The sequence below is a fragment of the Hemicordylus capensis genome, chromosome 6 (assembly GCF_027244095.1).
Source record: "Hemicordylus capensis ecotype Gifberg chromosome 6, rHemCap1.1.pri, whole genome shotgun sequence".
Classification (NCBI taxonomy): domain Eukaryota; kingdom Metazoa; phylum Chordata; class Lepidosauria; order Squamata; family Cordylidae; genus Hemicordylus; species Hemicordylus capensis.
Window position 1 is genome coordinate 53,058,584 of NC_069662.1, and position 123,270 is coordinate 53,181,853.

The 123,270-nt window shown below is 47.2% G+C and overlaps 2 protein-coding genes across 19 annotated transcripts; both read right to left on the reverse strand.

Annotated features, from left to right (window-relative positions):
* Positions 1 to 26,873: 26,873 nt before the first annotated feature.
* Positions 26,874 to 63,905, reverse strand: GRN (granulin precursor). Of its 10 annotated transcripts, XM_053265851.1 has the most exons (18): positions 62,790 to 63,905; positions 59,989 to 60,133; positions 52,956 to 52,992; positions 48,348 to 48,504; positions 47,353 to 47,499; positions 46,571 to 46,655; positions 44,774 to 44,895; positions 41,647 to 41,785; positions 41,420 to 41,523; positions 40,550 to 40,679; positions 39,292 to 39,392; positions 38,779 to 38,925; positions 36,807 to 37,040; positions 35,188 to 35,415; positions 33,262 to 33,489; positions 32,031 to 32,261; positions 30,022 to 30,276; positions 26,874 to 27,832 (listed from the first exon to the last, which is right to left on the reverse strand). In XM_053265851.1, exons 4-18 carry the CDS (start codon positions 48,489 to 48,491, stop codon positions 27,686 to 27,688), a joined length of 2,442 nt encoding a protein of 813 aa, XP_053121826.1. In that variant the 5' UTR covers positions 48,492 to 48,504; positions 52,956 to 52,992; positions 59,989 to 60,133; positions 62,790 to 63,905; the 3' UTR covers positions 26,874 to 27,685. The 10 variants fall into 10 exon arrangements, with proteins under 10 accessions (XP_053121826.1, XP_053121824.1, XP_053121823.1 ...); XM_053265849.1 differs by lacking the exon at positions 59,989 to 60,133; XM_053265848.1 differs by lacking the exon at positions 52,956 to 52,992.
* A 2,970-nt stretch (positions 63,906 to 66,875) lies between these two features.
* Positions 66,876 to 122,913, reverse strand: FAM171A2 (family with sequence similarity 171 member A2). Of its 9 annotated transcripts, none has more exons than XM_053265859.1 (9): positions 108,328 to 108,345; positions 104,604 to 104,712; positions 100,045 to 100,272; positions 86,119 to 86,211; positions 84,566 to 84,724; positions 83,891 to 84,067; positions 82,010 to 82,126; positions 80,376 to 80,502; positions 66,876 to 75,417 (listed from the first exon to the last, which is right to left on the reverse strand). In XM_053265859.1, the coding sequence occupies exons 3-9, from the start codon at positions 100,145 to 100,147 to the stop codon at positions 73,860 to 73,862; spliced, it is 2,334 nt and encodes a 777-aa protein (XP_053121834.1). In that variant the 5' UTR covers positions 100,148 to 100,272; positions 104,604 to 104,712; positions 108,328 to 108,345; the 3' UTR covers positions 66,876 to 73,859. The 9 variants fall into 9 exon arrangements, with proteins under 9 accessions (XP_053121834.1, XP_053121836.1, XP_053121831.1 ...); XM_053265861.1 differs by lacking the exon at positions 108,328 to 108,345 and adding an exon at positions 105,968 to 105,982; XM_053265856.1 differs by lacking the exons at positions 104,604 to 104,712; positions 108,328 to 108,345 and adding an exon at positions 122,649 to 122,913.
* Positions 122,914 to 123,270: the final 357 nt, after the last annotated feature.

A 123,270-nucleotide genomic window follows, 5' to 3' on the forward strand; every position in this document is an offset into this window, starting at 1 on the left:
TTTACAACTGATGCTCAAAGTTGGGTTTTGAGAGGCATAAAAATGCATTTTTAACACTAACAGAGACTGTGCAGTAGCAAGTTTGAGATTACAGTGCCCACAACGCTGCCCACAATAAACATGGAGGCTGACTCACAACTCTTCCCCTCCAGCTGCCCTGACCCTGCTGCCTGTTGCTCCAGCCCTGTCCCAACCTTGCCCGCCACTCCCACCGACACTCCGTCCTGGTGCATGTCCCTCACCTAGTCTGGTGCACAGCACAGCTCACCCCAGTCCCCGGCAAGCCAGCATTCCCTGCTGGCAGCCCTGGCTCATCTTAACTGCTGCACCATATAAGCTGTAAAGATTTTTAGATAGATACATAGATAGATAAGATGGGCACCGTAACTTGCAATTTCCATTCTTTTTAGGGCACTAGTGAAAATGTAAAGCAGCTTAACTCTCATTTTAAATGGAAGGTTTTTGGATTATTGATTTCAAATACATAACTTTGATGTGTTTAGAAAACCAAAGAAACGCCATGTTTGCCCAGAATACCTCATTCTAACTTAAAGTAACCCCCGCCCAGCTCAGGGACATCACGGCCTCTCATGATCAACGTCATCATCTCTCTCCACTAAATTGTATCTATGAAACTTGGTTCTCACAAGGTTCTCCCTGTTTTTCGCTGACAGTTAAGAAAACAGGATTTAACCAAATAAGGAGTAATCACCAGATGAACAATGAATCATTCGCATGCGTACTAGATACTTAGACCACCATTTTATTGCCACGTATACTGTGTCTAGGGTGTCAGCATCATTCAGATTGTTTGTATAAATCTAAGATGCACCTGTAACCAAACTGTAATCAGTTTGAGAGCGTAAGCCCAGTGATTACCTATTGCTAAACTGCAGTAGCAATAAAAGCCTCTAAATGATTCCCACTGAGTCTGTTTGATTGACTAAGAGGCGGACCCAGGGACAAACCGAATTCACATCAATTTGAAGAAAGTTTTGCCTGGAACTTGTTTTCGGTGTCAGCTTAGGAAAACATGAAACAGTAGTAACGGAAGTCTAGTTCAGAATAATGTGAATTATAGTCTAGTCAGGGGTGTAGCTAGGGGAGAAGGGGCCCATATGTTCACCCCTCTCTCTCTGGCGGCCCCTCAGAGTGAGGGAGATAATAAAGAAAATAGGGAGGGATGGAGCTGGGGGGGGGGCAGGTTCTTTGAACCCATTCACTCAATTATAGCTACACCCCTGGTCTAGATTATTGTGACTGAACCTGCCTTTCTCTTTGGTTCACAAACTTCCCCTTTCCCCGTTCGACCTTTGTGCAGCAGAGCAGAGGAGAAAGCTACATAGAGCAGACAACAGAAAGCATCCACTGTTTTTACCAGCTACAGTTCCCCATTACATATGGGGGCGATTCTCATGATCACCAAGAGTGTGTGAGTGGAGGCGAAGGCTCCAAAAAGCTTACCTTCCTCACAGATAATGGGGGGGATTGGTGGTGGGAGTGCACGCCACACTCCCACACAAGCAGCTCCATGAAACATGGAGCAGGGCAGAGGGATCTGGGGCCAGAACCTGTTGTTCCGGCCTCCATGAATCCCACAATGCAATGTGTGACATGCGTATTGCCTTGGGGAATTCCCCCAAGAAACAGGCGCTCTAGGCGCCCATCTCTGTGTGCGGCTGGGCTGGAAGCAGCCCGTGTTCGCACACAAGCAAGTACCAGGGGTAAGGGAACGCTCGCTCCCTTAACCTCGGCTAACAGCCCGGGGAGTGGGGCTAGGGGGTGCTTCTCCGCCAGGATCGGACTCAATCCCAGCAGTTCTCATGCACAGCCTAACCCGGGCTGGGCATCCCTAGCCCAGGTTGGGCTGCGGGTGAGAACAGCCTCATTAACTCGTGGAATTGTGGTTTGTTTACATTGGGCTGGCTCAGACATCTCATGAAACTTCAGTTAAAGACTGGTTCCGTGTGGCATTCCTGAGCCTCAGGAGTGCATACTTGCCTTTCTCATGCCCTCATAATAATAACTTATTTCTGATTAAAGTTCAAATAAACCAAGCTCGGTTGTGGTGTTCAAACGGACTGATCTTGGTATATTTGAATCTACTTGTTTATATAAACCATCACCTGAAACCAAGGACTGAGGAGTCAGAGATTGCATTTTTTTCAAGTAAGTAGGTTAAAATTGTACTGTGCCAGCCTTTAACTGAGGTTCCAGATGGCATCTCAACACTGTCCACCGTGGTTTGTTAACAAACCAGGATATTCAACCATGGTTTGATTGCTGTTTGTTTGAACAAACCACAGCTCCCTGAGTTTGGACCTATTGAGAAGCTGTGGCTAGAGGCTTTCAGTCTTTTCCTCCAGTGCATGATGAAGGAGAGGGAACACATGAGCCCAAGAATAGGGCAGCTTAAGCCTCATTCAGGGTATGCAAAACCATGATTGTCTGACCCAGGCCAAAGTGTCTCTGAGCATATGCCAATACCTGAGTCACAACTGTTTATCTCAAATTTAGCATGATTGGATAGAATACCCTCTCATAGTCTATGGCCTTCAAGCAGGTCTGAGAATAAATTTGCATAACATTTAGTTTCCTTTGTTAATAGAATCTGAGCTTTTGGAGTACAGTCAGCTCCGGATAGGAAGGGCAGCAGTGTTCCCTCTAACAGGGGTTCCCAGATGTTGTTAACGACAACTCCCATAATGTCCAAACAAAAGCCACTGCCACTGGGGATTCTGGGAGTTGTAGTCAACAACATCTGGGAATCCCTGTTAAAGGGAACACTGAAGGGCAGGTTGAACTTCTGCACTTGTTCCAGGTAGTTTAGATTTAAGCACTTTAAAATAAATTCTGTGATGCAGATGCTAACCCTAACCCTTGAGATTGTTTTAATGAAAGGTGGTATGAAAATTTAACAATAAATAAAATATAAAATAAAAATAAGTGAAGCAGGACACACATACCCCCAATGGTAACAGTTGCCTATTCTAAAATAAACCCTAACCTGACAATGGATGGAGGCATATCAGAAGTTTTACAGTGGGCTGTGAGTGTCCTGGAAGCACAGTCCCAATAGCATAAGGGAAATCAAGCCACCCAAATGTGTTGAAGAGATGGCTCTCTTCACCCAACTCTCTAAGCCGCAAGCAACTCATCAGACATGCATCCCTTCTTTCCTTGTGTTGGTTCTACAGCTTCAGAAAGCTTCCCCTCAGCTTTTCCTATCATTCCTCATCTCCAAAGCCGTCTTGCAGAGTCAACTCAATCCTTGGGCCGAGGGTGAAGGGAAGGAGCTGAAGGGAACAGAGAGAACAGATGAGGTTTATTGCTTTAATAAGCAAGAGTTGTTGACCCCTTGGAAGAGTGGGAAGGAATAGTGCCTGGGTTTGGGAAAGTCCTTTCTCGGATTGAGTTATTTCAAAGTGAACACAATCAACACAATTGAAGTGTGGTGAAAGTGATTTAAAAGTGTTTTCTGCTGCCCTCAAAACACATGTGGATTCATATGTTGAGAAGTGAGCTCTAGAAAAATGGTTTCGTAAATTTCCAGTATTTCTAAGAAAAATCAGTTGTGGTAGGCACCTATTGGTTAGCACCTATGCGGTCACCAACATTTTTTTTTTACTCTCTCTCCCTCTCTCTCTCTCTTCCCTGGAGCAATTCTGTTACTTTTAAAAGTGTTAGTGATCCCCCCGCCCCTATAAGTGAAGGACAGACGTAACAAATCAATGTACTTCAGATGGATAACCAACCCAAAGTACAAGGGGAAGAACAAGACTGAGAAATAAGTCCGCATTCAACTTGCACAACGTATGTAAGATAAGCTGGAAAGCTTCACATAGTCAGTGGGTGAAGAATCAACTGTAAATGCAGTTACGAATCAATATGTTTGACTATATCCTTGGTTACCTTTTCAAGGGTGTCACTAAGGTTGTTCCCATGACCATTTATCCCAGGCTCGGGGAGGGCGTGGGAGCAGGGAGGCAGAAGCATTCTTTCATTCCCCCACACAACCGACCATTGATGCTCCTCTCCCGACCAACACTACAGTGAGCAGTGTGGCAAGAGAGGAGCCGGGAGAAGGATGCCCGGCCTCCAAAAAGCCCACAATGTCTAGAGGCTGGGACACTCTTTTCCCTGGCCTCTATAGTAGGAAAGGCTGCCGGCAGCCCGTGTTGTCACATGACCGAGGAGTAGAATAAGAGGGTGCATGTGCACCCTCTTACCTCACTTTTAGCCCCAGTAAAAAACCCAGGCTATCTAGTGGGACAGTGTCAGGACCGGGACCGATCCCAGTGCTCCACATGAGCAGCCCTACCTGGGTAGGGCTATGCAAGCCCGGGTATGGCTGCTCGTGTGAACAATGGCACTGTCTGTCAAATCCTGTTTTGACTTCAAGTTTCCAGTCCTTAATTTGAGATTCTATGAGGTGATTCTCACGATCCAGCGAAATCGGGCTAAGGGAGCCTAGCCCGATTTCGCCCGCGTGTGAGAACCACCAGGCTCACAGTCGAGCCCGGTCTCACCAAAGTGGGTAACCCGCTAAAGTTACCCTCCCCTAAGCCCAGGTTAGCGGAGCAAGCACTCCACTAACCTTTCGGATTGTATGTTGCTGCTGCACAGCTCCGTGGCAACTCACAAGTAGACCCCTGACCGGGAGGCTAAAAAGCAGTCTCCTAGCTCGGGAGTCTCTTCAGCATGCCCTGCGCACTTGTGAAGGGCATGCTGGAACTTCTGGGGGCCGTGTGGCCCCTGATCCCTGCAGCCCCCACCGGCTCCGTGATGGAGCCGACAGTCGTGTGGGCGGTCAATCCGGCCGCCCAGGGCTCTGTGGGCGCTCGTCTGCGGGGAGAGTGGGCTAAGCCCACTCTCCCCGCTTAACCTGATCGTGGGAACCGCCTCTTTGCTTTTTTATCTCAGATGCTTTTTTATCTCACACAAATTAACTTTAATTTTAAAAAACACAACAACATATCTGGGTGTGTTGGATCGGTTTTGGAAGGCATCAGTTTGTGTCCAGATGGCAATATTAACACCTTGCAAAACATGTTTTTTTAATTAATTATGCTGAAATAATTGATTCATGAGGACTGCTCTGATTCACTAAGATCACAGAACAAATCAGCTTATACTGGCATTGTCATAACCCCGTCATTTTTCTGTATTTTCTCATTTCACTTCTCATTAACTTAAATGCTTTAAGTCTCTGGCTATATTTATACAAACCATTTTTCACAGGGAAACCCACTATGAGGTGAGAAGTCCCTGTTCTCCCTTTTCTGTGATTACTGCCTGCTTAGAAACATGCTCCGTTGCAGTGAAGTTGTGTATCGTACAACCACAGAATTCTTTCTATTCACCAATGTAGCCATGTACATTTTCCATGGGTGTACCTTTATTTCGCCACATGGGGGCACATTTTAAGAGAACAAGTAGCCACTGAAGAATCTGAAGATTTTGAACTATGTGCTGATGCTTTAAAATAAATCAATAAAAACACATATTAGAATGTTCTTAAGACACTCAGGATTATGTGGCAGGAAGAAGGGTCTTTTGAGAGGGTGGATAGTAGTCATAGGGTGCTTGCACTGAATTGTGTTGCACCAATTGAAATTCTGACTTTAGATTGCCTTGTTTCTGAGTCTTCAAAGGTAATCTTAAAATTGTTATTTTAAGATTAATATGCAATTAAAGATCTTCTTAGCCAGCCATCCGGCTTTTAACTGATTGTATACTGACTGCACAGGTGGTCACTCAAAAAGCATCCATTACAAGCAAGCAACCTCCTGTCTACACTGCAGTACCTTAATACAGATTATTTAATTCAAATCTCGAAGAAAGGGGACAGGTCTCCTTAAATAAGTAAACGCACACAGACACACATACTTCTGTCTGCAGCTTTAAAAATCATCTCTCTCTGAGTTAAAATTTAAACCGCTGAATCAGCTATTTTGTTGTCTAACTGATGTGTGCAAAATTTCAAGAGGGTTAGATAGCCTGGATGGTTTTATGAGCCATAGAATGTTTAGGGCTTGTAATGGTGGGATACTTTTTCCTATTTCTCACCATAACTATATAGGAATTACTGAGCCTCAACACCTGATCATTTGGGGGCTAGGCAGAAGCCTAATCCAGGCTAGCGTACTGGCGGGTCACACAAGCAGAGCCTCCATCATTTTCTGCAAACCTCGCACACAGACAATTGCAGCAGTGTCCAGCATGGCACACAGACGTCCACCCAGGAACCAGGAGAAGCTTCCAACTATGCCCCACATTGCCAGGAGAAAGGGAAAACCTCAGCACATCACAACCGTGATGTGATTGGCCGTGTGGGGGCAGGAGGTGGGCAAATCCCATTCATGCCGGTACAAGCCGGTGACCACAGAGAGGGCTGTGCAGAGTGACATGTTCCCTGCTCCTGTTCCCGGAGGCTGCAGTCCTCTCTGGAAAACATGGTGGGTGGCTGCTGAAACCTCAAGATGGTGTGGGAAGCGGACCAAATTACCAAAACCAGGTTCCAGTAAATCTTCTGCGCAATAACCTGGGTTAAGACCCAGATTTATATTTAGGGTTAGAGGCCTTTGGCTAGCCTGGAACTTACCGTACATGACCAACTAACCCAGGTTAGTCTGCCACAAACCTGGTTAGTGTCACCATGTGTCAGGATTCACTGAGCCTTAGGCAAGCAGTATTTTCTGAGCCCTTGCTCCATCATAGCGAGTAACAGTATATTGGAAGAAGTGGATTATCTATTCTGCACCCTTTTCAAACTGGCTTTCAGGCAGGCTATGGGGTTGAGACGGCCTTGGTCAGCCAGTTGGATGATCTCCAATATTGACAGGGGGAGTGTGACTGTCGATCCTAACTTCCCTAAATGCCTGCCTGGAGGTGGTAATGGGCTGGATGAGGGAGAACAAACTGAGGCTGAATCTAACCAAGATGGAGGTACTCATTGTGGGAGGTTGAGACTTAGGAAGTGGTTTAGATCTGTCTGTTCTGGATGGAGTCACACTTCCCCAGAAAGAGCTACATAGTCTGGGAGTACTTCTGGACCCAAACCTCTCCCTGATTTCTCAGGTTGAGGCAGTGACCAGGAGTGCTTTCTATCAGTTTTGGCTGATCCTCCAGGTACGTCCATTTCTCGACAAAAATGACCTTAAAACAGTGGTGCACATGCTGGTAACATCCAGGCTTGACTACTGCAATGAACTCTATGTTGGGCTGCCTTTGTATGCAGTTCAGAAACTGCAGTTAGTACGGAATGCAATAGCACTGTGCTGGTCTGTGACTGTAATAAAGGTTGTTGTTGAATGCAACAGTCTGGTTGGTCTCCGGGGTTGCCCAAAGAGATCATATTACACCCACTGTAAAAGAACTACATTGGCTGCCAAGAAGTTTCCAGGAGAAATACAAAGTGCTGGTTATTACCTATAAAGCCCTAAATGGCTTGGTTCTGAAGTATTTAAGAGAATGCCTTCTTCTTCATCAACCCCACCGCCTGTTAGGGACACTGCTGCCCCGATGGAGACTTCCTAAATGGAGCACCGGTGGGGGAAACGTGGGGGGTGGGGGAGGAGGGTGGGGACTCACTTAAGAAGGACCTAAAAACGTACCTATTTAGTTGGGTTTTTAGTTTATAGTTTTAAAGTTTCATTTTTAGAGTTTTTATTGTATTTTAAACTGTTTTAATTATGTTCATGTTTTAATGGTTTTATATTGTGAACCGCCCAGGAGCTTTTTTGTATGGGACGGTATATAAATGTACTAAATAAATAAATATAAATAAATAGTGCTGTGCAGCTTACAAGGTGGCTGTAATGATTCCTGGCATAATGCATTGTGAAGCATGTTGAACACTTGAAACATGCTGTTTAAATGTTAAGAATTAATGAGTAATTGTTTACATAATTAGATTAGCAGACAACTAGATTAGCCTCGAGTAGGCTCAAGACAGATTTCAATTTGCATTAAGAAACAAAAGGGACAAAGAAACAAAAATGGCTGCCCTTTAAGGTTTTTGAAAATATAAAATCTAGCTGCTAACATAGTTCAATGGAAATTGGAGGAGCTCTCAACTTATTTTCCATTACAAACGTTCAATACAAATATTTGCAACTCATTACATAGACAGGCCTACATACGGTGCAGCACACCGTCAGTCTGAGAGAGAAGTGAACGTGCGGCTTCTGGGGCCCTCTGCAGCCAGCCTGTGCTGCTTCTGAAGGATGAGCTGCTCCAGGCCTTCCAATAATGCGTCATTACAGTTGTGATGATTCTACTCCCACTGAAGTATTCACAACTGCAATGATGCATTCCTTAGTGGGCACAGAACAGCCCCACCTTTGGAAGCAGTATGAGCAGGCAGCAGCGTGCCTCTGAAGTGCAGCATCTGTGCCCCTCTTGGACTGGTGGTGTGTGGCCTCAGGAGAAGTTTCCCACCATGCCCCACATGGCCTGTAAGTTTTTCACATGGGGCTTTTATAGCCCTTGAACTCACATCTCCTCTAGAATGGAGAGGGTGCATTCACATACTGGCCAAATTTACCCCCAAATCCCTGCAAGTTATCGGGGACCAATTCACACACAATTTGGGTTTTTGTTGTGGTACAAAAAAAGTTGTGGTAAAGTTGCCGTCTGAAAAAGCACCTGGTGATGATGCCGACTTCTTGGAATGCCCTCTCTGTGGAAGTCAAGATGGGCCACTATATATTATATGCCTTTCAGCTCTAGGCAAAAATGTGGCTGTTCAGAAATGCTTTCGATGCTGTTTGAGTCTCTTTGTAAGTTTTTCTGATGCTTCTAGGAGGAAACTGCTGGGTTTTGCCCTTGAATTCGCATCTCCTCCAGAATGGAGGAGGTGGATTTACATATTGGCCAAATTTACCCCCAGATCCCTGCGAGTTATCCGGGACTAATTCACACACAATTTGGGTTTTTCACTGCACGTTAGAGGGTAGCCCGATAGATATCTGGGGTAAACAAAATCCACTATTTGTGTCGTTTTCGGGGGACAACTTCGAGTTTGCGGTACAGCCTCCCTGTAAACTCACGGTAAAGCCTGCTGTGTGTAGAAGTCCCAGGAGAAGGGGGAAACCTCAGCACGTCACAGCCATGATTGGAGTAGCTGTGTAGGAGCAGAAGGGGGGGGGGGCAAATCCCATTCATGCCAGTACAAGCTGGTAACCATAGAGAAGGCTGTGCACAGTATGTGGGCCACAGTCACAAAGTGTTTTAAAACTTCATCAGTTTATTCCCCCTGGCTTATTTTTTCACCTAATCTGTAAAGCAGGCAATACTTTGACCTCTTGTTATTAATTTGCTCCAAATATTCCTTTAAAAAGTATTCTAAAAGAACTACTTCTACAAAAGAAGTAGGTAGCTGCTGTGATCCATTACAGACATTGTTTTTGCTTATCCATGCCCAGTCCAGAAGATATGCTTCCTTTCTCTTGAGAGTATGTGTTTTAATCATGGATTGGCAGACCATGGCCACTAGGTGGCACTGCAAAATTGCACCTTGGGGAAGTGCACCATCTGGACTGAGTGTGGATAAGTGATTCAACTTCCAATTTTCAAATGGAGTATTTCTCCATCTGGAAGTATCCTTTATTGGGACCAACTGAAATGTCACAAAGTATTATGCCAGCATGCAAGTTCTCTGTAACTTTTCTTCAAGATACCTAATTGGGCAAAGAGGCACCTTTTAAAGTACTTTTAAGTACTCAGCGGCTGTTGCTGGTGTCTCCTTTATGTCTATTTAGACTGTATGCCCCTTTGGGATTAGGAATTGTTTTCTCATTCTTTTTAGCATTCCTTTTGCTGGGTAAGCTGCTTGGTGAATTTATGTTGAAAGGCAGTATACACATATTCTTAATAAGCAAAATAGTGGGGTGTGGGAGCAGATGGTGAACATGATGTGACATCTTGGGGTCTGCAGTTTGTTAATTAGACTCTGCTAATTGTTAATTAGACTCTGCTAAGTGCAGAGCAGTACTTTGTTTTCATCATGTCCCTCCTCCCATCCCCACCACATTTCGCTTAATAGCTACCTTAATGAAGAATTCATTCATTCATTCATTCAATTTCTATACCACCCATCCAAAAAATGGCTCAGGGCGGTTTACACAGAGAAATAATAAATAAATAAGATTTTTATCTTATCCTGTCCCCAAAGGGCTCACAATCTAAAAAGAAACATAGTTTAGACACCAGCAACAGTCACTGGAGGTACTGTGCTGGGGTTGGATAGGGCCAGTTACTCTCCCCCTGCTAAATAAAGAGAATCACCACGTTAAAAGGTGCCTCTTTGCCCAGTTAGCAGGGGTGGAATTCTGGAGAATGTTTTGAAAACAGTTTCAATCCTGCACGAGGGTAGAGGAAGAACGTGTGCTGCTGATGGTCTGGGTGCTAGTCAATAAGCACTCTGCAAAGTAGGGTAGACAACTATGTTGTTGAACTACAACTCCCATAATCCCCAATCCTCTATAATAAAAGCCTTGGGTATGCACCCATGTCTCTGCACCTGTGTCTTCCTCGGCCGTTCTGGGCATGCGCAGAGCGCATGCCCAGAACGTCCGAGGAAGATACGGCCGCAGGCACCAGGCGGCCATGTTGAGGAGAGCGGCGGGCCGAAAACGGCCTACGGGGAGGGCAGAGGCGGCAGCGGCGGGTCCAGCCCGGCCACAGAGAGAAGAGAGGCGGCAGCAGTGGGTATGGCCGGCTGGCCGAAAAGAACAGGGGTGGCGGCGGCGGGTCTGGCCCGGCCGCAAGGAGAGCAGAGGCGGCGGGGCCAGCTTCTCTGCAGTTCCTTGAGGCTTCTCCGCAAGCTCGGCCCCAGGGCGACGGCGCGGCTGCTGCATCCCGCCCCAACCCATGGCCGGTGTGTGGGGCATGCCTGGGCAGGAGCAGTGAGGGAAAGTCCCCAGAGGAGAAGCCGCAGCAGCTGCTGCCGCCGACAGAATGGGTACGGTGCTGTTGCTGTCGCCTGGTGCGCCGGAGAAAAGCGGCATCGGCGGTGTCCTGCCACCTCCTCCTCTCTAACTGTCACTGCCCAGGCTGCGGCCTGTGGCATTGGCAAGGCCTGAGAAGGGAACGCGGGCGGCTTCCGACGGGGTCTGCTCTGTGCTGCGAGCTGGGGACTCCCCCTCGCCGTCGTCTGCGGGTGGGAAAGAAGCGGCTAGGCCACGGCTCTGAGGCAGGCTCCGCTGGAGGAACTGTCCCCTTTAGGGACTGCGACCCTTTTCCTGTTAGGGAACCGCTCTGGGGTGAGGAGTCCGCCTTTAAGACCCTCTGGTGGGTGTGGGTAGGAGCAGCATCCCTGGCTCCCGTTCCAGGTCCCTCCTTCCGGGCTGGCTTAATTTAGTGCCCCCACCCCATATGTACTAGATGGTGCGCTTCCGTTGAAAGAGGAGTGGGGCTGGGGGAGTGGGAGGGGCAAGAGGGAGTGGGGGAGGGGCAGGGGCAGGGGGAGGGTCAAGAGGGAGTGGGCCAGGGGGGAGGGGAAAGGGCAGGGCAAGAGGGAGTGGGGCAGGGGGGAGGGGGAAGGGCAAGAGAGTGGGGTGGGAGGGAGGGGAAGAGAGACAAGAGTGTGGGGCAGAAGGGAGGGAGGGAGAGAGAGCGGGGCAGTACTCTCAGAAAAGGAAATACAGATCTGACAAACGTATCTACACAACCCTACTAGTGCCCGTTATTTTAACGGGCTTAAAATTACTAGTCTTAACATATTATGGCTAGGGATGGTGGGAGTTCTAGTGCAACAACATATGGGGAACCAAGGTTGCCTACCCATGCTGTAAGGCAGGGCTGCTCAACTTCAGTCGTCCTGCAGCTGTTGGCCTACAATTCCCATAATCCCTGGCTATTGACTACTGTGGCTGGAGATTATGGGAGTTGTAGTTCAAAAACAGCTAGGCCTAAGTTTAGCAGGCCTGCTGTAAGGCTTGTTTTTCCCTAGTGCATACTGAACTACACCACAAATATGCAGAACTATTTCCCCCACCCACCCCTGGGCTGCTTCCAAGTTTCATCCACAGATTTTAACTGTTACGCCTGTGTTCAGCCTTACAAATTAGAATGTCACATGGAGGCCATTCTAAGTTATTCTAGAGGAGCTGGTTACCATGTTGTGAGCTGTGAGTGAGCAGCCCCTTCCCACAGGGACCTGTGCTGTAGTTTCTGCTTTCCCAGTTGGCTGGTTTCCTTAAACCAGAATATTGCAAATGAAAGCTTCTTGGTGTTGGGTACAATCCAGCCATATTTAAGCAGACGGAATCCCCTTTGGATATTTCAGTGAGGGAGAAATGTGCATGAGCTGAACACTCCTATTGAAATCAAAAGGGGTTTAAAAATGTTCACCATTGGCTGTGTCCATTAGCAGTTGGGTGGGCAGAACTGGCTCACATTTCTAGCAGTGCTGAGCACTCTTTCAAAAGGCACAAATAGCCCAGTTCACACAAACATTTGAATCTCGGTTGAATGTGGGTTACCAACATGAGTGTGATTGTGTGTACGCACACCAAGGTGGTTATGGTTGTAGATAAATCTGAGATTCCCAGCTTGACATGGGTTCACAAAATCACACTACTGTTGATAACCCAGAGTAACCTAGATTTAAATGACTGTATGAACCAGGCCATAGTTTTGTTTTGTTTTCAAGTTTGAAGACTACTCTGGGAAGAGGAGAAGCAGAACTGAGAAGGTAGCACATTTTTCTTCAAACAAACAAAACAGGAGGAGGGGGAGATTTTAAGGGGCTGATATCTCTTTAGGGGATAAGTCCCTGTGTATGTGAGTTTGTGTCTATGTTTGTTGGTTGGTTGGTTTGACCAGGGCTTGTTTTGGTGGTTGTGTGACTTTCAGTTTTAGTTTATCTTTTGCATGGAGAAAGAAAGTGTGAGGAGCTAACTAGATTTGACGTGAATTACACCTGGTGGGAGGGGCCACACTCATGTTGAGCCCGGCTGCCTCAGTTTGAAGCCTATACTCTACATAAGAGGTAGCGAGATTAGCAACCAGATATTAGTGAACAGGAATTAGCAAACAGGTATCAAAGGAGTTTTGCATGAAGTTTAGTGGCGAAGTGTGTGGGAGAGTATAAAAGGAGCCCCTCTTGTTCACACAGAGCTCAGAGTATGACTCCCTCTTATATTCTCAGGAAAGAAATTTTAAACTGTTGAATAGCTGACAACTTCAACTAAAATTTAACTTTCAAACAAAAGCTCGAAATACTCTAAACAGCCAACAAAATCAGTCATAAAGGTAGAAAGCCAGCAACGGGTATGTGTGTGTGTGTGTGTATGTGTTGGTGGACTTCCAGTGTATTGCACAGTGTTGCATATATGACTATCTGGTTGATGGGCAGAGATTGTGGGTGTCTGTTCAGTGCAAGAAACTCTTGGTTCTCAGGGAACAAGTTTTCCCTCATAGCCAAGGTGGCTGATCTGAAGGAACTCAGAGGGAGAGAGATGGATGAGGCCTTCAGGGAAGTGATAGAGGCATCCCACTCCCAGGCAGATGGCTCCTCTGCTGTCATGGAGAATGGAGGACTCAAGGAAGGACATCATTCCAAGGATGAAGGAAACACTCCCACAGAAGAGACCCCTTCTGTGGATTATAAGTCCATATTCTCTCACACAGGATACTCCTCCAGGTAGTGGGGGCCTTCCGGTAGTGGGTGATTTGATCATTAGGGGCACGGAGAGATGCATCTGTCACCCATGTGTAGATCGCATGGTGACTTGCCTGCCTGGTGCAAAGGTTGCAGATGTCACATGGCAGCTAGATGGACCGTTGAGTCAGCATGTCAGCACTAACAATGTTGGGAAATGTAATCGGTAGGTCCTGAAAGCAAAATGGAGGCTGCTAGGTAGCATATTGAAGTCCAGGACCCCTAATGCTACCTGTCCCATGTGCAGGGCAAACGAGACAGGTGGAGCTGAGGGGTCTAAATGTGTGGATGAGATGCATGCTGGGAAGAAAGGTTTAGATAGGCACTGTGATCCATTTTGGGGCAAGTGAAGCCTGTACAAAAGGGATGGGCTCCACTTGAACCAAGTTGGTACCAGACTGCTGGTGCTTAAAATCATAAAGCTTGCAGAGCAGCTTTGAAACTGATGCTGGGGAATAGCTGACAGGAACTGGGCAGTATCTGGTTTGGCAAATGCTATTCCTTAATGTGTGAGAGTGTCAATGCTTTAGATAAACCAGAAAGGGACAGAGTAGAACCAGGAAAAGAGCACACATAAGGATGTGTTAGCTGGTCAGAAATCAAATGGCCATATGAAAGACAGCATACAGAAGGTAAAGAGAATCAACGTATAGGTGCTTATATGCCAAGCCAAGATGGGCGAGCTGGAGTGCTTGGTTGCTAATTAAAACATAGATATAGTGGGCATAATGGAAACATGGTGGAACATGAGAACAAGTGGGACATGGTTATACCTGGATATAAACTATAGAAGAACAGGGAGGGGTGAACTGGAGGTGGAGTAGCACCGTATATTAAATAAAGGATAGAATCTCATAAGTTGAAAAACCTAGAAAGATCGGAGTCCTCTACAGACACTCTGGGTGAAAATACAAGGCCTGGAAGAAAATGTGTTACTAGGGATGTGCTATCGCCCTCCTAACCAAAATGCGGATAGTGACTGGGAGTTGCAGAAGGAAATCAGGGAGGCGTCAAGGAGAGACAGAGCTGTAATAACGGGTGACTTCAATTACTCACACACAGACTAAGTAAATTCAGTAATTCAAGTAATGACAACGAGGCCAGATTTCTAGATATGCTGAATGACTGTGCCCTGGAACAGTTGGTCATGGAACCAACCAGAGAAAAGACGACCTTGGACTTAATCCTGAGTGGTGCATAGGACCTGGTGCAAGATGTGAATGCCCTGGAATCATAGTGGCCATAGTGTGATCAAATTCAGCAGATATGCAAGGAGAGAATCACCAAGGAAGTTTAACACAGGCACTTTGAACTTCAGAAGATGAAACTACTCTAAAAAGAGGAGTTTGGTGAAAAGAAAACTGAAAGGGAAAACCAAGAGAGTCACTTTGCATGGAGTTTATTTAAAGCCACAATAATAGAAGCCCAGTTAGAATGTATACCAAAAAGGAGGAAAGGTACCACCAAATCCAGAAGGATGCCAGCATGGCTAAAAGGGGGAAATAATTTCTTTAGAAATGGGAAGGCTTGTCCAAATGAAGTGAACAGAAACGAACACAAACTCTGGCAAAATAAATGCATGGAGACAATAAGGGAGGAGAAAAGCAAGTTTGAGGAACATTTAGTTAAAAGCATCAAGGGGAATAAGAAAATTTTATTTAAATACATCCAAAGCAGAAAACCTGCCAGGGAGGCAGTTGGTCTGTTAAGAGTGAAAGGGCTTATTAAGGAGGATATGGAGACTGCAGAGAAGCTAAACGAGTAATGAAATCCCAAACAGATTGTGATGAGCTCCAAAAGGATCTCTCCAAACTGGGGGAGTGGGCATCAAAATGGCACATGTGGTTCAATGTTAGCAAGTGTAAAGTGAAGCATATTGGGGCAACCCCCCCAACTTCACATATTTGCTGATGGGGTCAGAGTTGTTGATGACTGACCAGAAAAGAGCTCTTGGGGTCGTGGTAGACAGCTTGTTGAAAATGTTGACACAGTGTGCAGTAGCTGTGGAAGAGGCCAATTCGATGTTAGGAATTATTAGGAAGGGGATTGAGAATAAAACTGCTAATATGATAATGCCCTCGAGTACTGTGTACTGTTCTGATCACCATACCTCCAAAAGGACATAGAATTGCAGAAGGTGCAGAAGAGGGCAACCAAGATGATCAGGGGCTTAAGAGCACCTTGCTTACAAGGTAAGGTTACAACTCCAGGGCTTTTTAGTTTAGAAAAGAGGCGACTATGAAGAGACACGATAGAAGTCTATAAAATTATGCATGGTGTGGAGAGACATTTTTCTTCCTCTCGCATAACACCAGAACCAGGGGTCATCCCATGAAATTGACTGCCAAGAAATTTAGGACCAGCAAAAGGAAGTACTTTTGCACATAATGTATACTTTACCAAAAAAATTGAGATTAAATTTTTAATTGGATTATTGCAATTAGTAGGAAAAAAAACCCCACACAAATAAAAACTCACTATGCAGAAGATTTAATGAAAAGAAAATATATCTCTATAATCCCAGTGTGTTTCAAGCCCAAAGCTCTTTATCAGGGAATAAAACTAGGAATGTCCTGAGTTCATAGACAAAGGAGTTTTAGAGCATTCATTAAGCCAATTTTCCATATCTAGAGCTATCTTACTTGTAAACTCAAAAGGTATACTTTGTTTTCATTAAATCTTCTCTGGCACCTCACGAGTCTCCATTTTTGTTCTGTCTGCTTTGTGGTACTGCCCTGTGCTTTTGTACCACTTTCTTTTAGAAACAAACAACTGAACCACAAGGACTAGAAACTTGGGTTTGTTCATTCCATTCTATGAACTAGCCCAGACTACTCTTAAATTTACTTTAAGCTTTATGCAAACATTAATGCTAATAATACTCAGGTCTTCCTGTCGATAACGTGCGGAGGAGGCAAGTAAGCCTTTCTGGGGCCAGTAACGAAGTGTGGCTAAAGATGCACAGCACCTTTCGTGCGAAACGTTACTTGGGTAGTGTAGAGCAGTAATTGGCAAATCCCTCCAAGCAACGCCAGCTGTTACCAGTCGCAGCCAGGTTGCCTTCTCGCGCGCTTTCCCTCCTTGCCGCAATTTATCTTCCGTTTGCTTTGCAGAGGGCCAGTCTCCAAGGCAAGCTAGTTTTGGGTGAGCGCGGTCGTGATTGATTAGCCTCTGGAGAACGCAGCTACGCACGCCCCCCTCCCCTCCCTGCCCCCGCAGTCTCCTATCTTGTAATTGGGTGCGTTTTTGTGAATGTAACGGGGCAGGAGAGGTCTTCCTGCCATTCAAGTGAGGGGAGGGATTGACCTTGTCTAGCCCAATGGAAGGGCAACCCAGCTCAACAGCTGGCGCCAGCTAAGGGGTCGTTTTTGCCAGCCGCCGAACGCTGCTTGGATGGAGCAGAGGGAGGGAGGCTGCCTGCTGTGGGAGAAAATAAACCAATAAACCAGCACCCATAGCGTGCTGCTGTGTACCTGGAGGGAGGAGGCATTGCGGGCCTTCTCGCGATTGGTCGAAGAAGTGTGTGCGCGCAGGCTAAAAAGCATCCGCCGACCACCAGACCTGACATCTGATTCCTTCCCCCGCCACTCTTGCAGGGAATGGAAAGCATGTTGTGGGGAGGCGCCATCGCAGCAAAATGGAAGCTCAAAACAGCAGTCAGAAGAACAAACACGTGAAATGTTGTGTGTAACCGAATGGCCCAATTGCGTTGGTTGGTATCTGCCCCTGGTTTGGCTTCTATGCATCTGCCTATCTTTGATATTAATCAATGCTGCTTTCATTGATAACCCTTCCTGGCTGCCACTAGAAATGTCATCCTCCCCCAAAAGCCTGAATAAAGAACACCCCTCTTTTCTGTCTCCTGGGTTCTGCCACATTATTGACTTATCATTGCTTACTGTACGTTTAGAATAAGAGGTTAAAATGTTCTGGGGTGATTCTACCCACCCCAGCTTTTCCCATAAACCCACATTATATCTAAATGGGTACTAAATGTCACGTTTCCATTTGCATTGAAAATACCTTCAGTTTTGGTTACTGCATCTTTTTAGACTTAATATCTGATAGTCCAAGTTTATTCAAAAAATACTTAACTCTCTTGAAATACAAGATGACAAGGCTGGTATCCTTTTGAGGCATTGCAAAGATATTTCCCCTTAGGAACATATAACAACTTACAGCTTCAACACTTTCTGCCAATGTAAGATACAAACTGGAAATGAAAGCCTTCTCTTCCATTAAATTTGCCACATAGGAATGGTTGATTATATGGCAACCACCTTGGCCCTATTTTAGTCCTATAATTCTATGAATAAAGTTAGCTGTTACAGGTGGGAATGGAGAAAAACGAAGCAAGTGGTTTCTCGATGGGAAGATTGCAAGAAAGGAAGGGTTAAGAAAACCAGCCAGATTATCTATGCCACCTGTTGGAACTGGTACCTGATGCCACAATGCTGCTATGGGCCTAGTATCCTCTTGGACTGGTGAATAAAGTCATCAGTATGCATCAATAAAAAAATGAATAAGAATGCTGAACAAGAAACAGCAACAAACACCACCCCAACCCAAAAGCCAGATTGTTCTGGGGATTATTCAACAGGTTTCTGTCCATGCCCATGGTCTGACAGGCTGGTGTTTTGTGGGATTAATTTTCCTACAAGTCAAATTAGCTAATTACCATAGTTTAGGATTTTTTTTTTTGGCTCACTCCAGGATTGCCAACTTTCCCCCCAACCCCTGCTCCTTAATCTTTAACAATCAACTTGATCAGCAGGTGAGAACTACCTTTCCACTCATGGCATGGCAGAGGAGTATCTTTAGACTAGAGCAACAGAAAGGAACTGGGTTCCCGCCCTGCCAGTTTTGTGGTTTGCTGTTAAAAGTTTCAAAAGGTTATGGCTCCAAAGGAAAAGGAAAGAAGCTGGGATTTTCCAGACCAGAATCAGGGCAGAACCAGTAGATTTTTCCTGAAAAAGAATGACGCACACACGATTCTGCAGATCAATGAGATGATGATGTCAAGACAGGAGTCCTTTTTGAGATGTGCACTACAAGAAGCAGGCTGGTCTCCTTTGATGCAGGCATTCTCAAACATGAGTTCCTAATTTTGGAGACCATTATGGCTAGGAACAGAGTGTTGGTTCCACTTACCGTGAAAGCTTCTTCTGGTTGCTGCAGCCAGGGGCATCTCATTGGGTTATCCCTTCTAAGGAGCTCCAAGGCAGGACAGAGTTTATTGGTTAGAAAAAGAAGTCCCGCCTACCCGAGCCCGAGGGGGATAACCCCGCCCCAGTTCTTTCTGTCCTAGCAGCTCCAAAGGCAGCTTTTTTCTTCGCTCCTCTTGCTCCTCAGCGTTTTTTCGCTATCCTTTAACCAATTTTCTCTCTTTTTCCCTCACTTCTTCACTTTTTTACCTCTTGCCTTCTGTTTCTCAAAACAAACCAAAAAGAAAAAAGAACCTTTAAAACTTCTTGCAGCTTCTTGCTTTCGCTTTCCACCTCCCCCCCCCCCCGCTTCCCTTCTTCACTCCTCCGTTTATGGAGCAGCTGATTGGAGGCAGAAAGGCAGTTTTGGTCCCCCAGGGGACCGGCTCAGTAAAGCTTCGGTCCGGGCCGTTCCTGACCCTTCCAGGGGTCGCAAGCCTTGCCGCCAACGCCGGACCCCACCAACGGGAAGCTGGAGCGCTCCCCTGCTGAGCAACGCCTAGCCGCTCCGGCCGCTTCAGAGCCTCCGGAACGTGCAGCGGCACAAACAGCAGCAGGAATCTCGGCCGCTCTCTACCCACCCGAACCCTCTGCTGCAGCTGCGTGGGCCACGAATCCGCCTCCCGCGCCCCACGCTGTAGAGCCCTCCGTCCGTCTCCCGCCCACTGGCCGTGAGATGCGCCCGGTTGCGGCAGCCCGCAGGACAGCAGGGATAGAGTCTCCGAAGAGACTGGAGGAGATCTGCTTCAGGAGGCGTCCGGTGGCATATCCCCCACCCACCTCAGCAGAAATCAGAGCGATCTCCCTGCGGGCACAGGAACTCCTCATGGCGGAGAGGGCACACGAAACCGCAAGTACCTGTGGGGCAATGGGGGATGGGGCTTCCTCCAAAGAGGGGACTGGAAAAAGTGTGAAATCTGCTGCTACCTCCCCGAGCCTAGCTTCCGGGGTAGCGGCTGCCAGTCAGAGCCCAGTATGTTCTCTGCCCAGAACTATTCCTCCCGAATGGCAAACCTGGTTTAAAAACGCTATAATTGATACCATACTCCAGGTTAGGCCACCCAAGAGACCTAAATCCAAGAAGTCTAAGCTCAAATCTAGGGACAGGTCAACCAGCCCTGAACCCGTTGACAGCGCATCCATTCCACCTCCGCCTAAAAAAGCTAAGACCAAGACTAAACACTTGGTACCAGTCATTGCCATTCCCCATGATACAGACCCCCACTCTTCTGAGGACTCTGACAAGGAAGGGGAACCCCCGTTGGAACCCCAGCGCCCTGACCCTGACTCAGATACAATCCCAGACAGGGAGGAGGGCGAATGGTCAGATGGGGAGGGGGAGGAACCCACATCCGTGTCTCAACGACTATTTGTGGCAGAGGATTACTCCCCTCTAATGACAAAAATCATTAAGACAATTGGACTACAGGCCAAGCCCACGCAAGAGCAGGAAACAACTAAGGGGGACTTAGTTTTTCCCAGAGCAAAGGCCAAGGATTTCCTACTACCTATGCCTGAACTATTCTCTGACGTGGTGAAAGAAGAATGGCTTCTGCCCGCTCAAAATCGCAGGCCCATGGCCATAGCCAATAAATTCTACTCCTTCCAACAAAAAGTATCTGACATGCTTAAGACGCCCAGTGCCGATGCGCCCATCGTTCAATTGGTGTCCGGTTCCTTGGTGCCAAAGGACGGTGAAACACCACTTAAAGATCTAGGGGATAAGAGCTCGCATTTAAAAGAGTACACGACAACTCAGCCTTGGTGACACGCGCCACCTCGACCGCCTCTATGGCAGCCCGCACCTCCCTGCTATGGGTGGATGAGTTACTTAGTAACCCACCTTCTGATCCAGTCCGCATGCGCAAACAACCCTTAAAAATTCAGAAAGCCCAGGCATTCATGGCGGATGCAACCTTAGATGCCATTCGTTTCTCTGCCAGGATATCCGCAGCCGCAGTGGTGGGCAGGCGACATTTATGGCTAAAAAATTGGCAAGTGGACTCAGGATCTTGAATCAACCTCACCTCAGTACCCTATGACTCTTCTAAACTTTTTGGGGACCCTGCCTTGCAGGACGTGTTAATTGAATACAAAAAAAAAGAAGGCGGTCATGCCGACCTCCACTCCCAAGAGGACTGATAGGCCCGTGCCTCACAAGCCATTTCAATACAGGCAGCCAACTCAGTCCTTTCGAGGCTCCTGGCTATTCAGAGGATCGGACTACAGGTCACAGAGAGGCTTTTGGAACAGACCTCGCCAATCCTTCAGAGGCACGGGGTCATTCAAGAATCCCCCCCCTCTAAGTCCAGACAACCACAGCAATGACGCGAGGCCTACATGGCATGGGGGGCGTTTATCAGCGTTTCTCCATGCATGGGAAGCTTCAACTTCAGAGGAATGGGTCCTAAACATCATCAGGCATGGATACAGGGTAGAGTGCATCTCTCCCCCCTCCTTCAAGTTCCTGCCAATTCCGCAGTCACGGGCATTCGAAAAGCACTTAAGGATGCTCCAGGCCATTCAGCACCTCCTGGAAATCAAGGCCATCGAGCCAGTTCCTCCTCAGGAGGAGGGCGGAGGAGTCTATTCTATTCTGTTTACTGTGCCAAAAAAGGACGGATTCACAAGGGCGGTCCTGGACTTAAAACGATTAAACAAATGGGTTCGCAAGGACCGCTTCCGCATGGAGACCTTAAGGTCCATAGCAGAAGCCCTGCACCGCCACGACTTCCTGACTTCAATAGACCTGAAGGAGGCGTACCTTCACATCCCAATACACCTGGACAGCAGAAGGTATCTACGTTTCAAATACGTGGGCCGGCACTTCCAATATACAGCGCTGCCGTTTGGACTCTCGTCTGCCCCCTGCATCTTCACAAAGGTCCTCGCCCCACTGATGGCACGCCTGCGCATGCAAGGGATCAGGGCCTATGCGTATCTCAACGACTTGCTCCTGCAATCTCGCTCCAGGCCAGAAACCCAGAGGGACCTAGACGCTGTGCTCTCAGCCCTGGATCTCCACGGGTTCACCATCAACTTCGAAAAGAGCCACCTGACTTCATCTCTGCAAATTCGTCATCTGGGGGTCATGATAGACACGGCAGCTGCCACCATCTCGCTGCCCACAGACCGGTGGTTAACCATCCTGTCGGAAGTGAAGCAGGTCTTGTCAGCCGAAAGGACTCCTCTCAACACTCTGGCAAGACTTCTAGGCCTGATGGTGGCCACGATAGAGGCGGTGCCATGGGCTCGCTTCCACCTTCGCCACCTTCAGTGGTTCCTCCTTCCACACTAGCAGGCGATCACCCAGAAATCCAAACACCTCCTCGACCTACCAGCTCCAGTCAGGTCATCCCTCAACTGGTGGCTGACTCCAGCACACCTCCTGTGCGGAAAACCGTTCCTGGACCCCCCCAGGATCATCATATCTACAGATGCCAGCGACCAGGGTTGGGGAGCCCAACTTCAGAACCTTTCCGCCCAGGGCCTCTGGTCTCCAGAGGAAAAGGCTCACAGCATCAACTGGAGGGAACTCAGAGCCGTACGGCTAGCCCTCCAGGCATTCCAACCATTGGTTCAAGCGAGGCACGTGCTGATAAAAACGGACAACACGGCAACCAAGGCTTACGTCAACAAACAGGGAGGGAGTCGATCCCGCTCCATGTTTCAGGAGGCGACTCTACTATTATCTTGGGCAGAACAACACCTGGGATCCCTGATCGCCCATCATGTGAAGGGGGAACTCAATGTGGTGGCCGACTGGCTCAGCCGTTCGGACGTCTCTCTGGGAGAATGGAGTCTCCACTCGGAAATCTTCCAGCAGATCACGGAAAGGTGGGGTACCCCAATCCTAGACCTATTTGCGTCTCCGACCAACACGAAACTACCAGCGTTCATGTCAAGGTTCCCATGCCAGGGCCCGACCGCAACCGACGCAATGTCAACTCCTTGGCCGGTAGGCCTATTATACGCCTTCCCGCTGACCCCGCTCCTGGCGAGGGGGATTCGCATCACCCGAGCGGAAGTCATTCTCGTGGCCCCATTCTGGCCCAGACGTCCTTGGTTTCCGGAACTACTGCACCTGACAACTGCTCCACCATGGGAACTTCCTCCAGTTCCCGATCTGCTGTCACAAGGACCCGTCCTTCACCCAGATCCAGCCTGGTTGCGCCTTGCCGCTTGGAGACTGAGTGGCGCCTCCTCAGGAAGAAAGGTTTCTCTGATGCGGTCCTGAGCACTATGCTGGCCTCCAGACGACCTTCAACGGAGAGGGTCTATCAATACACTTGGAGAATGTTCCTACGCTGGGCGTCTCGACATTCCATACCCAGGGGCTCAGCGTCCATCAGACATCTTCTCCAATTTCTGCAAGACGGCCTGGAGAAAGGCTTGCGCCCTAACACCCTGAAACGTCAAGCGGCATCCTTGCTCCCTCTTCTGGGGGTCACGGAATCCCAGATAGCCCAGGCACAAGCTGACCTTTGTCGTTTTCTGAGGGGTGCCTCCCTCCTCTCCCCTCCTACCGTCCACAGGTTCCCATCCTGGGACCTGCATATAGTGCTTTGGGCCCTCCAGTCTCAACCTTTTGAACCTATTTGCTCCATCCCTCTACAAATACTGACTTTTAAGCTGGCCTTCTTGGTGGCCATCACCTCGGCCAGGCGAGTCTCGGAACTGATAGCCTTATCTGTAAACAAAGCCTTCTGCATTTTCCTTGAGGATGCGGTATGACTCATCCCGGACCCCTTCAGGCACCCAAAGGTGACATCCTCGTTCCACCTCTCACAGGACATATTCCTACCATCATTCTGTCCTCGTCCAACTCATACCACTGAGAAGAAATGGCATAAGCTGGACGTACGCCGCTGTCTCAAGGTTTACATCAGGTGCTCCGCCTCATTTAGAACCTCAGACACCTTGTTTGTCTCCTTCCACCCACGCTCCATGGACTCAGCAGTTTCGTCTGCGACAATTGCAAGGTGGATAAAAGCCTGCATCTCAATAGCTTATGAATCTCAGCGCATCAAACCACCGGCATCCATAGTAGCGCACTCAACGAGAGCAGCGGCCTTTTCCACCAACGCTTCCGTTGAGGAAATCTGCAGAGCGGCCACGTGGGCCTCCGCCTCAACATTCACCAGGCACTATAAGATTGATGAATATGCTTCAGCCAGAGCCGCCTTTGGGAGACGGGTGCTACAACAGGTCCTTCCACGATCATAGGTCAGACCGCCCCCGCCCGTATTGGCTAGCTGTGGTATGTCCCAATGAGATGCCCCTGGCTGCCAGCAACCGAGAACGGAGCGTTGGTTCCACTTACCGTGAAAGCTTCTTCTGGTTGCTGCAGCCAGGGGCATCTCGGCCCACCCAGCTATGGCGCTCTGACCTAGTATCGGACAAGGACCAGGGTGCTCGGTTTGCAAACTGCGGGGAGATTGACCTCATGACTCACTCCCAGCTGCATGTTTATCTTCTTTTTGCTTTCTTAAAATTCTCCTCAGAATGCTATCCCAGTCCGCCTCTCGGCCCTGAGCCTGGCAGGCTGCTTGCAGCCTCCCGGTTGGGGGTCACCTCATGTGTTGTTGCAGTGCAGAGCCACGCCGCACCAATACATGATCAAATAAACAGGGTTAATTATTGTGGCTGGGGATGGTGGGAGTTGTAGTTCAAAAACAGCTGGGGGGCCAAGGTTCCCCACCCCTGAATTAAGGGGAGGGCTGCAGAAGCAGGTCACCCACTTTGGAGAAACCAGGTTCACCTGGAAACCTGGTGGTTCTTATGTTCAGCCGCAATCGGGCTAGGCTCCCTTTGCCCGATTGTGAGAATCGCCTCAGTCTCCCATTCAAAAGCAAACCAGGGTGGAGCCTGCACAGGCAAGGGGATAAATTCATGTTTGCTACCACATGACCAGCTCTCCTCCCCTAACCATTGCAAACCATGAAGATCTGCATATCTTCAGTTAAAACAATGCCTCACAGAATTAGGCTCTGGCTTGCACTTGTGCCTTTAGCAGCAGCTGGTAAATAAGGGACAGTGTATTTGGAAGTCGGTGGAAAACCTTGGTTGGGCATGCATCTCCCTTAGAACATTTGCTCTGTGCTGGATTTCATGTGAATTGAGGCAACTCCTGGGGCCTCTTTTCAGAGCAAGGTCAGCCTAGTCCTCTTGGAACATGTGAAGTAATACATGAATACCTCTAAGCACATGCAGAGCAGATTTCTCTCCCAACTGGATGATAGCCTGCACATAGAGGGTAGAACAGAGGGCATGACAAACAGGCAGGAGTGTATTCTCACCATTTTTTGGCCTTAGACCAGGATTATCAAGCTTGGTTCCTCAGATGATGTTGGACTACAACTCCCATCATCTCCAGCCACAATGGCCTTTAGATACTTTTGGCTGGGGAGGATGGGAGTTGTAGTCCATCATGATTTGGGGAGCCAAGTTTAAGAACCCCTGCCTTAGACAAGTGGACATATGCTTTTGCACACTATCAGGGGTTGTATCTTTTCTAAAAGAAAAAGCTATTATGTTCAGAGCTATCTCATTTAGGAAGAAGGTGTCACTCTATGGAAGTTTATACGAGTATGCATGGTGAAGATACAGACATTTTCTCATAATTCCAGAATGCAGGATCTTCCCACAGAATGGAATGACGGAAGATTTAGGGTAGAAAAGAACATACTACTTGATCTACAGAACCCCCAGGGGGTGATGGGGTGTCAGCTGCATTCAGCAGAGGCCCTAGTTCACCACCTATTAGTATCTGAATTTTCTCAATGGCTCATTTGTTAGGCCCCACCACTATCTGTTCACTCTTGAGCCCCTCATAAGAGCTCCTCTGCTAGATTAAACCAAAAGGTCCCTCTTCTGCAGCATCACGTCTCTCACCAGTGACTAATTAGATGCCCGGAACAGGAGATAAAGGCCTAGTCCCACTGTTGCTACTCTGCAACAGGCATTCAGAAAAACCCTGAGCCCTTTCTCGTGATCTGTGAGAAGGGCTCAAAGGGGCGAGGGATCCCCCTCCTCGAAGCCAGCCAGGAACAGTGTTCCCTCTAACAGGGATTCCCAGGTGTTGTTGACTGCAACTCCCAGAATCCCCAAGAAGCTGGGGATTCTGGGAGTTGTAGTCAACTACATCTAGGGATCTGTTAGAGGAAACACTGGCCGGGAGCCCCGCTGGGGTGGCAGATGATCAGTAAAACACGGTTAGGAGAGCCGTGTCTCCAAATGCTGTTTAAGAGGGTGGCTCCGGAGGCAGGTTTTCCACTGAGGCGCCATCAGGATCAATCTCAGCAGTACACATGGCAAAGGCTTAACCGGGCTGGGCTTTCTGAGCCCGGTTTTGCCTGCATGGGTGAATAGCTTCCCTGCCTTTGAGCCTGGAGATAGTACATCACTATCATTAGTGGTAGTGATGGATAGACTTGTTCTCCATGAATGTATCTACCCCCCATTCTAAAGCCATTCAAGCAAATGGCCATCAACACATTTTGTGGCAGGAAATCCTATAAATTCATTATGTCATCTGTGAAGCACTTTTCTTTTGACTAATTTTTCTTTCCCTTTCCTCATGTTCTGTACCATGGAATTTGACATTTTCCCAGCTGCAGCACACTGTGACCGCCATCTTCATGGCAATTTTCACCACAGCCCAAGATCACTTTCCTGATCTATTGCCACCATTTGTGCATTTGTGACACGGAGATTTTGTTGTGCATAGGACCGGATGTGCCATTTTGTCCATTTATCCAATCTGGAAAAAGTTCTTAGGAAGCTCATCACAATCCATTTTGGTTTTCACCACCATTAATACAGTCTGCAAATCTGGCCACCTTGCCGCCTACCCTTTACTCCAGATCATTTAGGAATAAGTTAAAAAGCACCAATCCCAATACAGAGCCCTTGGAGGACTCCGCTTATTTCCCTCCACTGTGAAAAATGCCCATTTAATTCCTACTCCCTGTTCTTGCACTCTGACTTCATAAGGCAACTTTTAAAGTCAACTCTTTTATTAGATTCTCCCACTCTTGCACGTGCAAGCAAAGTGTCAAAATTTGGAAACAATAAAAAGCATCTTCTGTTCCTCAGAAGTGGGGAGTCTCAGATCAACAGAGAGAGGAAGCAGTTGTACTGGAGCTACAAGAGAGATGTGGAGCAGCACACCAATTGGGCTGTTGAGAGGCAATTGCCCCTCCTAACTTCCTCAGGTGCCAAAACACACAGGCCCTGCTGCCCAAACCTGTTTCTCCTTGTGGCAGTGCTATGCAGATTCTTCAAGATTTGGTGGCTGTGGGGATAATACTCCTCTGCAGCCCTACTTATAACAATTCACACCTCCCAAGTATCACACTTTTGAGTCTATATGAACCTCCCTTCTTGCCTAACACTGTGACAGACAAATAGAGGAAAGCTGCCACACGCCCTTCAGAGGGGAAGCGATACCTACTGTAGGGCAGGCAGAGGGGCCAACAGAAGAGGCAAGAGAGCATTCAAGAGCCCCCATGGGACAGCACACCCTCAGGGCACAAAGGCAAGATATGCAGCTGCCAATCCAGTGTTGATTTTTTTGTTGTTTCACAAGCTGCATGAGAATTAAAAAAACACACACACAAAAGAGGGAATGCCTGGGAGGAGAAGAGGACTTCTCTTCCAGACAAAATCAGCAACTATGACAGCAGAACTCCATCAGGATCAGAACCGCAACCCGACAGAAGTTGCCCCCCACCCATTTCATGTCCCTCCCTGAAAAGCCACAGCCGACTCAAGACTGAAAGGTGGGACGAGTCCACTCCAGAAAGGTTTCTCAAAGCAACGGTCGTGCTCGGGGAGAGTGATGGGAGAAGACATTGGTGTCCCAACGCAGGGGCCCCTTCTTGACGCACTCATATCCAGAACGGGAACAGCGGAAGCCGGGTGGACAGCAGTGGCGCTTGTCAGAGCAGCAGGATCCCTGGGGAGGGGGAGAGAGCGGAGGCAAGGTTAGGAGGGTTCCTTCCTGTTGGAAACAAACTTCTAGACATTATGGTGGCAAGCCCGCAGGCAGCAGGGGCCTGCCTTACATACTTATACACGGTACAAGCTTATTTTTGAGGCTTTCCTGGAGTGGTACAAGTGGGCCTCATTATCTGCGTGGGTTCTGTTCCCACATATTACTGTGGGTAATGAAACCATGGACAATGAGGTATTGAGTCTATGGGATTGCGAGGGTTAGGTTCTTAGGCTCTTAAGAAATGTAGTTAAAATGTTTTTTAAAAAAGGGGAAACGGGCCAAATAAGGTGCCCCGCTGTGCTCCACGGATCTTCTGGCGTCTAGCCCTGTCCCCCACACATCCCCAAAATTCATAACCCCCCCCAATTTTTATTTTGATGAAGTGAGCCACAAAATGGCGGCCAGAAATGACCTCCGCTGTCATTTCCAGCCTTCTAGGAACTGCCTATGTGGTTGCTAAGACTTGACAGCACTTAATCAATCAAAGGAACAGTGGATATGTAGATTTTAACCCTTTCGTATCCGTGGATAAGGGGATTGGGTGTCTATTTGACACCTGCAGATACGCAAAACCACGAATAACGGTTCTGCGCATAACAAGGTTTTGCCTGTATTTACATTCTCTTTCAAAATTTCTCTCCTGCAATTCTGGCCAAACTGTATCCTTAAGGTAGCATACAATTAAATGGATGAAAAGAAACCCCCAACCAGAAGTGGCAATGAACATAAAGTAGTAGAGAAGAGCTGGAAGGATAACAGCCCCAAGACCGTCCTGCAGACAGCAACTGTGACAAGTAATACCTAGGGTGGCACATGCAAGTTACTGAGCCATACTGGAAACAGCCAAGACGAGATGCAAGGCTGAATCTTGTAAGCAGCAAAATAAAGCAAGCAGAAGTAGTACAGCAACATATATTCACATCTATGAAACATGACTATGATACAGGGAATCACGGTAAGATACTCAAAATGGGGCAGGGCAGACATAAGGCCAATTCATCTGTTGCTTTATCAGCTTGGCAGACTTGAACATCTAGGACAGGGCTGTTCAACTTCAACCCTCCTGCAGATGTTGGCCTACAATTCCCATAATCCCTGGCTATTGGCCACTGTGGCTGGGGATTATGGGAGATGTAGTCCAAAAACAGCTGGGGGGCCTAAGTTGAACAGGCCTGATCTAGGAGCTTGTATAAGTGGTCTGCTCCAGTGACTTGTGTAGGATCAGAAGGGAGATATCTCATGGATGACTGCATTTCAGCTTCCATGAGCAGTGTGCTCTTAAACTAGAATTCCTTGCTCACAGAAACTGAAATGTTAGCAATCCCTCCTTGAGCACCACACTCTTCACACCACACAGTCACTTGTGCAAGCTCCTAAATAATAATAAAAATTAAAATAATAATAATAAACTTTGTTAGCCGCCCCATAACAAATTGTTCTCTGGGTGGCTCATAACAGAGGATTAAAAACATACAATAAACATACATTAAACAACAACAGACCAAAAAAAAGGCGTGTGAGAGATGAAAAGAAAAATACAATACACAATACAAAGCAGCTTGTTTGGCAGGGGATCTTAAGGTATGGGTTGGGACATATGGGGCAAGGCACTCTCTCAGGTAACCCGGTCCCAAGCCATTTAGGGCTTTAACAGTTAAAACCAGCACATTAAATATATGGGTGTGCTGTCATCAGTAGTGCTTTGGTCCACAGAAGACAAAAAGTACTTAAGAGTAGTCGGCTAGCCTGTGATGACTTAAAGTCTGCGGCAGATGGAGTTTGAAGCTGTTCAGTCACACATAACAGGTGAGACAGCACAAGACACACCTTTCAGAGATATGCCAAATCCTCCCTAACCAAGTGAAGTTCTTTGATCCCAGGGCAAGGGACCGCTAAGATGGATTTCCAGCTTCACCAGTTAAAAGCCTGCCAGTTCCTAGCCCTCTTTTGTTCGGAACCAACTTGCAGAAATCCATTCTTGTAACCCACAGCCACCTCCTGCTGTTTCACTCCGTTGGGTTTACCTGTCCAGCATCCCCGCTCCCTCTTGGCCTTCCCTAAACTCAAGGAGGTCACCTCTCCTTCAATCCCTGCCTGAGGTTTTGTCCAGTTGTCTCCCTCTGACCCATTTCCCCAGCCTGGGCACTAACTTTGCTGTAGGGGCAACAGGCCCATCCGCCCGAGCTCGTTTGGCAGCAGCTTTGCCCGTCGTGACAGTAGTGCTGAACATCACACTGCACATCCTGGCCGGACATGGCTGAAGACGAAGAAAGCAACGGGACCGAAGACAACCAGCCACCTGCCGCAAGGGGCCTGGGCTGCTGCTGTTTCTCACACGTCTGGGCTGCCACGTTGCAGGTGTAGCTAGAGGGGCAGCAGTGTTGGTGATCCTCACAGCAGACAGCCTGTAGAAGCCAAGAGACACACAGAGGTTGGTCCAATACCTGGTGGACTGACACAGCAGTCACTGGCCTAGCCTAAGAGCTACCAGGAGGCGGGGGGGAGCACCTTTATTGGTTTCAGGTGGTCTCAATGGGCAGTTCCAGCCATCATGCAGAACCATGGTTTATTTTCCTATAACTGTGGTTAGTTTGCATTGTCTCGATCCAAACCATTCATCAAGCCATGGTTTATTCCGGGCAGTTAAACCGCAATCTGAACCCAAGATTTGAGGTTGGTTGGTTTGTCCTCGCTATGATTCTACAGCCCACAATGATGCTTTGATCTTGGTTTGTTTCAATAGTGCCATGCTTGCAGGGCCTTCACACTGAGGCAAGGAAAAAGGGTGGGACTTGAGAACAAACCACAATGCGGCAAAACAAACCAAGATTTGAAGACTAGTTCCAGCCATCAGTTCTAGTTCCAGACAATTCTAGTTCCAGACAATTCAATCCAAGTTCATTAAACTTTAGATAAAACAAATCAGGGTTCCATGTGATGTCTGAACCTGCCCAATTAAAAGTGTACCCCATGTTCTAAAAGCCTGCTCTTCTTCAAGAGACAGGGATCATAGAAAGGTTTTAACTCTGTTACTAGGCATGTTATCCGAATATAGATCCAGGTCCAATCCTGAAGATGTCCAGAATTATGAAAAGGCTATTGCCAATTAGGGCAGGCAGTATTGAGCTCAATGGGATCTGCTGAAGGCAGCTGCAGGTACCTGGAGCTATGCTTATTCTTCAAGAGCGACACATGAGCACAGAAAAGGGTACGGGGCATAAATTCAGCATCCCGAGAATCGCAACTGATGTGGGGGCAGCTGTTCATCTGAACAGCTCCTTGAGATGTGTTCCAAATACTTATAGGTGTGTAGAGGGGACAATTGGATGAACAGCTGCTTCTCAACATGCCAAGAGGGTGTCAGGATGTCACGATGGATGGGCACATTCCTGGTATGTCAACAAAGATTGCACTAAAAGCAAAATGAGTTTTCCCCAGGAAAGCATTTGGCTAGGTTTGCAGAGACTTGGGATTACTGTGTTTTGAAGCACAACATTACGCACAGCCTGGCTTACCTCCTAATCACTCTCTCACACCTTTGAGAAGTCCAACGCTCTGCTAGCAGCCCACATCGTTCTCCCCAACCAGCCCCCAAAAAGCTCTGCCTCTCCCTGTCTCCTTTCTACTGCAATAGCTCTACACCAGGAATTCCCAGCCTGTGTACTCCAGATGTTGCTGAACTACATCACCCCCAGCTATGATTTGTGGATGGGGATGCTGGGAGTTGTAGTTCAGCAATGTCTAGAGCAGGGATTCTCAACGTTGGGTCTCCAGATGTTACTGGACTTCAACTCCCATAATCCTCAGCCCCAGTGAACGTTGGTTGGGGATTATGGGAGTTGAAGTCCAATAACATCTGGGGACCCAACGTTGAGAATCCCTGCTCTAGAGTACCACATGTTGGGGACTCTTGCTCTACACCCTCCTTTGCACTTAGTCCTGGTGGCTGCTACTGATCCAGCCAGAGCGCCGCCCCCTGCCCGTCTTCTAATATTGTGGAGTCCAATCAAGGCCTACCTAAGTCAAATGCCACAGGTCAGGGGATGTGCTGGTGCCAAGAGGTGCCTGGAAGCCTCTGCAGCAGCAGGCCCTGTGCTGCCTCTGCATCTGGTGCTGGACTGGGCACAGGGGGTAAGCACTGGGTCATTGCTGCACTCACGTTGGGTAGCTGGCAGCAGGCCCAAGAGCCCGACGCGTCCTTGCAGCAGGTCTGCCCTTCCTCACAGCTGGCCGTGTCGTTGCAGCGGACGCCACGGTACTGCCGAGTGCGAGCAGGAAGCTTGGGTGCCCAAGGCAGGGAGTGCTGGGTTGTGTGGCAGATTCCTGGGTGGGCTGGGTCACAGGAGTAGCCTTTGGGGCAGCAGTGCAAATGGTCTGAACAACAGACAGCCTGCAGGGAAGACACAGTTCAGGTGAGTAGGAGCGCGAGCATCCTGGGCGCCCAGATCTGAGTTCAGAGGCCTGGCTGACAAGTGCCAAATAATCCAATTCAGTCCTCTTGGTACCTCCTCAGCCCTTTGGCCCAAGGGTCCCTTGCCTGTCCACTCTCTGCACCAATCCCACAGAGACCCTCCGAAATCATGTTGGAAACATGGCAACCCTGCTCACGACCCTGCCACTAACAGAGATCCGGTTGGCGGGGACTAAAGACAGGGCCTTTTCAGTTGTAGCCCCTCGGCTTTGGAGCGTCCTCCCTGAAGAGCTTCGCCATGCTCCCTCCCTCAGTGTTCTTTAAAAACATCTCAAAACACACCTTTTAAAGGAGACTTTTTAATGCTCTGTTATTGTTTTGTTATATCTGGTAGGTTCTTTAACTTTTTATAATTTTCAGTTTTAATTTGAACGTAATAATTGTGGGTTTTAATCTGACTTTTAGAAAAATTTAGTTAATTTTATTACTTTTATTGTACCTGTGTATCTTATGGTTGTGAGCCGCCCCGAGCAATAGTGCACTGGAGGGGCAGGGTATAATTTTTTAAAATAATAAATAGCAAATAAACCCTGACGAGGTACCAATCTAGGCCTTTTAGGGGACCCAGAGTTGGGAAGCTTTGCCTTAAGAGATGGGCCACTCCAGAGCATCCTTTGCTGAGCAACCAAAAAGAAGCTGGAGCTGACAAACCCAGCCCAGCTCCCTTTGAGCAAGGTCCAGTGGGTGCCAGCAACTAACTTGTTCCTACTGACAGGCTCTTTGTCAGATCTGGGTCCCAAATTCGTGTAAAAAGGTCTGCCCCACATTGCTAGTAGCTAGTTCCAGTTTCTAAAGCAGGGTGGAATTCTGAAGGATCTTGCGATTTGTTCTCTGCTGTCTCTTCAAGCACTGCCACCTCCTAAATGTCTCACCGGCACTTCTTACACTGCTATCCTGCCCGCAACGCAGGTCTGTTCACCTCTGAGAGAGGGCAACACCCCCAACTGCCCGATGGCATCTGGCAGCACGTCTCTCCATCCCGACAGCTCATGGTGTCGTCGCATTTCACATCCCTATCCAGCCTTGCCAGATTGGAAGCCATTGAGATCCATGGGGAGGAGAGGGCACTGGGGTCGCAGCGGCCCGTGGATATGTCGCAGGTGTAGCCGTGGGGGCAGCAATGCACGCCATCACTGCAGCAGACTGCCTGTAAAGAAGAAGCCACAGTCCTCACATCTGTGGATATAGTTCTAGCACCCCAGCTATCTGAGCAAAGGGCCCCCTTTTCTTATCGGTCCCTATCCAGCCCTAGCACAGTGCCCCCTAGGGATGTGCACGAACCGGTTCGAAGGCCATTCTAAAGGCCTCCAAACTGGTTTGAACGCAGCGCTGGCTCAGAGTTCGAAGCCAGCGGGGGTGCCTCTAAGGGCGGGGGAGGGTGCCCTTACCTCTCCCGCTGCTTCTCCCCTGCTGTCGCTCCGTTTCTTGCAAAGGCCATGGGGCGTCAGTGTACCTCCCTGCCGCCCCTTCCCCCGAGCTTAGCCGGAAGTGGCCAGAAGTACCGGGTGTGCGTGCGCATGGCAGATGGGCATGCATGCGACAGGCACCCAGTACTTCCGGCCAAGAACAGGGGAAGGGGAGGCAGGGAGGTACTCTGCCGCCTCACGGACTTTGCAAGAAACGGAGCGGCGGGAGGGGTAAGTGCACCCTCCCTCGCCCTTAAAGAGGCATCCCTTCCAGCTTCGAACGGCACCTCTGCAGTTCCGTGCACATCTCTACACCCTTCCAGTGGCTGCCATTGGTTGTCTCCCTTGAAAATGGCTTTGAAGACAGTTTGTTGAGAAGTGTTTATATGTATTGGTCTTATTGGTGACATTTGAAAAATGTGAAATTTTACAGGGTGTAACTCAGCAAAACCATTGCAGAACTATTAAAAAGTGGCCACAAACTAATTTAAAAGCTTTAGTCAATGGAAAGGTTTTCGTTCGACAAGGGCGCTTTCCAGATTACACACTGCAACAGGGGTAAAATGCTTCGACTTGGCAGGATCGTATTCAAAACTAGCCCCAGAATCTCAAACTGCTACAACGGGAAAAGAGAGCTGTTTTTCTGCAACAGACTTGCAATGTTGTAACACTATAACGCAAAGATAAAATCTGAAATAAGGCATCAGAAGTGTGAACGACACCTTGCTGTCAGTGCACGGACTGTGGTGTCACAACACAGGAAGTACGGAAGCACACTATGCAGAGCCGTAGTGACACGGTTGCAGCGTGTAATCTGGAAAGCACCCTGTCGAGTAAGTTAGCTAACTAAATCGCCTTAGTACAGTGGTACATATGCTGGTCACCTCCAGACTTGACTACTGCAATGTGTTCTGTGTGGGGCTGCCTTTGTACGTAGTTGGGAAACAGCAGTTTGTCCAGAATGTGGCGGCCAGGTTGGTCTCTGGGTCATCTCGGGGAGACCATATTACTCCTCTACTAAAAGAGCTACACTGGCTTCCAATATGTTTCCAGGCAAAATACAAGGTGCTTGTTATAGCCTATAAAGCCCTAAACAGCTTGGGCCCAGGGTATTTAAGAGAATGTCTTCTTCACCATGAGCCCCACCACCCATGGAGGTCATCCGCAGAGGTCTGTCTGCAGTTGCCACTGGCTTGTCTGGTGGTTATGTGGGGACGGGCCTTCTCCGCTGCTGCCCCAAGGCTTTGGAACAAGCTCCCTGCTGAAATAAGTGCCTCCCCATCTCTGACAACTTGTAAAAAGTCCCTAAAGACTTATTTCCCGCCCACCCAAGCTTTTTAACTGGACTGTGGTTTATCATATAACCATCTCACATGCTGAATTGTGTCATCTCACCCAAACTGCTTCCACTGCTGACCCCCACCCCCAAACCTGCTCACCTGTGGGTAAGGGCAACACCCCCAACTTCCCGAGGGCAGCCGGCAGCAGGTCTCTTCATCCTGACAGCTCATGGTGTCGTCGCATTTCACATCCCTAGCCACTCTTGCCAGATTGGAAGCCTTTGAGATCCACGGGGAGGAGAGGGCACTGGGGTCGCAGCTACCTGTTTTTATATCGCAGGTGTAGCCATGGGGGCAGCAATGCACGCCATCACTGCAGCAGACTGCCTGTAAAGAAGCAGCTAGCCATGAGATGTAGCAGGATGCCACACACAATCCTCATATCTGTGGGTGTAGTTCTGCTAACTGAGCAAAGTGACACCTTTGAAAGTGGTGATTCTCTTATGTTTAGCAGGGGGAGAGCAACTGGCCCTATCCAGCCACAGAACAGCATCCCTCCAGTGGCTGTTGCTGGTGTCAACCTTGTGTTTCTTTTTAGATTTTGATCCATTTGGGACAGGGGAGCAGTGTTCCCTCTAACAGAGATTCCCAAATAGTGTTGACTACAACTCCCAGAATCCCCAAGCAAGAGCCCATTGCAGCTGAGGATTCTGGGAGTTGTAGTCAACACTATCTTATTTATGTATTTATTTTTCTATGTAAACCGCTTTGAGAACTTTGGTTCAAGAGTGGCATATAAATAGTAGTCATAGTAGAAGTAGTAGTAGTATCACCACCACCACCTCCTCCTCCGCTGTCTGGGCACCTTTTATCATCCATCCCTATAGCACAGCGTCATCTGTCCCTATAGCACAGCCCTGTCTTTTATTCATTCATTCGATTTCTATACCACCCTTCCAAAAATGGCTCAGGGTGGTTTACAAAGAGAAATAATAAATAAAATGGATTATTTATTCCTAGCACAGCGTCCTCCCGATGGCTGCTGTTGGTGACTCCCTTGTTATGCTTTCTTTGCAAATCGCTTTGAAGACAGCTTGAAGACAATTTAAAACAAAATGTAAACAAGTTGTATAGCTCCCGCCTGCTTGGCAATTATATTTTTAAGAACTGCAGCAGCAGCCACCGCTGCCACAGATATAATCCATCACCCTACTGGGATCGTCAACACATACAATCCGCTGCTGGGTTTTGGCAGCTGCAGGCAGTCATGGTGGGGACCTGTTACTCGTACATTCATATGTGAAAATAATTTCTTGATAAAGCTCCGTGCCTCTGTTTTGACAAAGCTCGGCCACACAAGTTAGAATTACTACCTAAACTTCAGGCTGAAGCACAAATGGATTCATCTAGCACTTAAAGTTAGAGGCCGCATTTTGACCAATGGTGGCAGGCAGGCCCCCTGCCGTAGGAGAGACTGTTCCAGAACATGGGCACCCTCACAGAAAAGACTCTGTCCATGTAAATCAGGGCTGCTCAACTTCGGCTCTCCTGAAGATGTTGGCATACAAGTCCCATAATCCCAGGCTATTGGCCACTGTGGCTAGGGATTATGGGAGTTGTCATCCAAAAACAGCTGGGGCCCCAAAGTTGAGCATGCCTGATCCAGATCTAGCTTTCCAAGAGCAATGAAGACTTGAGGGAGAACTTCAGCTGCTACGGAGATCAGCCCTCCACCTGTGAGGGACACAGACTTTTTCAAAACTCCCAAGCCAACACACCTGTAAGTGGGGGCAACACGCCCAAGCCCCCGTGTTCATCCGGCAGCATGTCTGCCCATCCGCACAGGAAAAATGACTGTCACACCTCACATTCCTGTTCAAAGATGTGATGCTGGCAATGGCTGGCTTCTTCTCCAGCCAAGGGATACGGTCTCCATTCATCAGGCAACCTTGCGATGGGTCGCAGTGGTAACCGCTGGGGCAGCAGTGGATGTGGTCTGGACAGCAAACAGCCTGGGGAGCGAGTGGGAAAGTCAGAAGGCTGGAAGGAACTGTTAGGGTCACTGGACTGGGCAGAGGAGCTTCCTTCCCCCATCCTAAATGGGTGGACCAGACAGACTCCAAGCAAAGCCCCAGCAAACGAAGTATTGAAATCACACACTCTTTCTGGGGGTGTTAACGCAATATCCTTTAATTGTGGGAGTCCTGGATGCAAGAGGGGCCATGGTGGGTCACATGCAAGAGGCAGAAAAGATCCCTCCTGCCTTAAAAGCTGAGCCGTCAGAACAAAATCATGACAATGAAATCCAACCAGACATTGAGCACCCACAGTTACCACCAGCAAAACCACATCCTAAGCTAGTACCTGAGGGCTAAACTGGATGCAGCTGCAGAAGATCTGGAACCTCCCCCAAGCCATTTTTGGAAGGGCGGTATTCAAATCAAATCACATAAATAAATTCCCTGCAAATTTATGAGGATTAAATTGAGATCCTATATAGGAACATAGGAAGCCGCCATATACTGAGTCAGACCATTGGTCTATCTCGCTCCACCCCACTCACCCATGGCTGACCATCTCCTTGAGTACTTTTCTCTCAGCTGCAATTTCAATACTGTTGTGGGAGGAAAGCTGTGGGAAGGTGGTGGGCTCAGCTACCCTCGTCTCCTTAAATCCGACAGACCAACCTACTGTCTATGCTGTTGCAGCCAATACCCCCTTCTGCCCTTGCATCCAGTTTGGCCCTAGTTTATGTTAGAGTGGAGCTCATGAAAAGTTCATTGGGTGAGGGAGCAGACAAAGAATGTTAAGAGACAGCACAGTTCCTGGGAGGGGATAGGAAGGGCTGTTTTGCTGGGGCAAAACCTTAGAGGGCTTATAGGCAAACTGGGCTGAGAGTTTAGGGAAATCAAATGCCTTGGAGAGCACAAGGGCCAGGAAGCAGAGAAGGTAAAGTGCCCAAAGAAAAAGATGTGGGTGGAAGAGCGGGAGGCAGAACTAAAGAGATACCAGCCACTGCATATTATCTGTAGTCAGTTACCCCTGCTAACTGAGCAAAGAGGCACCTTTTAAAAATGGCGGTTCTCTTTATTTAGCAGGGGGAGATCAACCGGCCCTATCCAGCCCCAGCACAGCATCCCTCCAGTGGCTGTTAGTGGTGTCTGTCTTGTGTTTCATTTTTAGATTGTGAGCCCTTTGGGGACAGGGAGCCATTTTATGTATTTATTTATATCTATGTAAACCGCTTTGGGAGCTTTTGTTGAAAAGCGGTATACAAATACTTGTCATATTCATATAGTCAGGGGTGAGAGATGCGAGGCAGGCAGAGATTCACTTAGTGATGCAGCACTAGCCAGAACTTTGCCAGTCTCTAACACTTACCTGCTGGTGGATAAACAGATTCCCTTCTGTTATTTACTCGCTCACGCATGTAAACGGATCATTCCTGTTTCACAGAGGATAGCAAAACTGTGCCCAAGAGCAACTCACTGAAGGACACTCTCTGAACAGCCTTGCTTGGATCTCAACCCATTTCTCACCCTGCTCCAAGACCTGAAGCAGAGGCCAGGAGGCATCTGGCTGGGGACACAAGGATGGCGTAGCAGAGGGCAAAAACCCCATCAGCGGGAGTGGGGTTTTGCCTGGCCTCTCCTCTCACCTGTGGCCTAGGACAGCAGCCCCAGTTGCCCGTTGCCAGGAGACAGTAAGTGTGCATATCTGGGGGCAGGAGGTGAAAGGGTTGCATTGTACCTCTTTGCCTGCAGAAGTCACTGCGGAGTTCTGGTCCATTTTCGCCAGCCACAGGATGTTTTTGCTGCCCATCACGCATTTACCTTCTGCGATGTCACACTGGTAACCCTTCGGGCAGCAGTGGATACCATCTGAGCAACATACAGCCTAAAAAAAGGACAGAGGGTGCTCAGTCTTCTCATGGAACTGCAGGTGTGACACACAATACGAAGCTGCCTTTTACTGAGTCAAGCTGATGGTCCATCGAACAACACAGTTATGTCTACTCTGACTGGTAAAAGCTCTCCAAAGTGTCAGACAGAGATCTTTTCCATTATCTGCTACCCAAGAACTTAAAAACAAACACAGGAGATGCTGAACCCAGAACCTTCTGCATGCAACGCATTTGCTCTACCCTTGAACTACAGCCACTTCTGGACCACAATGGATCTTACTGCCAGATCCCCAAATCCCAACATGGAAGCATGCAATTCTGCTCATCACCACCAAGGAGCAGGCACAGCCCTTTCTTACCTCCTCCCAGGGACAGCATCCCCACGCGCCCGAGGGTTTCTGGCAACAAGTGTTACCATCCAGGCATCTGTCCTCTGTACTGCATTGGACATCGTGAACTGCTGGGAGGGAGAGAAAGCAGGCAAACGTTACGTCGGAACTGGGAGAGCAGATCCTCTTCCACTCCACCCCACCTTCTCAAGAGTGTGTCAAGATATACGAACTGCAGAAAGTACTTTCCCTCCCCCGAGTCACAGGTTCTGCAGGAAAGGTGGTGTGTGTGAGTGCCAGTGAGAGAATGGCTCACTGTCAGCTATAGGCTGGGCCAGAAAACTACTTTCCAGCATTGGGAAATCACAGCTTCAGTCCTCTGCACCTGCAAGTAGAGCTGGGAAAGACTCCTGCATAAGACCTTGGAGAGTCACTGCCAGTCAGCGTAGACAACTCTGAGCTAGATGGACCAAGGGTCGGACTTGGTCAAAGGCAGCTCCCTATGATCCATTACTGGGGAACCAACCAAGCCTTTAGCTTCTCTGCGATACCAGGTCATGTGCCAAAGCACTGGCCAGAGAAATCCCCCACACAGGCACACTGTTCATCAGAGCTAAGCATGTGAAGAACATTGCAAATTCAGCACCAAACAAAGCAGTATCCTGCAATCAGTATAAATTATTTATTAATACACTGACTTTTCTTACAAAGTTCAGTTTTTTAAAAAATGAGAGGTGAGACAAAGAATGCTTTCTGCAGAGTTTTGTTGGTCTGACTGACTGACTATTTGGCAACATATTCAGCAGACCAGGGCGGAGCAGAGGGAGTCCAAGGCCCTGCCCCAAGCAACTCCTCTGGCTTCTGAGAGTTTAGCAGGTGCTGCTCAAACACTTTTAAGTACAAACTTGTGTCTAGAAACCTCCTGTTGAGAGAGAAACAAAGCAAGCCAATTTTCTAAGGAAATCAAATTCTGCATTCAGTGCCACACTCTGCATTTCTCCTGCTTACACAGAATCAAGGCATCACACAGCCTTAATCTGATGCTTTTCATCTTTCCCCACCTAAAAAAAAAATCAACTTAATCCACTACTAGAAGGAAGGATGCCCTTCCTGAGCAATAAGCAGGGAGCCTAGAACATAAGAACTAGCCATATAATGGAGCCAATATGGCTTCGTCAGCCTGTGCGACACACACACACACACACACAAGACACTCATATGCCCTGCAATTTTTCTTCCCTCCCAGTAGGTCTCCCCACTCTTCTGCAGAGCCCTAAGCCATCGTCACCTGTTCGGACATCCACAGGGAGGCGGGTCATGGGCCATGACCAATGAGCGGTCGTGGCACATCTGGAGTGCACCATGTCACACGAGGTACCTTGGGGACAGCAATGAATGTGGTCGCTGCAGCACACAGCCTAGCGGAACGGGGAGGAAAGAAGAAGATCAGGGAGCGTGAAGGTCGGACCCAGGACTGGCAGAGCTTGGCAGGTAGAAGGGGCAGCTCAAGCAGGGCTGCTAAGCACCGATCCATGTGGTGATATCGATCGCTCAGGGTCCTCAAGAGTAGCTGGAGAAATCTGGTGGGCCAAAATCCAGGGGGAGGGAGGGAGATCATTCCTGGGTTCTCTCTCTGATCCACAACACACTCTCTCTCTCTCTCTCTCTCTCTCTCTCTCTCTCTCTCTCACACACACACACACACCACAGCGCCATATTTTGAATTTAGCGAGATCTTAATAGCCTGCAACACTGGCACTGCCTAGTGATTCACTTCCACATGTCAGGGGAGAGGCAAAGGGCTCCAACTCCCATGTGAACAGCAGAAGCCTTGGCAGAGATCTCCTCTTTATTAAGCAGCCCAGCCACTTGCTTCAAGTCAGAGGCAAAATACTATAACCCTACCCTGCCCTCTGTGACCAGCAAAAGGAGCTTTGTAAGGGCTCTTCCCTTATGCTAGAGGCATATATGAGGTGAACAGTCTCCAAAGCAGATCGTTCTGGCGGAAGTGGCTTAAAAGAGACCTTTGCTCATCTCTTGGTCCGCATGGGGGAAAGTGCATAATAGGAAGGGGCAGGGGATGACCTGGAGATCCAGGATGCTGACAGGCTAGACTGGACCCTGAGTCTCCAGACACCCATCCGTACCCTCTACTTACATTTTGTAATGGGCAGCAGCCATATTTGCCAGTCGTGAGTGTGCAGCAGGTAGCTGTATCCGGACAGGCCGACTGAAGATCTGGGCAGGTTTTCTGAGGCAGAGCTGCAAGCGGGGAGGTGGAGATTAAGAAAAAGCAAAAGCAAATGAAGAGATGCCAACCTCGAACTTGGAGAAGTTCTGCATGGAGACCCTGCCCCCCAGTTCCACCCCGCCACTGTTTCGTACCCAACTCCAGAGCTTGTTTCCTTGCTGGGAACTTTGTTCCAAGAGGCTGCTCCCCAGAGGCCACCAAGCACCGGGCACGCTTCAGATCACAGGTCGCATCATGAGGACAGCAATGGATCTTATCTGCACAGCAGGCTGCCTGAGAGAGAGAAGAGAAGAGAAGGAGAAAATGCTGTTTCTCCCCATCGAGGGATTTCTGAGAGATAGGGCTTTGTGTGTGTGCTAAAACTCCATGCAAGTGCAAAACACGGTATCGAGCACAGAATGCAACCAAAGGATTCCTACCTCCATTATTTCAAAACAAAAAACCTGAACTCAGTTTCTAGTCCTTATGGCTGGAGAGACAGTACTGTCAACATGCATGAAATGCCTAAAAATCTAGGGCGTGGCCATTAGTAGTGTGCACGGATCGGTTCGGAGGCCATTCTACTGGCCTCCGAACCGGTCCGGACAAGGGGTGGTTTTAGTTCGGGAGGGTTAGGGTGGGGGGGTCCATTAAGGGCGGGGGGGGCTTTACTCACCCCTCCCACGCTTTGCTGCTTCAGCGCCATAATTACTTTAAAAAATGCGCCGCAGAATCATTTGCCGCTCCGGGGCTCCTTGACTTCAAAATCGGGCGGCAGGATACTTCCCTGCCGCCCCCAAAGCCCCCTCAAGCCATTTGAGCTCTTTAAATCTCGCCCCGGACCGAGTGCTAAAGCGCTCGGGCGGGCGGCGGGGAGATGTCCGTCCGTCCGCCCGCCCCCTTCCCTGCCTTCTGGAGCGGCAAATGATTCTGCGGCGCATTTTTTAAAGTAATTATGGCGCCGAAGCAGCAAAGCGCGGGAGGGGTGAGTAAAGCCCCCCCGCCCTTAATGGACCCCCCCACCCCAGTGCCGAGCCGCAGGTCCGCGGTCCGGTGCACACCCCTAGTGGCCATGTGCAAAGGCCTCTCTGAAGCTAGGGTGTGTGTATGTTGTGGGGGGGGGGGAGGAGGAGACACATCCTACTACCAGAGACTTTGATGTCCTAGCTAGCTTCCTAGGCCTCCTGACAAGTAGCAAAAGCAGACTATATTGTGCAAAAATATGCACATATGCTTAGAATTGACACAGGTTGCAGAATTTAGCTATTCCTGGAACAGAAGCTTATATTTTAAAAACCATACAGCCCTGCCAACAGGCCAAGACTCTCTGTCTATATACTTCTTTTACCCTTAGTCACAGCAGTGGGAATCCCTCCTGACAGCCCTTTTCCTTGTGACATCAGGGACTGTCCCATCTAGAGATGGGGTGGTGCACCTGCTTCAGGATAGGTTTTGCTCACATGCAAGATCTGACTGGTGACCATACCTGGAGTTGGGAACAGCTTTCCCACCAGGCCCAGGGACACTTCCCACAGTAGGCCATGTGGCTTAGTTTCCTTGCTTATGTCACCTGGAGCCCAAGTGCTCAGTGGAAGAGCAGCTGCTTTGCATGCTGAGGACTCCAGATCAATTCCCGGCATTTCCAGGTAGGGCTGGGAAACACCTATCTGAAACCTTGGAGAGCTGCTGCAAGTCAGTGCAGACAATATTGAGCTAGAATCAGGGCTGCTCAACGTCGGCCCTCCTGCAGATGTCAGCCTACAACTCCCATAACCCCTGGCTACGGGCCACTGTGCCTGGGGATTATGGGAGTTGTAGTCCAAAAGCAGCTGGGGGGTCTAAGTTGAGCAGGCCTGAGCAAGATGGATGAATGATCTCACTTGGTATAAGCCAGCATAAGAACTGCAGCCATTCTGGCAGTAATTCTTATATAGGAAGCTGCCATATACTGAGTCAGACCATTGGTCTATCTAGCACAGTATCGTCTTCACAGACTGGCAGAGGCTTCTCCAAGGTTGCAGGCAGGAATCTCTCTCAGCCCTATCTTGGAGGTGCTGCCAGGGAGGGAACTTGAAACCTTCTGCTCTTCCCAGAGCGGCTCCATCCCCTGAGGGGAATATCTCCCAGTGCTCACACTTCTAGTCTCCCATTCATATGCAACCAGGGCAGATCCTGCTTAGCAAAGGGGACAAGTCATGCTTGCTACCACAAGACCAGCTTTCCTCTGGTCTTCAACTCTTCAAGGTCTCTGGGGTCCTTCCTACCCCCTTTTTAAACTGGAGACACAGAGATTGAACCTGGGTCTTTCTTCATGGAAAGGGTGTGCTTTACCTGCTGAGCGGTGGCTCCTCAGTGTCACCAAGGATAAAGGGGGCTCTTAAGAATATTGCTACTAAGCACAAGTACCTTCCCAAACCAGGTTTAACGATCAATCATGCAAACTGGCACCCTTTTTAGTAACTTAGCTTTTCGTGGGCAGGAAATGGGGAAGAGGATAAGGTTAGGGTTTAATCATCATCAAAGGATAGCTAGGCCTGCCTGATTAGCACAGTTAGTCACTCTGATCCTTGGACGGGGCCAGCTCGCTCTCTCTCTCTCTCTCTCTCTCTCTCTCTCAAATCAATAAACAGATCCCATGGTGAAGATACTTCAGGCAACAAGATCTCTTGCACTGACTCTGTGTACAAGTTCTGCTCACAGTCGGCATCTGGACTTTCAGAAGCCAGAAAGTCACTGAACAGAGACTTCCAGGAGTGGAGGGACAGAATGTTCCAGTAGTGGGGGATGGGGGGGAGAAGGAGGCTCCCTGTGATTAGCAAAATCCAAGGTGAATGATGCTAAACAGCAACCAATGAAATATGCACACACAAAAATGGATAAAAAAATCTGTATACTTCGCAGATTCCAGAATTCATCTTTTCCTGGCACAGAATTTGGCTTGTCTGGGAACAGAATTTCAGCTCCTCCACCCCCAACACACAGAATACGCACAGCAGTGCTTCTCCTCCAGCACCAGTTTGCTTAGTTGCGGAAGCCCTCAGAAGGTACTTGCTCTGTAGCCACCTGCTCAATCCCATCCGGACTACTTGGTTAAGTGGGCAGGACACAGGGAGAGTTCATCTTGGTGGCCTTTTCACCCCTTCCACCCCAATCGTTCCAAGGCCCAATGCTGTCTGCACCCCAACCATACGAGGACAGCGGCCCCACTCACTGCAGTTAGGACAACATCCCTCCATCTTAACAAGTCACCCTTTGGGCTGCCCACTGGCTGGGCTCCCATACCTCAGGCATTGGGCAACAGCCCCAGTTTCCATCCGCCATCAGACAACAAGTGGATTCATTTGGACATTCCGATTCACCATCTGGGCACTGAACAGCACCGAGTCTGACAGGAGAGGCTAAAACTAGAAGTCAAAACACAAAAGAAACCTCCTGTAAATCAGAAATCCTGGCACATTTGAAAGGAAGGATACTTGGCTGCCCCCACTCAATTTCCTTCTTTAATGATGGGCATCGTTGCTGCCTGTTTCTCTGGACGGCGAAGTCAGCAGGAGCAAAGAGTGCTGAGAACTGTACTGCCAGTTTGGATCTGAGTCCAGTTGAAAGTGGACTATGGTTTGGTGTCAGTCTGCCTCTCAAAGGCAATGCCCCCTCCCCACAAGACCTTCAGGGAAAGTGTGGCTTCATCCTCCTTTGCTTAGGGAAGTGTCAATCAAAGGGGCTGTAGTCCAGCCTTACAAATAAAAGACCCCAACCTGCCCTTTTCTTTTTGTTTTGACAGAGAGGGACATTCCCAATGTTTGAAATTCATAACTGAGGTGCTAAAAGGAGACATTCAGCCAGGCAGCGCCACTTTTCTAATCCTGGTGTTGGGCTACCATCTTTTAAAATGCCAGCCATGATTAACAAGAAGAATAAATGTCAGTATCTTGGCACATACAAGGCCAAGTTTAAGTGTTTAAACAACTTTAAATAAGTATTAAAATAACCAAGATTTGGTGGGTAATATCCTACTGTTTCGGAACTATTATCCTTTAAAATGCAAAGTGACATTACTGACTACTGTTTAAGTCACAACATGCAAAGGTATCTGCTCTTAATGTTGGTTGTCCAATCCTTGATATTTATTTATTTGATTTATATGCCACCCTTCCAAAATGGCTCAGGGCGGTTTACAGCACGATAGAACAAATTAAAACAAGTTAACAGTTAAAATCAAACTATAAAAACAGAATAAAACCAATTAAACAATTCAAACAGCTAAAAAACCCTGGAAATCAGGGCAGCAATTGAAAGCAATTTAGAACAGTTCGTCAATCATTTAAAAACCCTGGAAGGCCAGGCCAAACAGTTAGGTTTTAAGGGCTCTCCTGAAGGACAGTAAAGATCTCAAATTACGAATTTCTGCTGAGAGTGCATTCCACAGCCCAGGAGCAGCTACAGAGAAGGCCCGCTTCTGTGTCGCCGCCAGACGAACTGGTGGCAACTGGAGACGGACCTCCTCAGATGACCTTAAAGTGTGGTGGGGATCATGTAGAAGAAGGTGCTCTCTAAGATAACTCAGACCTAAGCCATTCAGGGCTTTAAAGCTAATAACCAGCACTTTGTATTTTGCCTGGAAACATATATGTCTTCTTTATTAATTCCTTATTTTTTTAAGTAAATGAAAATAACATGAACAGTCGGGGATGACAGAATAGGGGCTGGAACTCTGTAAGAAATCAAGAGGCTAATACTTTTAGTTCCAGTCCTGCCAGAATCAGCCAAGACAAAACATAAGACATTTGTCAACTACAGCTCTAGTCACACATTAGATTCAATGCATGTACAATCTCTGTATGGTGTATTCAGTTATACGTACTATGTTCAATGCATGTGCATTAATATACTTCCTATCTATACTGTGCATTTGAGGAAGCTTCTATCCAAGTCCACTTTAATGAACACATGTACAGCCATTCATAAAAGAGCCACATACATGTGTTCAGACGCCTGCACACATATACAACGCAACATCTGAATAGGGTCAGTGTGTGCATCACGCAGGAGGAAATCTCCCACCACCCCATTGCACAGTACCTTGGCTCTGGAAGCAGGAGTGTCCATCGGCACTGCAGTGGGACCCACGGGGGCAGCAATGGCGGCCATCAGCACAGGAGATGGCCTAGGAGAGATGGGGCAAGAGCCAGAGAGGCAATGCTGAAAGCTTTTGGATGCCAGGAGCGCCAAGATGGAAAACCCATAGAAAAACTGTTCTTGCACAGGCCTCAGCAGTCTCCAGTCCAAAGAGGGACTGGTTCATGTACTGCGCAGCAAGTCGCCCATCTACGCAACAGGTGCGCTCACTCCTTCCAAGCCCCTTTAAGCCCCTTGTTGGTTTGCTGCACCTACTTAACAGGGCATTTAGGGAAAGGATCCAAATTAAAGCAAGTAAGCTACCAATATTCCAGGGCCTCTCAAACTTTGGTCCCTACGACTCCTATGATCCCCAACAAATATGGTTGAAGGCTGTAGTCCAGGCCTGCTCAACTTAGGCCTCCCCCCAGCTGTTTTTGGACTACAGCCCCCATAATCCCCAGCCACAGTGGCCAATAGCCAGGAATTATGGGAGTTGTAGGCCAACATCTGCGAGAGGGCCGATGTTGAGCAGCCCTGCTGTAGTCTGACAACATCTGAAGACCGAAGTTTGAGAACCCATGATCTATTTTACTACATTTACTTTCAGCGTGGAGCAAACCATGGGGGGCGATGGCGGCGAGTAGAGATTTCTAGGTGTGGGACAAAGAGGCTCTTCCAAAACTTGGCCCAGGAGCCCCATGCTCCTTGGAAAACGCTCTCCTCTGTTTGGTTCCGCAGCTCACCTCGCTCCAAGGACAGCAGGCAAATGCAGCATCCGGAGTACGCAGACAGGAGTATTCTGCTGGACACACGCTACCATCAGGACACTCGGTGCTAGAGGCTTCATTTACATTATCTGGGAACAACAACTGCAGGGATGCTCCTGTGAACTGACCACAGAAATAGAAAGCATGAAAATGGGGAAAGACCTCTGTGGGGGACACATACCCACACCAGCTGTTATCTCCAACACTTCCAGCAGCAAATGTTGAAGGTGCCACAAAAATGGCTGCCAACAGACCATTATGCAAGTAACTTGACCTTTCTAATCTTATGTACCAGGTACAGCACACTCTACACCAGTGATTCTCAAAGTTGGGTCCCCAGATGTTATTGGACTTCAACTCCCATAATCCCCAACCAAAGGCCACTGAGGCTGGGGATTATGGGAGTTGAAGTCCAATAACACCTGAGGACCCAAGATTGAGAATCACTGCTCTACACTATTGGTTTCAAACTTGGTTGGGAAGCCTTTTCACACTCTCTGCCAAGGAACTCCTGCACACTGCAAAGGAGACTGAGGCATGTTGTCAAGCCATCAAAGCAGTTGCTAGTGGCGACCATTCAATGTAATCTTGGGGACCAGCCCTGCACTAGACACCGAGCACAAGGTGAGAGAATCCTTCCTCTCTGAGCTCACTGCACAGGGCAATTGTGCCCGGCATGAGGGACTACTATCTCCTTGCTACCAAGTCCTCCGGCATGTTCAGAGAACAAAGAGGGAGCGGTTAAGTCAGCCTCTCACTTCACACCAGATGGGAACCAAAGAGCCACGCTGCTCTGACTTTCTCCAGGGGGTCCACAAATTTTGACTGGCCTTGGTAACCAGCTCAAACAGTGGGAGGAGGAAGCAACTTCTATTTCCCCCCGGCAGTAAAGGCTTGCAATATGTTGTTTTTGCTACTTGTAAGAAAGGCACTCCGCCCAATGGAGTGCGTCGCACAGTAATGCTTCCCACCTGAGGCTGGTCACAGCAGGAATATCCATCCTGTCCAGGGAGCTTGCAGCAGGTGGAGGGTCCTTCACATCTGCGTCCATCAGGGCACTGCAAAGAAGAGGCTGTGCCACCTAGCACCAGGCACATCAGCACCTGCACCCACATCTTGGCCAGGACTCTGGAAAAGAGAATACAAATGTTTATATACTGCTTTTCAACAAAAGTCCCCAAAGGGGTTTACACACTCACTCACTCCCTCCATCTATGGCTCCCTGTCCCCAAGGGGCTCAATCTAAGAAAGGAACATAAGATAGTCAACAGCTACTAGGGTCAGTTGCTCTCCCCCTGCTAAATAAAGAGAATCACCACTTTAAAGAGGTGCCTCTTTGCTCAGTTAGCCGGGGACAGTAGACACAGCAGTCGAGCGCAGGCAAGTCTCCGACTTCCTGCGGTCAACGACACTGCTGCGAAATGCCAGAGATGAAAAAGCAGGCTGTCCAAGTCACGGATCATAGCAGGTATGCATGAGGTGTGCAATGCAGGCTTCTGACCTACAGGAGAACCATATGACTGACTGGCCAGGTTCAGACAAAATATGGAATTGCGGGTCCAGGGGACTCGCAGTTTCATGCCTCTTCCCCTGCAGAGAGACTGCCAAGAGGTGGGGGAGCTGACTGTGTGGGCTTCCTTCTTTCCTGAAGGACAGTCCATGCAGCCAATAGCAGCTGGAGTGAGGGAGGAGCTTCCTCTATCAACTCTGGTTTGCTGTTAAGACAAACTGTGCCCACCTCCATCCCCCCCCCCCCGATCAGACACACCTCAGTAAATGCAGTTTACGGTGGTGTAACTTAATGCAAATTTAAGGTGAGAAATGGAGTTAGAGGAGGGAAACCGCGGGTCCTTTTTTTTTTTTGGTAACTCCAACTCCCAGTTCAAACATTCAGGTTTGGAAACCGGAGGTGAAGGGACCTCTGGTTACGTGTGAATGTGGCCACTCACTGAGTGGCTAGCTGACCTAGTGAAGCCTCATGAAGCCTAGTGAAGACTCATGCCACCCAGCTGAACTATAGGAGCATCGTGTGGATGAGCCTTGCGTGACTGGATGAGGAGTGTGAAAGAGGAAAACGCCTCCTCTTGTCTTGGGTCTGGAAGGAGTTCCCACTGACTGCTGATCCTAAGCATGATCCAGTCAGAGCAAGAGAGACTGGCCACTGTGATACTCAGGGCTGCAGAAACCCACTAGTCCGTGACGAGTGAAATAAGTCCTGATGAGCAATGTACCAACATAGCTTGAGTAAACTTTCGTCTGGCTGATAAGCTGAGTCAACATTTCTTCACCCCGGTGATACTTGCTGAGCACTTGTCACTGCTGAGCTGGCAAAGGCGGCCTGCAAACAAGATGATCTAGTCTGGCATCAATCACCTGATGCGCAGGGCAGAGACATTATGAGGGTCAGTAACTGCCGGGTGAAGCTTGGCTCACTTGCATGGGGCATCTGCAGCTCCACTCTGCTTGCAACAAGCTATAGTATGAATTGCACGGGCTGATCCATAGGGACTAATGGCAGGGGGAGAGGAATGAAACACTTCCCTTTCTTGCAGTGGGGATGGGTGGGAGAAGATGGCCTCTCCACCCTTTCCAACTTCTGAGAAGCTGTATACAGTCCTTCGCAAAACCGGTCTTGCAAAACAGCTCCATCTGGCTCCTACACAGGAACCCATATTAAGGAAAACTCAGCAGAATCCTTGCCCAAACAATCTCCCTTCAAGAGCAGAGTTCAACAAAAGGGGAAAGAGAAAGCAGAGGAGATGCCAGAACACAGAGTCTGCATTCTGTGCTTAATGTTTCATGGGCTTTCAGTGAAACGAAACTTTCAAGGAGGAAGGGAAAGAGACGGAACATATTGCATAGAATTAGTGAACGAGAAGGGGACCACACACACCCCTGCCCTATTCCCAGCACATTCCTAAGTCTAATTTGGGGGTGGGGGGAAGAAACTCACCAGAAGAAAATTCGATTACCCGACCAAGACAAGAGTGTATGTATTTCAGAATCCCACTCTATAAGTATGGAAATAGCTATTGTGCGCAGTTGTGGTTGTTTTTTTTTAATGTATGTCGATGTTGAAAATAACTAGCTTCATGTCGTTCCAGAGCACATGCTTTTAAAGGCATAGATATCAACTTTCACATTAGAAAGATCATCATCTGAGTGGACATGGCTTTTAGGCTAAACCCCAATTCCAATCCCTGCTGCCTCTTCTACCCTTTCCTGCCCAAACTGGTCTGAACTTTTGGGACACAAACCCAGATCTCCTTTCTCCAGTTTATACAACTCAACTGCAGCCTCGTGGTGATGCCACTTCTGAGGTCATTTGATAATTATGAGCTTGATTGAAAGAAGGAGAACCATTTCTTTCCCCACAACCACTAGTTTAGAATTTGTAAAATAAGAAGTAGTAGAAGTATGTATTATTTTACAGTAGAAAATCAAGGCATGTTTTGATTAGCTTGCTAGGTACTAATTAGCAAGAGGTCAACTGATGAATTTTGCTGGACTTGAGCACAGCTCAGATCTAAGGTCTGCCCAATGCAAGACCACAGATCTGAGTCGTTTAGCTGCTCAAGAAAGGTGGGGTGCAAGTTCACACCCCTCAGTTCTTGCCACACCCTTGATATGGTGTAGACAAGCCAGATGCACCAAGTTTCTCATTATCATGAGGCAGTCATAAGCCCCTTTCCAGCCTCATCATGAGACTCTACAAAGCTGAGTCACACTGCACACATTCACCCCTCTGCCCCTCCCCACTTCTGAAATCTGATGAGATTTGCAAGAAAAAACTGGTTTCTTCAGTAGTTGCTCCACAGGCCACAAAAGGTTACCCAATGGAGACAACCCAGGAAAGAAAAAGAAAAAGAAATCAGCGGCATATAGGAGATGAAGCAGCAAGAGAGAGGGCATATATGCTTTGGTTGATCACAACCACCCGGCCGTGGCTAGGTGAATCCAGTACCTTATTTGCAGTCCACACTTCTCTATTTCACTTTAAAGTGCAGCTGATTTCTGAGCGAGCCCCAGGGTTTTAAACACCTGCAGCACGCTGCAATACACTTTGGACCACTCTTAAGTTATCTGTCTGCATCACCAGGAGACATTTCCCTACCAGCTCCTGTAAAATGAGTAAAGTGTGCTGTCAATTTCGACTCGTGGCGACCACAGAGCCCTGATACATGGCTGGCCCAGAGTCACTCAGAGAGTTTCATGGCTGAATTGGGATTCGAACTCAGGTCTTCCCAGTCTTAGTCCACTCTAACCACTATGCTATGCTGTTGCCTTGTGCATTTTTCAACAGGGTGTTTGTCGAGGATGGGTGACCCCCTTTTCTTAATTTCATACATTTCTCCCCCCCACCCCAACACCATGCTGTCAAGCAACTTGCCCTACCCCACCCCACCCCACCGTGACTACCTTGGAATGCAGTATCCCATTTCATTTCTTTGTCACTACGATCCAGATGTTGGAAACTGAGGAGTGGACAAGAGGCCTGAGAATGTGCTGCATACAATCAGGCTTTTAGACTGGCAGTATTTTGCAGGAGAGTCTGTACATAATATCTATCACCTTAAGTGGCACAGCGGGGAAATGCTTGACTAACAAGCAGAAGGTTGTCAGTTCGAATCACCGCTTCTTCTATATTGGGCAGCAGCAATATAGGAAGATGCTGAAAGGCATCATCTCATACTGTGCGGGAGGAGGCAATGGTAAGTCCCTCCTGTATTCTACCAAAGAAAACCACAGGGCTCTGCAGTCGCCAGGAGTAGAAATCGACTTGATGGCACACTATACCTATTCAGTAATAGGTATATTGGTATTCACTAACCGCCCTGAGACCTTCGGTTAGGGCAGTATAAAAATGTGCTAAATAAATAAATAAATAAATAAAAATAATGATGACTTCCTGTGAAGAAAACCAACTAGCCCTCCAGGGGCCAAGCCTCCTCCTGAAGAAATACCCTGTCTAGTCCCTCATCCAATTGGCCTTCAAACTCCCTCCCCCCACACCTTCCTGAGAATCGCCTTGGGAGATTAGGAGGCATCCAGAGAGTCAGCACATGGAAGCAAAGGAAAGGGGAGCCAGTCAGGGCTCAACAAAGTTCCCGCATCAGCAGATACCACGCCATTGCAAAATGCACCCATCTAAAGCAGAGCCTCACCCAAGCGCACGCGCACACACAGAGATGCATTTCACACACTACATTTTCAAGTTGCCCCTGCAACATGTTTTACATGCACACTTAAAAACACAAGATGGGCTGCAGCCAAAGAAAGTTAACCAAATGTCACTGAAATCAATAAGACTGAAGTTAATGCCAAGTTAACTGGTCTTTCTCCAATGACACTTAGCCACGACAGACTTTCATTGGATACAACCCAATGCACGTGCACAAGACACATTGGCTTTCCGTCTGTGTGCACCATTCAGGCACAACATGCCAGGAGGCGAGGGTTGGCTGCCAGCTTACTGCACAACAGGCACACATAACCGTGGCAAGCACATGGTTGTTGAGGCACAATACATGAAGCAGCTCACTCACACCCCCGAGGGATCCAGGCAAACGTCTACTCACAAATAATCTGGATTCAGAGACCACACTTCCACTTTGACTGGAGAGCAAATGAGGCAGTTTTCGGTCAGGAGTCCCAATATAAGAGGAAGTAGAAGGGGAGGGAAAGAAAAACAGTGATTGTACAAGAGCCTAAAGTGGAAGGAAGAAGCCACACCAAGAGACGAAGGTGGAAGTTGCTTCCTCATTTCCAGTTCCTCATTGAACACAGAGCTGCATGGGCAGGCCGAAGAAAAAAACTGGAGTGTACATGCACCTGCATCCTAAAATAGCTTTGGGCTATCCCATACAATATACCTCAATGACTGGGAGGACTATTCCCCCCCTCAACCAAAAGCACTGTTATGGTGCAACACCCTTTATCACATGATGGCTCAAGGCCACATGTAGGAATAAGGAACTAGGAATATGCCTCTCCAGCTAAGCTTCTGGTCCTGACTAGCCTGCTAGATGCTGCCACCTTTGCTTTAGCGTGGCCTCTGGCCCAAAGATTTATCTATGCCCCCACCACTCTCAGACACCAATGCTAAGAACTGCCAATATATGAACTGATGAACAAGGAACTGAGTACTTGCACCCCAGATCATGATTAGGAAACTGCCCTTCACAATGCCCCAGCAGCATCTTCAGTTTAAGAGTTTGTGCAATGCAAGTTTATAGAATACGCCTCTGGGCCGAATGGCCGATGTTTAGGAATGATACACTGAGGGTTTCGCATTACAAAATAAGCTGTGGGCAGCCTCAATTTAGATCCACCCAAGACCAACCCCTTTGAAGTGCCCCAACCTTGTCCTAAAGCTGCATTTTTGCACAAGTTGATCCTTAATTGGCAGCTAGCTGACCCGCACAGAGCATCTGCGTGCTCTTTGGGGCCGGCTGGTCTCTCCCTCTCCTGCCCCACTCTCTCTTGCCCCCTCCCTCCTGCCCCTCCCCCACTCTCTCTTGCGCCCCTCCTGCTGCCACAGGCAGGTCCTCCTTACCGGGGCGGTGACGGGCTGAAAAGGGCCCCACCGCCGCCATTCCTCCTCTCGGGCGGCAAATTGTGAAGTCCCGTTTCCCTGCCACCCTGGCCTCCAACGGGAGCTGGGGCTGTGCCCCACAGCCTGTTACCTATTCACTGCCTCTGCCTCTTCTATTCCTGGGACGGCCTGGCCAGGCCAGGCCGTCCCGCCGCCTCCAGCCAGGTCGAGCCACCGCTGCCTCTTCTATATCTGGGATGGCCTGCCCAGGCCACGCCGTCCTGCCGCCTCCCAGCCGAGGTCACCTCCTCTGGCCATTTTGTGGCCCGTCTCTGCCATTTTTTCTTTCCCCTCAACTCTCGCCCAAGGCTGGAACTCTCGCAACGTGTCGTGAGAGTTCCGCCGCCAAATTCAGGACACGCATGCCGGCTAAGCGAATTAATTCTATAGATGTTTTTATCCCACCCTTCTTCCAAGGGACTCAGGACCATATACAAGGTTTCTTTCCCTGACATTTTATCCTCACAACAACCCTGTGAAGTAGGCTAGCTTGAGAGACAGCGACTAGCCCAAGGTTCATCCAGTGAGCTTCGTGCTTGAGCAGGGATTTGAACTGGGATCCCCCCATTGCTAGCACAGCACCCTAACTACTACACCACACTGATTCTGCAGCTCTGCATGAGTTCTATTCTTAGAGGAAGTCCCCCTGACACCACGAAGAGGCTACCATTTCCACCTTGCAGTGTTGTGCTTTGCCCAGCGCCAGGGTGGGGTGCTAAAGGAAATGGAGCCCTCTTGAGCCTCTGCACCATCTTGGAAGGCCTGCACAGAGTTCTGGGAAGTGTAGTCCTTCCCAGCACTTCCCCCACACAGAGCAGGCTCTGTCTCTTCTAAAACACCCTCCCAGCACTGATAAAGGTGTAGCACGGTGTGGAGGTCAGTGCAGTGGGAAATGGCTCTCTCACCGAAGGCTTTTCAAGCCCCTGCTTGGAAAACAGCAAAGGTCACTGATGTCGGTTGCCTGACCTGGCAGTGGGCAAAGCACAAACCACTAGGTGTCCCTGACAGAACTGCAGCCACTTTCTTGTGCTAGTAATGGGCCTTCAGCAGAATCATCTCAGATTTCCAGCATCACCCTGGTGGAGACCGTTGCGTCAGGCTGCATAATAAAGCAAATGATTGTATCTCCAATGGGCGAGGGCTTTATCAGATTCATAAGGACAACTGTGGTGTGAGATGTCCCAAGCCAGCTGGGGCCATTAGAATTAAATGCCCAGGTCTCAGAGATGACTGCGTAGGGCCCTTCTCAGGTGGAGCTGAGACTTTGGGAGGCTTGAAAATTGCAGCACTAAGACCAGGCCTCCTGCTTAGTACCATACATTCGGGGCCCCACAGCTGTACCTGTGGCTTGGTGGAGATGCAGTAGGCCATCAGTCTGGTGACGGTAGGGAGAGCTGTGGAGCACAGGTGTGTGCACACACCGCACACCTGATGCGCGATTCACAGCACACGTATCACAATTCGAAGCGTGATTCACAGCCCCGGCTGTGAATCACCGGCTTTAAAGGAAAGAGAGGAGAGGAGATGCAAACCTGCTCCCTTGCTGCTCGTCGCCACTTCCTGTATCAGCAACGCTCCCCCCAGCTACTATTGCATGCCAGAGGCGCGCTTCTCAAATGCCCTTGCGTGATGCCAGCATGCACATGGCCTCTGTTGCTGACTGCCATGTGCATGCCAGCATTGTGTGAGGGCAGCTGGGGAGAACGCTGGCGGCATGCGATGGTAGCTGGGGGAGCGCTGCAGAAACAGGAAGTGGTGGTGAGCGGCAGAGAAGCAGGTGTGCACCTGCTCTCCTCCGTTTTAAAGGTGCCGGGGATGTGCTGCAAATCACGCTTCGAATCGCCATTTGTGCACATCCCTACTGTGTGTGGAGCATTCGTAGCTTGATCGATGTATTAAAAAGGTACTTCTATCCTCACGTTTAAACTGAAGAAATTCATAGGGGAAGTTCTAAGACAAGTAAATCTATAAAATATCATTAGATCTGATAAAAATATATAGGACTGCATCCAAAGTTTTCCTCTGCCAGAGGAAGAGAATGATTCCTCTGGATGCAACTCGCTATCAAACAAACAGCAGAAAGAAGTGTTAAAATAACAAAATAGCAGTCAAGCAGCAAGAGAGTGTTCACATATCGACCAAATTTACTCCGAAGTCCCTGCAAGCTGTTGAGGAGCACTTCACACACAATTCGAGTTTTTCATTGCGTGTTAGAGCGGAGCCCGATTTATATCCAGGGTTAAAAATAAATCTACTTTTTGAGTCAGGTTTGTGTTTGTTGGTGGTTGTTCTTTGACCACTTCAAACTCGCAGTAAAGTTGCAGTAAACCTGCGGCAAAGCCTGCTATCTGGGAAAGCGCCTGGTCGCTAAGCTAAGTGGAGATAAGATAGCCATCTATGGATCAGTGTTCCCTCCAACAGGGATTCCCAGACGTTGTTGACTACAACTCCCATAATCCCCAAGCAAAGGCTATTGCAGCTGTGGGTGCTGGGAGTTGTAGTCAACAACATCTGAGAATCCCTGTTGGAGGGAAGACTGCTTTGGATATCTGAAGGGATATTGCAGAAAAGATGAGAGTGGAGTTGTTCTCTGTTGCTCCTGAGGGCAGGGCATGAACCAATGGATTGAAATGATAAGGAAGCAGGTTCAGGAAAGACACTTTATTCAACAGTGGAATAGCCTGCTACACAGTCTGGCCTGTCAGACCAGCCATCTGACAGGGAAGCTCTAGCAGTTTCCTCCACGGAGCAGTGGGTTAGACTAGAAGACCGCCAAGGTCCCTTCCAACTCTTAGCATTGTCTGACCTCCTGTTTGAGAGCTACTTGCACAAAAACCAATCTTTGGGCCAGACAATTCTGGGGCATCTTGTAAGGGTGAGTCTCCTGGGGGTAGGGATGAATGAGTTGGGATAGCCCAGAATTTAGTTTAGGGTGTCTGTACCTCTCCAAGTTATGTATTCCTAAGCACTAATCTGGAAGCATCACATCTACTGCACACAAAGGAAGCTTTAAGCTAGGGACAGTGCTAATAATGAAGGACCGGGTCTCCTGGTTATGGGAGTGTATGATTTGGGCTGGGCTAGGTTTATTTATTTATCTATCTATCTAATTGTTGAATTTATATACCGCCTTTCATTAAAAACAACCTCAAGGTGGTTTACAAAAGTTAAAACCAGGGTGGATTTGATTTAAATCAAACTGATTTGAATCACGGTTTGAATCACGGTTTGAATCGCTAGCAGGGTGGATAAAAATAAAAAAAATCCATTTTAAATAAAAAAAATCAGATTTTTTTTATTTAAATCGGATTTTTTTTTATTTTTATCCACCCTGCTAGTGATTTAAATCGTGATTTAAATCAGTTTGATTTAAATCAAATCCACCCTGGTTAAAACACATACAATAAAATGACAATAAAAATATTAAGCTAAAAATATAAAAACAAACCAAATTTAAAATCTATAAAATACAAGCATAAAAACTATACATGGGTAAAAACACATAGTAGCAGCAATAAAAAGGTTGGGAATGCACAACAATTGCTTGTTCACTGATGTTTTGGAAAGGAGCTAATATAATTCTTATATTTTGGGTTAGAGGGTTGTTTTTATTGTACTGAGTTGAGCCAGGCCCATTTGCAGATATGGGCTCTCCTGAGTGGGATACTGCGGGGGGGTGTCCGGTAGTTCTGGGGCGGCTATTGCTGTAGTGGTGGGGAATAGAAGAATTGGCGTTGGGAGAGCAGCTGGCCGTTACAGGGGAAGGGAAACTAGTAATTTAGTAACTGTTTCTACTTCCAGCTGCTCTGTCAACTCTCAGGCCTTGGGGAGCAGCTCCAATTTCCCACAGAGCCTGGCCTTGCTCCTCTGCAATGCCAGGTCAGTTCAGAATAAGATTGAAATTGTCCATGACTTGATCATGGATGAGGGAGCTGACCTGGCATGTATAACTGAGACCTGATTGGGGGAGGTGAGTGGTCCAGTGTGGGCTCAGCTTTTCCCTCCAGGTTATTCTGTTGTGGAGCAGGTTAGGGGAAGTGGGCAGGGGTGGAGTGGCTGTGGTCCATAAGAATACCATCTCCCTTACCAGGGCCCCTGTGAGACAGCTGACTTATACTGAGTGCCTATTTTTGAGGCTGGGAACTAGGGATAGATTGGGGATTCTGTTGGTGTACCGTCCACCCCGCTGCCCAACTTATTGTAAACCGCCCAGAGATGAAAGTTTTGGGTGGTATACAAATTTGAAAAAATTGGAACAGGGGATTATGGGAGTTGAAGTTCAATAACATCTGGAGACCCACATGTTGAGAATCCCTGATCTAATTTACCAAAAAATGTATAAGTAAAAAAAAGAATGGAGGGTTTTTATATAAGCAAGGCATGTACCCTGCCACCAAAAAAACCCAGGTTGCTCACTTGTAACTGATGATCTGATAGTGATCCATTTTATTCATAAGGAATGGGTTCTGCGCCTGCGCAGGGTCCTCGCGAGTAGTTCAACTAGCTCCTTGTGACGCACACTCTGCCCTGCATGTGCCCTGTGCTTCCGTTGAAATCAGCAGTTGGGGGCACCACTTTCCCAGTTTCTTGCAGACCGCCATATCTTGACGATCTGCCTGTAACCACATATGGGTTTTGTGGGTTTTTTAACATTACTGTAGCGGGGAGGTTCAGGAGGATCTTATGAATACGAATCTTATGAAGAAAGAAATTCAGAATCTTATGAAGAAAGAAAAGAATCTCTCATCTCCCTTGGCTGGGCAAGGTGATCGAGAGGGTGGTGGCCAACCAGCTCCAAGCAGTTTTGGAGGAAACTGATTACCTAGACCCATTTCAAACTGGCTTTAGAGTGGACTATGGGGTTGAGTCAGCCTTGGTCAGCCTGATGGATGACCTATACTGTGGAACCGACAGAGGGAGTGTGACTGTTGGTTCTCCTGGATCTCTCGGTGGCATTCGGTACTATCGACCATGGTGTCCTTCTGGGTCGCCTGAAGGAGTTGGGGATAGGAGGTACTGCTTTGCAGTGGTTCCGCTCCTATCTCTCGGGCAGATCCCAGATGGTGGAGCTTGGTGACAGTTGCTCTTCTAAATGAGAGCTGTTATATGGAGTCCCTCAGGACTCCCATTCTGTCACCAATGCTTTTCAATATCTACATGAAACCGCTGGGTGAGGTCATCAGAAGATTTGGTGCTGGATGTTATCAATATGCTGATGACACCAAAATCTACTTCTCTTTCACTGCTTCATCAGAAAATGGTGTTCATTACCTAAATGCCTGCCTACAGGCAGTAATGGGCTGGATGAGGGATAACAAATTGAAACTGAATCCAATCAAGACAGAGGTGCTCATTGTAGGGGCTCAGAATCTGAAGGATGAGTTAGAGCTCCCTGTGCTGGATGGGGGTCACACTCCCCTGGAAGGAGCAGGTACACAGCTTGGGGGTATTCCTGGATCCAGACCTCACCCTGGTATCTTAGGTGGAGGCCGTGACCAGGAATGCTTTTTATCAGCTTAGGCTGATTCAACAGCTGCGTCCATTCCTTGAGGAGGATGACCTCAGAACAGTGGTAACCTCCAGGCTTGACTACTGCAATGCGTTCTACGTGGGGCTGCCTTTGTACGCAGTTCAGGAACTTCAGTTAGTTCAAAATGCGACAGCCAGGCTGGTCTCCGGGGCAACTCAGAGAGAACATATTATGCCTGCTTTGAAACATCTGCACTGGCTGCCGATATGTTTCCGGGCAAAATACAAAGTGCTGGTTACTATCTTTAAAGCCCTGAACCATTTAGGTCCAGCCTCTGGTGGTGCAGTGGTAAAACTGCCACCCTGTAACCAGAAGGTTACAAGTTCGATCCTGACCAAGGGGCTCAAGGTTGACTCAGCCTTCCATCCTTCCGAGGTCGGTAAAATGAGTACCCAGAATGTTGGGGGCAATATGCTAAATCATTGTAAACCGCTTAGAGAGCTTCGGCTATAGAGCGGTATATAAATGTAAGTGCTATTGCTATTACCTTAGAGAGCGCCTTCTTCGGTGTGATTCCCACTGCACGCTAAGATCATCTGAGGAGGTCCAGCTCCAGTTGCCACCGGCTCATCTGGTGGCGACTCAGAAGCAGGCCTTCTCTGTAGCCGCTCCTAGACTGCGGAATGCGCTCCCTGCAGAAATCTGTAATTTCAGTTCTTTATTGGCATTTAGGAGATCCCTAAAGACCTATCTGTTCGGCCTGGCCTTCCAGGGTTTTAAAATTGTTTTAAAGGGTTCTTAGTGTATCAGGTTTTTATAAGGTTTTGAATTGTTTTATTTATCTATTTTTTAGCTGCTTTATTGTATTTTAAAATCTTTGTTCCTGATCATTGATTGTTTTTAACTGTTTTGTGATTTGTGAACTGCCCTGAGCTATTCTGTAAGGGCAGTCTAGAAAAAACAAACAAACAAACAAACAAAATAATTGGCAATGGGGAGGAGGCTGCATTTGTTTGTTTGTTTTTTCTAGACTGCCCTTACAGAATAGCTCTGAGAACAAGAACTGAAAAAGCAAAGCTTTGAGCCAGGCACAATATTAGGAAGTTTTGCAGGGGAAGAAATAAAAACCAAGAAATGAATGACTTTGGGAATTCCAAAACCTATTTGGGGGTGCAAATCCATTAGTTTTCTATTGGGAAAGAATATAATTGGCTCAATGGGAATATAAACAGAGAGCAAACAGTGCAAAAAGTAAGCTTTTGGCTGGACTCACAGGGCCTCTCCAGATGCTGTACAGAACCATAGCAAAAGTTTGGTTCTACATGATGCCCCAAGCCTTGGGAACACGTGCTCCCCACTCTCCAGCCCATGTGTCACCAGATAATTCTATTTCTAATTTTCATTAGGAGCAATTCAAGATTAGCTGTGACATCTGAACTGACCAATCTTGGTTTATACTAACCAATTTTGATACAATAAACCAAGATACAAAATTAACCTCAAACCTTGGGTTCTAATCTAGGTTTATTTTAAGGGATCTGATTTAGATAAGAAACAAACCAAGAAGAATTCCTTGGAGCCTCATACACACTCTCAAGGCTCATGGAACATGGAACCAGGCTTTAACTGTGGTTCCAAGGTCTATAGGCCCAATAAATAAATACTGATTAACTGTAGTTTCATGTGAGGTCTGAACAAGCCAGACTAGTCTCGTGATGTAAGGTGTAGAATCTGGGAAGGCCCACCACTTCACTAGAAGTTTTCTTTCATACATACATACATGGGTAAGGAAAGACTATAACTTGTATGCAATATTCCCTGTAACAGGGGTTCCTAGAGTTGTTCACTACAACTCCTAGCATCCCCAGCTGCAGTGGCCTTTGGCTGGGAATTATGGGAGTTGTAGTCAACAATACCTGTTACAGGGAACACTGCTTTTATGGGGGTATCACACTCACTTCTGTAGAAACAAACCACTGAGCTAGACAAGATGCTTAGTAATCTAATGAGGGACAATCTTCTGGTAGCATAGGTGTGTCATTAGGAGTGGTCCAGGGTTTGTTATAAGGAACACCTCTAGTTCCATATTCATTTCTACTAATATTGGCAACCATTGATGGGTAGGCCCCACATCCGAGAATGATTTGTGCAAAAATGAATAGTTGGGCCAGATGCAAGGCTAGGGTCCACCGCAGAGAACCATTTCCTGGTGGTATTGGTGGGTCATCTGGGGTGACTGGAAGCTTATTTGGGGGTGCAACCCCCCCGATCTTCATCTCTATGTGTGGCCTGGGAGTACTGCATCACATGTTTAAGCACATGGCAAAAACAATATTTTGTGCATCTTGAAGGGGACAGTCTCCTATTGATAGAGATATATGATTTGAGGTAAACTGGTTCTGAGCTGTGCGATACATAACCAACACCTAATTTAGGCTGCTCATGCACCTGGGTGTTGAATAAGGAACTGGGAACCAGAAATGAGGAACTAGAAACCAGAAACGGCCTCACAAAAGGAAGCCATAGCAATACATAAGCAAAAAAACAACAACAAAAAACCATTCATAGGATTTATCGTAGGTGCATAAGCAAGTCTTTTGTGCAATACAGAACAGTTTAACAGCAAGATTGGAAATGCAGTTAATCTAATGAGGGTACAAGAGTGAGTGCAAAAGTCACTTTGAATATAAAAACTTCTCCTAGCAGCCAGTTCTGCTCTCCAAGAGAGGCCAAAATGATTGTTTGGCAGGACTCACATCACCCAGGCCTGCTCCCTAGCCTTTTTAGCCATTGCTGCAGCTGAGCCTGGTTTGAACTATAAAACTTACACTTAACATATACTCAGAAGGCCCTCTGTGATTGAATCATAGGCTTTGGCAGAGATCCTCTGCATTGAAAACCAGTGTCTGGGCTGAACTCCTGGCTCTAATCACAGCCTGCAAGAAGCTGAAGAAGAGTCAAGAGAATTACCCCATATATTCCAGCCCACTCTGGAATTACCCCATATATTCCAGCCCACAAACTGAAGTAGGGACAAGAAGGGAAAGATCAGAATAGGAGTAGAACCTAGCTGAATCAGATCAGTGTTCTACTTAAATTCAGCATCCTGTTGCCAACAGTGGGCAGCCAGAACACGAGGCAACAGCAGCTTCTTACTTGCTGCTCGACCTCTTGTATTTATACATATCCGATATATACTGCCTCTGAAAAAGGATGATCCATATGGCAATCCGGGGTAAAGGGTTAGGGTTAGGGTTAGGGTTATCCCAAAGCTCCCTCAAAAGTACCCAACTCGTCAGAGAGTCAACCCGCCCCCCACAAAATACACTGGTGGTGTATCCCACTCACCCTTTGGACTTGTCTCCCAATAATGCTGCAGCAGCGAATCTTTCTATCCCGGTTTCTTCTACCCGGAGAAGCAAGCAAAATACTAGACAGACGCCACGCCCCCCTCTTTGGGATAAGTCAAGCCGCTCTTCCTGTCTCATCCTGATTGGCTGCTTTTGCCCAGCGAGGGTGAGAAGCATTGCGGAGAATTGCATCCTTTCTTTATTGGTTGGTTGCCTCCCGGCACCATTCCAAAGTCTTTCCCGGTCATGTGATAGCAGTCACATTATCTTATTAGTCCATTTTCAAAAAAGGCACATGATCCTACCGCACCCCATTTGAAACAAACTTTATTTGCATGTGATCATTTTAATTTTGTATGTATTATACATGTAACAAATTTACAAGGTGGGAAGAGAAGGGCCGCAGAGGTGTAACCCGAGGCAAAACGCAGTCTTGGTTGGGGCCCTACTCCTGCACTTCTCTGGAGTGGGGACTGTGGATAAGAATAGTATGTTGGGAGCCCTGAGCTAAGCGGAGTGTCCCGTATGCAGAGAGCTTAGATTGAAGTCGATTACAACCATGGGACTTTTAAATTTTTTTTTTTTTAAATGCCAAGCCTCAGCCCTGGAAGGCTTGCTGGGTTTGGGGGAAAGCTGGAACGGAAAGATCCCTTAAAAATCCAATATTGCAGCACTGAATTATTTCCAATATTCTTCAGTGTCTGCATCCATTCCACTGTTTGGGAATGCAGTTTTGCAGTCTGGGGGCCATTCCAGTCCATTTTCGAGACTGAAGGGGTTCATAAAAGTGCAATATTAGAAATATTTCAGTGCTATATTGCCCTAGGGTTCCAATATTATGAGAGAGGGAGAAAAACTCCCAGTTTATCCACACTGCATAATTTTCTAAACCTCTTATGATGTCCCCTCTCTTAACTGCCTTCTCTTTCTAAAGGAACAAATGTTGTTGTCTTTCCTCATAGGGGAGCCACTCCAACCCCATGTTCATTTTGGTTGCCCTTTTCTGTACCTTTTCTAGTTCTAAATGTAAAGTGTGTCATCAAGTCAATTTTGACTCCTGGCACCCACAGAGCCCTGTGGTTTTCTTTTGGTAGAATACAGGAGAGGTTTACCATTGCCTCCTCCCACGCAGTCTGAGACGTTGCCTTTCAGCATCTTCCTGTATCGCTGCTGCCCAATATAGTACCCGTGCGGATTCGAACTGGCAACTTTCTGCTTGTTAGTCAAGCATTTCCCCGCTGCGCCATTAGGTGGTTTTTTCTAGTTCTACAATATCGTTTTAAAAGTGTGGTGACCAGAAATGTACGCAGTATTTCAAGTGTGGTTACAGCATAGATTTGTATAAGGGCATTACTATAGTGGCAGTTTTATTTTCAGTCCTTTTCCTAATGATCCCTAGCATGGAATTAGCTTTCTTTACTAATGGCACATAGGGAAATGACTTGTCTAGCAAGCATGAGGTTGCCGGTTCGAATCCCTGCTGGTTCCTATATCGGGCAGCAGTGATATAGGAAGATGCTGAAAGGCATCATCTCAAATTGTACGGGAGGAGGCAATGGTAAACCCCTCCTGAATTCTACCAAAGACAACCACAGGGCTCTGTGGTCACCAGGAGTTCACCCCGACTTGAGTATAGTACACTTTACCTTTTCCAGCTACAGCACACTGGACCATGATTTTCAGTGAGCTGTCCACCACAACCCTAATAACATATTTACTGGTCAGTCACTGCCAGTTTAGACCCCATCAGCATATACTTGAACTTTGGATTTTTTGCCCCAATGTGCGTAACTTTACACTTACTTTCATTGAACTGCATTTGCCATTTTAAAACCCATTTACTCAGGTATGAGAGATATTTCTGGAGTTCTTCACACTCTTTTTGTTTTTACCACCCTGAATAATTTGTTATTATCAGCAAACCTGGCCACCTCACTACTCATCCCTAATTCCGGATCATTTATGAACATGTTAAAAATCTTGTAAAAAGCCAATACAGATTATTGAGACCCCACTTTGCACATCATTCCACTGAAAAAATTGTCCATTTACTCCTACTTTCTGGTCTTTGACCAGTTACCAGTCCGTAATAGCGTTGGCCATCTTATGCGGCCATCTTATGCCATGACTGCTAAGTTTGCTTAGGTGTCTTTGGTGCGGGACTTTGTGAAAAATGTTTTGAAAGTCCAAGTATACAATATCTATCGGATCACCACTATCTATATGCTCAAAGCAGTCTAAGGTTAATGAGACAAGATTTACCTTTGCAGAAGCTGTGTTGGTTTGTCCTCAACAAGGCTTGCTCTTCTTTAATTTATCTTTAATAATGCTTTCTGTCAGCTTATCTGGAACAGACATTACATTAACCAGCCTGTAGTTATCTGGGTCCCTTTCTGAAAATTGGAGTTACATTGGCCATTTTCCAGTCCATAGATACAGGGGATGATTTTAGGGACAAGTCACATATTTTTGTTGAGACCCACAATTTCACATTTTAGATTTCACATCTTTAAGAACTTTCTGGTGGATATCATCTGGACCTGGCTGTTTTATTTCTTATTTCTTGATAAGACCTAGAACCTCAACTCTCATTGCCTTTATTTGCTTCAGTTCTTCAGATCCCCTTCTTGAAAAGGCCATTTCAGGCACAGGTATCTGCCTTGTCTCTTTGGTAGTGAAAACAAATTAGAAGTATTTTCTGCAATCTCCTAATCTTCCTTTTGAGTGATTGATTGATTAACTGCCGTCAAGTCAGTGTTGACTCTTGGCACTTAATGTAATCAATAACATCCTCCTTAAGCATACTGTTAACTTCCTTGTAATCCAGCAATCCAACTGCATCTCTGTTTGATTTCTTGCTTCTACTATATTAAGATTTTTTTAAATTGTTGGTTGTAATGTTTTTAGTCATATACTCCTCAAAGTCTTGAGGGGGGCATCTCTCAAAGTCTTGGGGGGGCATCTCTTATTGTCTGCTTGCATTTTGTTTGGCAGAGTTTATATCTCTTTTTGTTCTCTTCATTAGGGAAGGCTTCAATTTTCTGAAGGAAGCCTTCTTGCTTTTGCTGGCAGAATAACATAGCAATAAGACAGAAAAGTGTTCAAAGTTCATCAAGAGGTTTAGGCAACCACCCCCTCCTTATTTTACAACTCTTTAAACATGTTAATGGTATGGCAAGCAAGGTGCAAATCAGCGTGCTGAGTTTCCTTTACACAGCAGGAGGCAAAATCCTCTTTGGGGTGGGGGGAGAGCTATTCCCAATTTGTTTCTTTGTCTTGACAAAGAATGTCTGAAATCGCCATTTAAAATCAGTTGGGGTCCATGCGGCTGCAGGCCACTGGAGGGCGCATAAAGATGCAGCTTCACTCACATTCCTGCCATCAAGCCAGGAACAGACTCATTTCCTAGAGGCTTTTCAGAACACCCTGCAGCCTTAACAAAAAATGTATGCACTAAATGCTGAGCTAAAATTGTCAATGGAAGGGATTCCCATTTGTGTCTGGGGGTGATGAGAGCTGAAATCCAACAACATTTGAGGACCCAACGTTGGGAATCCCTCCTGTATAGTATCCCAGGCTTAGTTCTCACTGAGGGGCTAACCTTTGTCTGGGCCATACCACTTCCAACTGGCACAGGGGGCCTCAAATGACAGAAGGCTCCTCCATGTCAATAAATATCCCTGCATATAGAAAAGTATGCCATGGATAAGTCGAGGACATAAGCTTGCACACTGGCTTGCTAGTCCTATGCCGGAGGGTTTTGGTATTGGTATGGAAGAACTTTCTGTCTGTCAGCCCTGATCTGTAGTCCCAAAGTAGCACAGCAGTGGGCAAAGGTTTTAACACCTCAGCAAGACCCACTGGAGAACCCTCTGCTAAAAAACAAACCTGCCTCAGCTGGACATTGCTGACTTCTAGAAAAGGACAGGAAGATGGTCAGCAAACTACACATTTGGGGCAGTATTGCACATCGGATATGTGAAGGAAGTCATTTTATCTCAACTCCCATACAGAACCAATGAAGGAATAATTTTGCTTCTACTGTATGTCCCTTAGTATAGACACGACTGGATGCTACCACAAATGACTCTGTACATTTTTAAAGTTTAATGTTTTATAGTACTTTCTTAATTTATTTACAAAATAAAACTAAGAGGAGGCGGCTGCTTAACTTGCAAACACGAGATTAAAAAAGGAAATGCGGTAAAGGTTTCCGATTCAGCGGGCCAGTGGTCATTCTTAAAATGGCTCAGGACAGCTTTTATGTCCATGTTTTGGATTCTTGGTTTTTAGGTGACACCCCACTGGTTATAGGGGCTAGGTCTGCATGCTGGCTTAGACCCTGAGATGTAGCAAGTGGAATCCAGCAGCAGTGTCCACTCACAGCCTTATGGGAGAGAGACAGAAGCCTAGTAGCATGTTGCTAGGTCAAGGGGTACACCTGAAGCCGGAATGGTGGTGGTCTTCTGCCCGAAACCTTGGAGAGTTGCTACCAGTCAGAGAAGACAATTCTGAGCTAGATGAACCAATGGTCTGACTCTGTATACAGCAACTTCTTAGGGAGTTGGGGATTGCACATATAGTAACAGCTCTGATGAAGCCAAACAAACAACAGGCTGCCCTCCTGATCATGGTCCCCAAGCCTAGCAATTGTACTCTTTCTCCTGGCATTATAATCTCTGTGTTTTGTATTTTAGTATGTTTTATTGGTTTTAAACTTGGTTCAGTACACCACTTTAAGAGACAGGAAAATTTAGTTGTAAATATGTAAAATAAATAAGTTTAAAACTCTTAAAACACTGAAATTTCAGATCATACTGAGAGCTGGCAACCATAGTGGTGACTGGCTCACCCAAGGCAAGTAGACATGGGAGGTAGAAGAATGGTGGCTTCAGACCCCACTCATACGTAGGACAAGGCAGTGGGGCCTTCAGCATACTAACTCCCACTTCATCTAGGCTTATCCACATGCTACAGGTGGGCAACCATGGTTCACAAATAGGGTACCAATTGTTTCACTGATAAAGCAGAGTAAAGCTATAAGTAACTTTTTTGGTTGCTGCAAAATTCTCTTGGAGGGAAATGTTCGCTTTTAGATTATACAACAAAGGGCATTTCTGAAGGGTTCACCATTTTTATTTAGATCAAGGTCTGGGCCAAGATTGCTTTCATTACTAGCTGGTATGCAGGACCAGAATGTGAGAAGCACAGTTCTTACTACCATTCAGCATGTACAGAGTGCCTTTCCCCCACTTACTGACAGAGAGCATAGTTTCCAGCTTCCTGGTATAGCTGCTAAGCAGGCTTGAGGCCCCGAAGCCTTTCTTTGTAGAAGTTACACACTGCGAGTAAGGCACAGGTAGCAGTGAAGGCATTGTGAGGGGTCTCCATGTTGAAATAATAAAAGGAAGGTTACTGGTAGGTGAGGAAGTTAAATAAAAGGCTGGTTCCCAAGGTATCTGGCTACAGAACGTGTGTGCGCATGTACGTGCACGTGCGCAAAAGAACTACCTGATACCTTCTCTCCATTACACCACTCATGGCTTTGCATGCAAATAAAACATTCCACCTTGCCTTTAACACAAAAGGGTTTAAACTTTTGGCTTTTACTTAAATTAGATTATGGGTCAGAGGTTCCCTTGGCTGTCACTGGCTCCAGTCATATTTGGCACACTGTGCCCTCCATCAGTTGCATTTTAAAGTATGCACTGGAGTTAAAGCCCAGCAGGCAGATATTACTGCTTTAAAAGACAGGCAAAATTTAACTGTCCTAAATTTTCACGACACCACTCGTGCTACCATAGACCAGTCCAAAGTAGGGCCCTCAACGACTTCTTATTCTGCCTTTTTGCAGTCCCTCCTGTTCTTTGGCCCTGTGTGAGGTGTCTCTCTCCATCAAATCAGCCTTCCATTTCCTGCACAGAAACTGCACCAGTTGGCAGCATATTATGACCCACCTTTTATCCTGTCCCGTCCCACCCCAGGTGACAGAATGTTTGAACATTCTGAAACATCACAACTGTTCAGCCAATGCTTTCAAGGAGTCCAGAGATAAGACAACCCAGTTCTACCTCCTGTGTACCACGTCACCAAGATTGCATTGTGTTCTTTGAAAAGTGCTACAACTCTCTCACTGGCCCAAGCATTAGTGCTTTCAGCATTAATATGCTCTTTCCAGATGGTAGTTTCATACTTAGCTGAGTGGGTTATCAGAACTTGGAGGGGGGGGGCCATCAACCAAGCTAGAGTTGCTACCTTCTCTCTCCTTAGCAGGGTGCTTCTGTGTTATACTGCTGCACACCCCACAGGAACTCAACAGATGATGCTCTCTCCAACACTGTTGTCATGCCAAGGAAAGTTACAGCTGTTGGTCATGCCACTGGTAAATTGTTCTACAATATAAAGAAAAATAGGCCTATAAGTCAATTCAGTGCCCTCCTCTTTCAAACTGAACAGCTCTGGGCCTGGTATAAACCTTCTCCCTCCCCGCTTCGAGGTTTCAACAGACATAACCTATCTTGGAAGATAGAGAGCTGGTCTTGTGGTATGAAGCATGAATGGTCCCCTTTGCTAAACAGGGTCTGCTCTGGTTTGCATTTGAATGGGAGACATGTGAGCACTGTAAGATAGTCCCCTTAGGGGATAGGCCGCTCTGTGGCGAGCATCTACGTGCAGAAGCTTCCAAGTTCCCTTCCTGGCATCTCCAAGATAGGGCTGAGAAAGATTCCTGCCTGCAGCCTTGGAGAAGGTCTTCTTTAATTTATAAAGAAGCTGCTGCCAGTGTGTGTAGACAATACTGAACTAGATGGACCAATGGTCTGACTCGGAATGAGGCAGCTTCCTATGTAGGCACTGCCTTAGGAGGAAATGAAGCAACCACCGCACAATGACCCCTTGATCAATCCATAGGGTTTATATATCAATACCATTCTAAAGAACAAGTATGAGGTTTCATCAGTACCCGCCAAGTCTCCAGTTTCCCCCAGGTCCCAACCTGTTTTTTAATTTTAAAAAACCTTCCCTAATTTGTTTCACAGAGTTTGGGGTCACTGGAGAAACAAAGGCATTCCAGTTAAAGATGCATCAGTGTTCAAGAATACCGCACCACCTTGTGTGTGTGTGTCTGTTGTGTTCCAGCTATAAAAAGTAGTAGAAATCAGCATTGTGCACAGAGGTAAGGGGAAGTATCTGGTTCTGGGGTTTCGAGTGCTTGTAGGGAGTGGCTCTGTCATTGCTTTCATTGCTGTTAAGCTCACAGTAGGTTTGGCCAGAAATTAACCCATACAGGGCTCACCTCCCATAGATGTGCATTAGCCTAAAATATGCCTCCTTTGGAGCAGTTAGTGGTACAGTCAGATCAGAGTCCAAAGTAGTCTGATTCAGCACAGCCTGAGCACAGGAGATGGAAGATAGCCCATCTTTCTGGCTACGTTCCCTTGGCAGATGACATTTAGGCATGCTGTACTCTTGCTGTGACATAGCAGATTTGCAATAGTACTTTCATCGAGGGGCTACTCTCCAAAAGAAAATCCACAAGGGGAGATAAAATCCGTTATGGCTGAGTAAACCTTCTTTGTGCATTAGCCACTCTGCAGCCCACGAACTACTGCTGCTTCCTACAGAGCTGTGCTAGTCTTAGCTACAGGATGACTCACAGATATTGTCAGACGTCAGCTGAGAAGTGGCAGCAGATAGACTGCCTTGGAGAATGGTCTTACACATACTGTACAGCCATTTCATTCCATCCCCAGCTGGAAAAGGCTTCAAGCCAGATCTCAGAAGACACAAGTTTCCGCATGGAAGTATGTATACACTGTGAAAGAAATACCCAAGAGTTCATCAGAAGTGACATACAAACCACACACAAGTTTTATGAGGTTTTTGACACAGACTTCCATACAGTAAACTTCATCTTGTGACAGGGCCCTTGGTGGCTGGTGGTGCCCTCTCTTAGATAGTTGTGATTTTGCATTCATCCCCACCAAGCAGTAGAGCCTTCTAAAGGTGATAGTTAGGTAGCTCTACCGCTGCAGATTGGCAAGCGAGGGGAGAGACAATCACAAAAATCACATTAACAGGATGCAAGAAGATGCTGTGGAAAGGTAAGGAAAGAAAAATGATGCACCAGGCAAAGAACCAAAATGAAAAAACCTGACTAGGATGGGAGTACGGCTTAATTTAAGCTAGAACCTTTTTCATTGCTAAGGCTCAACCCTGGAACAAGTGAGCAAAGAGTGTGTCTGAGCATATGCGGAGTGCTTCTCTCACATTATGGAATAATCACAGTTTGTCTCCCACTCCAACTTCCAAGTGTGTCTGAGGCTAGGGAGCTGGACTTCTAAGTCAGAGCACACAAGGAGAGAAGAGCTGGTCTTGTGGTAGCAAGCATGACTTGTCCCCTTAGCTAAGCAGGGTCTGCCCTGGTTGCATATGAAAGGGAGACTAGAAGTGTGAACACTGTAAGATATTCCCTTCAGGGGATGGAGCCGCTCTGGGAAGAGCATCTAGGTTCCAAGTTGCCTCCCTGGCATCCCCAAGATAGGGCTGAGAGAGATTCCTGCCTGCAACCTTGGAGAAGCTGCTGCCAGTCTGTGCAGACAGTACTGAGCTAGATGAACCAATGAGTCTGACTCAGTATATGGCAGCTTCCTACGTTCCACAAATCCTGGCAATGGACAGGAGGGCAGGGGACTGCCCTTCAAGAGTGGCTTTTTCATGAGGCAAGGTTTGGCGGTCATCTCAGGTTATTATGGTGTCAGCAGGACAGCAAGAGACCCATCTTGGGACCAAGCTATTTGAGTCTAATCTGACCCATGCAATTTTTGCACTCATTGCGAAGCCTGCAAAAAGCACAAGGAGAGAAAGGCTGTTAAGAACCGTTCCTCCGCATTCAGTGCTTGCAAGAGGGCTGGCGCCCACCATGGTGCCTAGCCTCTGGTGCCACAGTGCCCTTGAGGAGGACAGTGTCTACAACCAACTCAAGACCTTTTTATTCGTTCAAGCGTTTAGGGGCTGCCAGGTTTCTCTGTTCGGCCATTTCCTCTGTTGTTTTTAAATTTTTATGAAGTTTTGTTGTATTTTGAAGTTTTATGAGGTTTTATTGTAAACTGCCTTAGGATGAGTTTTATGAAAGGCAGTATAGAAATTAAACTAGGAATGAATGAACCAACCCTACATCTAAAGTGTTTTTCATTGTCTTCGGTGAGGGTGGAAGAAGACTGCCTCCAAAATTGATTCTGACATATTAAACCCCTCCCTGCTGCCCTTACACTGTTACAAAAACATTTTGAGCCCAATTCGGTGGTTTCAACCAAAGCCCTCAGCCTGTGTCCAAATTCCAGAAGGAATCCAGCCCTATTAACAACTAGTTTTAGAAGGTTACAGGAGCCCCATGATTTGGTACAGTTGTGAGGAGGCAGGTAACAGGGCTTGTGGGTTTTGTTAAGGACCATCCCCCACACACACACACCCCATTTCCCCTACAATTCAAGCACTGTCCTGCCATTTTAAGAAGAAATCTAAAAAGCACTTAAGTTCAGCTTTGATGTTTGCAGCCAACTCCCCATTTCCTCCCTCCCTGTTTGGTTGGTATGAGCCTCAGTGTGGGGCTGGCTAGTGGTTCTTTCCCCATCCCATGTACCCCACTGGCCTGCGAGACATCCATATGGGTCTTGTTGGGGCCTGCTAGAGGCCAGACAATAGTCTCTCTGTCTCCAGTGCACACAGTCCATCACCTACATTCTTCTCTGCTGGACAACCCCACCCCCACTTTGGTCCTGCTCTTCATCTGGGAGAGGCTGGTCACCGTTGCTGTGTTGTTGCTGGGTGGAAGGGCAGCTCCCCAGACTGTCTCTGCGGATGGCTTAGCCAGTTGGCAGCTGGGCTGGGCTGCTGCCTGACTTTGCCTCCAATAACACCCCGCCCCCCCAAGCACCCGCTGCAGGAGAGAAAAGGGATTAGAGAGAGAAAGAAGATTTTTCTTGGGCGCACCCTTCCCCCACCAGCTGCAGCAACTCTGAACAGATGGTATGTCTGTACCCCTCTATGGACACCCAAGGTTTCATTCACAGCTGCCTGGGTGGCGGGTGGGGGGGAGACATTGGGGCCAGAAGGCACTTGGAGAAGACAGAGGAGTTGCAGGCACAAGGGAAAAGTGGGGGGGGCACAGAGAGAGACTCCACTAGGGAGTCTGTTTGGCAGTGAGGTCACTGACACGCCTACCCACACATACACACCATGGCTCACACTCCCACCCCCCCAAGACACGCATGCACACACATATGTACAAGAGCCATACAAGTGCCCCCACTCCCCAAACCCACCTCATATTGCCTGGGCTCTGTGCTTGTAACCCAGGTTCTTGGGGCATCGAGGCACGACAGGCAAAGACGGGTACTGGCCTAGAGCCCTTGGGCACTTGCCCGTCCCCCCCCACCCCAAACCATGCTACGGCTTGGAAAATCCACAGGACTGAATTTAAACCAAAATAAGGGAACTGTACAACGCCCACCCACCCCAAGGGGCAAGGTGAGTGAAGGGGCCGAGGAATGCCTTTCATTTCACCTGCACTCCCACGGGCTAGTTTTCACTGTGCCAGGTTGGGTGAGGAGCAAGGGGTTTTCGGAACAGGACAAGCAGTGCCTCGCCCCTTCCCTTTGGGAACTGACAGAGTCACAGGGCACTGAAGCTTCCTTTGTGAACATCACCCCGCGGCAGTTCCCGTGCCCCACATTGCCTGGCTCACAGTAATTGGTGTTGGTGTTTATGGGAAAGGAGAGCAAAGTCAAACTTTCTTAGGCCATGGCGCTCCTTAGGTTGCCCTGGCCGCGACCAGCATCTTGAAAGATCACAGGGCATGCTGGGAAAAGAATGTCTTGGCCACACTCTGCATCTTGTTCCTGCCATTGGTTCCTGCTGTCAAAAAGTCTGGGGTTTCTGTTCGGTCAAGCACTTCACCAGATGAAGAGGAGAGAAGCCATACCAGACGCACATTTGAATACGGGTGTCCATGGTCCTGGCGACCTCAGCTCTCAGCCCCCTCACTGCACAATGAGGGCTAACCCCCATCCTACTTCACATTGAACACCATGAGGGGCCTCTCCTCCCGTTTCTGCCAGGGGCTCTTCTTGTCTCCCTGGTCGTCAGTTCCTTCAGAGGGCTCGTTGCTGTCGTCCTCTGGGCTGGTCATGGAGTCGCGGCGCAGTTCGCTGTTGCTGTTGCTGCTGCGAGAGCTGTTGCCACGGCTGCGGCCGCGGCGAGGAATGGTGGCAGCGCGGTGGTCGGCGTTCTCATCCAACAGGGGCGTCAACGAGTTGTCCTCAGGAGAGCAAATGGCGGTGCGGCTCTCGCTGCTGCTCTGCTCCGTGTCGGCGTCGGCAAAGACCAACTTGGAGTAGGTGGGGGGCATAGCAGGGGCCAGGCGCTCCTCCTTCAGGCGCTTCGGTGGCTTGGCTTCATTGACGTCCACGCCCGAGTCCAGACTGGCATCGTTGCTCCGGCTCCTCTCGTTGCCCTGGAGATCGATATAAGAATGGCGGACTTGTGAGGACCGCCCATCCAGGGACACAAACCAGGCACGTGGGTGAGGCTTCACGCCCAGCTCCAGCAGCTTCTTCTCAGTCAGCGCCTGCAGCTCCCCGTTCAACTGGGCCATGGTGGATTCATTCAACAACACTGGGATGGTGACCGAGCCACTGACCGACTGGGCATGGGGGCCCCAACCCTTCCCCTCGGCCTCCTCTGCTTGGTGTTGCTGGAGCTGAAACTGAGGGTGCTGCAGCTGCTGTTGGAGGAGCTGCCGCTGCTGCTCCTGAGGGCCAAACTGGTGAGGAAGTCCCATGCCAGCCGCGTCCATGTCCGGCTGGTTCTCAGAACTCCCTGGTGGCTGGTCTGACGGCGCCAGGCGCATGTAGTGGGCCGGAATGACAAGAGTTGGCATGACGTTTCGGTACATGCTGTCTTTCATGTGGTCAATGGACCCGCAGAAGATTAACTGACTAGGCTGACTCAGCGAGGTGGGGCGGGCAAGGTGGTCTACGGACTGTGACATCATGAAGTCGGGGGGCTTGGGGTCTCCTTTGTGGCCCATGTAGTGGTCAAAGGGAGGCGGAAGAGGCGGTGGGGAGGGGGGCTCCTGCAGGTAAGCCTTGCTGTCATTACGGCCTTGCTTGCGCTGTGTCTCGGTGCTCTTGTCCTCCATGCGCTGGTGGGAATAGCTGCGCTTGTAGTCCTCCAGGAGTGGTGGCTCGAGTGCCCCAGGGACGTCCATGGAGCGGGCTGCCTTGAGCGAGTAGCCCTCGGGCACTCGAGGGTAGTCACCCTGAGGGCCCCCCCGCTGGCTCAAGGTGTCCCCTGTGGAGGCCTTGCTGGCATGGCGAGCCTTCTGGTTGGACACTTGCTTGAAGAACTCCTCGCGGGAGCTCTCAAACTCACGGGAGGAGGAGAAGGCCGACTTGAGGATGGGAGTGTGCACATCCGTGTCCCCGTTGGAGGAGGCCGTCTCCATGTGACTAGTGCAGATGAGGTTTATCTGGGACATGGAGGTGGCCTGGTCTTTCTTGGAGGCGTCCAGCGCCCCGGAGAGCTGAAGCTTTCTGTGCTGCTGGCGCGGCTTCAGGCAGAGTCTCCTGGAAAGGGGCAAACAAACAAACATGTTTCAGTTACCTAAGGTAATAGCAGCAGTGCTGCAGCCCAGTGGCAGCACACTCCTTGCAGGCAGAAGGCCCTAGGTTCCACCTACAGTTCAAGGATCCTGGCAGAGCTGGGAAATAGTCCCATCTGCCGGATGACTCTGGGAGCTGCTGCCAGTCAGAGTAGGCACTCCCGATCACGTTGGACCAATGGTGTGACTCAAGTGTAGGCCAGTCTTGTGTGTTAAATATGTTTGTTAAATAATATGCAAACGGGGATCTGCAACAAAATGTGGCAGTGTATCTCCAGTTCTGAACAGGATTGCTCTTGTTCAGGACTTGCTGTGGGAGGTCTCAAGGGGCACATCTGCCTGACCCTAAAACCCACCTCCAGGATACAATAGGATCTGAAGCAGGCTAGTTTCCTCTCTCCTGGGTGCTTTCCAGAATGTGGGAGGAAGTGATGTAAAATCCCACTGCTTTTACCCTAATGTTTTGAAGCTGCTGTCGGATTAGACACCACTTCCTCCCTCACGGAAGAAAGAGAAGGGGTGTGTGTGTGACTGACAGCTTCCCCTCGCCTCCTTTTCCTCAGTGAATTTGCGAACAGCCAGTTTTCTTGCCACTCTCTTCCCTTGACTAAGGGGCTTGCTGTCCACCACGCCTCCCCACTGCAGCCAGGGATGGGTGGGGAGGTGCCCCCTGGCCTTGGCAGTCACTTCCCCACAGCCGTGTCGCTGGGAGGATACCACCAAAACCTGCCCCCTGTTTGCGCAGGACACAGGATCACAAGTTGTGAAAGAGCACTGGGCTCTTGCGCGCACACACACACACACACACACACACACACACACACGGTGAAAAATAGCCTGCCTCTGTGCAAGCCACACTTCTATAACTGCAATCCTATGCACTCTTATTTGGGAGGAAGCCCACAGAACTGTATCATTTATTTCTGAGTAAATCCAGCAAGCCTGCAAACTGTTCTCAAAACTTTTTTTTGTAAATGTTACTTTTTTGTAATGCACATACAACTCTTTAAACCTGAAACGTTAAGATAAGATCCCAATACAGGCTGTGGCTGTGTGAATGGCACCTTACTGTTTCCATATGCTGTGTCAAAACCCAGATTGCATGAATGTACACCAACCCTATAAGTTGTGAAGCAATTTTAAGTTACCATCTGGAAAGCACCCCAGTTTCTTGCCCTCTGATATTCTGAAGATACTGGAAGACCCCCCAAGTTCCTGTCGGATGTTTTTTTAAAAAATGTCTGACAGACTTATATCCCACCTTTCCAGGTCTTTGAAGTGACCTACAAATATACTCGGGCAGACTTGCGCTTGTAGGTCTTCCACCTAAAACAGACTCCCACCCTTCCCTTGATGTCCTGGCTGACTTGGCAGCAGTGCAAATTCTCACAGGAGGGAGCCTGATGGAACTTCCCTCTCCACATACCAATACTGCCGGCAGTTCTGGCTGTCTCTGCCTTCTGAGCACCGGCCCCCTCAAACCAAATCCAGAAGGGAAGCAGATAATTTCTTTTAACTTACTAATGAATATATTTGTGCATGCCTAAGCCCCCCACCCCCTGCCCCCAACGCAACCTGAGTATGAAGAAACTTGTTTTTGGATGGCCTTGTTTTGCTTCCAAACTGCTAGGCAGGGGACCACCCAAATTTAGTACTGGAGGGAATGATACTATGCAATGATATACACTTCACAGATATGCAACTGGCATCCTGGAGATCCCAGCATAATCCTCTGGCCAAACCCTCATTAAGCACCTCAGCTGCTGCTGCTGCTTTCTCCCAAGCTGACATGGGCAAAGGGCTCTTCATTAAGCCCCTCCAACTCAGCGTGAATAGGAACGTATGCCTGGCGGGAGTCCTCCCCTCATATACCTTGGCTGCTCACTCCCATGGGTGAACCACAGAGAAGCAAATGGAATGGAAGTGAGCAACTGAGGTGCATAGGAGGCATCCTCTGCCAAAGCTACACTGCTCCAACTCATGCAAAAGAGAAGAGGGTAACCCTTTGCTGGCATCTCAGCTCATGCAGGAATGAGTCAACGGGTGGATCCAGAATGAATGGTTCTGAAGCCCTTGCTCAACTCAATAGAAGGCCCATTAAAAATCCATTGCTGGTTGGGGATATGCATTCCGTTTCAGAGTTCCAGTCCTGAAAGCTGTCAATGATGGACCAGGAGAGGGATCTTCGGGTCAAGGTGGACAGCTTGTTGAAAGGGTCGACTCAATGTGAAGCAGATGTGGAAAAGGCCAATTCCATGCTTGGAATCGTTAGGAAGGGGATTGAAAATAAAGCTGCTGCTATTATAATGCCCTTATGCAAAACTATGGTGCAGCCACATTTGGAGTACTGCGTGCAGTTCTACTCACTGTTCAGTTCTGCTCACTATCTTCAGAAGGACATTGCAGAACTGGAAACGGTGCAGAAGAGGGCAACCAAGATGATAAGAGGCCTAGAGCACCTTCTTTATGAGGCAAGGCTACAACACCTGGGGCTTTTTAGTTTAGAAAAAAAGACAACTGAGGGGAGACATAATAGAGGTCTATAAAATCATGCATGGTGTGGAGAAGGCTGAGAGAGAGAAATTTGTTTCCCTCTTTCATAATACTAGAACTAAGGGTCATCCCATGAAATTCTTTGCCAAGAAATTTAGGACCCAAAAGAGGAAGTACTTTTTCATACAATGCAATTACAATTAACTTATGGAATTCTCTGCCAAAAGATGTGGTGACAGCCAACAGCCTGGATGGCTTTAAGAGGGGTTTAGATAAATTCATGGAGGACAGGTCTATCAATGGCTACTAGTCTGGTGGCTATAGGCCACCTCCAGCCTCAGAGGCAAGATGCTTCTAAATACCAGTTGCAGGGGAGTAGCAGTAGGACATGCCCTCACCTCTTGCCTGTGGGTTTCTCAGAGGCATTCAGTGGACCACTGTGTGAAGCAGGATGCTGGACTAGAAGGGCCTTGGGCCTGATCCAGCAGGGCTGTTCTTAGGTTCCTCTCGCCTCTTGATTGTTTCCCACCCTCATCTGTTGCCTACCTTCAAAGAGTACCAAATCAAGATGTTGGGCAGTGTGGTCCAGTATTCAGGGTTTGGGAAAGTATTTTGTGCCCTACTCCTCATACGGTGATGGGATCTCCATGTGCTGGAGGTTTTCAGCTAGAGGCTGCATGGCTACCTGTCAGGGATGCTTTATCCATTTCCTGCATTGAGCAGGTTGGATGAGAAGACCCCGAGGTCCCTTCTAACTTGAACATGCTAGGATTTCCCTCCAGGTGAATAATGCTCATGATCCTTGGGACGTTTTACAGCATAGGGTGTGGTTTTCTTACAGGAGTCATGAGGCACTCATCTGCTCCCCGAGGTGCATCTGGTGGTCCAGATTGCAAGGTCCAATCAGAAGGAGTGGCAGGATTAAGTGGACAATCCTGCCTTTGGATGGCCAGTAGGGGGCAGGAGCGGGGAAGAGGATTGACCTTGAAGTCTTTTGGCCCTTTCTGGCTTTATAATTACATGAAATAATAGAGTATGCTGCCTGACAGAGATACCACCCACCCACTGCAGTCCAGCACACTCTCTTCTTAAAGGATCTCAAGCCAATCAGAAGAGAGGGAAATAAATGTTGAACTCCGGGCATAATTGAGCTGGGTTTGAACCCTATCATCAAACACTTACTTTCTGAAATGAAAGGTGCCGAGGTGCAAGCCTTTTTGGAAACCATGCTATCTGGTCTAGATTGCTTCTCTCTTTCCATAACTCAACAGTGGATGGTTCCCTCACTGTTGAGGGAAAGGCATTCTACACATGCTCAGGGGCATTGCTCTCTATTACACAGAACTGTCTACTATGGCCTAGGGTGGTCGTCGGAGGGTGTATGGCCTGGGCCTTGACGAAGGGGAAGGATATGACCCGTGACTAATCAATCACAGAGACTGCCTGACATTTTGCAATGAATGGTGTAAAAATGCTTGCAACAGCTGTCAAATTCCAGAGACTATCCCTGCAATCCTCAGCTCAGCTGCCTTTCCTCGTGCCCAAACCCTGTTACAACTGATCGCTTGCAGGAGTACATTGATTTGCAAAGAGCTATACAGTACTTTCCCCTCCCCAATAACGCTAGGAAGCGAGGTGCCATCACTCCCCTTTTACTGATGAAGAGCTGATGCTAAGAGCGAGTCTGTGGCAGAAGTGGGACTTCAACTCAAGTCCCCTTGATCCAAGACCGTTTTAACCAAACAAAATTGGAAATATTTATATGCCACTTTTTAAACAAAAAAATATCTTGAAGTGGTTTACATAGCACAGGAATGCAAAGGTGGGGTCCCTGTCCCAAAAGGGCTCACAATATATAAAGAAAGTCAAAGAAGGGACCAGCAAGCCAACCACAGTGATGGATGCTGTGCTGGAATGAAAAGGTTGCTTCCCACCTGCTGAATATGAGAGTCACTGCTTTAAGAAGTAGCCACCTAATGGCACAGTGGGGAAATGACTTGCCTAGCAAGCCAGAGGTTGCCGGTTCAAATCTCCACTGGTATGTTTCCCAGACTACGGGAAACACCTATATTGGGCAGCAGCGATATAGGAAGGTGCTGAAAGACATCATCTCATACTGCCCGGGAGGAGGCAATGGTAAACCCCTCCTGTATTCAACCAAAGAAAACCACAAGGCTCTGTGGGCGCCAGGAGTTGACACCGATTCGAGGGCACAACTTTACTTTACTTACTTAAAGAAGTGCCTCTCTGCCCAGTGAGCAAGTTTTATAAATAAGATAATAAATAAAGGTTAAGGAAGTCTTTGCAGAGATTAGTAGTGCCAGCTTTTGAAAAGGTACATGTGTCAGGAAAGGGGAATCCGATTGAAAACGGTTCTAGAAACAGAGCTGGAGTTAGAAGAGAAGATGGGGAAAACCCAGTGGCACTCACCTGCAGTAGTAAATAAGTAGGCAGAGCAGAATGAGGACCAGCAAAGCCAGGGCACCCAGAATGGTGAGCAGGAAGATGGTGTGATAGGTGGCAATGTCCTTTATGCCTATTGCAGTACTCCCCAGCCCTGCAAAGAAGGCAGATTTTATGATAGAGTTGTTTTAGTCATCCCACTCCTTCCTTCTCCCCCACCAAAAAAGAAGCCTTATCCTCTGACCCAGATGCCATTCTTCCCATTCCTGGTTGGGAGTAAGTGGCCAGATTGCAGATCTACAGGAATGAGGGGAAGGGATTCTGTGCTAGGGATGTGCATGAAATTCGACCAAATTAGATCCGAACTGATTCGATTTGGAACCACTGAAAAGAGTGGAGATTCATTCAAATTGATTTGAATTCACCTGAATTTGATTCTAATTTGGGCGGATTCAAATCGATTCAAACGAATCTCCACTTTTTTCAATGGTTCCAAATTGAACCAATTCAAATTTTGCCAAATTTTGTGCACATCCCTGCTCTATGCATGCTCAGTCACTGTCCTCTTCACTGTCTCTCAAGGAACCAGTCAACATATGCTTTACATTCCAGGTATGAAATCTAGGACAGAAAACAGGCCCTGAGGCTGTCAGCCGCTGCCCTCCACACCTGCCCCACCAGCACCAAGCCAGCCCCATCCAAAGATCTTGTTGGTAATTCAGAGGCACTGCTGGGCAGACTAGGCAGGCCCCCGCCATTCACTCTCTAGCTGTTAAAAAGTCTTAAGGAATTTTTAATTTAGTAAAAAGATGACAAAAGGGATACGACTGTGGTTTATAAAATTATGAATGCTGCAAAGAAGAGGATAGAGAGAATCTTCTCCTTCTTGCAGTCACTCAGTCAAGCTAGTGACTAGATGTAGGACACAAAACAAGAATGCAACACACAGTGCATAATAAAGTTATGGAATTTGTTGCCACAAGATGAGGTGATGGGCCTTGAGGGCTTGAAAAGGGGATTAAACAAATTCATGAAGGATAAGTCTATCAGTGGTTAGTAGCCACAATAGCTTAATGGAACTTTATGCACAGAGGCAGTCTACCTCATGGTACCACTGCTTGTCCTTCAACAATGGGAAGGTGTGTTGCCTTCATGCCTGACTTGTAGGCTTCCTAAAAGCATCTGGGTTGCTGCTGCTGCTAGAATAGGATGCTGAACTGGGTGGGTCCCTTCGTCTGATAGGCTTATGCATTTTAAAATGTGTCTGTTTTTTCATTTTTAAATCCAGTCCTAATTTTCAGTTTTATTTTTCAGTTTTGTTCTCAATTTGATTGTATTCTTAAATTGCTTTTACTGCTGGTTTAGACATGTTGCCCAAGGTAGATCAGATTTGCAGAAATTGGCTGTGGTTGTTCTGGGTTTGGGGAAAACACTCTGTACGAGCTCAGAGGCACTCATTTCTGAAGAAGTTAGAATCCTTACGATACCAACTCCAAACAGCTCCTGCAGATATGTGGAGAATAGGCACCGCTGTTATCACAGAGATCTGCTAAGGGTCATGCTTTTGAGCCATAAGATGAGCCATATGCTGATGAACCATAAATATCTTGTTTTATGGCTCATCAGCAAGGTCCAAGAGCCTTTAGCAGTGGCAATCTTACCTGTTGTTGGAGACAGCATGGCAGCTGCCCAGTAACCCAGCTGTGGGGAAACAAATGTCCAGTATAGCTGGTTCCCTTCCTTCCGGATGAGGCCAGTTCCATTCCGGATCCACAGACCTGAGAGAAGATAACTCTTGAACTGAAAGCGACCAAAAGGGTCATCTCAACCAGCAACTGTGAGCCAAAGCATAGAAAAGGACTCCCCTGCCTCCCGCAGTCAGAAAAACCTGCACAATCCATGCCACAGCAGAGAGAGCAGTTGCTTTCTGCAATGTAACTTTACTGCAGAACAGGTAGCTCTAGATCCTATCCCAGCCTAAAAGGTTCTGTTGTACAGGAGTAACAACAACGACCAACTTGACACCCCTTTATTCACTGTAATTATTTATTATACCCACCTTTCCAACCATAAGAAAACTCAAAGTAGCTCACAAACAGGATTAAAAACACAACACAAATAAATCAAACCACAAGATTAACACAGAGTAAAATGTTACATTGCAGCACGAAACCAAATCACAAATAAGAGAGCCAGCAAACAGAAACCCAAAACATTAGGCACCTCAGCAGCTTTCTCCCACGTTCATACAGACCAATAGTTCTTTACTGATGTTGTCTAGTCCAATGTGAACAACAACAGAAGCTTTGATAGAGGGCTTCTCCTTCTCCTCCTCATTCTTATGAGTTCTTAGAGGCAAATTTGAGCAAGCAGCTTAGGTGCATAAGAGGGTTGTATATGTACTGCAGGACCATAGGGCATGGGTAGGCAACATTGGATCTCCAGGAGCCCTTCCAGATGGCGATTTTACTTTGTAAGGGCAGGTGCGCGTTCACATATCATCCAGATTTACACAGAGGTCCCTGCGAGCTATCAGGGAATACTCCATACACGATTTGAGTTTTTCATTGCACATTGGAGCTTAGCCTGATTTATGTCTGGGGTAAAAAAATCCCACTTTTAGGTGTTGGGTTTTGGGGCAAATTTGAAATATCTGCTATGCCCCATAACTCGCAGTATTTTACCCCTCTTAATTTCACCCCTCTAAATATCCACTATGCCCCATAACCTGCAGTATTTCACCCCTCGAAATATCTGCTATGCCCTGTAACCCACAGTTTTTTGTCCCTCTTAATTTCACCCCTCAAAATCTCCACTATGCCCATAATGCACAGTTTTTGTCCCTCTTAATTTCACCCCTCAAAATCTCCGCGATGCCCATAACTCACAGTATTTTGTCCCTCTTAATTTCACCCCTCGAAATAGCCACTATGTCCCATAACGTGCTGTATTTCACCCCTCGCCCCAGCAGATAGAAAGCCTGCCGTCTGGGAAAGGCCCTGATGTTTCTGAACTACAGCTCCCACCATCCCCAGCCTGATGGGGATAGCTGGAGGCAATAGCTGGAGAGCCAAGGTTGCCTACCCCTGCTGGTAGGGGATGTCCGATGAGTAGACCAAAAATGGGAACACTGGTATGTGAGAATTAAGAGCCGCAAGAGCTGGAGTGGAAACCAGACAGTCAACACAGAATACTTTCACCATCTGTGAGAACCCCCTCCTCTGCCAGAACACAGTCCCTCTACATCAGGACTCCATTTACAAACACGGCATGGCTTCTATCCCCACCCCATGTGTCCCTCTAATGGCCTTTTACAAGCACTTAGGTGCTTGTAAAACACTGCACAGTGCCTGGATCTATAGGCGGAGCAGGAAATACTTGGATTCTGGAAACTGATCAATGTGCCTCTACCCAAAGGCCTCTGCTCACACTTGCATGGCGTTTGCTGAAGAAAGCAATACTGCTCCTTGTCTTGGGTGCTGGTAATTCTGGAACATAAAAATCAAATCGTTAAAAATATATGAAGGACCCCAGCCACTCACCACTCTTGAGGTCAAAGCGCCAGGCTGGCACACTTGTGGCGGCGGCGGCAGCAGTGTCAGGTGGCAACGGGATGGAGAGGTGGACGGAGCCCGAAAGCTGGACTTCTGTCCCATTGCCGGTGAAGAGATGGACGCTGACGGCAACTATGGGCACCAGCTCCAGCCACGTGTTATTGGCTATGGGGAAAGGAAGCATTAGGAAGAGGGCTGCCCGCACCTCCAGGAACAGCCCAAGACATTTTGGTGCCTGAGGCCGAAAATTCAAAGGATATCACCCACTTTTTGCCCAAATGGCCGCTGCATTGGCCAGCTGAGTGTGTGTGTGTGGGGGTGAGCGCACACGCTTGGCTCATTGGCTGTGTGGGATGCCGGGTGATGGTGGCAGGAGCTTTTACTGGGAGCTGAAGGTATTTTGGCTTCCATTCTGCCCCCCTGCCCCAACCTCCATCAGCCACCACTGCCCACCCTGGAACGGTAACATCATCATCATCATTTATTATTATTATTATTATTATTATTATTATTATTATTATTAATAATAAACAATTTACTGCCTGAGACAGGCTAGGTAACCCTATACATTGATGGAGAACCAGAGCTGGCACTAACCCCCCCCCACCCCTGTGTCTCACCCCAACCATTTCCCACCTTAATCCTGACCCCCAGGCCCCTTACCGCTGCCGTTGCTTTCAGCCCCTATGAAGGACGGGAAACCCCTCATGTCTGGCCCACTGCTAGCAGCGGTCAGAGAAGCTGAGAGCTGGCTGTAGGTGGAGCTGCGGGGCAGGCGGGCAGATTTGCGCTGGAACTGTGCCCAAGGCTGGCTCTTCGCTCCTGCAACAACAAGTGGGCAGTAGCTAAAAAGGACTCTGAGATACAGCTCAACCTGATCCCATCCGTAGTTTGAAGCCTTGGATCCTGCTTCCCAAACCAGGCCTTGGATGATGTGATGCAAGCTGCATAATGTGATGCAAACTAAAGAAAAGCCTCTCTGCACATGTGCAGAGTGCTTTCCGCTCACCACTCAGTACCCATAAACTGTTGCCTATTTAGGATACAGGGCAGCGTTCCCAGTAATGGCACCTGGCTCCCAAGAGGACCTGAGGCCCTTTATCAAACCAGCATGATATACTGTATAGCTTTGGCTCTAGAAACCAGTGAAAGAAGGCTGATTTGCCTCATTTACCCAGTTTATGGAGGCATTTCTCAGATCTACCCACAAACCACCTGGACCAGAAGCCACCTACCAGCAGGGGCATGTAAAAACCAACACCTGAGGCACCACCATCCTAGTCCTCTCAGTCACCACTTGCCAGCACAAAAATCTCTGCTCTGTGGACTGCTGTTCAGCTTACACCTTACGCAGAGACACTCCCTCAACTCATTGGCTTACAAACTCTAGTAAAAGCCCAGGGCATTCACCTATCCAGTTCTCCCCCTTCCCATCACTTAGCCCAGCTCAATAATCCCCACTGCCCTACAGTCATCATTCCTTTGTAGGCTTCTAGTAGAATCACTTGGGGAGATACAATCCTTGCAATGAGTGAGCTGGCTTCACTGGTATTCTCTGTCACCTTCGATCACCACCTGCTGGTACACAGATGGGACTAGAAGTAAGGAAATGCAGCAAGATGTTCTGTCATCTTAAATCGAACCTACTGCCTCACCTCTGTGGTCAAGACTGTGTAGGTCCTGTGCACCAGCACTGCAGACGACTGGGGAGACCACAGGCAAGGCAGCATATCTGTCTCCAGGGTTCCACCCACTCCACACCCTTATCTGCAAAGGCCCCCATACTGGAAAGGAAGGCTGCAGCCATCGGTGGCTGGATATTTGCTGCAGCAGGAGGTTGCCAGACTCCTTTGAGCGGGGAAGGCAGAACTATCTCCTTGCCCTGAAGATGAAATAAGGCAGCCCATTTAAGTTTGGGGAGGGTGGAAGAGCTGTGATAGATAAACCAAGAAACCAGGTGGGAGAAGCAGGTGACAGAACCCTCTGTGCTCCATTGTCAAGAGGTTCAAACAAACATGTTTTGTTCAACATTGACTTGGAGAAACATCCTTCATGGATCCCAGGACCCTCTCCAGTCCACTGGATGTGGCGCTGCCTCTCTGGGAGCAGGAGGGTATGACAGAACCCTATTCCCAGAAATGGGTGTTGAGGACTACTCATGCATCCTAGCCAACCAGAAGACCACCATTCTCTAGCAACTGCATTGCAAGACTTACCTGGGGAGCCAAGAAGGATCTGTACCAGATCATCATAGAGAATGAGTGTGGCGGGACGCTCTGGGAGCAGGTAGAGGCTGACAGAGGCATAAACTATCCAGGCGAAATAGAACAGAGAGAGAATCTGGTTACTTGAATGCCTTCAGTCCCCAGAAGGGTGTTAAATTCAAGACATAGTTGCTTTTGGAGTAAGATCCCCTTGGAAGTACCCTAGAAATCTGGGAGCTCTGTTGCAGGGAAAGTTGCTGAAAGGAAAGTTTGGAGAAAATGGGATGTACTTGTCCTGTTGGTTGTGATTATTTGATCTTTCTTTTTTCTTTTCTTTTTTTACAGCAGCTCAGTTCAGATTTCAAGCCAATCTATGGTTTGTACTAACTTAAGCTCTATTCACCTGTTATATTCAATGCTTGTACAATCTGTGTACGGAGCATACAGGCACAGATCTGTACGCAGGTGCAGTTATTCACACAATATGTTGAACACAGGTGCAGCAGTATACTTCCTATCTGTACCATGAATTTGAGGAACCTGTATCCAGGTTCTCTTTTAAAATGAACGCAGCTACAGTCATTCACACAAAAGCACGTACGAGTGTTCAGACATTTGATCACAGGTACAACAAAATGTCCGAAAAAGACATTGAGGTCAGTCACACAATCAAAAACTGTGTTCTACCCAGGTTTGGGAGCTGTGTGTGCTACGGATGTTTGGTTGTGTGGAGGCAAGGTAGGAGGGAAACCTGGGTAGAAGTGATTGTGTGGAAGTAAGGTAGAAGGAAAAGCTACCAGGTTTTCCTCCTACCTTGCTTCCACACAATCACTTCTACCCAGGTTTTCTTCTTACCTTCCTTCCACACAACCAAACATCCGTAGCACACACAGCTCCCAAACCTGGGTAGAACACAGTTTTTGATTGTGTGAATGACCTCATTACTTAGAACCCAAACTATGGTTTGAGCTTCCAGATGTATAACAGGCAGATATAATTCAAAATTGCTGATCCATTTTCACTCTCCCTCTGCTCAGCACTCCAGTCTCTAGGTGCAGTAACTTCCAGAGACAAAGCATGATCACAATTATAGTCTGTTATTTCAGACATCACACAAAATCTTATTTGGGCTATGCACACAACCATAAGCTTCAGGAGCTGTGAGCACTTCTGATTTGCAGTCCTGTGTTGAAAAGCCTAGGTAGAAGGCAGGGAGCATGATTGTCCATCAGACATCAGCTGGGTAGGATGAGAGCACCCTACTTTGATTCCTTCCCCAGCATTTGAACAAGGTAAGAGGAAAAACTGTCCTACCTAGCTGATGCCTGACAATCATGCTCCCAACTTCATACTTAGGTTTTTACAAGCACACGACTGAAAATCAGGAGTGCACAGATTGTCCTACCGAGTTGACGGTCATGTGAACAGCCCTATCAAAAACCATTGTTTGCAAATCTATTTCAGACCATGAGGCTTTAACCACCAGCGTGGTATTCAGCCCGAGGAGACACACAAGTTGAGCACATAGAGTGCCCGTCTGACGGTGGATGGGTGGGAATCCCCAATGCAACGTGCATGTCACACGTTGGCATTCTACCCTCTGCCCTGCTCCGTGCCTCACAGAGCAGGGCTGCCTGTGTGGACATGCGGGAGGTGCGCTGACAACGGATGGCATGGTCATATGTGGGGGAAGGCAGGTTAAGAGCAGTCTTCCCCCTGCACCCTCCCAACCACCCCTGACGATTGTGAGAATCGCCTCCTTGTTTTCCAATTCTGGTCTGCCAGTCAACCACAAACCATGGACTGACTACTCAGATGCTACGCCAACAAGTAGTTCTGCTTCCTTAACCATGGTTTAGTGTGAACTGAACCAATATGTTTGTTCCTCTATCTTTGGAGATTAGCAAGAATTTGTTTTTCAGGTTTCTTTGGGGGTTTTTTTGGAAATGATTATTCTAGCAGCTCTAAGTAAATTACTAATGTATAATTAGTACTGGGGTGGGGAAAACATAATGAGAAGGGGAAGCTTAATGGAAATATTAATGGTGAAGTGGGAATACTGATATCTGCAAATAGCGGACAGCAGCAATTATCCTGTCCCAATACAGCAATTCCATCATGAGCCAGTGCAAATGTAATGGTATCTTATCTCTTAACCATGATTTGAAGCTGGCTTTGCAAACCCTAATTAAATCAAACCATGCTTAGTATTAACTGTGGTGCAGGTGTAATGCTAACTATGAACAGAGCTGAAAAAGGGAAACGATAGGTAATTCAAGTAGGAGAGAGGAAGAAGGATGGGGAAGAAATAGGCGAGCCTGTGGGGCACTCTTAATCCCTTAACCATGGCTAAAATATCATTATCCAATAGTCTGCACTGGACTAAAGCTGCCAATTGTTTAATCATGGTTAAGCAATCGGGAGTGGGTCATGAGATTGTATGCTCCTTCCCTCCCTTAATCTACCAGCCGCAACTTCCCACCACTGATCTAACTATGGTTAACTATTACATTTGCCATTGGTTTCAGATTCTGGTTAGCCCTAAGCTTGATTAAAGTCCATGCAGAATTGTCAACTGCAGCTAGAATTGGTGATGGGAATTTGTGTTGTAGAAGGCAGATGGAGATGGGAAAGAGGGTGCATGCAATTCCACAGCCTGCTCCCAATCAATTAACCATGAAGCATTACATCTGCATCATCCCCTTACTTAACCTGCCTCACCTTGTTTGCAGTTTCCTGTCCAAAAATCAGATTCCTAAACAATCTATGTGGAAATTTAGGCAGGATGTCCAAGAGCTGAGCTTGCTAGCTCAAAACCAAATCACTCTGCAATAAAGCTCAGATTCTCTACAAACAACTTTCAAAAGCCTTGCAGAACCTAAGCTGCTAGAATGAATCAAAATGCCTTGCAGGAAGAGAGCAACTTTGCTAATCATGACCTTACCCTTTTTTGCCAGCAAGCCAAGGGCAAACTAGACATATGTGAGATCTGTGATTGAGAAATCCTATGCATTTTTAAGGGTTAAATGTAGTCACAGTTGGGGTGGAGTAATTTGACCAGGGTCACTAGGGGGAGGATGGTTAACCCTTATACCCTACACAATTCCCCCAATTTGAATTGTTCTCCTGGAGCTACTTTTTGCTGAGAAGGATGGAATGGTGAGGAGAAAGAGGTACCTGTATTGTACTTTCTCTCCCCAGGGACTAATAGCAGCTGGCAGAAGGGGATTTAGGTCAGGTAAAATGCATGGGGGTGGGATAGGGGAAACCTACAAAACCTTCCCCCAGCTCTTCAGCCCCCAATTCAAATTACTCTGCTCAGGGGCGTAGCAAGGTTGGAGTGGGCCCAGAGACAAGATTTTAGAATGGCCCCCCCTCACTGAAGTAAAATTTACACACACACACACACACACACACACACACACACACACACACACACACCCCTATGTGCCACAATAGAACATCATCCTAAATTATTTTTAAAAGGTTTTGTAAATTGTGGATGATGCAAGTCATTTAATGGTGCTAGAGAAAGACATGCTGTTCTGGTAGCTCCAGGTCTTAACTCTCACATCAATTTCGGAGGATGAATACAACTGAAGGAAGCCCGGGCGGGTGCGCAGCTGGGGGAGTCAGTCATGTGACTTGCCTCTGGGGGCCCCCCCAAGGCAGTGGGCCCCCAGACAACTGTCTCCCCTTGCCCTATTATAGTTACGCCCCTGACTCTGCTCCCACATCTACTTGTACCTAAAGAAAGGTGTTGGGAGATCCGATTACAGATCTTCTGTGTCACATCAAGTTTGGACCTAAAGCAGTTAGGTTTATACTGGAAAGTAAATATAGAGCAGAGGAAAAACATTTAATTCTACTCGGGCTTTTATGGACAGCAGGTTTTACTGTGAGTTTATGGGGGGGCTTTACTGTGAACTCGAAGTTGTCCCCCAAACCCGACACAAATAGTGAATTTTTTTACCCCAGACATAAATCAGGCTACTCTAACACACAATGAAAAGCCCAAATTGTGTGTGAATTGCTCCCTGATAACTCACAGGGACTTCCGGGTAAATCTAGCCAATATGTGAACGCACCCCCTCCATTCTGGAGGAGATGTGAGTTAAAGGGCTGCAAAAACCCCATGTGAAAAGGTTCCTGGTCAGCCTTACAGTACAGCATCTTGATTAAAAAAAAAAAACACAGAACACCATAGTTGCAGGAACGGAATTTGAACAAATGTAAATACTAAAATATAAATAAAATACTCTGTGGTCATCTTGACTTTTATTACAGGTCAAGTAGCAGTGACCAGGGAGTGGAGTGGGGTGACAGATTTCACAGAAGCATGACCAACTATGCTTTTATATTTTCAGAAAGTGAGATTTCCATTTTCAGTACTTCTCTCATCTAGCGATATCAAGTATTTCCATGACCACATTCTAGAACAGCCAAAGTCTAGGGCAAAGAAGGTCTTATAAATAGGACAAATGGACAAGAGGGAGGAAAAGGCAAGGGGTGCTGGACAGATGGCTTGGCCAGGTGCTTCTGGCAGGGCTTCTCCCAGCCCATCCCTCCCCTTCTGATAGCCAGAGCATAATTTGCTCAATCTGTTTTCAATTTGGAACATGAGCCCTGGAACATGAATAGTAGTGATAATAATAATAACAGTAATGAAAAAGAGTGCCTCTAATAATATTCTAAGTGCCTTTCCCTCATTACTGACCAAGCACAGATATTTTACTTATTTGATTTATATCCCATGTATCCCATGGGCTGAAAGCAGCTTACAGCTGCTGGATGTTAATAGATGGAACATTTTCCACTTCTTGAGTCAAGAAGGAGCTTTGGGGACTGAATGGTAACTATGGAGTTCCCCTGCATGATTCAATATATTTTCCTTACCGTTTTAGCCTTTTTGATCAATAAAAGGATTCGTCAGTCATCTCAGAGATGGAACTTGATCAGCACCTCCTCCCAATTCAGAGTGATTTGGGTGGAACTAACTCCAAACAGGGGAAAGGTATTTTTAGTCAGACGATAGCAGACACTTGTGTTACAGAACTAAGAAAGATGAAGTAATGAATTAAAACTTTAGGTACAAATTAATTCCGATCCTGTTCCATCACAAGCTTAGTGATGTCAAGTTAGGACTCTCTTTCTGTAGCAATTATAAGACTTTCCAGGCCTTGAGAAAAAAACCTGTCTTTTGATCTGTGGGGATGCCATTTAATTTTTATGGTGCAACTTTATGTAATATGGTCTGGATGATCAGTGATTATTTAATTAGATGTCTCTGCTAGTTAATAAATTCATCCAATTTGCCTAAATTGAAGGGCAGTAACTGGTACTGCAAGGATTTTGTCTTGGAAATCTTAGGCAATAAAAGGCATGCAGTAACTACCCCAGTTCCAAATATATATTTTTCCAGAATTCATGTACCTCAAATACAATATTCTCTACGAGCAGAAACTGACAACTAAAACACACTCTCCAGAGAACTTTTGTTGGTCTGAATCATTCCAGAATGCAGTCTGGAAATTGCAGGTTTGAATGTTCTCAGAGTTAAAACTAAAACATTCTTCTTAGATAGCCATTGCATGTCAGGTTTGGGTTTTGTTTCATTTTGAGGTGGGGGGGGGTTGATCTTCTAGATTCAAGAGCTAGCTTCTAGGTAGGGTTGTGCCACAGGAACAACACACTAGTGAAACACCACCCACTAAAATGGTAACAGGAGAGTTTTAAGCACATTCAGATTATTTTACTTTATTTTTTGTTTGTTTTGGTAGCTCAGATGCATTGGGCAATTTTACATGTGTGTACATTTAAATATAATGTGAGTCAAAGCAATCTTTTATTGGACAGACTTCTGTTGACTTAGAAGGACACCAAGCTCTTCATTATGGGCAGGCCCCCTTCTCTCAGCCTCAGCTTTCCCTTCTATAAAATAGATGCAAAAAGATCTACTGCCACAAAATTATTGTAAGGCTGAATGAGAGAGAGTAAGTAAGTAACTTTATTACGATCGTAGATCAGACAGTACAACAACAGAAAAGAGGGGAAAGAAGAGAGGAAAAAAAGAAAAGAAAGAATATTACATGAGACTACAACGTATTTGTACAACGTACAAACAATGTAGCAAAACCTAGCCACATTGAAGGTAATCTCTTTACAAAAATTGGATAGCAAAAACTCTAAGTAAAATACATCGGAGTGCCCTGGAAACTTCCCCAGGAGAAGAGAAATTAGTTTTAAACGAGCATCACTGTAAAATTTACAATATAAAATAACATGAGGGGTAGTTTCTACAGCACCCATTCCACAGGGGCAAATCCTTAAGTTAAACGGAATCCCTTTGTATCTACCATCCCTAACAGCCGTCGGAAGGGCGTTTAGACGGGCAAGAGTAAATGCGCACCTAAATTTAGGGTGAATGAGAGAGAGAGAGACAGACAGAGAGAGAGAGAGAGAGACACAGAGACTGGGCTTATCTTGTAACAAAGCACAGTCCCGCCATCTTTTCCCCTACCAGTATAAAAATTTGTGTTTATTGCATCATCAGCTGCTTTGGCATTACAGTACTTGTCAGGCCTCTTATGGCTTTCTCCTCACAAAACCATGAATTGCTTAATGTAAAGCCAGCATACCTATTTCCACCCCTGCAAATTACTGAGCATATAAATAAATACCTAAGTTTAAAAATGTACAGGCCAACAAAGAGAGCAAGAAGGAATTATCATATGCCCAGCTAGCTAATGGTTTCAGAGAAGGGAGGGATGGCAGTTGCAGACCCCTTTGGCATGTGGCTTGACTCACAGGCTTGAGTGACCTAGATTATTTCACTAAATATTTATTGAACCATATAGACACCTATGGCATGGCATGCTAATGGATGACTGCTACTGGAATCCTGTGGAGAGTGAGTCTCAAGTGCCCCAAAATCATGTGGTTTAAAAAGAGAGAGATTAAACTTCCAGGAAGTAGACATACTTCAGCACAAAGTTTAAATCTGCTCCACAGAATCAGTGGCACTCTTACTCCTGGACTTTGGGGCTGAAGTCCAGGGCCTCCACACCTCTTCCCCCCGCCCAATCCTCTTTAGTCTGTCCTGGATGGTGTGGTCGCCTCTGGCCTGCACTGCCCCAGGCAAGCAAGTGTGATTGTGACCGGTGCTGGGTGCTTTAGAGACAGCGTGGGGAGTGGCGAAAGTAGTATGTGGGGTGGGAATATGTTAGGTTGCGTGTTGAAATGTTTCTGCTAGTGGCTATTTGCATAAATATACCAGTTTTATATTCTTACATTCTTGTGAGTTCAGTTGCTGTGGGTGGGTGGGTGGGGAGCTCCAGTCAGGGTGGGCGTCTCCAAAGGCCTTTAGGTCCAGGCTCCCAAATTACCTAGGTGTATCTCTGCACAGAATTTAACTATACCAGTGGTTCCAAACCTGGGCTCCTCCAGATGCTGCTGAACTACAACTCCCAGCATCCCCAGCTACAGTTTATTATGGCTGGTGATGCTGGGAGTTGAAGTTCAGCAACATCAGGAGGAACCCAGGTTGGGAACCACCAAACTACGCAGTACTGACAAGCTAGCCAGTCTAGGCCTTTTAGGAGACTGCTGCTCCATAATGGTACACTTAGAGTGTCTAGCTGTGCACCAGGTTAGTTGTGCTCTCTAAGAAGCTATAAGCAGGTTTGTCTGTTTGGGTGGGTAGATGTAGCAGAGGTGATTACGATTTCAATCTCAATTAGAGAAGAAACTTTGATTTCCCCCAAATCCTACCACGCATGGAGTCCATGTTTTCAACATCCCAAATAATCTATCTGGGAAAGGGGATGGTGTGGAGTAAGACAGAATCGCTGTCAGGAGCGGTCTGTCCTAACGCACAGCTCTACTTGACAAATGGTCAGCCTGCAGGCAGTGCAGCTCTTGTTAACACTGGGGTGGGATGAGAGAGAGGCACGCAAACAGAGCTGCTGGGAACCAGAGGCAACTGCACCGCGCTGGGCAGCACCCTGGCTAGTTAGGATGAGCCACCCCGGCTCACTGGGCTCAAGGATCTAGTAGACTGTTCAACTAGAAAATCTCAAACACAGACTCTCTCAGGCTTATCATTGTAAGTTTAGACTGGCCCCGCTCTGCCCATTTTTAAATGGAGGTTGAAAACCTTTCTGCTTCAGAAAACTTTTAGTTCTGAGCAGAACTCATTTTATATTGGTTTTATTTATTCTGTGCTCTGCTCTGTTTTTAATTTAGTGTTGCATTTTAAAGCTGTTTAATGTGTCAATTTTTTTTGGTAAGCAACTGTTATTTCTAAATGAAAAACAGGGTGTAAATATAGAAAAGGAAATAAAGTAAGCAAGTGGGGGTGGGGGAGGAAAGCAGGAAACTTTTTCCAACACATTCATGCCTTAGACAGTGCTATTGCTTCAAACATTTTGTCCAACACAAGGAAAAGGACTTTAAAGCACTGGGGTAAGGTGAAATTAGTTTTGCCTTTTGGGATATACATAATATAACTGGGACCCCTTCCCTGCAGATCAAGTAAAGTGCCCACACCATACATGGACACCTATCGTGCACTGGCAGAAACACACCGACACTGGCAATAAGGTCACCTCATTGACCCACCCTGGGGGTCGGAAGCAAAGTCACGGCTAACATATAACATTGTCAATAATTTCTGCTTGTAGGCAGGAAATAGGAAGCGGCCAGTACAAACACACGCACATTCATGGACACAGGGGAAACTGGGACATGATTCAGAGTTCAAATGAATACACACTGGGATTTGGAAGGAGAATGAATTAGGAGGCTTAACTCACACATCTGGCACACACCCCCTCCATAACTGGGTGCATGGAGATTTCAGTCTGGTTCTTTGCCTGTTCAAATGTGGGCAGCCCTGAATTTCTAAGAAGAAAGGTGCTGGGGATTCAAGCCTGCCTAGCTGTTACCTTCTGTCCCAAAAAGATGGGTTAACTGCAATCATTTACTGCTGAAGGAAAAGCAGTCTGCACATGTTCAGAGGCACACTAGTTTATACATTTATATCCCACTCTTCCTGCAAGGAGCTCAGAGTGGTATATTTAACATATTTATATACTGCCCAAAAATCCATTCCTCTGGGCAATTTACAACAAAACAGCAAAAATCCAAACAAAATCCAAACATTAAAATATTTAAAATTTAATATAATGTTAAAAACTAAGTCTAATTAAAAGCCTGGGTGAAAAAATGCATCTTTAGAGACTTTTAAAACATTGTCAGAGATGGGGAGGCTCTTATTTCGCCAGGGAGTGCATTTCAAAGCCTCAGGGCAGCAATAGAGAAGGCCCATCCCTGAGTAGCCACCAGAAGAGCAGGTGGCAACTGCAGAGGAACCTCTCCAGATGATCTCAGTGGGAGGTGGGGCTCATGGCGAAGATGACGTTCTCTTAAATACCCAGGACCTAAGCTGTTTATGGCTTTATCGGTTATAAACAGCATCTTATATTTGGCCCAGAAACTTATTGGTAGCCAATGCTATTTAGTATAAGAGCAATATGGCCTCTCCAAGATGACCCACAGACCTAGCTGTCATATTCTGTACCAACTGCCATTTTCAGACTATGTACAAAGGCAGCCCCACATAGAGTGCATTACAGTAGTCAAGTGTGGAGATTACCAGCATATGTACCACTGTTCTGTGGTCGTTTATCTCAAGAAACGGACACAGCTGGTGTATCAACTGAAACTGATAGAAAGCACCTCTGGACCGCCTCAACCTGGGTCACCAAGGAGAGGTCTGGATACAGATCAGACTGAGTACCTGTCCCTTCTGGGGCTGTGTGAACCCATCTCTGGCCCAGAGTCACCCAGAGAGTTTCATGGCTGAACAGGGATTTAAACTCTGGTCTCCCTGGTCCTCTTCCAACACTCTAGCCACCACACCATTCTGGCTCTCACTCTGCTTTATTACTTTTCCCCATGCTTCAGGGCCAAGCCCTGGGAACACAACGTAGTGGACTCTGGTTCCAGTGAAGCTTGGGATGGAGGTCTCTTTGAGAATAGCTGGCTCTTGGGTGTAGGATCTGTGCTCACTGGAGTGCACTATAGGACATCGCACCTTAGGGTACTCCAGTGATTTTTCCTTTTTTGCAAAAAGCCGACCAGTGCAGGGTTCTGCATGTGATATCATCCTTCACACAACCTCCTTCGGTGCGCAGGTGGTGTGAAGGCTGCCATAGCATGTAGAACTCTGCATGGATCAGCTTTTTGTGGCAGCCGTGCTAGGGTAGCTGGAAGAGCAGACTTCCCTCCTCTCTTGCCCTCTGTCTCCATAGATGTTGACTTTTAAGACAAGTGTCCAGATGCTTTGGCTGAAAAGGAAAGAAAACACTTCAGCTCTCTGAGGTAATATTATCCAAATAAGTATGTGTGAATTGGCTTGACTTCCATAATTTATTCCCAGTGTGAATTTGGGAGTTTATCTGGCATAAGTTTTAAATTTGGTGGTCTATCATTTACACACCATGGGATGTGATTCACAAACACTTAGTGGAATCTAGCTGTGCAACGCTGAGAAACTGGTCAAATGAACACATTGAGGTCATGTCATCTATCCAAAAGCATTTTTTTAAAAAGAATGTTTGTAAAATATTACATTTCATCATTCTATTGAGGAGAATAAAGCTACCTTCTGTTCTATTTATTTATTTAACATATTTTTATACCGCCCAAAACTTACGTCTCTGAAAGGTTTACAACAAATTAAAAACAAAAAGCAAAACATTAGTTAAAACAAAAACAAAAAGTTTAAAACATTACAATTTTAAAATTTTAAAACAATATTTTAAAACAGCATTAAAACAATATTAATTAAAAGCCTGGGTAAACAGATACATCTTTAAAGACTTTTTAAAAGCTGTCAGAGATGGGGAGGCTCTTATTTCACTAGGGAGCGCATTCCAAAGCCTTGGGGCAGCAGCAGAGAAGGCCCGTCCCTGAGTGGCCACAGACAAGCTGGTGGAAAATGCAGACGGACCTCTCCAGATGATCTCAATGGGCAGTGGGGTTCATGACGAAGAAGATGTTCTCTTAAATACCCAGGGCCCAAGCTGTTTAGGGCTTTATAGGTTATAACCAACACCTTGTATTTTTCCTGGAAACCTATCAGCAGCCAGTGTAGCTCCTTCAATAAAGGAGTTATAGGGTCTCTCCGAGATGACCCAGAGACCAACCTGGCTGCCGCATTCTTGACCAACTGTAGTTTCTGGACTACATACAAGGGCAGCCCCACATAGAGCACATTGCAGTAATCCAGTCTGGAGGTTACCAGCATATGTACCACTGTTTGGAGGTCGTTCATCTCAAAAAATGGATGCAGCTGTTGTATAAGCCAAAGCTGATAGAAGGCACTTTTGGCCACCGCCTCAATCTGGGAGACCAGGAAGAGGCTTGGATCCAGAAGCACCCCTAGACTGTGTACCTGTTCCTTCTGGGGAAGTGTGACCCCATCCAGAACAGGCAGATAAAAACCGTCTCTCAAGTTCCGACCCCACACAATGAGTACCTCGTAACAAACTCAGTTTGTTATAACTCATCCATCCCATCACCGACTCCAGGCAGGCATTTAGGGAGATTATGCCCTCTCCCGATGATGCTGACATGGAGAAATAGATTTGGGTGTCATCAGCATACTGATAGCACCCTGCACCAAATCTCCTGATGATCTCTCCCAGCGGTTTCATGTAGATGTTAAACAACATCGGAGACAATATGGAGCCCTGAGGGACACCATACAAAAGTTCAGATTTTGAAGAACAGCAGTCTCCAAGGGACACCATCTGAAACCTGCCCGAGAGGTAGGAGCGGAACCACCGCAAAGCAGTGCCTCCAACTCCTAACCCCCTCAGATGCTCCAGAAGGATACGATGGTCAATAGTATCGAAAGCTGCCGAGAGTTCCAAAAGGACCAACAAAGTCACACTTCCTCTGTCCATTCCCAATTGGAGATCATCCATCAGGCCGACCAAGGCAGTCTCCATCCCATAACCGGCCTGAAAGCCAGTTTGAAATGGGTCAAGATAATCAGTTTCCTCCAAGACTGTCTGGAGGTGGGAGGCCACCACCCTCTCAATTACCTTGCCCAGCCACAGAAGATTGGAGGCAGGCCTGTAGTTGCTCAACTCTGAGGGATCCAAGGTAGTCTTCTTCAGAAGCAGTCTAATAATTGCCTCCTTAAGACAAGGAGGCATCCTACCTTCCCTCAGAGATGCATTTATAATCTCTACCAGGCCTTCTACAACAACCCCACTGCCAGATAATATAAGCCATGTCGGGCAAGGGTCAAGAGCACATGTGGTAGGCCGCACTGTTCCAATCAGCTTGTCCACATCTTCAGGAGTCACAAACTGGAATTGATCCAACCTAATCACACAAGAGGAGTTGCTGGACACCTCCACATCAGACACTGAAGTAATTGTGGTGATGGAGTCTAAGTTGGCCCGAATATGAGAGATTTCCCCCCACAAAGAATTCATTAAACACATCACAGTGGGTAATTGATGGTTCCAGATTCTGATTCAAGGGAGGAGGGGCACATACTAGCCCTCTCACAACCCTGAACAACTCTGCCGAATGTGAACTTGCAGATACAATACGGGCAGAAAAGAATCGCTTCTTTGCCGCACGTATCGCCTGAGCATAGGTCTTCAAATGTGCTCTATGTTGCAATCTGCCGGATTCAAGCCGAGTCTTTCTCCACTTGCGCTCCAGTTGTCTACCTCGCCACTTCAGCCCCCGTAGTTCTTCATTATACCAAGGGGCCAGTTTTGAAGCAGGTCGGAGAGGACGCTTAGCAGTGATCATGTCTACTGCCCTGGTGAGTTTGCTGTTCCAATTCTCCACCAGGGCATCAACAGGATCACCAGCAGAGCCTACTGCTTTGTTTTTATGCTAGTATTTTATAGATTTTAAATTTGGTCTGTTTATATATATATATTTTAGCTTAATATTTTTATTGTCTTTTATTGTATGTTTTAACTTTTGTAAACCTCCTTGGGGTTGTCTTTTAACGAAAGGCGGTATATAAATGCAACAATAAAAATAAAACACTAAATCCCTCCTTTCCTACTTGAAATCCTATTGGATCCAATAACCTTCTCGGGCGGACCATCCTAATAGGTCCCCCGCCCCTGCGAAGGTGGAAAGTGATTGTGAGTCCAACTTTAACCAGATGGTGGTCCATCCACGACAATGGGGAAATCACAGGATTCACCACCCACGGAACACCACCCTGATCAGAGTGAAAGACCAAATCAAGTGTATGACTTGATTTCCAAAAGAGCCAGTGTGGTGTAGTGGTTAGAATGCTGGACTAGGACCGGGGAGACCCGAGTTCAAATCCCAATTCAGCCATGATACTAGCTGGGTAACTCTGGGCCAGTCACTTCTCTCCCAACCTAACCTACTTCACAGGGTTGTTGTGAGGAGAAACTTAAGTATGTAGTACACCGCTCTGGGCTCCTTGGAGGAAGAGCGGGATATAAATGTAATAATAATAATAATGTCTGGATAAAACATACCAGTCAATAACACCTGTCTGACTGTGTAAATAAATAAATAATAAGACCAGCAATGTGTGTTGGCCACGAGACCACCTGAGATAGGCCCATAGTTGTCATGGCTGCTATGAACCTCTGAGCTGCCCCGGATGAATTAGTCCCAAAGTGAACATTGAAGTCCCCCAGCACCACAAGCCCAGGGGATTCCAACACCAAGTGGCTACCTGCAGACACATTATGTATTACATAAGAAACTTGAGTACTCTTCCAACAGACATTATCCTGATAAAAGTTTCCATCCTTCACAACACATGCACACACAGACAGTGCCCAGCACCACACAGGCAGGGTCATCCTGTCTGGTCTCCCAAACTCCCTCAACCCACTGCCAGCCACAACTCACGTGGTAGTTTGTTGACACGCCAAGGAACAGAGTTTGTGACAAAGCCACGCCTGGATGCTGTGACGATGACCCAGGTGCCCAGGCGGTAGTTGATGGGTAGCATGCTGACACCCTCTTGATCAGTGGCACCTGATGCCAGAGATGTCTGGTTGCCATACACTTCCACAGCTGCCTGAGGCAGTGGGGATAAGTCGCCATTCTCATACACCTGAACCTTGATCACCACCTCTGTAGGAGCAAGAAAACATGAAAAGCCATGTGAGCAGCGAAGAAGCCCAGTAACCATGACCCCCTAGATCTAGCTGTTTCCCAAGCTGCAAGTAACTTGTCTGGTTCCTCGGTGAAACTAATATGGGACATTCGAACTATGAACTACAGATATATAATGCTCTTCAACCAAAGTTCTCAAAGCGGTTTACATAGAATAGAAAAATAAATAATACATAACTAAGATGGTCCCCTGTCCCCAAACGGCTCACACTCTAAAAAAGAAACATAAGACAGATACCAGCAACAGCAGCCACTGGAGGGATGTTGTGCTGCAGTTGGATAGGGCTAGTTGCTCTCCCCCAGTGCTAAATATAAGAGAATTACTATTTTAAATGGTGTCTCTTTGCTCATTAGCAGGGGTGTTCTGTTTCACTATTTGGCTTCCTCTCCCTAGGACCTCCATGCTCTACTTCCTTCAGAAACCCTGCCCTTCAGTCCACTATCCCTTTCGTGCTTCATGCTTTCGGTTTGGCTATGCAGTCATTGGCTGCCCTCTGCCTGCCCAGTACCCCATGATTTTCACTGTCTCGCCCAACAACATGCAGCCTCTCCTATTGGACCCTAGGCCCTCTGTGAGGATTGTGTCTCAGCCAATCCATCCTCTCACTACTCTCACTGCAGTTGCTGTTTGTCAGCACTCTGTGGCTGACACTCTATCCTCACACCATTAGACTGTGAACATTTTGGAACACTGCAACAGCTCAATAATAGCTCAATAATAGCTGGCATATGCATGGATCTCGCAAACAGGGAGTCACACTATTAAAAACTTGAGTTCAAATTCAGGTTCAGGTTCATCAGTATTGTTTAACTCTATGGTTCACTTCCAGTTCAGACACCAACTTTAAGAAGTGGTTTGGTTCAATGAACTGATTTAGATATATTTTATGCAGAATATCATCAAACTCTGTTGCTTGTAATAGAACTCTTTAAAATGAACACAATGATAATTATTTAACTTAAGGAAAATATTAATTTTAAACTATCTGTTAATGTTTATGAACTGTCCAGAGATGCAGGTTTGGGGCAGTACAGAAATATGATAAACAAACAAACAAACAAACAAACAAACATTTATTATTTATTTATCTTATTTCTATATTGCCTGATAGAGATATCTCTAGGCAGTATACAAAGTTAAAACATAACAAATGTAAAAACAATATAAACCAGTTAATATTCATAAAACAGATAAAAACTATCTCAGTGAATAAAACACTAAAATTTAAATTTCAGTTAAAAGCCTGGGAAAACAGGAATGTCTTGATGGTCTTCCAAAAAGCAAGCAGAGAAGGAGATGCTATAATTTCAACAGAGAGTGTGTTCCAGAACCCTGGGACAGCTACAGAGACAGCCGGCCGAGTTGCCACCAGATGAGTTGATGAACCGTAACTGGGCCTCCCCAGAAGATCTTAATAGGCGGCAGGGTTCATGACAAAGAAGGTGCTCTTAAGTACCTTGGACCCAAGCCGTTGAGGGCTTTATAGGTAATAACCAGTACTTTGTATTTCACTTGGAAACATAGCAGCAGCCCATGCAGTCTTTTAAAATTGGTGTTATATGGTCCCTTTGGGTTGTCAATCAATCAATCAATCTATTTCAGTCATTGACCAAAAACATTACACTACACAATAGCCAATCACAATTTACATAAAATGTGACAAAACTTGGCCACTACAATTGTATACTTATAATTAAAATTTGCTAATAAGAAGACTAAATAAAATTCATCTGAATGTCCTGGAAACCTCTCAAGCAGAGGAGCAATAAGATTTAAACGATCATCCTTGTAAAGTGCACAATGTAGGATAACATGCTCAATAGATTCAATAACACCCAGTCCACAAGGACAAAGGCGAGATGTATAAGGAACTCCTCTAAACCTCCCCAAAAGTACCGCTGAGGGTAGCACATTTAAACGCACTAAAGACAAGGCCCACCTAAACTTAGGAAGAGTGATGTTAATTAAATAAGTAGCCAGTTTACTGCTGAAAATCTGATCTCCTAAGTACGAGCCTTTTGGAATTTTAGCAACTTCAGACTGTAAATCAATGTTGGAAATATGTTGCTTGATAACCTTCTCCGCAGTATCATGCCCCAAACTGATACTGATAAGGGTGTCAAATGAAAGCCGTAAAATTGAGATTTTGTTTTGACAAAGCGTTTCCAAGTGGAATCAAAAGGGTCGGTTAATACCAGATGGGCAAGTCCAGGTTGAAGAAAGACCAGTTTTAACCAGAATGCAAAAATGCACTTCCATTGAGCCAAGTACCACCTCCCACTTGATAACAACGTTAGGGACATATCTAGGAAGCTGTAAAATAGCCCTAATGAATTTTGTTTGTACAGCTTCCAGAGAGACAAAATTATTATAAGGGCCAAGCTGAGCTCCATATCATAATTGAGGATATACCCTGGCAGTAAACAATTTAATAGTGGCCAGAATGTATAGTGCTCCTTTTGTAAAGTAGAATGATCTGATAGCATATGCTGAGGCTTGGGCATTCTGCACTATCGACTTTAAATGAGCCTGCCGATTGCCCGTATGATGAAAGACCACACCAAGATACTTAAAGGTTTTTACCTGTTCCAGACAGTGGCAATTCATTCTCCATTTATGAAGTTTGGGGCACTTAGTGAAGACTAGAACTTTCGTTCTTTGATAGTTTGTTTCAATGAACTCATTGGCACAGAAGGAACTCAACAGTGAAAGCGCCCATCTCAAGCCAACCAGAGTTAATGACATGAGATTGGGTTGTCCCAGAGACCAGTCTGGCTGCCGCCACATTCTGTACCAATTGTAGTTTCCGGACTATGGACAAAGGCAGTGCCAGTTATAGTGCATTACAGTAGAGGTTACCAGCATGTGTACCACTATTTGATTTTTTTTTTACAAACAATACACATACAGCAGGATAAGAAACCTGAAAATAAAACCACCATACAATTGAAAGATGATTGTCTGATTGCTGAAGCACTTATATTGAACTTGTTGCCACTTTACTGTTTAGAGGTACAGCTTTGGTTTGGTCTCAAGGCTACCAAGAGACTTCAGGTTCAGTTCCGGTTTACTGAAAAAGACTCTCTAAACTGGATTCGAGTTCAGATTCATCCAACTTCCTGCTCACAAGCAACAAACATTTTCTATGCAAGCTGAGATTCCACAGAACTGCTCCTCCTCCACTGGCAATCCTACTATTGCCCAAGATCCAGCAGGGGTCTCTTGCACTGTGCAGCAGAGACCTCCTCCTCAGGCAAGTTTAGGCACCATGAGAATGGGAGAGGGGAATGCATCCCCTACTCTGCCCAGCTCAGGGATATCACACAAAGCCAGGTTTAACTTTGGCTTCATGTGATGCCTGGACCCACCCATTCCTACTGTTTCTGACGTCCTTCATATCCAAGCAAAAATTAAAAAAGACCTCACTTCCTCCGAGTCCTCTTAGCTGCTGGGGGAAAGGTTACGAGTGATCACAAATCAAAGCATGCAAGTATGCCAGGCCAAAGTGTGTGGACCTCCAATAAAAATTACCCTGCTCCCATACTCAAAAATTATACAACTCAAAAGATCATTTTGGAAGGGAAGCAATTAAGTAGCACTATGCATTCTAAAATCCATCCATTTGTTCCAAAGTCTAAAAGACAACTCACAGCCTAATCCAACACACAGATGGAAAAATGAACTTTTCCAGGAGAAAAGAGAGCAGAGACAGCATGAGGGGGTCATAAGGAGAAACCAGAGGTCTTGCTGACCCTCGGCAGCTCTGGACAACCACATGCTTTCATTCCCCTAGGTTTCTCGCACTACAGTTCCCACCTCTTCCCTTGCCACTGCTCAATCCCTATGCAGGTCAGGCAGTGCTAGCTGCCATCTATTCTGGCAATGTGTGCAAACACAAGGATTGGCCACACGTGATCTCCCCTCACTGTGCATGTAAGCAGAAGGAAGATCTCTGGATGAAAGGCCTGGTTTAACTCCATTTGGCTCTGGATCTCAGCTCCCTGATGGTGAAGAGGCTGCTTTATTTTATTTATTTATTTATTTATTTATTTATTATTTCACATATTTTTATACCGCCCAAAACTTACATCTCTTGTCACTGATGCCTCCTCCCTGCATAGGAGAAGGGGTGGGGACAAGGAGCCCACTCACGAGACTGGGTGAATCTGGGGTCAGCCATTGCCAACACAGTATATTTAGATGATATTTGGTTGTGAGGGGAAGCACAATTTACACTAATCCTTCTGTGCAGCTAATATAACGTTCAAAAGCAGGAAATTAAACTTACTTGAACTTCCTGTTACCACGCAACCAGGTGAAATCCAAAGCCGCTGTTAAAAAACAGGCTACCTGGGGCTTAATTTGTGCAAAGGCATTTTTAGTGACAGCATACAGCCCTAGGATAAACAACATAAGGTCTTGAGTATGTGCTGAATGCATTTTGCTCCCACTGAGGATATTAGCAGAGGTTAAAGGCAAAACTGGATTTGACACAGGAGATTCATAGTTAGGATTTCCTGCATTTCTTTTAATAGCAGCTGCAGAGGCAAGGAAGCAGGTAAGATCAGACTGGGACCACAATGCTGGGTTGGGTTTGGTTTTTAACTCATTCTTCCTGCACTGTTTTCCTGATTAAAGTCACCCCTCCCCAAGCTATTCACTCTGTGGGGAAAACATACATACATCTGTACAAAACTTGTAAGCCCCCACCGCAGGTAAAATAGCTTTGAAAAGAGGATTTGAACTGAGTAAACGGCATGTGAGGGGGGGGGATTAAAATATAAATCTCACTCATCGCCCCGATCTCTGATTCATCCTACTACACATCAACAAGGCTGATTATTTTTAAAGGAGGGAGATCTTAATTATGGACCTCCTGTGTGGTCTTTTCATCCCCAGCACATCAGAGAACAAAGAGTTTTATTTAGGTTAGAGAAAGTCATAGGTTAATGGCTACTAGAGAGTAAACATGAACAAGTTTACGTTGGAATGTTCAAACTTGTCAACTAGCTGAGGTGAAAAGCTCTGGATCAGTCTCCCTGGAATAGCTGTGCACTGAGCTCAAGACACAACTGGAAAAACCAACTGCCTACTGTAAGAAGAGGCAGTATTTCTGCGCAACATGGAGGTAGATCTAATAAACATTTTATTTTGGGATAGCTCATGAATAGGTTTTGTTTGTCCAATTATGTTTGGGGTTTTCTTTTCTTCAGATTGACCCATGGGACCCTAAAGCATTGCCCATTGTCATGAATTATTGTGTATACTGTGGCTGGCATCCTTACACAGCAAGGACACAACGAGGGCTGCAGCCTCACAGTGGGAGGCAGCTCAACCCAGCCAGAGGCTTCCCCACTGTGGGATGGTGATTTTCAGTGAATTTCTCTGCCTCAGAAGTGCATTTTGCCTTCGGAAAATATGCTCCAGACTAGGGCTGCACAACCCACAGGGACATATTTTATGAAGGCACAAGGCACTTCTGGAGAAGGGCAGACCGCCAAAAATCACCCCCACCCCCAGGTGCAGCAGCAGTGGGGAAGTTCTCCACAGCACAGACACATCTTCCCGGAGTCTGAATCATGTCAGCCTGTGCCTATTGCTAAACTAGGTGCCATACAAAAACTAGTAAGACATGATCCTGCCTAGACTTACAATCCAACAAGAACAAAAATGAATTGGAAGGGACATGTCGAGTTAATCCACTGAATGCTTTTCAGGTTGAACAGCAGCAGCAGTCGCAAAGAAAAGACAAGGAAAAATAGTTTTCAATAATATCTTAAATACAGAAAGAGAAGAACCCAATTTTACCTATGATGAAATAACACTCTTGACAGGGCTAGCTCCAGGTTTGTGGGGGCCCTCAGCAAACTGCCCTCCATGGGGCCTATTACTACTTGAGCGAGCCCCAAAAGAGTTGGTCCACTGCGACCACACAAAGATTATGGACACAGAGGTGGTCTCAGAGATTAACAGAAGAGCATCATCCTGAGGGCTCTGAGCCCTGAGCTCCTACGGTAGGTATACAGAAAATAAAGAGAGGATAGCCAAGAGTGTCACATGGAATCAAGACACTCTGGGGTCCAATTTGCCCAGCTGGGTCTGCAAGGGAGTGGTGGCTGGCTGGCCCCACCTCTAAAGGCAAATGGGATTAAATAGATGACCTCCTCAATCCTTTTTAAGGGTGGTTTCCGACATTCTACAGAAAGCACAGAGAACATTAATCCTGTCAGCAGAGGTGCACCAGGGTAATTTTGGAGCCTGGACCTAAAGGCCTTTGGAGGCCCCCCTCTGCTTTGGTGGCCACACACACGCACACACTATTTTAAACATGTGGGTTCTTGATGGCAGAAACAGCAACTGAACTCACAAGAACATAAGAATATAAAACAGGTATATTTATGCAAATATGCATTAGCAGAAACATTTCAAAACACAACTTAACATATTCCCAACCCACATATTTATTTTCCCACTCCCCTCTCTGTCTCTAAAGCAAAGGTCACACTAAGCTACCCAGCACAGTGGCAGCCAGTGCCACCCAGGACAGAATAAGGAGAATTTGGAGGCCCCCAGGGAGTGTGAAGGCCCTGGACTTCAGCCCGGAAGTCCAGGAGTAAGAGCACCTCTGCCCTTCAGCACTTCTGTGTAATGCCCAAGGAGATCTTTGCTCTGTAGGTTTGAAAGGCCGTGCAGTCAACCCACACACATCTGGAACAGTCCACGCACATCTGGAGCCAGCTCTCTTTATTCTAAAGGGAGCTGATGATCAGTTTGAGGGGTCCCTCTCTTTGAAAGGTAGAAGTCTTACTCAAATAATGCAAAGTGCTAGAACTAGTTTCCAGAGAGCTCTGTCACTGACAAAGCTTAGTGAGTGCCATGGAGAGAATACAACAAATAAGCACCCTCTTTCTGCTTCTCCAGACGAATGAGCTTTAGAGAGTATTCCAGTAATAGGGGATAGGCACAGGTGGCAAATCTGGCTCCCAATATAGCCCATAATCCAGAAGACGCCATTCCCAACACACATGTGTGTGCCTGCACACATACGCACAGTCTATTATGCATGTTGGTGACTTGGGTTGCCATTTCTGGATATCAAAAGTTCTGGAACTCAGGCAAGGTCTGGAGGTGGAACAATCTGGGTCAGTGGGCAGAACCTGAGCAGGTGTGGAATTTGGCGGGTGGGGGGCAGAGTCTAACAGTTTGGATATGTCCGGTGGAGATGTCTGGTGCAAAATCCATCTATTCACAAGATATGTACACACACGCACACACCCCTGAGAGGAGGTACTCTTGCTCTCTGCTTTTCTGGCAACTGGCCTCATTTTGGGTCCAGGCTGGCCATCCCAACTCCCCCACCTTTTTGTTTTCTGGTTGGCTGGCAATCCTACTCTCAAACTAACACAAAGGCAAAGGGCTCTTTTCCCACAGTGCAGACAGCTTCTGTAAGAGTTCTCCTCTTACACATTTCAGCTGCTCACTCTTATAGGGAAGCCAAGACACAGGCAAATGGTAGTGAGCAGCTGAGGCAGAAAAGGAAGGGCTTTGTGTCAAAGCTCCTTCTGTTGTTCTTCCCAATGGGGCGGGGGAGGGTGTTACAGAGCCCTTTGCCTGTATCTTGGTGTATGCAGAATGAGCAGTGCCTATGTTGCTGGTCCTTGAGCCCTTGGTCAATTCTGCTACGGTCTCTATTAAAAACTGTCAACCAAGGAATATACAGGAATCAGCAACAAGCAGTCAACAATACAGCTCTGAGCAAAACTTCAAAGTTTTTTTTTTTTAAATTCTCCACTCATGCATCTAGTTTCTTATACAGAGAGAGAGAGACAGACAGACAGACAGACATATCTGGCAATTTTCTGCTGTCTAAACTCTTACTCCCCCAGCAGTCAACTCAACCTCTGCTATTCCTGAGAGCAAACTCCAATCACCGCAGCAACGACCTCATTTGTCCTGCAAAGCACCCCCTCCCTTCAAGTTCCACTTAGAGAACTAAAAAGCAGAACACCCACTTTTGCTACAAAAGTGGATGTGAATATCCTCCCATCACTGGAGTTTGTTACCATGGGGACCATCTACAGAGCAAGGCCTAGGCTGCATCCTTCAGCAAGGCCTCAGTTACCATGACGATGTTGCTGACCAGAACTATACTACCCCTCCAACCACTGCTTCATTTTGCTTGCCCTTTCACACACTTCAACCACCCTATTGCAATCACAAAGGGAGGGGCAGGAGAGTAGATCCGCCCCCCTTTGCCATTCCTTCCATGCTTTTTGTTATTGTTGCATCATTTGGGTCAAACTGCAATTGTTTTCAGAATGCACAATACAGTACTGTAACCTATACACGTCCTTCTACCTAAATGAATGTATATAGGCACAAAGAACATTAGACTCTGAAGAAAAAAGAAGTTGGGTGTCAATACTCCTGTACACCTTCTTAAATTAAAAATTAAAACAGCCTACCAGTTGGTCATTCATTGACAATTGGATGAAATAAAGCGATACTGGAAAGAGAATGTTAGGAAGCCAATACAGTGCTGTGGAATATGGGGTTTCACTGGAGCCAGGGCTCAGCTCTAAAAATTTATTTTCAATGCTGGGGGGTTGGTCCTGAAAAATATGTGATAATTATAGTAACAGTGCAGAGAGAATGCACGCCCTTGAGCATGCGCAAAATTGATGAAGAGCTATCTCAGCATGTGCAGCATGCATTCACTCGTACTAGAATTATTGGGGGGGGTTAAACACAGGGTTCGCAGATGCAAAAGCATGGCTTCTGAGCAGGTTTCAACCTCAGATATCTTCCTAGAAGTGATTTAAAAGGGCTACATCCTGGCCCATGCAAGCGAAATTCTGCACAGCCAGGTCTCAAGGTTGTTCCTCAGGAAACAGGAAGCAGCGTGAAAGAGGCCTTGCTTCCTATATTTCTTTTGACCCACTGTCACCTTGGGTCAAATCAGTCTTGAATGTTGCTGTACTGTTTCAAAAACTTCAGAGTGTGTTTACTAGAGACCAAAGTCACAAGCACCAAGAGCCCAAACCCTCTTTCACCTCTGTGAAAAAACAAGCATCTGCCTCCAATCTGTCATCAGTCCCATCCATGTCACACAGCCACCCATATTCAGGTCACCTTCTGACACATTCCTAGTCCATTATCGCCATGCTGTCAACCCAGCCCCTCCCTTGCTTGCCCAAGGCATGGCATCGATCCTCTCCAGTGCTCCAAATCCTGCACCTGCCTTTGTCCACTGCCCACCCTGTACTGACTGCATGTGCCCCAGGCCCACAAGCACAAACATTTATTATTGGCATTCCTACCCCTATATAAATCAACAGTCAAAGCTGCAGTATTAACGGGTAACACCCAGGGCACAGGAAATACTCCCTGCACATCTGTAGAGGCAGGTTGGACAGGGTCAGTCAGGGGACATCTCTGCTCCACACACTCATCTGAGAAGAACTGAGATCCTAGCAAAAGCAGGGCAAGAACAGGAACACATCTACAATATGTTAGGGGGAAGGATTATTTTGTCACACTGTCTGATGTTATGATCCAAAGCATTATGCAGATCTGTGCTTGGATCTCCCAATATGTATAGATATGTCCCCCCACCCTAAAGCAGACGTGACGGGGGTGGCAGTTTGGGTTCGTGCTTTGCCCTGGTTAATAACACTGCCACTCCACAGGTGGGTGGATGAGATTTGCATATGGGAATTGGTGCAGAGGAGAGAGACAACATCCCCACCCCCATGGCTGCTTTTAGAAAAAGAGAAATACATCAGGAGACCGAAGCATAGCTCACCTGCTTAATGTGCAGCATGATCCAAAGATATGCTTCACTGGATTTACAATAATTAAGAAAAATATCACCTTGATTCAAGTTATGCTTCTGCCATATATGGACGTGGGTATGTTGCTGACTATATTCTGGTCAGAATCCATCAATCTTGTCCACATAAGACAGAAAGCAGTGCTTTATCAGGAGTATGGAGCTTTTGTTTGTTCCTGTGTGCAGCCTTGGACACAGGAAGCTGGTTTATACTAAGTCAGACTATTGGTCAGTATTGTCTGCACTGACTGGCAGCAGCTCTCCAAGGTTTCAGGCAGGGATCTTGCCAGCCCTACCTGGAGATGCCAGGGATTGAACCTAAGACCTTCTGCAGGTAAAGCAAACATTTTACCACTGGGCTATGGCCTTATTGCCCATTGCTCTGGTAAGCAGTAACTAGGGAGGGAAAACACTTGCTCAAGCAATGCAACTTGCCCAAGGCCATCCAGTGAGGGATCAGTTTGAGCCAGGATTAGCGTGGGGCTCAGTTTGAGCCCAAATAGTTCTGGGGACTATTCTGAAAAATCAGAACTCAGCCCTACGTCATGCATGTTACAATAATGATGATGCCTCCGAGGATGGAGAGGAGAGCTGGTCTTGTGGTAGCAAGCATGAATTGTTCCCTTAGCTAAGCAGGGTCCGCCCTGGTTGCATATGAATGGGAGACTTGATGTGTGAGCACTGTAAGATATTCCCCTCAGGGGATGGAGCCACCGCTCTGGGAAAAGCAGAAGGTTTTGTTCCCTCCCTGGCTTCTCCAAGATAGGGCTGAGAGAGATTCCTGCCTGCAACCTTGGAGAAGCCGCTGCCAGTCTGTGAAGACAATACTGAGCTAGATAGACCAATGGTCTGACTCAGTATATGGCAGCTTCCTATGTTCCTATGATGCACAAAATGCACCATTTTCACTATGAAATTCCCTACTATGCATATGCATTTGTGAGGCTAAGGGGAAAGGGATTCTTGATGGGAGGGTGTGACTATTAGCCACAATTCCCAAGGCTGGAGGGGAATGCCAAAAGATGTAAGTGAAGCACTCCGGGTGGGAGAGAGAGACTGGGAGTGAAAAAGCAACTAGCTACACTCCCTCAACCCCCTACATAATCTCCCACAATCATCTAATTACATCCCTTCTCTTTGCTTTGAGATGACAGCTTAGGCATGCCCCTACTGCAAACTTAAGCCAGCTTGACATTCATGGCTTCTCTCCCAAGAAGCCATGGAAACTGACCTACCTCGTGGAGGAGGAAGTCAAGATAAACCAAAGAAAATTCCAAGGAACTTGCAAATTAGATGTGCTCTAATTATGTGGAGATGTGCAATAAAATGTTGCAGTGAATCCCCAACCCTTAACAGGATTGTTCCTGTTTACATGAGCCCCTATAGTAGTGTTTCAGGCTTGCAGGAGGTGGGGGAAAGGGGTGAGGAAGGACACCTTTTTCCTTTCCTACCTCCTGAAATCTATTCCTACTGTGCTACATAATTCTAGCGAGATCAATTTGAGGGCTGCTTTTTTATTATATGTGTGTGGGGGGTGGTGGTGGTTCTGGACAATCATTTGACCCCTTCTGACGAAGCATGCATTGGATGCCTCAGAGTTAAGCAGTTATAGGCCTGTCTCCAACCTTCCATGGCTGGGCAAGGTAACTGAGAGGGGGGTGGTCTCCCAGCTCCAGACAGTCTTGGAGGAAATTTATTATCTTCTAGATCCATTTCAAACTGGCTTTCGGGCAGGCTATTGGGTGGAGACTGCCTTGGTCAGCATGATGGATGATCTCCAATTAGTAACTGACAGGAGTGTGGCTCTGTTGGTCATTTTGGATCTCTCAGCGGCTTTCAATATTATCAACCATAGTATCTTTCTGGAGCGTCTGAGGGGGGTGGGGGTGGGAGGTGCAGTGGTTCCGCTCCTACCTCTTGGGCAGATTCCAGATGATGTCTCTTGGATACTGTTGCTCTTCAAAATCTGAACTTTGGTATGGGGGCCCCCAGGGATCCATACTGTCTCAAATGCCTTTAACATCTACATGAAACCGCTTTGCGAGATCATCAGGAGATTTGGTGCAGACAGTTATCAGGATACTGATGACACCCAAGTCTATTTCTCCATGTCATCATCACCAGGAGAAGGGATAACCTCCCTAAATGCCTGCCTGGAGGCAGTGATGGGCTGGATGAGGGATAACAAACAGACTGAATCCAGATAAGGTACTTATTGTGCAGGGTTGGAACTTGGGAGACAATTTTGATCTACTGGTTCCGGATAGGGTCATACTCCCCCAGAAGGAACAGGTATGCAGTCTGGGGGTACTCCTGGATCCAAACCTCTACCTGGTGACTCAGGTTGAGGCAGTGGCCAAAGGTGCTCTCTATCAGCTTTGGTCGATATGCCAGCTGCTTCCGTTTCTTGCGATAAACTACCTCAGAACAGTGGTACATATGCTGGTCACCTTCAGACTTGACTACTGCAATGCATTCTAGGTGTGTCTGGCTTTGTATAGTCTGGAAACTGCAGTTGGTACAGAATGAGGCAGCCAGGTTGGTCTCTGGGTCATCTCGGAGAGACAATATTACTCCTATACTAAAAGAGCTACACTGGCTACCAATAAGTTTCTGGACCAAATAAGAGGTGCTGGTTATAACCTATAAAGCCCTAAACAGTTTAGGCCCTGGGTATTTAAGAGAACATCTTCTTCACCATGAGCCCCACCACCCATTGAGATCATCCAGAGAGGTTCATCAGCAGATGCCACCAGCTCATTTGGTGGCTACACGGGGACGGTCCTTCTCTGTTGCTGCCCTGAGACTCTGTAATGCACTCCCTACTGAAATAAGAGCCTCCCCATTTCTGACAACTTTTTAAAAGTCCTTAAAGACTTTTAGACCCGCAAGACTAATTTTTTTACCCAAGCTTTAAAACTTGACTGTGGTTTTAAATTGTTTTAAGGTTTTCATTTTAAATTTCTTTTATGTTGTTGTAGAGCACCCAGAGCCTACAAATGGGATGGCGGGATGATATACAAATTAGATCGGGCCTGCTCAATTTAGGCCCCCCAGCTGTTTTTGAACTACAACTCCCATAATCCTCAGACACAGTGGTTAATAGCCAGGGATTATGGGAATTGTAGGCCAACATCTGCAGGAGGGCCGAAGCTGAGCAGCCCTGAAGGTAGATAGATAAAATAAAAAGCTGTCTTCTTTCCTCTCCTCCTTCCTGAAGCTCCCTGGAATACTGTGGGGAAGGAAGTGTTTTATTCTAATGGCATGCATCCGTCCCACCCTAATCCCCACCTCCAACATACTATAAATGCCTCATGCAGGCTCATTCCCTCCACATCCTCTCCCCCCCACAACTGTCACCCTCGGCATTCTGCAGACCTTGAAAGCACTGAGCATAGGCCCTTGTAAGACCATTTTAATTTTTTTTGGCAGGGAGGTGGGAAGGGAAGTTTACAAAAAATTACTTCTGCCTATCTGGGAAGCTCCCTTGAGTATATAGAAACCATAACCTGATTTTTGGATGGCCCCATTCAGAGGAACAGCAAGGTTGCAGTGGACCCTGGAACAACAAGTGAAGAGGGTCCCTGCCTTCCTCCCCTCTGCCTTCTTCTTCAGAGAGGCAGGAGAGGGAGCGCAAAGAGCAAGCCATCACCCAGCTGGTAGCCCCCCTCCCTTGGGGGCTGAGGGACATTTGTGCCCCCCCTTGTGTCCCCCCCCCATAGCTACACCCCTTCAGTTCCAAACTAACAGGCCCCAGACCACTCACATTCGGTATTCGAGAGAATGGCGACAAGTGGGGTCCTGCAACAAGATGTTATGTATCCCACCCCAACCCAGGACTTGAAGAGCAAAGCTGGGCCGATGCTCCGGGATCTCACAGGCACAGCTAGAGCCAGTGTTTCTTGAGCGGATACTCCAATCTTTAAATCCATCTGCAGATTCCCGCTCATCTTTTGCTATTATAACAAAGGTAACACATCTTGGTACTGTGGCTGCCGCTGTGGTCAGAAGAACAGTAGTGAATCCAACCCGCCCCCACCTCCCAAAACTATGCAACAGATGGATTATTGCTGCTGGGGAATGTTGTTGGACCCAGATGTCTCCCAGATGTTCATCTCAGTCCAAGTGCAAGAGGAATTCTTGGAGCGAGCAAAAGGACACACACTGCCTGCTCTCCCTTCCAGGCCTGAAAAAGGCCACACCCAGGGTGGGCTGTAGGACTCTCGCCTCCCCCACACATATGGAGGCAGAGGGTGGGAGGCAACAGGGCAGGGCAGGCTGAGAGATGGGGAATCGCCAAGGGTTGCATACTACACACAACTACTACTGCAGCTGCTGCCATGCAGGTTCAAAACCTGACACTGTCCATCAGGCCTGGCTTGTACATGGCAGGACCATTCTTTTCGGTGGGGAACACTCAGAACCTATACGGAAAGCCCTGTCCTCTCTATCTGCCAGGACAAAAGCAAGAGAGGGGTGCAGAACAGACTTGGTCAAGCCAAATATAGCCCAGCAGTCATGGATGGCGGTGGCCCAGCTGGGGCTGCAAAAACAGGGCAGTTCCTATGCACCCAGCAGACCACCCACAGTACTGGATGGCGGGCTGTTTTGAATGTGGTGGGTCACAAGTTGGGCAAAACTGCTACAGAAAGGAAGAATAATTGTGGTCAAAGGACCTATCAGCAAGCCACTCTCAGTGTGTGGTCAGGCTCCGCTTCCCAATTTTGTTTCTTCAGTCTGATCTGGTTGTGTCAATCTGGGAAAGATGGTTGCAGGATGATCCAGATGCATCCAACTTGAGGACATCAAGAAGTGATGGCATTTGTGTACCACTAACAGCAGTTTTTCAAAGTGAGCATCAACCGGGCTATCATCCAGTGCTCTCCAGTTCCTCACCCCAGCAGCCTCGCTTCCCAGAGGATATCTTGCCAAACTCACTTGCCACCTGAGAATCTGGATACAGCTCTGTCCAAAGTTTCCTCTCCAACTCCTAGAAGGCTGATGAATCGGGAACCCATCACGGATTCCTCACCCTATCCATTCACTCAAAAAGAGCACCAATTGGAACAGCAGCCATGGGCAAATTAAAAATATAAAGCGGGGGGAGTGTTATTCAAGAAATGTAGCGGTAGAAAAATGGCATGCTACTGTCCTGGAGCAGGGCAGGGGGAAACACTGTGATGCATTTTCATCCAAAGAGCAATTGTACTTATTTGAGAACTCAGCCTTAAAGGCTCACCCATGCTCCTACTTCTTTTGAATCTCCACTGCACTGGCCTCTTGTTCTGTCCAGTTCAATCTCAAGTGCGTATGCATTCAGGGAAGTCTCCTGTGTATGCTTGCAACAGTATTTTTATATATTTGCTTTTCTAGATGAAATTAATCTGGCTTCCAATCAAGCAATAAAACTTTAAGATAAATACAAAACCCAGCAGTTTCCTCCTAGAAGCATCACAACAACTTACAAAGAGACTCAAGCAGCATCGAAAGCATTTCTGAACAGCCACATTTTTGCCTAGAGATGAAAGGCATATAATATATAGTGGCCCATCTTGACTTCCACAGAGAGGGCATTCCAAGAAGTTGGCATCATCACCAGGCGCTTTTTCAGATGGCAACTTTACCACAACTTTACTTTGGGAGGGAGTGTGTGTGTTCACATATTGGTCAGATTTACCCCGAAGTCCATGCGATATTTCAGAGAACACTTCACACACGATTCGGGTTTCCCCCTCCATATTGGAACCTAGCCTGATTTATGTCCAGGGTAAAAAAATCCTCTTTTGGTGTCAGAGTATCCTTTATGCCCCAAACTCACAGTACAGCTTTGCAGTAAACCTGTAGTGAAGCCTGCTGTCTGAAAGGTCTCCAGAAAGCCTGACTCCTTATGGATGCTCACCACACCCTGGATGGCACATCTGGAGCAAGGCCTCAGATGACAACTGAAGGACATGGGGAAGGAGAAGGAGATCTTTCAGGCGCCCAGGTCCTTGAACTGAGTCTAGAAATAAACAGGCAGTTTGTGCAGACTGAGCAGAGTTGGATAGTCTTACTTAATACTGAGTAGTTACATTTTGCATCAGTTTTCAAAACACTTTTGTAAGCGATTGGGACATCAGAATTCCCTTTTCCTAAAGTGGAAAAGGGCATTCAGAAGTCTAGGTACTTTGTCTTTTGCTTCTCCAAGGCCCATGAAGACACACAGACAACTGATTTAAAATTAACAGTGTTTATTCTCACCCAAATCTTGACAGACTTCAGCAAACAGCAGTAAGAGACCATTTCAGATTGTTCAGGCACTGTGTTCTTGGCATAGATCAAAAATTTGACTGTCGTAAATCGAAAGCTAACTGTCTTCACACTTTCTCCCCTTCCTGTCTCCTTCCCTTCTCTCTTTTCTGTGGTTCCTTGAAGGTGTGTGACCCTATTCTCTCATTCTCCTCCCTTATATCCTGTCTTAGAGTCACCCACTCAATTCTGTCCCCTTGTTTGTCTTAATAATGATTGGTCAGAAGAATTGGGACATAGGAGCATAGGAAACTGCCATATACTGAGTCAGACCATTGGTCTATCTAGCCCAGTATTGTCTTCATAGACTGGCAGGGGCTTCTCCAAGGTTGCAGTCAGGAATCTCTCTCAGCCCTATCTTGGAGAATCCAGAGAGGGAACTTGAAACCTTCTGCTCTTCCCAGAGCTGCTCCATCCCCTGAGGGGAATATCTTGCAGTGCTCACACATCAAGTTTCCCATTCATATGCAACCAGGGCAGACCCTGCTTAGCTATGGGGACAAGTCATGCTTGCTACCACAAGACAAGCTCTCCACTCCAGACCACTCATAACCTATAACCTAATTCATCACCCCTTTGTGGCTTATAAATCATTGGTCAATCACATTGCACGTAGAATTGTGAAAACAAAGTGTGAAGACAGTTAGCTTTCGATTTACGACAGCCAAATTTCTGATCGATGCCAAGAACACGGCTCCTGAACTCTGAAGTTGTCTCTTGCTGCTGTTTGCTGAAGGCTGTCAAGATGTGGGTGAGAATACACGCTGTTAATTTTAAATCAGTTGTCTGTGTATCTTCATGGGCCTTGGAGGAGCAAAAGAAGCCAAGCAAAAGGCAAAAAGTACCTAGACTTCTGAATGCTCTTTTCCCCTTTAGGAAGAAGGAATTCTGATGTCCCAATCTCTTACACTTTTTTAAAAATACCACCATGTAGCGTGTGTTACAATAATCCAGTCTGGAGGTGGCCAGAGCATGGAATCCTTTCCTGGAATAGCCATAGTTGGTTCAACAGCCAAAGCATATAAAAGGCATTCATCACTGCCTCCAAGGAACACCCTCAAACTTCAAACCAAGGCATTCTGAGCCCCCATTCACACCATCCAAGGGAATACAGTCCACAACTGCTTACACCATTTTTCCGCCTACAGAACACTGTGGTCTGGATTTTCTCAAACTGTGCAGCTAGGGTTGGGGGAGGATAGTTTGGTTGACCCTTGAGTTCCCAAAACATTTCAAAGCCAAACGGTACTGCGAGCTGCCTGCACAACATCTACTTCTCAACCTCCTCATATCCAACTTGCATCCCTAGTAAATGAAGTTAGCCCATTCCCACTGGATAGACGAGTGTTCAGCTAGCAGTGAGCTGGATCCTTGCACACTACTTTTTCCATTACAGATTGACAACAGCAACATGTGACAAGCTAAGTCGGGAACACACTCTCAGCAACTGCATCAGTACACGAGATAAGCTTCCATGATTCATCTCCTATATACCATCTTTGCCAGGATATTCATGACCAGTGTAGTTATACAGATCAGACACCTCTCTGTCAAAAGGATGGGCAGACAGATCAAGCGCTGTCTAAGTTGGGAAGAGGAGTTCCAACCCAGCACCAAGTCTATTGGCTACAGATCTCTGCTCAGGACTATTTGTCTGAGAGTAGCAGAATGCCCAAAACTTCAGCCAGGCTCGTCTCTTCAGACACTGAGATATTATAACTGGATATTAAACTGAAAAGGCACAAAAGTCCACTACAAACAGATCTGGGGGCGATTTGGAAGCACTTTCTCTTCCAGAATTCCAATTAAAGCAAAGACCTGGTTTCAGTTTATCAGAGACCAAACAAATTCCCATCAAAAAGCCTGAAAGTGAAAGCAGAGAATGGCTCGAAGGCACTCGATGTAGTGAAGCGGGTTTGAGCTTGCCTGGGCATAGGAAGCCACCAAGTAGCCGAGGCCTTGTATGAGGCAACAGATTTATAAATGAAAATAGTCAGATCAGTGGTTAGTTTCGAAATAAGACAGGTGCTGGGACTAAAATCTGTCCGGAGACCACACCCCCTCTCAGCAGCCATTGTCACAGATGTTTGGGTCTAGAGGCTGCAGTTACTCAGTGGCAAGGAAAAAGGGGGCTCTGCACCTGCTCAAGAGGACCCCCCTTAGTACGGCTGTCCTAGAATGGGAAAGAGGTTTGAGGTCTCAGCTCTGGGCACAGATTAATGCCTGGGAGAAATGGCACCAGATCTCAGAGATGGTGGCAGGTTCAGCTTTCACAATGTAGACCTATCCCACTCACCCACCCAGCTCATTCCTCAGGGTGGGGTAGGTCCTTTGTGGATACACTTTGGCACCATTGTTTGTCTTGCTAAGTTGATACGTCTCTTGATGTGAATGCAGAACTTTTATTATAGTTAGAGACAGAGCACAATTACTTCCTATTCCCAAATGCGAAACTGAGGGGAAGAGACAGTGATTTGCCCATAACCTCTCCACAAATGAGCTATCCATTGGGCACATTATCTCATTAAACCAGGCTGTCTTGTGGAAACACAGTTTCCAGAACCAAGCCCTCACAAAACAGCCTGGTTTAATGAGATAAGTTTGCCCAATGGCTAGCTCATTTGTGGAGAGGTTATGGGCAAATCGGTGTCTCTTCCATGAGACACAGGTATAAAAATATAGAAGTGGTATAAAATTATAGTGGTAGTAATAGTAGATTTATTTATTTATTTATTTATTTATTTATAATCAGAGTCAGCGTGGTGTAGTGGTTAGAGTGCTGGACTAGAACCAAGTAGACCCGAGTTCAAATCCCCATTCAGCCATAATACTTGCTGGGTGACTCTGGGCCAGTCACTTCTCTCTCTCAGCCTAACCTACTTCGCAGGGTTGTTGTGAGGAGAAACCTAAGTATGTAGTACACCGCTTTGGGCTCCTTGGAGGAAGAGCGGGGTATAAAATGTAAAATAAATAAAATAAAAACAAACTACTACTACTGCTATTACTACTACTACTATTTTTATACCACTTCTCAACAAAATGTTCTCAAAACAGTTTACGCAGAAAAAGAATAAGTAGTAAGAAATGCTTCCCTATCCCCAAAGGGCTCACAGTCTAAAAAGAAACATAAGGCAGACACCCGCAAATAGCCGTTGAAGAGATGTTGTGCTGGGGTTGCATAGGAACAGTGCCCCTGCTTAATATAAAGGGATTCACCACTTTGAAAAGTACCTCTTTGCCCAGTTAGCAGGCAGATGGCGTGGCAGTGTGTGCCAACGACACCTTAAACACTTCTTTAATTTTTTAAAAAAAACCATTTCATCGAAAAGGTAACAGGCCCAGCAAGTAAAATAACTGAAATGTTAATGAGGCATTTATATGAAAGCAACCAGGATGAAGACAGAAACAAAGCAACTCCCCAAATATGAAGAAAGCATAGAAACCTGCCCATTTGCACAGTGAGAGGCTACCCAGCCTCTGGTTTTTGTTTTGTTTAAAAAAAAAAACCCAAAAACTGGCCAAAGCACAGGCCGAGCAGATTAATGGCCCTGGCATGTGGAAGCACACAGGTGGACCTTCTCCTTTCAAAATGGAAGCAGCAAACACCTTAAGGAGAGCTTCTTCCCTCTGGCCCTCACACAAAGAGGCATGCTGTGGTTTAGGCTAGATGAAGCATAGTTTATTAGCCACATATTCTTGCCCGCGATACTAAAATACATTAGCTGGCTGCTGTACCTATGAGGAGCAGCAGGTATACGGGGCAGGCAACAGGTGACGGAGGAGAGCTGACCTGTCCAAAAATCAAATTGAACGACACAGCCTTAGGCCCCTCCTGCCCTGCCCAGACCAGCCACTCCACCCCGATTCTCACTTCTGCCCCCTTTGTGTGACAGGATCAATTTGCCTCTTCCCATCACCAAATTGGTGCCCCCTCCAATGATGTAGCTGCCAATTCAGAAGCACAGCAGGCGCTCTCCATGACAGCCCCCATGGCCATGCCCACCCCACCAGCCAGAGAAGCCGCGAAGTCCCAGCACTCCGTCCCCTCCCCGTGCGTCCCCCCTCCACTACACCCCTGCCCCCATCTGAGCAAGACAGGGTTAAAACGAGGACAACAGTTCCAGGGGAGACATACAGATTCCTCGAAAAGTCAGAGTCTGTTCTGCCTTTAACAGGAGAGACGTGAAGCGACAGATCCCTCAGGGCAACATCCAGGAAGGGGAGAAATTTCTAGCCACCACCCTTACACACACACACACACCCCAGTGAGCACTAGCTGGAATAAAGCTTGAGACCTCCCCGCCACCACCCACAGAATAATTCTCCGCCACTCATTGATCACCCAGGACAAACAGGCCCTTCTATCTCCCCTCTGCCATATGGACCCAAGACACAAATAGCAACAGCAGGTGGAAAGCCACTGAAATACAGCCATGTGGAGGCTCTATTGTGGGAATCACCATGCAGCTCCCCTCTGACCACAGCTGCAGAAAGAGGCAACCTGCCCACTGCAACCTGCCCTTCACACCCACCTAACCAACCTCAGGGCACCACTCCTCCTCCCTGGGCCATCATTTCTGCCCTCTGCCACCACCAGAGGGAGACACTTGCCCGTGGGATGGAGCATGGGCCGCCAATCAGCGCCTCCAGGGCAAACAACATGTTCCAAGCTGGACTCCCCTGGGAGAGGGATATGGCGCCAAGAAAGGGGTGGGGAGAAGGAATTAAGTCACTGTAGCACTTGGAAAAATACAGCAGTCTATAGGGGATGGGTAGATTAAAGGGATGGATCTCGAAAAATGCAATATGTGAGGGACAGAATAGAGGGAATGCAGAAGAAACAGAGAGTACAATGGAGTATACAGGCCCAGTCCACACATGCATGTTGATATATGTGGGAAAGGGTCATCACAGAGCAAACATCACAGTCAGAACATTTCTGACACCTCAGACACAATACCACTCAGGGTGGGGAGCTCACACATTCAGGTGTGTCATCAGGCAATGTATACGCATGTGTGAATTTATGCAGGTGGATTACTGGAAATAAACAAATAGAATACAAGATACCGATGAGACAAGTACATCGACAGAGGGCAAAAAGGATGTCTGGGTAGTGAGCAAATGGGTGTGGACTGAGAAGCAACCTTGTTCAGGGAAGACTTAGGCAGTGTGTATAAAACAGACCTAGGAAAGGTTAGGAAAGGTATTTTTGACGGATGGTACAGACAGAGGAGGAGAGAGAACGGGGCATGACTAGATGGGTGGGTGGATGACAGAGAGAGGGAGACAAAGGTTCAGAGTGGGCAGAGGGAAAAGACCCTGGTCGGGTGTGGGGAGATGACCATGTAAGGAGATGGTCGGCCAAAGGGATGAGGAGGGAGGGGGGGGGAAGAAGGTCGAGGGAAAGATGGGGAGGGGGATGCTATGCAGGCTGACAGATGGGAGGTGAGAGCAGGAGGTCCAAACAGGCCGTCAGAAGAGAGACAAGCTCCCCTCCCGCGATGGGGAGAAAGACCAGAATAGAGCCGCGCCGCGATCCCATCCCAGCCCTGGTCCCAGGAAGCAGTCCGTCGATTCCTGCCTGCCCTACCCCCCTCCGGGCGCCTTTCCATTGCATTTGTCGCGGGAGGGGAGCCCTCTAAATAGAGTATATCTGGAGCAGACAATGGGTCTCCCAATATCGAGAGAGGCGCAGTGGGGGTGGGAAGGAAATCAGCGCGGACCCACCCACCTCCCCCCACCCCTCCTCTGCCACGCTGCAAAAGCCAGGCGGGTCCCCCCCCCATCTTTGAGGGCTGGGGGAAGAGAAGGGAAGAGCCCCACAGGGCGATCAAGAAAGGACGAGTAGGTGGGTGTGCGCGCTAATAACAAGGCGCGGAAAAGCCAGGCAGCTGTCTAATGCCCCCTCACCTTGATCGGGGGAGGGGGAGAATGATACAGTGCACGATCGCCCCCAAATTTCAAGGCGTAATCCCTTCCCCAGAGAACTGACCCCCCCCAGCAGATTCCAGGTCTCCTCGGACGGAAGGGGCGCTTTCTCCAGCCTCTCCTCTCCCCTGCATTGAACACTCACCCCCCCCCGCATCCGCTGCCCCTCCCCACGGGCAGGGCTTCCCTCGCGCACCCTGAGCACCCCGATCCTTGCCTCGCGTTCCCGCTCTCTCACGGACTCACCCTGCGGGCTGGGAGGCTCCCCCGGCTGCGCCTTACCCCGAGCTGGCCAGCCGGAGCCGACGAGTAGCGGCAAGAGGAGGACGAAGCGCATCGCCAGAGCCGGCGCCCGCAGCATCCTGGGCGCCCCCACCAGCTCCCCGCTACCCGGCCATGGTGCTCCCGGAGAAACCTCAACGACAACCGCCTCGCTCTGCGGGATCCGGTTACGCCGCGGCGGCGGCGGCTGCGATTGTGTCCCCAGTAGCCCCCTCCTGGCCGGTGGGCAGAGCGAGAGCAGCTACGACGGCTCCACCTGCAGGAACAAGACGGGACCGCCACCGTCTCTGGCTCTCCAGCGCCTCCCTCTCTTCCTCCGTGCTCCGCCCTTAGCTTGCTTCAGCTTACACGGCCCAATAGTCTTGGGGAAAGGGCGGGGGGGGCCATACGCGCCACAGAAAAAGTGGGCCTCTGAGCATCTGCAGATTGCGCTGGTTAGAACGAAGGTAGTTTAAGAATGCGTTTCGGAAAAGGCGGGTCCGTTCTGGAGTATGTAAAGTACGTGGCGGGTGGGGAAGAAAGAGAGGAGTCTCCGAGAATGTGCATGGTGAAGTGCTTGCTCTTAGCCCGGAATTTGTTTTATTTTTCACCGCCAGCGTTCCCATTTGGAGCATGCGAGGGT

Excerpts from the sequence above, each read along its gene's own strand:
- GRN (XM_053265844.1), bottom strand. The coding sequence starts at position 62,983 with ATGCAATTCTCCGCAATGCTTCTCACCCTCGCTGGGCAAAAGCAGCCA. Across the intron at positions 40,680-41,419 it reads GCTGCTGCCCATTACAAAAT|GCTGTGTGCTGCAGCGACCA; the intron begins GTAAGTAGAGGG and ends CCGTTCCGCTAG. Across the intron at positions 32,262-33,261 it reads GGTGTTGCCCTCTCTCAGAG|GCTGTCTGTTGTTCAGACCA; the intron begins GTGAACAGACCT and ends TCTTCCCTGCAG.
- FAM171A2 (XM_053265855.1), bottom strand. The coding sequence starts at position 122,727 with ATGCTGCGGGCGCCGGCTCTGGCGATGCGCTTCGTCCTCCTCTTGCCG. Across the intron at positions 100,273-122,612 it reads GGAGCCTCCCAGCCCGCAGG|AGGTGGTGATCAAGGTTCAG; the intron begins GTGAGTCCGTGA and ends TTGCTCCTACAG. Across the intron at positions 84,068-84,565 it reads GGCTGAAAGCAACGGCAGCG|CCAATAACACGTGGCTGGAG; the intron begins GTAAGGGGCCTG and ends CTTTCCCCATAG.